The sequence below is a fragment of the Scomber scombrus genome, chromosome 7 (genome assembly GCF_963691925.1).
Source record: "Scomber scombrus chromosome 7, fScoSco1.1, whole genome shotgun sequence".
NCBI lineage: Eukaryota > Metazoa > Chordata > Actinopteri > Scombriformes > Scombridae > Scomber > Scomber scombrus.
The window spans coordinates 10,966,012-11,109,703 of record NC_084976.1 but is presented as its reverse complement, the minus strand read 5'-3'; the positions used below and the strand labels follow the sequence as shown (position 1 = coordinate 11,109,703).

General features: G+C 39.4%; 4 protein-coding genes across 11 annotated transcripts in view; all 4 read left to right on the top strand.

Annotated features, from left to right (window-relative positions):
- Positions 1-18,269, top strand: part of cobl (cordon-bleu WH2 repeat protein) — a 62,680-nt gene extending 44,411 nt beyond the window's left edge. For 3 of the 8 annotated variants that reach the window (XM_062422270.1, XM_062422266.1, XM_062422268.1), the window contains 10 exons: positions 791-1,388; positions 4,722-4,880; positions 8,622-8,943; positions 10,295-10,413; positions 10,679-10,864; positions 10,967-12,552; positions 12,663-12,896; positions 13,034-13,150; positions 15,047-15,349; positions 16,253-18,269. In XM_062422270.1, the coding sequence (XP_062278254.1) occupies positions 791-1,388; positions 4,722-4,880; positions 8,622-8,943; positions 10,295-10,413; positions 10,679-10,864; positions 10,967-12,552; positions 12,663-12,896; positions 13,034-13,150; positions 15,047-15,349; positions 16,253-16,336 (3,708 nt within the window). In that variant the 3' untranslated portion in view covers positions 16,337-18,269. The remainder of the gene's footprint in view (positions 1-790; positions 1,389-4,721; positions 4,881-8,621; positions 8,944-10,294; positions 10,414-10,678; positions 10,865-10,966; positions 12,553-12,662; positions 12,897-13,033; positions 13,151-15,046; positions 15,350-16,252) is intronic. The other 5 variants (XM_062422272.1, XM_062422271.1, XM_062422269.1 and 2 more) reach the window with 3 other exon arrangements.
- Positions 18,270-22,029: 3,760 nt separating this feature from the next.
- Positions 22,030-90,502, top strand: grb10b (growth factor receptor-bound protein 10b). The gene is made up of 17 exons (XM_062422265.1): positions 22,030-22,237; positions 35,407-35,534; positions 43,849-43,945; positions 52,448-52,760; positions 54,847-54,991; positions 74,662-74,818; positions 79,209-79,324; positions 79,796-79,870; positions 81,550-81,687; positions 81,948-82,058; positions 82,546-82,644; positions 82,953-83,030; positions 83,200-83,316; positions 83,897-83,963; positions 84,114-84,201; positions 84,307-84,400; positions 84,871-90,502. Exons 2-17 carry the CDS (start codon positions 35,484-35,486, stop codon positions 85,015-85,017), a joined length of 1,893 nt encoding a protein of 630 aa, XP_062278249.1. The 5' UTR covers positions 22,030-22,237; positions 35,407-35,483; the 3' UTR covers positions 85,018-90,502.
- A 1,044-nt stretch (positions 90,503-91,546) lies between these two features.
- Positions 91,547-115,036, top strand: ddc (dopa decarboxylase). The gene is made up of 14 exons (XM_062423065.1): positions 91,547-91,644; positions 96,316-96,524; positions 97,713-97,826; positions 97,924-98,043; positions 103,618-103,752; positions 104,851-104,994; positions 105,587-105,653; positions 106,129-106,223; positions 107,720-107,787; positions 108,593-108,669; positions 110,048-110,067; positions 110,181-110,279; positions 112,606-112,707; positions 112,883-115,036. The coding sequence occupies exons 2-14, from the start codon at positions 96,324-96,326 to the stop codon at positions 113,081-113,083; spliced, it is 1,443 nt and encodes a 480-aa protein (XP_062279049.1). The 5' UTR covers positions 91,547-91,644; positions 96,316-96,323; the 3' UTR covers positions 113,084-115,036.
- A 17,620-nt stretch (positions 115,037-132,656) lies between these two features.
- entpd3 (ectonucleoside triphosphate diphosphohydrolase 3) lies at positions 132,657-141,386 on the top strand. Its single transcript, XM_062422915.1, has 9 exons — positions 132,657-132,791; positions 133,210-133,327; positions 133,566-133,725; positions 134,955-135,114; positions 135,394-135,621; positions 136,236-136,499; positions 136,590-136,700; positions 137,736-137,873; positions 141,198-141,386. The coding sequence occupies exons 1-9, from the start codon at positions 132,657-132,659 to the stop codon at positions 141,384-141,386; spliced, it is 1,503 nt and encodes a 500-aa protein (XP_062278899.1).
- Positions 141,387-143,692: the final 2,306 nt, after the last annotated feature.

Sequence of the window (143,692 nt, the reverse complement as noted above, 5' to 3'; positions counted from 1 at the left end):
ATTCATAGTTGTGTCCTATCTCCCCCTATTTTGTATTTCTCACTCTTTTCTCCTATATCCTCCTCTCCTGAAAGTTGATATCCAACACAAATCTCTCCAAAACCAGTCTGAATCTTCCTTTTCTTCTTTTATGAAAAACATAAAACGGTATAAAAATAAGTAGAGTATTATGACACAGCCCATGACAGATTTCTGTTGAATCACTTGTTGCTACTGAGCTGAATGTGATTTGATATCATTTTACTTTTTTCCTTTCATTGAGTTCTTGCCTAAGTGGCTTAAGTTGGTCCTTACCAATAATTGTGTTTGAGATGCTGTTTTGTGTTTATACGCACACAGAAGAAATTGCATCATTTTGAAAATTACTCATCTGGCTCTGGTCTTCACCCCTAAGGTGATCAGTGATTCACCATTACAAGTAATTCAGCGAAACAGTTTTACGTTTGTTCCCTTGAATAATTACGAGAAACACATCAGTTACATACGCGTATAATAATGTACTGTCACAATACCACTGCATCAAATTAAGTGTATCACTACTAAACATTGTAGGTCTTGTTGTTGGATAATTTAAAAGGAATGTTGGCACTGTTGGATTTGAAGACTCAGGCGGCTGCCAGAATTCCACTTGATTTAATTACTCAGTAGTAAACTCCACTTCAGTCCTGGCAGACTGAATTTACAGGTTGATTTATGGGTAGACCACACACACATACACACATGCACAAGGTGCTCACATAAATTTACTTTCTACTGTCTCTCCCTTTCTCTTTTACTTATTGTCTATCAGATGGGCCTTGGCTCAGAAAGCCAGCAGAGGAAAAGAAAGGCTCCAGCCCCTCCTCCTACCCCAACTTCCATCGACGATACCTCAACTTCCACTGCACCCAGCCCTGACAGCCCTGCAACTGAAACACCTACCCCAGCCACTCGCATTAAGGTGGCACAGTCAACCACAGTCGGTACTACCACTGTTGTAAGACAGACAGTGAAACCAGCCCCCCTGAAAACTGAAGTCCATCCTCTACCTGTGTACGCTGCCACTCCAACCCCCAGCTCCCCGACCCCAAGCAGCAGCACCACTGACAGCCTAGCCGCCCAGGATTCCAGTTCTGAATTCAGTCACAGCCTTGACGACTCAGACCTCGACCCAGATCAGACCGGCTCCCGCTGCAGCAGCCTCACCAGCAGCACAGTGAGCGGCTCTGTGCGGGTCCGGCCCACTACGAAAAGCTCCAGCAGCAGAATGGAGGAGTCGGAAATGGTCAGCAGTGTGGCTACTGAATTAAATCAAGAGGTGATTTCAGTCAGCAGCTCGCGGTCAGAGACTGAGTCGGCCCTCAACCTGAAAATGGATGAAGTTGAAAACAACAGACACAGTGGAATGGGTAAATATCTATATCAAAAACAAACACGCAACACAGCAGTGTACAAAAAACAGCTTCTAACACAGCTTTAATAAGCAACAATCTTTATTCAAGATTCACTTATTGCCATGTCAACATGATTGATTGGAATTTGTCTTACTGAGCTCACTGAAACAAGAATAGAAACAGCCAAAAATAGTAAAACCACTCACTCATAAAGCCCATAATACATTATAAAACAGGTAATATCCAACCCATAACATAATCATAAAAGCATAAAAAACATGAGTAAAATAAAAACCAGCATATAGGAACATATATAGTGGTCTTAATGTTTTTGGTCTTTAGTGAGAAAGAAGGAAATTAAAAAGATTATAAACCAGGAGAGAGGGGTCCTTTTGAACTTTAAGGATGATATGATAGGATATGATGGGATCTACGTATATGTTTTCTATGTTATGTATACATTATGCTATAGATTACAGTTTTACAGTAATATGTTCCATCAATTACTAAGGATGGGAGTAAAATCTTAATTTAAACCAACTGACATCACAATTTCACTCCCCAGTACATACAATATTTATGTTAAAAGGAAATGAAGCTGGCTGTTGATCAATGAACTCTTGACTGCCATGGTAAAAACTCTCTCTTTGTGTTCAAGAAGTGAGACAGTCAGAAGTTGCCTGTGGAGGTTTTCTACCTGTTAGAAAGTGATTGAATGTCTGCCCTGGAGAACTGAGCTGTCACAATGCATCAACGTTCGAAACTTAAACTGTCAGGAATGACGTACGTCTGTGTGTGCGTGCGTGTGTGTGTGTGTGTGTGTGTGTGTGTGCGCGTGCGTGTGCGTACATGTCATGGGTGAAGTACAGGAACTAGTGGAGCTGGTTTTCATCATAGGTCATGACAGTACAGTCCTTGTGTCTCGCTCCTACTTCCTCACGTTCTTCTTATCTTTCTTTCGTTTCCTCCCTTTCTGCATGTCTCTCTATCTCTTATATGCATGCAGTCGCTCACACAAACATTCAAAGTTGGAAGATACAAAGATTAAACCGATCCATTGCAGATTTAAACAGGATCTACTTGAACTTTTACTGGCCTTGTATTGATCTCTATATAACCTAGATCTTTCTCCATAGCAATGTGAGATTGCAGCACAGGGCTGTGGTGCCTGACAGGAGTAGAGATGAGAGAGTTGTAGACCTCAGAAAAGGGATGAGAAAGGTGAGAGCAGCAGAATGGAGTTCAGAGAAAGGAGCATGGGAAGGTTTTGGCAGCAGGATGACAGGGTAGTGTGGTAGAAACAAGGGGACTAGAGGGGTTTAAAGAGAGCAGGATGATAGAAAGATGAAAGCAGGAGAAAGGATGAAGTATGAGAAGGTTAGCGCGTTAGACAGGATAGAAAAAAGCATGAGGATCATTAATAAATGTACAGACCTAGCTACTACTCTTTTCTCTACCCTGACACAGCTGATACTGCATTTCTCTTCTCTTTTTTTTTTTAACTCTCTACCTCTTTTAAATCTTCCCTCTATCCCTTTGCAATGTGGAAGAAAGTTAAGATGTGTATTTGCAGTAAAATAGTTTTGTTCCAGAAGCTGCATTTTTGTCCAATACACAACCTCAACTAGATATTCTTCAACACTGCCTGGCAACTGCACTTCATTATATGTCGTGAACAGTACGTATTTGGCAGCGAATGAATAGCTGGTATACACATTAGGACTAGACAGCTGCACCCAGCACGTACAGTATAGTGTGGTGCACTTACGCTTGTGTAGGCAGAGGCAGAAGCACAAATGTACACAGTGCATTTATTAAGTTTCAGTTAGCCTTTCATTTATATAAGTTTCATTTAATCTTTAATGTATGGAGGTATTATTTAGCCTTCCATTTAAGCAAAGTCGATCTATTTGTAAACTGTATGTAACTTACTTTGTTTATTTCGATTTAAAGAACTTTATCTTAAAGCTTTACCAGACATGAAACTGCAAACCATTACACTTAAAAGAATTATGTAGCATCACGCCATAGTGTGTTCATTATCTTGCTTTTATGTCATTGCCTCTTATAGTATCTAATATTAGTGATATTTACCTTTAGGTCTCCAAAGGTCTATAATAGACAGTTAAATGAATGTGTGTCCATACATATGTGTGTTAGGCACTTGAAAATATGTTATGTTAGTAATTATGACCATTTGGATTCAAAGCATTAGCAGGAGACTGAGAATGCATGTATATTGAGAGAGTAAATGTAAATATTGTTTCACTGCAACTTTAGCTTAAAACTGAGTGGGGTAGGGTAAAATATAAAGTAGTGGCTTTTCTTTACATAAATCTCTTCTTCTTCTCTTTCCATAAAACTAGTCAAAACAACATCCAGTGGTTGATATTGAAAAAGTGATGTTAGTATTACTTATTGAGACTGTGTAATTTCTCAGTGTGTAACTGTCTCAGTCCTGTATGCTGTTTCACTTTCTTCCCATTGTCAACAACAGAGTAAACAGATAAAGTAGCACATTGACAGCACCGGCTGACTAAGACCCGGCTTACTGATGTATCACAAGCCGTGTAAGGAAATTTAGGTTTTACAGAAATGTTGCTTTTGCCCCTACAACCCAATATGTTATCTGGATTGAATTTGTCTCAGTGTCAGTACACATTTCACCCATCCCTCTCATGCTTTGTGTAGCACGTTACACATCTGTACACTCTAGTAGCTTCTTCTTACATTAGTTGCCACATTTCTTTTTCATCTAGTTAACATGTTGTGTGAGCACAATCACAGGTTCAAATCAAGTACATTTTTAAAATATTGTGTTGCACCAAACAAATGCTTTACCAAGAAACAGATTTTTTGAAAACTGAAAAGTAGCAGCCTGTTGTTGCTGTCACTTCACTTTTCTTGAAGCTCTCGTTGATACTCAACAGATCATTGTTGCCAAACAGCAACCCTAAATTTGTGACATTCCACAGGAGCTTTTTGGTAAAAAGAAACTTGCAAATGAATGTACTGTAAATAATGGAGTAGCTTACAGTGCATCAATAGTTATAATCTCCATGGCTCAGCAGACAAAGACAGTAGTACTACACACAGAAACTCAAACTTCATCAGAAATTCCAAGTATAAAGAAGCCATTCTTTGAATAATAAGCAGTCACTAGAAAGTGTAGCAAGAAAACACAGCCGCCAAGACGTTGCCAAAATAAATAAAAAACAAAGATCTTGATGATTGCATATAGTATATTTTTTTCTACTACTTTCAGTTTGATAAGTGGTTTGTATATAAGATGTTTTTACGAGCATAACAATCAATTATTGCCCTGCATGCATGCTGTTTCTCCTCCAGGAACCCTTGATCGACCAGCTCCGCCCAAACCTCGCCGTTCCCCAGTCCAAGAACCGCCACAGCTTGTCCTACCCCCTCCCCTGTCCTCCCCTCCCATTGAACCCACAGACAGCAACTCCCCACAGAGAACTATGGAGGTGGAGGAAGCAGCTCCCCAGTGTAGGTTCCAGATGGACTGCTTCTCCTTTTCCTTCCCTCTTGACCTGTCTTTTCTTTCCCAGAAGCAGCCCTCCTTGTTTTCTATCTTTTATTTCATTTGTCCCAATCTGAATTTGCATTTTTTTCTTTAGTGCCAAACCTGTTTGTGCACATGCATGTGTGTGTGTGTGTGTGTGTGTGTGTGTGTGTGTGTGTGTGTGTGTGTGTGTGTGTGTGTGTGTGTGTGTGTGTGTGTGTGTGTGTGTGTGTGTATATTGTGCACTCTGTCCTCACATGTTTTCCATCTCTCCATCAGCGACTGTGGCAGCTGAGTTGTTAAGTGATACTGGGTCCATGTGAGGTCAAGGTGCTTCATATCTGTAAATGTCAACCTGTAATCCCTGTTATTTCTTCTGGGTCCAAAAGGTCATGGCTGAGGTCAACACCAATCAACTGGAGTGCCTTTTATGTTTCATTTATACAGTACATGGGAGTATATTATATGTATTATGGAAGAGATTGGTAAGGCATACTGATTTGTATGTAAGCCACCTGAAGGTCAAAACCGGAGGTAATGTTCCAGTTGTTCTGGAGACGAGGATTGTTTCCCTTTGTATTATGTTACACTACACTACAAAGACTATGAATCTTGCAGGGTAACACACATCGTGTTTGTTTTTTTCCTCAATTTCCTTTTTTACTTTAAGGTTTTCCCTGGATGCTGTTTGCCTTGCTATTCTTGCCAAGTACAATGCTCATGATCTTATGAACCATCTCAAATCTTGTCTGTTCTTTTCTTTACCCCCTGCCCCCACACCCTTTTTTGTAGTGTACTGCTGTGGGCCTGTGCGTCTGCGCTCCAAACACTCCTGAAGTCTGTCTTTGGCTTGACCCTTCCTCCGTCCACCAATAATTTTTCATCAGTCGTCTTTACTTATTATTCACCCTTCTTTCTTCGGCTGGACATCCTTCTGCACCTCCTTTCCTCCTATCATTGCTTTTAGATTTTGTTTGTGGTTACAGTCACATTTCTGTTGTAATTTTTATTGTCTCAGTTCTGTTACTCGTTTCGTTTGGTGTTAGGCACTTTGAGGCCACCTTTTTGCATCACTCATGAAAATTCAGTCTTGATTCTGCTTAGGACACAACATGCTGCAAGTGAAAGCAAGTTGGGCTCTACAATTTCACCCTTAAAGATTTATTTTTCTTTTTTTACAAATGTATGTATATACTGTTAATGGTTTTGCATTTCAACTTGATTGTTGGGGTTGTTATTGATTATGCATGAGATCAGAGCAGAGTACAAAATGGACACACAGAATGTGGTCAGAGGACTATACAATGATAAATGAGCTAAAGCATGGACGTATCAATTACATTGTGATTGATGAGTGTCATGAAAGGCTATGAGGCAAGGCCCTGCGATATCTGTGAGCCAATACTTTGGCGATGTGATATCTGCAGATCAATAGTTGGACAATGTATGTGCCTTTCTCTGTGCTTTGTGTTTTGATTTGGTTTAGTATCAAAAGGACTATCTATAAATAACATGTTGACAAGTGGTGGTGGCTCCTATATTATAAAGACAAGTCTCTGAAGTGAAATGCATCTTCCCACGGCAGGTTTATAACAATCTACTCAGATAAGAGATTTACATTACTCACTCATTTGTTTTAGATTTAGTTATTATTATTACAACAGCATATAATTACATGCATGCTTCAGATTGCTGTTAAGAATTTACAAAACCTTTATATTGACATCCTATGTGAACAAGTGACTGTTTGGGTTCCACAGCAAGAATACATAATAATTTGGCTCTTAAGCGGAAAAGCTGTAAGAAACCTGGCCTTAACCATGCCACAGAAATATAACTTGTTTATAGTTTTGAGCAGTATATTATTATATGCTTTTAAAGAAATGCAAAATGCTTTTTTGTTTGGTCAACATGTCAAGGGATTTGAGCACCAGATTTTACCATGTTCTGTACTATATGAATGCAACTACTGTGGTGTCAAGAACAGTTTTGATATGATTGTTCATTTTTGGCTCTGATTACAGCAGTGTTTGTTTTTTACAGTGATCACATTGTTGTCGAAAATGTAATTTATCTTCTGCTACAGTAGTTCTAAGTATAGAAACATATTGCTGCCATGCCAGAAAAATAAAATGCTTCAGTATTACGTTATAACGTGAAACTTTTCTTTTTCTGGCGTGGCAGCAGTACGCGTCCGTATCTAAGCTATTGAGTTACAGTGCAAAGCTGCAGCCTAGTGACGTGATGTGTACTTATTCAGCCTGTTGAGTTGTGAAAATGAACATTATCTTTAAAGACTGTGTGTGTAAAAAGACTGAAAAACAGTAAATGCTCGAAAGATTTTTTTCAATTAAACAGTTGAAGACTCAGAATCAAGGATTTTTGTTTTGGATTCTGCATGGATTGCCTCAAAGTAACATATCACAGTACTGATTTGCACGGGAGTGTAGACACGTTTTTGTTAGGCTGTAACAGAAGCATGTGCCTGCAGTTGTATTGTGTTGGATGTTTGAGAACTCAGCAGGTGTGGATGGGTACTTGCGTGTTTGCATTTGCAAGCATATACTGTACGTGTGTAAACATATGACAGTGTGTGTATATGCACAGTTGTGTGTGTGTGTGTGCTGATTGTGGCTGTAGCTGGCATGGTTAAGCTGTTGCTGGGAAGGAGCTGGGAGGACAGCCCTGTGAGTCATCACCACATCTCCTGGAACTGACTGTTCTCTCCACACCATTAGGACCAGGCCCAAAACTGCACACACTCACACACACAAATACACACATACATAGTAAGACATACAGAAGCATGGTGCATGCACACACTTACAGACACCTGGTATTATAAGCAAGTTTACTCACTGTTAAACTCATTTTAAAGAATTCCCTGTTGAGTTTGCAGTACTCTGCATGCTGGTTGGGCTGCTGAAAACCTTACAAATGGTACATTGATTTTTATTCTTTTGGCCTAGAATTCAATGAGATCAGTGACAGACTAAATAAGTTCTGTAAAACCCTCAGGACTGACCAGAGCATGATTGTGCTAAAGAGATGAGAGGGTATGAAGCAATACTATCTTTCACTTGAATCTAAAACAGTACTGTAAAAATCTACTTAAAACGGTTTGTTTACAGTAAGTCCACCCACACATCATTAAAGCTGTTTTATCAAGCCACAAGTGGTTGTGCTCCGGACTTATGTTTGTATATTTGGCTTGTGTTTTCTGGTTTGTGTGTGTGGTGTCAGAATGAATGTTGAAACTAAGGTAAATACTTCCTCTGTTTTTTTTTTCTCTTCTTCCATCTCTTGCTCCTCATGCTCACTCTGCATCCTGTGCTTCTTTTCAAATAAATCCCCCTATGATTTGTTGTGTTGTTTTTCTCAGTGTTTTCCCTGGTGTCAGAAGTCCTTTTAAGGTTTGTGAGTTTGAGAAAAATAAGTTAAAGCCAAAACGTTTTTTTGGAAAACTAATGCATGGTATTAAAAGTGTTTGTATTCATTACTGCAAGACCTCCTAACATCCGAGCACTAGCAGTTTGATGATCAAGTTGATAATGAAATGGGAGCAATCCCATTCTAGTGCTTAAGTTCCACTAAACAACACCTTAGTTCATTAAACTCCTTTTGATTTTGACATCTAAGTTGATTGTTGCTAACGATTGCTAACAGTTAAAGGGCTGTGATAACACCCAGTACTAACACAAAGATCTTCCTCTATCCTCCCCCAGCCTGGCTCCCCTCCATGAAGAGCTCCACAGTCAGTGGTCAAATCCCAGAAGCTGAAACACCCGAGGAGGAGACTTTGTCTGTGGGTAGCAGCATTGGTGGCATCAGCCTGCCAGACCAGGGTTACGCAGCTTCCGAGGGCATGGCAGAGGGTGAGGACTCAGGATTGGTTAGCTCCCCATCTGACACCCAACCCACATCCCCAGATGAAAGTTTGTCTCTGGATGGAAGTAGTGGTGGCGGAGGAGAGAGATTGCAGGGACCAGTGCGGGAGAATTCCAGTGACAGTGATGAGGGATGTGCCACCTGGGGATCAAGACACAGGTAAAGAGGATGTCATGGAAAGCAGCATGGGAATGAGTGGAAGAAAGGGTGGATGAGGGAATGGAAAGAAATTAAGTTATCAAGCTTGCTGTGTATTTGCATTTACATGGTTGATGACATTAATTATTTATACAACAAGATAATTTAAGTTAAATACTAGACATGGAGGCACATTCACGCATCACTCACAGTGTCTACCTTACTCAGTCATCTATCTGGCCTTATACTTCCCAGTATATATACTTCCCAGTATATATACTTCATCTTTCTTTTGACTCCTTCCCATCTTATACTTCAAATCTTTCCCATTGCTGTCAACTCTTTTTAAAATCCATTTTAATAGATCATTGCTTTCTCACAGACAAGATAATATATGTGCTATTCACCTTATTGTGGATTTAAGCCAGCCTAACCACTCATAACTGCATGTAAATGGCTAGTTCCATTCTTGCACTATGATCAAGTTTCATTTCACACCTGCATTTTAACCTAAAGAGTGAAACCTTGCTGTTTCAGACCACTACAGAAGTCTCTCCACAGCTTACTGTGCCAGCAGTAATAACCAAGAGCAGTTCCTGCCATGTGTTATATTTGAGTTGTAGCCAAAGCTGGCACCCTCTACTCTTAGTGCTTGGATTTAATAGTTATGGTTCTAGGCCCTGAATCAAAGGTCTTTGTGGAAAATGAATGCTGCCCCAGATCACTTTTCACCCTTTAAGTTGTTGTGAAATGTGTATGGTAATGTGCTCAGAGTAGGGATCCTGGATCAATGATCTTACTCAGAGACACTTTATGAATCCAGGGCCTGGCCTGATGCTGCTGGCTCCTTAGTATTCCAGGAAAGCACTATAACCCTGTTTTCTCAGAATTGTTGAGGAAAAGACGGCCAGTCCAAGTCTCTGAGAAGACAAATTCTATTTGGTTTGGCCTTCTTGTCGCAATTTGTTATGGCTAATATGCCCGTAACTCATGAGAATGCTCTGCTGAACCCTTGAAGAGAGTGAAGGAAGTTTGAACTGTGGTAATAATATCTTTACAGCTGCATGTTTCAAAGACAGCAGTCTCCAATGAAAATAAAATTCATCTTTGAACAAGCAAAAAATATTTAAAACTAACTAACAATTTGTTTTCTTTCCCGTACTATTGAACTGCATTCACCCTTTTGGTTTCTGAGGCAGATTAGTAACGGGAAGGGTGTTGGATGTGACACCAGCATTAAATAAATGGTTCATAACAGCTGTGACTGGATGACAGGCTAGGCTTTATTATGACTTTTGCATGTACAAATATTAAATGAGTGTGTATGTGTGCAGATGTCTTTTTGACACATATTTTTATGTACCACCCTCAGACACGACGACATCAACCCAAAGGCGAAGTCAGGCAGGCTAAAGGACAGCTATGAACAAGATTCACAGCTCACAGCCCAGCTCCATCAGACTTTGGTAGATTTGGAAGCAGACCTTGCAGGTGAAAAAACATATCATTGACCACCGTCCTGCTATAATCTTAAAATGACTTCATATGTCTTCATTGAGGTGTTCTGGTAGTTTAGCCACATGCCATCAGACAGAGGAATTAGTTTATAGCTCAGTAAACGATTAAACCTGTTTAACATAAAAATAACAACAGTGAATGAATGTGTCTCATCAGGCTGCCTTTTACATTTGTTATATACCTTGAGTAGATATTATCTACTATCCTTCCTACTTCCTGATCTGTTTCCCTTCTCCAGATCACGTAGATATGGTCTCAGAAACCACCTACACCATGTCCACAGACAGTAATGAGGTGCCGGTGTCTGTAGTAGACATGGATGTGCCAGTCACAGCCATAGATGAAGTGCTAGAAGACTATGGATCTAACTTTGTAGAATGTGACACAAAGTTACTTATCAGGACTGAGTCAGCTCACAGCAAAGGTAAGAAGAAAAAGTTGCTGAGATACAACAAGCCATGCAGAAGCTGTTATGTGATTTATTTCTACATTAAAATTACTCTTTCTTGCCACTTTCTTATCACAGGTCCAAGCAGTGCTGTGGAGCTACAGAACACAAACAACAATGCTTGTACAGCTGCTGATGATAATAAAAGCAGCAGTACACATTCTACGCAGCCGTCTCAACGTAAGAAGTCACTGAAGAACAAGTCTGTCAAAAAGAAAGAAAAGATATTAGAGACAAAAGTTGAAGAGATGACTATATCTCATGCTAACAGTTTGAAAGAGGACAAACAAAAAACACCAGCAGTGAAATCTAATGTTGAGACACAGAAACACAGCAAGAACGCTCAGATTGTGCTTGATCCTGTGAAGAGTAACACTCAGCTCCAAGAGAAGAAACCTGTTCTGCCACCAACCTATCCTCCTAGATTAGCTTCTACGGAAGGAGATGAAGAGACACAAATAAACAAAATAACACGAAATAGCTCCAGCTCTAATTCTTCACACGGTAAAATCACACGCAATGTCACGTCACGCTTCGGTATGAAAACTTTCACTGTGGTTCCTCCCAAACACTCTGTGATGCATGCTGATATGAGAGAGCCAGCATTAACTAGGCATGCCATTAAGATAGATGAGCAAGGAAATATGGTAAAAACGGGTATCTCCCACAACAGAGTTGGTGGTTCATCAGAGTTAAAAAGTAATTGCAGTGAGGGGTCTCCTCTTCTTGGAAAAGCCAAAGCTTTTTGGAGCTTAAATGAAAGACAAGAAAGCCCTGTTCCCCAGAGCAAAGGTCTGATTGACAAGGCAAAGGAGAGTACAGATGACCTGAAAAGTACTCAAACTGCAGTATCAAAAACTGTGTTGAAGACCGGTAACATAGAGGACCTGAAAAAGACACCAAGTACACTTAATAAATCTGGAGAGAGGTCCCAGCCTAAAGAGAGTGTTAAAGAAGAAGCTAAAGAACCAGTGAAAGATGTCAAAGTTGCAAAAGAGGAACGGGTAGAAGTAGAGAGCAAGATTTCAGTGTCCAAAAATGTTCAGCAGCCAAGTAATGGACCGACCCTTCCCCATCCATCCCCTTCAGACCTGAAAAGAGACCTGCCCTTCCTCAAACCATCCAGGCGAACCTCAAGCCAGTATGTAGCATCTGCCATCACTAAATACGCCCCAAAGACTTCAGCTAAACCCAACTCCATTCCTTACTCCCCCGAGTCCTCTGCTCCATTAAAAACACAGGGCACCAGCTTCCAAAGATCGGGTCGGTCCATACAAGTGAATCCACGCCAATCTTCCCAGACCTCTCTGTACAATAACAAGGAAAACGATTCTGTTTCTAACCCTCTTGGTCCTAAGAGGTCTATGAGCTTCCCTGAGTATATGTACAACACCCAGAGAGATTTCGGAGAAGTGAGACAGGACAGGGGTGGATTTGGAAATTGTGTTGGATCCACCAAAGAAAGCTCCAATTCGCTAGGAACACCAACAGCCAAGCATATTCGGTCTACTGGCCCCACCCAAATAAATGTGACCGCCAGTAATGACAGAGATAATATTAATAATATTCAAGGGAGAAGCCCCAGCACTTCACAAAGCAGTTCTTTACATACATCTGCCAAACAACCCACAGCCCCCAAGACTGAATCACAAGAGCAGACAAGTGTAAGTAAAACCTGTATCATAAATATTTCATGTTGTGTGTGAATTTTTTTTAATAGCAAACCTGGTAATCTATATTACAGTATACTTAATACTCCCTATCTTGTCCTCAGAATACGACAGACATAATCAAGGCAGCCCACCATCTAACATCTGGTGCAAAATCAGAACCTTCAGTTACAGTGTCAGATAGTGGTACGGTCCCTGGGCCTCTACCAGTCACAGTGTTTGGGCCAATTAAAAGGTTCAGACCAGTGATCTGCAAATCTGTTGAGAAAGACACGACTCTGCACAGCAGCCTGATGGACGCAATCCAGACAGGCGGGGGCAAGGACAGGCTCAAGAAGGTGAGATCAAGTTAAACATATGAAATATGGGTGCGTGGGGGATGGTTGGATGGATGTCTCTACTAGTGATAAATATACACATATATAGATTATCAATTTTTTAATATCCATTAAGTGTCTTCTCCTTTAATTGTTAGATATCCACTTCTGGTCCCAGCAACTTGAAGAAAACCTCTTATGCTGAGGAGGAGAATGAGAGGTCGGCTCTTCTGAGTGCCATTAGAGCTCAGAGCAACTCCGGAAAGCTGAGAAAGGTAAAGTACTCTTCGGGCTATTTCTGCAATATCACTATACTGTCTGTCAATATCAACGGGGTGGTAGGGAGATAGAGCCCTAAAGAGCCATAGAATAATGAATTGTTTGTACCATCCCTATCAGCCTCCTGGACTGAACCTTATGTATCCACATCAAATTGATGCATGACCTTGCTCCTTAACTCTTTCAGAGTTGTAGAGATGGCATCGTTGCTCAGTCGGTCTACTACCTTGGTCCAGACTTAAATATCTCAAAAAATAGGATTGCAATGAAATGTTGTATGTTCCCTAAAAGGATAAATCCTAATGACTTTAGTGATATGATCCTTTGGCTTTTCCTCATCTAACACCACCATTAGGTTGATCAAGGGGGGTCCGGGGGTAGCATACCCGGAAGAAAATTTTGAAAAATAATAGGGCTGCAACTAACGATTACTTTGATAATCGATTAATCAGTCGATTATTTTTTCGATTAATCGATGAATCGGATAAAAAAATATTTTTTAAATTTCCACCCCTTCATTCAAAAACAAAACATTATTTCAAATTGACAATGCAAAAAAGTGCTCAAACAACATGTTGCTGCTTGGACATCCCTGAGTTGTTAAAGTAATATTAAATTATAAATAATAATTTAAACAAAACAACTAAATGTTAATGTCTGATACCTTTAACAAAATAACTTACACATGTATGCTACACAAAAAGAGGTATTTTCTGTTGTTCAATTGACTTGAGCTGTTGGAACAATAAATAAAAGATAAATAATAATAATGGTTTATTTTTGTAGTTGCCAGTTTTACTTTTACCATCATTAGGCTACCATACATAGATACTAGCTGCTGCTCTCCTCATCGCCTTCTGTTGACTGTGAGATCTGAGCAGGTAGAAGCTGATAGTTCACTAACTATAATGAGGGAGCACACTGCAACAAGGTTAATGATCCACACAGTGACATTATATCATTGATGTGACGCAAAAGCGATAGAAAACCGATTGTTTTTTGTGCGCGTGTATATTTGCGCACGCGCTCTTTGTGTCGCCCTCGGCAGGATGCAGCACACACTTTCTAGTTTTATGTAGTGTGAACTGCTCCTACACTTTAGAAGACTTTGGCACGATTGATCTAATAAGCAGCAACACAGATCTATCAGGACGATGTGCTCTCACACGCGCTGCATTGATAGTCACACACACGCGCGCACGCTCTTGCTTGCTCGCTCCAGATTTTGTGTGTGTGTGTGTGTGTACGAGAATAACAGGGAGAAAGAGTGCCATCAGGAGATGAATGAACGGAATGATATTTTATATTTCAAAATCGCGTTTAACAAAAAAACCCACAATCAATTTGTGGCGCTCGGTGTTGATTCTGTGGCGCCGCGCCACACATTGGTTTATGTATGGGAAACACTGAGGGAAAATGTGAATTTGAAACTCTTTGTGTTGTTAGCTCGTTGGCAGCTCACAGAACCATGCATGAACCATGTTACGCAAGCATGGGTGTCTATTTCCATCCCTCTATGCGCTGTGGTTTGCTGTCATGTAAGGACCCATGTGGAATGAAAGGGGCAGGAAATATACTGCTGTAGCTGAAACATCTGCGGTTCTCCTCTGGAGCTTCCTCTCCAGAAGTGGAATCTGTGGAATGCTGCATGAGTAAATCAGACTCAAAAACTTTGCTTCTCAAAAAAGGACACAAATAAATAAAGCAAAAAAATATGTACATGTGACTTACATAAAAAGACATGAGATAAACAATAAGATAATATAAATGCAAACATTAAAAAAAAAAAAAAAGCTGTGAGAGTAACTTCACATGCAAAGATTGTATGTTAAGAGCCGGTGGACTCTTATTTCTCAGGAGTTACCATTGTCTCACTCCTTTGTCCCCAACAGACCAAATCTGACGCTGCTGCTGAGCTTGAGAAGTTCAGGAAGGTGGCCTCTGAGGATGAGAGAAGTGCAGACCTTCCCAACTCCTCCTCTCCTCCCTCTTTGACCTCTACTTCTCCTGTCTTCACTCTACCACCACCACCACCACCCATGTTTGCACCTCCACCTCCTCTCCCTGACCTGCCACAGGGTAAACCTACCATTGTGGCACATCCAAGTGCTAACAAACCCATGAACCCTGGCTTAGCCAGGGAGGCCATGATGGAGGCCATCCGCTCTGGATCTGCTGTCGACAGGCTAAAAAAGGTATAAATACGGGAAAATACAGCAAAAAATAAAACAAAGATAGCCAGAGCAAATTACAATTTTGCATTAGCACAGCAAGTGATGAATATCTTAATGATTCGATTTTGTGTGTGTGTGTGTGTGTGTGTGTGTGTGTGTGTGTGTGTGTGTGTGTGTGTGTGTGTGTGTGTGTGTGTGTGTGTGTGTGTGTGTGTGTGTGTGTGTGTGTGTGTGTGTGCATGCGTGTTAATGTGTTTATTTTTGTATGAGTCTTGGAGCACAAGGCTGCATAATTTCACCCAGAGAGACTTCTTATCAAAGAAGAGAGGGAGGAAAAAAAGAGACAGCACAGATAAAGGCATGAAAGCCAAAGACAACAACAGAAAAACATATGATTTGAACCAGTGTCCTCTTTCTACTCACATCTCTCTGGTTTGCTATCAAAGGCAGAAGCAAGCTCTCCTGTGGTGCAGCCGCTGGGAAACTAGAAATGAATTGCAGATTTTTTACATACAGAGATTCATTTGACATCCAAACTGTACTGCTGCAGGAACATTTTTTTAAGAAGATGAAGTTCAATTTTAGGCCAGCAGCTGTTACTTCTTTTTGTTTTTGCATGATTATTTTCGCATCATTTAAACCAGACAGGAACAATAGCAAAGCATGAATAGTGCAAGGAGGAGGAAAATAATCAGAGAATTGTTGACCACATCTCTTTCAGAACTGATGAGGCACAAAATTTACTAACTCTGTTTAGGTTTGTCTGTTCAATTAAGGCATTTTCTTTGTTTCTTCATCCATTTAGACGCTCCCACATAAACCACAGAACCTGATATTTTCTTTCCAGTATGCCATGAACTATTATTCCTGCCATTACCAAAATGGAGAAATACAAACATGACATGTTGTGTCTGTTTTAACTAGGTCGCGGCGCCCACAAAGACAGTCCAAGTGAATGGCAGACTGGGAACGATCCAAGCATCCTCCTCAACACTCCCTCAGCAATAAGTGGGGAAGCCTATATCACTGCAACAAGAAATCATATATCAGATTCCATCATACTTTTTGTTTTTTGGCCACTGTGTTTTTGAGACGGACATTTGGAAAACTGGGCTGAGTCATATTTTGAGAGAATATTATTTGAAAGTTTGAAGGAAAAGCTGATGGATGACAAATAATGTAGCAAAAAATAAATAAATAAATGAAGAAAGGTTTCTAAATGTAATATAGATTAAAAGAATATTCAACCAGTCAGGGGCCTTATGCATAAACTAATGCCGCTTTTAATGGAACAGCATTATTTTTACTCATTTTCTCTACTGTAAGCATTTCTTACAGTAGAGGAATGTTGCTCTGTTAGTAGCCAAACACCTGTAACATCTACCGGATAAAGCTGTCAGAGGTAAAAAGTTTGCAGTCAATTCCGCTCATAATATCAGCTTCTAACGATAGCTTGCTGTTCCTAAACATATCTTGCCCGCACTGTACTTGAATTCAGTAGTTTTAACCGGAACATTGTACAAAATGTGTGCCAATGAAAGAAGAATATTTCAAATTTAAATGGTTTATGCTATTTCCAGATCATATATTTTGTTTTGTTCTGATCTTTTGTATTTGCTTTTACGGTTAAGATATGGATGCCTTATACTGTTGCTCAGTCAGTGTTATGTATATGATGTTTTCTGTAAAAAAGAAAAATTAAGTTGGAGCTGATGATATTTCCAGATTTGGACTGCTTAATATTTGTTTAACAAATTAAGATTATTGAAAAATTAAGTACACTAAAGAAAACAATGGATAGACAATGTTTATGTTTGTTTGTTTTTTTGTTTGTTTTTTCTTTTAAGTGCATTATTCTATCAGATCTGGTTCATAATGCCAACTTCTACAGTTCTTGGCAAAGAGGAGTAAAACTGACTAGTGCCTGTTAGCTCATGATGCTCCTGTTATGATCCCTAACTTTAATTTATGCTGCTGTTTAAAAGCTAAAGAGATTCTCATACATGTACAACGTCAGTGCCCTGCAGAAACGTATGGTTGCATAGTGGTAATATAACTGACCACTGATTTATGATATATTTCATATTTAAAGAGAAGCTGAAACAAACCTTTCCTTTCCTTAACATTTCCACATTTTTGAAGCACTGTTATAGAAGCATATGAATGGTGAATGCCACCATGAGCAAAGAGTTTAGTTCATTAATCACCAAGTCATTACTGATATGTAATGGCTATAAACCAGCAGTTGTAGTAATGCTGTAGGAAAGCAGTAGTTCTTAGGGTATCTGTGGCCTTGATTTAGGGCAAGTATTATTGCATTTCATTCCTCTTCTCTGTATATAAAGTTTAGAGTATGGAGTAGCTCTGATTTAGGGAGAGGGGACCGCTGCCATTAAATGGTATACATATGGATGCGTATGTACATGCTGAATCATCTTTAGAATGAAAACCTAAATGATAAAACATAAAGCATCCATCTTCAGGTGTAAATGCTAGCTGCTGTGTAATGTGATTATTTGAGCAAAGGGAGTTGAATTCCTAGTTTTATATAGATATATTACTAATTTATGCTCGGTTTCAAATCTCAAAACATTTTTTTACTGTTGTATGTTTTACAGCTTTTTTTTCTGTTAATTCTCTCACTAGAATTGTTCATTTCTACTAAGTACTTTCATTTACACATAATATCCTACAGCACATTGTAGCATTGTATATTTTGTAAACTGAAGGAAGATCATTGCAGTGATAGACTGGATTTAGATAGAAAGCTATTTCACTGATAGCTTGAGATTGTATAAGCTATTGCTTTTTAAGTTTTAAGTGCACTTTGTTTCTTTGTTTAGTTTTTTTTTGAGGGGATGGGGGGGCAAGGTTGCACAGTTATTTTTGTCTACCTAATTTTTGATTCAATAAATAATTTTGTAATCAAAATAGACCTCTTTTTGAATGTCTTTCTTTGTTGAAATTTGTATCTAAGAGAGTCACACCTGTATTTTAGCCACCTTCATTGAGAATTTGCATTTTCCCTCTCAAATAGCTGTGACACTTAATGTTTGCTTCACCAGATGGTCGTATGAACCTTGCCCTGGAAAGCATCACTCTGATGAGCCTGTGCCATTCCCAGCACTGTGGTTGCCTGTAAACTGTGGTCATCCTGCTGTCCTTATGAAATATATTGTAACCTCTCTCTCTCTACCTCTCTCTCTCTCTCTCTCTCTCTCTCTCTCTCTCTCTCTCTCTCTCTCTCTCTCTCTCTCTCTCTCTCTCTCTCTCTCTCTCTCTCTCTCTCTCTCTCTCTCTCTCTCTCTCTCTCTCTCTCTCTCTCTCTCTCTCTCTATATCTCTCTCTCTCTCTCTTACTCTGTCTGTCACTGCCACACCACAGATGAGCTACTATTCCGGGCAGCAGCTCATGGCCCTGACTCATCACTATGTGGTCACGCAGAATGACTCTCACAGAACTTCCACCTAACCTGCATTCCTGATTCCTGAAACACTCATCTCCCCTCCACCTTTGTCTATGATACTGCTGAATGATGACTCCTCATTAGTTGCAAAATCACATGGAAATACACCGTTTAGATGCAGACGTTTGTAGAGAAGTCATAATTATGTGACAGATGATGTATTGTAGATCTACACTTGGTTTTTTGGTTACAATTACACTGGTAAGGACATTTTTTAACCTGTGTGCTAGGTCCGATTGAGAATAGTATTACTAAATAATTCACCCAATTATTCATGTCAAACATCATAAACAAATATTAAATATGTCTTCTTTTGATTGCAAACATGTCCCTACATAAAATGTGAATTGCTGCACTTTCATGCCCTCCTTTTTAGACATTTAACTCATCATTGCAGGGTGATGTTAGGTGACTTTAGCAGTGGAATAAGTCAGAGAGTGCTGAGGGTGATGTTGGCTGCATTGAACTGTAAGCTGTAAATTCCTGCAGGACCACAAGCTCTTTTGTGGGTTAGAATTCATACTAACTCTACAGTCATTCTAATCTGCCTTACAAATCTCTGAAGGGTGTGTATGGGTGGGTGGATGGATGTCTGTGTGTGGTTGTGAGTGATATTTTAGTTGCGAGTATGTGTTTGAGCTTGTGCCTGTGTTATGGTTCCAAACCATTTTAACCATACCGGCAACGTAAACAACCTCTGAATCAAGAATTACCAGAACATCACACCACATAATACAAGAGAAATGAACGCATTTAGGTTAACTGATACAATTCAAATCATATCATTTAAATCAAATCAGATATGGAAATTGGGAGTAATAGGTTGCTTGTTTAACATTTAGCAGAATATTTTTCTATTTCCTAACTCAAAAATAAGTGATCAATAATAAAAACGTGTTGGCAACTTATACAAAAAGCACATGTATCCATGGTCCTGTGAGACACTTTAGTGAAAGCAATTCACCAACTGCCTTTGCTCATTTTACACAGCTTTGTTAGTCTTGACTGCCAGACTTATGAATGATGGACACAGTGACACCGAGGATCAGCAGGGGTTTATATTGACTTTGTTTTCTGATGTTGGGTAGTCTACTCTGTTATCTGATCAATCAATTTGAACAAAGGCTGGTATGATTCTGAATGTCTGATGAGGTGAAGTCAACATAATGTGTGTTTAGTTTATGTCTAGTATGAAGTATGCTTTGTTGCATGGCGGCACCCTGGTTATGAGTGACATGATGTGTGTTAGTATGTAAGTGTGTGTGTGTGTGTGTGTGTGTGTGTGTGTGTGTGTGTGTGTGTGTGTGTGTGTGTGTGTGTGTGTGTGTGTGTGTGTGTGTGTGTGTGTGATGCAACAGCCGCACAATGTCCGGTCTTTGTGCTCTCTCTGTGTGCGTATGTGTAATTGGGTGTGTGTGTTAAGGCACTGAGGAGACACAGTGTGAGCCCCCTGTTGTCATGATCCAGACACACACACACAGCTCAGGACTGATGGCCTTTTGCACCTCAGACTCCCATGGTGTGTTCCCATCACTTAAGCTTATCCAAGTCTGGCATTATGAAAAAATAAACATAACCTTCAGCCTGAGGCACATAGCTTTATTTGATGCTGTTGTGGGTTGAAATTAAGTCATTGCCTTTGGTGCATGCCACTCTTTCTAAATGTTATTAATCTCCATGTACTCCATAATGAGTTCAAATTGCAACAACACATGAGCTGAATGTAAACCTCTTGATGTTGTTCTCAGTCCCATAAACACTAGAAGGTCTTGTGCAATACTCTTACAAGGCTCAGAGGGATAAAAACACAACAGTGCCGGGAAGGTAACTGGTGCAGTGAGATTTGACTGAGATTTGAGATTTGACCTGTTGTGCAATGCGCATACCTCACATATGCTACTGGTGTTTTTATTTCTCATTGCCCATGTCAGAGCAGGGCCTTTAATTAAAGTGGAGTGCTGTCTTTAAATTTAGGCTTGTGGTGTATCATAAGGGTATTCTTGTTATTCATGTTGGTTATTGATTGTTTTATAGTAAATTTACATTTAAATACATGAACTTATTGCCATGTAGTGTTTTATGCTTACGGTATACTTTCAGTGACAGTGTTACAGTTTCCTCAAGAGGCAGAATCCTTCGATCACTTGTCCATTTAGCCTTGATCTGGAGAAAACTATTGATGGTTATTGCTTGATATTAGAGTTATTGCAATGCATTAGACTGATTGAAATTTTAAAAAAGCAAATTTAATGTCCACAAAGTTTTATTGAAAACATTCACTAATGAATGCCTGGTGACAAATACATTACAACCAAGTTAGTATTTAAAATACAATTAAAATTCAACAATGCTTTCACTAATCTCCTTTCTCATGCTCCTCAGTAAACATCAGTGTGTGTGTGTGTGTGTGTGTGTGTGTGTGTGTGTGTGTGTGTGTGTGTGTGTGTGTGTGTGTGTGTGTGTTGATGTACACTGAGCGTCAAACACCTTAAACTTCTGTTTTAAGGGACAATATGCATAATATTTTACATCTAACTTTCATATCCATTATATTCTGAAATATAAGGACAAACATTATTTACCTGCTTTAATTTTCACAAAGAACCTCCTGAGTGTGTATCTACGAGCCACTTAAACGTTTCATATTAAAATCTTGGTGAAATTTGCATAAAGTAACCTTTAAAAAGGACATTTAAACGTGGGCAGACAAGCCCTAAAATGTTGATTTCAGTATGTAAGGCTGCTCTTATGTTAGCAATCAAATGGTTAAACGACTTATTTTAAAGTACATTTAAGTACACTGCCCTTTGCATGAAATTACATCATGGGGTGTGTCACCAGATTAAGATCATATAAAGGTTGTTGAAAGCACCAAATTTGTAAATCTGATTATTTCCCATCTGTAATTTCATGTAGAGCTTTACAGTTGTTGTTTTTTTTCCATGCAGCAACTTTACTCAAGAAAGAATGAATTTGCCATTGAATCTTTATTTCTAACTCAAAAGCTTCAAATCACACCGTCAGTTTAAGTCAGGACGAGACAGCACTTCAAAAAGAAAAAAAAAATACGGAATCCTCTGAACACGCCCTTATTCCCATAAGACGTGAACGCCGCATTAATTACCCCTCACTTGTGGGCGTGGTTTAGTCTAAAGGGGAGGGGTTGTTTGCGTGTGTGTGCGTGTGTGTGTGTATGTGTATGTGTGTATCTCCTACCCGGCCGCATGAGATGAGCTGCCTGCAGTCTTTGCAGCCACTGTTTTCGCCGCCTCCTCCTCCTCCTCCTCCTCCTCCTCTTCTTGCCTCTGTCTATCTGTCCAGTCCGGGAATGTTGACCACCGTGGCCTGATCCAGCGCTGTCGAGTGTCCCTTCATCTCAACACTACCACTCCGGTTTGTGTCTCTGAGGGTCGTTGCCTGTCTGAGCTGATCTGGCTGTAAAGGTGAGTGCATGCTACCCGGACGAAGAAGCCGCTCTCATCGCGCTCCTTGTGGGAGAGGAGATACAAATAAAAAGTCCACCGAGCGCGATCAGCGAGTTTAAGTCAAATAAAAAAAATATAAACAAACATATATGTATTCTAGATTCAAATTTAAACCTAAAAGTTGGATTTGCTGTGGTGATGACACCCACTGTTTTGCGGGTCTGAACACATGTGCGCACTGCGCGTAACCGCGCCTCGCAGGACCTGGCTCCTGTCTGGCAATAACGTAGCGCTCATTTAACTTTTGAAAACAAGTTTATTTATCGGATCGGACTGTTGCGCTCAGCTGTGGTGACTTTACTGTGTTCATACTAGTGGAAAGCTTCCTCCGTAGACACCCCAGCCTGTTCCGGGGTTAGTACGCGTGCCGATAATCTGCCTGTATCTCTTACTCTTTCCTGCACCTTTCCCAACATTTATTGTGATCTTAGGGAACACTATTTTGACCCCAACAACCTTCTGCCTGCCTGTCGTGTTTACAATTGCGTAACAGCAGTATACAGTGGCTCATAGCCTACTTTCTATCCAGCAGGACTCCGGCTCCCCATATTGCGCCCCCCCCCCCACCCCTATCCCCTCTCTCTCCCTCCCTCCCTTAACTCAATTCTGTGAGAGTTTCACTAGGCTTGCTTTATCCTTTTGGCAGCATTTGCTTTTGGGGGTGGGTAGGGGAGAAAGAGGCGTTTTCCCAGGGATACTCATCCAGCCTTACTGCAGTGGTTCCCAAAGTGGGCTCCTGGGACCTCCTGGGGGTTATTGGGTGGGTTCCAGGGGGTCCCCAGTAAATTGTGGAATTGACTAATTAGTAAAGGAGGAACCACATCTTAAAAAAGTAAAAGGAACACGTTTTTTTTTTATTCATATAATCTCATAATAGACTTATTAGTGCACATGTTAAACAGGTGGGTAGCACTGTGCTGTGGTAACTGATGTGAAAATCTTTAGCCACTCTTGGCCTACTCATTCATTTTCATAATCTTCCATGTATTCTTGTAATCTTACTACAATTCTCAGTACTATAAATTGATACTGCAGTTTCAGCTGAACCACTCCTGTTTGGAATACTCTCTGGTATACTCCTCTTTTGTATTATTGTGATATTTGTATGGAGGAAAAAGAGAATATAGTTTGTTTTAAAAGTCTGATTCAGTGTATATTCTCAAATGATGGCGTCAGTAATACAATGTTTGCCTTAGTATTTCAGGATCGTGAGGAACTGTTAAATGGTGACAATGTTAACAGACAGAGAGAGTTAGACAGAGACTCTGATCATTATCTAATCTAACTTCATGTGCAAATATCTGTCTAATATCTGCCCTGTCATTCGGGCACTTGTCCAAATCAATTTCTTTATTGGCTGCATGTGGTCTCTGCAGACAGTTGCATAACCACCCAAATTTATGATTCTTGGAACTATAGATGTTGACCTGTGTATTTTGAATGCAGATCAGGCCTCTCACTGGGAATGTGGAGTTAGACTGGAAGGAGGCACTGAAGGGCTGATGCACATTGCAAGGTTTTTGTAGGTATTAATGTCTCCCAAAAGGGTTCTGTCAGTGTACATTTTCAAGAGAAATACTGAGACATAAAAGTCACTGAATAGTGTTCAGAAAATGTCAGATTCACCTGTTGCAGAACAATAATCTTCCATTTCTCACTGTGGTTAGGGGGAAACTGGATAAAACTAAGCTTTGACAACAAATTAGTATTGTGTGTGGTGGTTTTAGTGCATCTAGCATTCTCACTTTGTCATTCAACCCTTACTACATTAATAACAATCTGGCCTAATACTGATATTCCACACAACCTGCCAGCCTACACTGGAGCATTAGATACTGCACACATGCATGGTCCTCTGCATGTTTACCTCTAAGCGTTGTTGAATATGAAGTATTTGATCACGTGGCAGTCTAAAATTCATTCATAACCAAAGAGGATTTCTCTTTTCCTCGCCCCTGCCCATTATTTCCTGCTTTCTTTCATTTAATTATGTTGTGGTCACATCCCTGTGCACATGGCAACCGCTCGAGCTGTGGTTTCTTTCACCCCCCTCAGCACCGGTCCTGCTATTTCAAGTCCATGCTCAGTAAGCACAGGCATGACGGGGCATGAACTCTGCAAGACTACAGGCTGCCAAAAGGCTGCTGACTGCACATATTGCACATAATTATACTTATAAGCTATACTCAACTCACTGTAGGATTCAGACTGTTTTTGTATTTTGAGAAGCCCTGGAGAATCTGAAATGCATTTGGTTCTGCTGCTCACACTCCACTGGTTTTTGATTGAAATACTTTATTTCATTTCATGCCTCATTTTAAATTTTTCCTGATGCACAGATGTGTAACCGTGTGAATATTTCCGTTATCCTTTCTTGTATGCATGTAGTTTCAATTGCCACCCAAGGGAAAAAGTGGCAGAGATATCCTATTAGCTGGTATTGGTGGTATAAGAGCTTGTGGTCGTGCTCTAGGCAGCATTCCATTGGGTCTTGCGTCAGCCAGCAGTCATTCAGCACTGGTTAGTCTGGGCTTATACACTGTTAATACCCCCTCCCTGATGTCATGACACCATTAACCCAAGCCTGCTGGGGGACCACAGCACAGTTCATGTCAGTCAACTGAGTCTGCCTGGATCTGAAAGCAGAGCACCCTCTGCACCCAGCTGCTCAGCTGGGCTGTCAGTGGTCAAAAAAGAATCCAGTGATGTTAGAGGCCGCTGTTTGTTTTTTTCACTAAAGGTTAATTTTGGACTCAGTTGCATAATCGGGTGTCATTTCTATATTGTAACCCTTCTATCTCCTATTCAAATATTCTACACTGGATTCAGTTTCCACAAACTAACCCTTAAACCATGTGTGCGCCATGCTGCAAAGTTTTGGATTGTTTGAACTGGTGCTCAGCCACAAGTTAACAGTTCTAATGTGACCACTTATTGTTGACACTACAGCCCAGTTAATGTTTTATATACTTGGTATCTCAACTATAACCGCTGAGTAATCATGTTCTGCTTTGTGAGAAGTCATTTCTAGGAACTTTTAGCCATGCCAGAGGAAAAACGTTGTGGTATTTTTCCTCCTCCCACTCCATACTGTAAATATGGACCTGTACAAACCCGATTCTCAACGCTTTCCACTTGTGACCTAATGTGATGCAATGCTTGCTTGTCTAACCGCCAAAGTGTACAGTGGATTGAGTTTCTCACTGTCTGGTGTCGGTCCAAATATGGCTGAAATCCAAGCCTGCGTGAGAGGCAAGAATGTTGCCTTTATTCTGCAGGTAACTGAACACCTAGGGGGCCGCAGGCTCGGGTTGGTACAGGTTCTGTGCCGTGGATGCACAGTGGTGTTTCAGATGAAATGATCTCTTTAATGCATATGTACAGTGGAGTTTTTTTCCCCTTGCTCTCTTGTTCTCTTGTTTTTATCGCTATATGTCTCTCGTCTCAGTTTATCTTTGTCTCTTTGTCCATCTGTCTACCCCATTGTCCCCCCCCCCTCTCAACTGCCTCTTTCTTTAGTTCGCCTCTCATACTGTCTCCTGCCTTTATCTCTCTCCGTTGATCTGTGTCTCACCGTACCAGCTGGAATCTGCAATGCAAAATCAAAACAAACCACGGTTAGTTGACTTTTGTAGACGTATCTTACGATTAAAAACAAAAAGCCTTTTTTTCTATTCTTTTTTTGAAATATTTCCCAGTGTGAAGCCTCGGAAAAATACGGGCATTTTTTCTGCTATTGAATTATCGCACTGTCCTAAACCCCATTCTGATTCGCTCCCACGCTCTGATTATGGCACTTTTGACCATGTATGCATGCATTTTGTTGAACATAATTGCATTTTCTGCCCTCTGGTTTTCTAGTATTATTCCCAGACTTAGGAGCGATTAGGGCTTAGAGTGGTGTACTTTGGTACTTAGGAATAGGACTTGCGCTAAGTCCTTGTTAATATGATTTTTTTCAGCCAGCAAAGTTTGTTAGCATTCCTTAGAGTAAGTAAGTAAAATAAATTCTGTTCAGATTTCCTCTTAATTGGCTTAAATAGGTTTTACTCACAAGGTCATTATTATTTGGATTTGTTTGTTGTTGTTGATGATGCCATTTTCACTGATTCCTTTTAGTTCTTGACTAAAAGGGATCTAATGTGACAGTTCTGTGTATTTTATTTTTATCAGTTGAAGAAGTTCTGTGCTACCAACAGGTGTAAAGACAGTGTAATGGGAAGGCAAATCCATCTAACATAGCCCTCTGAGGCCACCATTACACCCAACTTGTGCACAAGCGCCACTGCTCCCAAACCTGGTCCATTCATCTTGGACATTGCATAAGACCGGTTCTCTCAAGCAGCCCTGAAATCCTCATCCAATTAGGCACTGTCCATGTTTCCAAAAGGCCTTTCTCTCATAGACTGGTGCTATTCAGCCTTCCCCGGCATGACATCAGGCCCTCTCTTATAGCCCCACTTTACGCTGCTGCTCCCAAATAATGAAAGCTGCCAATTAATGACTAATCAACATGTGCAACAAGCACATCCAGTGAGGAATGACTACCATCTAATCTGCTGATTAAAACAGAGGACAGAGATGCTCTGTTCAACTTTCTCTCCCCATCTTTCAGTGTTGCATTGCTGCAGAAACAAGGGCTATCCCACACACACACACACAACCACACAAGCACACACCGACTCTGACTGCCTCATTTGAGAAGCCTGAAAGTTGATAATTAGAATGATTTGCATGTTTCATTTTAGAGTTACTTGGAATACAAAAAGTTTCGATCAGTAATAATGTCAGTTTTTTGTGTGTTACAGCTAGGTAGGAGGTACCTGGTGTGTTACAGTGCTGGATAACTGTGGGAATCAGACTGGCTGTAGATTTAGAGGGGTGGATGTCAATGATGTGTATCATCAATTTTATCTCTCACCATTTTTCACGCAGAAATATTGGTTAAGTAGGATGTATTATGCATTAAGTGTAAATAATTTAAACATGCAGCAAGACACCAAAACTGTCCAGTCAAATCAGCTCTTTGAGTGGCGATGGCACAAGTGTGCAGATCTGTGAGAGGGGGCTGTCAGGGGTGAAGGGTAAAAAGGTAACAATGTATTTATGGATGGTTTAGTTTTTAAGACTCAAAATTAACAAAATGCTGCTTCTTATTTTCAAAGCTGGTGAAGAGATGAGAATCAGCATCTTAAATTAGACATTTTAATCAATTCGTTGATAAAAGTTTAAACTCGTATTAGTTGATTTCTTTTTCTTTATTTCTTTTGGCCACTTGGGGCAGCAGAAAAAGGTGTAAACACAACAATATATTATGACCTTTGAACTTAATATTGCAAACACTTGTTTATTCACACATCTAGCAGTTACGGAGCAACATCTGTGTTCATTTGAGGGGCTTCCTTTGGCCACCTAGGGAATATAAATCCAATCTTCAGTCTCCTTTTAGCTCCACAAACTATTGATGGAAATATCAGGCTACTTACTGCCCAGCTTTTTCCCTTAGTAGAGCCGATGAGAGTGGTGAGAGTGAACCAAAACAACGAGGCCGTAAAACCAAAGCAATTAGTGAAAGACATTAAAACGTGCCATAGAGCTGAGGGGACCTGCAGCATGAAGTGATAGTTCTCTGTGGGTTTGTCACTACAACTGGTTTTCTTCACATTACACATTGTCATTTGATCCATGTTTAGCATGGACATATTGAACAGTGCAGGTTTACATACGTAGTATGTCAACCAGACAGAAAAGTGAAGTGTTGACGTGCTTGTTTTGTACAGTCACCCCAGGTATCCTGTATCATCTTTCACAACTAGCTTCACCTGATATTAGCCTGTTGACAGGACAGGCTGTTCTCTACTGGATACGGGTGTGTGACTAAACTTTATCTAATTTGTGACTCGCGTTACAGAGAACCCCTTAAGCACCACCTGCCAACTAAAAAGCCATCTGCTTAATTGAGATACATTTAGCTCAACCCCTTATTAATAAACACAACGTTATCTATTTCAAGCAATGCTGCTCTTATGTTTGGGTTTAAATACAGCAGTGGATATTAGCCATATAATAAAGAGTTTTTAAAATAGTATAATAAGTGTTTTGCTGATGTTAATTAAGTTGTCTTGCTTATCTCATTTCACATGCACATTTTTTTCCCATCAATTTTATTCATTGGTTGAACTGTGTCACTGCTGCAAGCTTTCTTTAGCTGAGTACTTTTCTTATCTGTGTGGCTACTTTGGGAACTCCTAGAGTTACACTTTAAGGCACTCACCAGGAGAAAGGGCAACCATGGGCCAACTCTGAATGTAGAAGTCAACTTTTGTGTTGTTGCTGTTCAGGGAAATATTAAAAAGCCAGAGGGATGAGTTTAGATAGAGTGTAAATCATACTTGAAGACCCCACTTGCTCCCACGGGTTTCTCTCAATGTCTGGAGGTCATTGACACTTCAATTTGATAATGAGTTTTGCTCAAGCTTGTTCTAGCTGTAGTGTTTGTGTCCGCATCACAAATAGTGTGAGTTTGTTTATTCTTGTATAGTCGGCATCATTATCACAGGATGAAATTTCCAGTAAACCACCTTCCAGAATAAAAACTATGTGTCAAATACAATAATAGATGAAATGAAGTCAAGTGACATGAATTTTGTTTAAATGTTAGTAACATTACAAACTGACATCAGCATAATCTAAAACAACACACTGCTACTCTGATGTCTTATTTTCCAGCTTAGTTTGTATTTGTCTTGATTGAACTATCATAGAAACAGGACATGACCCATAATGTTTGATCTACTTCTACTTCACCATCTACCATCTGAGCATCTTGAGCATCTGTATTAACACTTTATACAGGCTACATGTAATTTTCCTTGTTGGATGGAGCAGACAGATACTTGAAATGACTTAATTGATCAGAGGCTGTTTAGACGGTGATCAGGATCCCCACAGGAGCTGATGGGATGGTGCATCTGCAGGCGGAGGCGGTAATGGTTGGGTGTGGGATTTTTAAAAAAAGAAGAAAAAACAGTCCTGTGCTGACCTCTACCTCTGGGCATTGCAGATAAAACACTATGTTCCCTGACACTGCTTGACCCCTGCAGGCATAAAAAAGTCACCTTTTGACCTCATGATACCTGAGTAGGAGGCTTACAATCGCTGTGAACTCACATGTTCTTCTATGCTCCCCCACTTTCTCCCCTCACCATCACACCCTATCCCTGGCTGGCCCACAAATCAGTGCTTGCCATTTCATGAGGATGAGGTTTGCTGTATTGCACGTGTTTTTTTTTCACCCAGTACCCTATATGGAAAGAATGTGCTCTCTGCATTCCAAAGATGACTGAGCGGAGCTGAACGGCCCAGTGTTAAACTGTGTCCAGTCCAATCAGCTGAAGTCCAGTTGACTGAGATGAACACATTTTACAATTATATATACAAGGAGATCAGTTGACACAGCTGCACAGCTGAGCTGTAGTTGTACAGTTGCTTCTATTGAGCACTAAGTCGTTTCAGTTTTGCTTATTGAACCAGCAATGTTTTAACTGGAAATGGGCTCAATTAATTGGTAAATACCCAGAATAGCTATTTCAGTTATATATCTGACCTCTTTGGATATGAAATTATTCATTACTATAAAACAATTGACACTATTTTTGCCAAAAGACCCAGACTGCAGACACCTGATACCAGTATTCAGTTACTTACGGTATTCAGCTAAATTCATGTTCATAGCAGGTTTATGTTTCCCTGCATGTATTGGCACAGTATCATAGCATGCCCTGTTTGTTTTTTTCATACTTTTGTTCCAACAAGTTATGCAGTGTAAACACTATAATCCAGCTTTGGAAACAGTGAATGTCTATAATAAACTTCAAAATAATCCTTTAGTACCTAAACCACATACCAAGTATCTGATTTCATTCAGTAACACTGAATGTTCGATGAGATTTTAGAATCAAATAACTTCTCTGCATTTTTTGAACTGTGCTGTACACACCTCTTCCAACATCTGACTTCCCCAAATCTATGCTACAGTATGCTTTTGGATGCCCAGCTGTAAATAACGCCCACTATTTAGAATGTTTTCCCAATTAGGAAAAGAGAGGAATATATATAGAGAGCCGTGAACACAGCACAGGAATGTACAAATGAGAGACCAAGACTAGACACATAGATATACAGACAGCAAAACATGTAGACAGACAAGTAGAGACACTTCCACTCAAACTGACAAAAAGCCAAGAAGGAAGACAAAAAATCACACCAAACTGATAGACAGGTTGACAGTTAAGATAGACAAACCAGAGAAACCAGACCAACATGCAGACAGACAGGTTTAAAATAAATAAATAATTCAAACCGTCTTAGTTTACAAGGCATGTTTGGCAGTAAAGCTCACAAGACACTCATTTCTTTCAGGTTTGGCCTACATACAGTATGTGAGGTTAAAAGTTTAATATTTCGATTTCCCACTCTAGGTATTTTTATTGGACTCTTTGGAAAGGCTTAAGGAAGGGAAAAAGTTAATAACGTGTTATCCAATATGGGAGGAAGTTGTGGCTTAAATAAGTAATGACAGCATTTAAAAGTATAATGAGAGTTAATATATATATAAGATTATAGATGTATATCTATCATTCACAAAAAACCATACCTGTCTAAAACTTCTACTTTGCAATCCCGCACCCTCTGAAGTCTTCTTATCATCCATCTATGGTCTGGTGAGCTGGTCAGCTCCGGCCGCTGATCCACCACCATGCAAAAGAGGAGATCTGTTCAAGGAAATGCTTCTACTGTTTCAATTAGGCTTTACTTTAAATAGCCCTGGTTTCTGGTGATCCCAGACATCGCCTTTAGCTTCTCTGCAGGCCTTATCACCCTGGGATGTTAAAGCTGGACCCCTGAGATGTAAGCACATATCAGCATATTAACCCCCAGACTAACTAAGCATATCGGCCACCAAGACGTGTTCAACTGCAACTTTCAGTTTACAGCTGTGCTTTGTTGATTAAGAGAAACACAGAGACTGATTATTCATCATTTAAATGTTGTAAGGCCAATGTGTGTCATTTTCACAACAGCTGTAGCAAAGTTTTACCAAAATGGTGACTTAGTTAATTTAATAAAACTTTATATGACCAATGAAAATGACTTTCAAGTAAAGCAACGCCATAACTGAATAATCATCTTATGTCTTATTGGTTCAAGTGCAGTTTGTTATAACATAATATGTTATTGCTGACTTCTTCTTCATGATCTTGCTATATTTGTGTGCAAAGGAGGCATTTGAGTAAGGTTACAGACTAAATCCACATGTATCAACACTAGATATTTCAGAAAGTATCAGATGGATGTTGGTGAATCTCCAAGCAGAGCGCCTTTAGTAAAGTTTTGTGTATTTGCTGTGAAGCCTCCACCACGACAGTGCTGGTGCTGGTAGGAATTTATGATTCATATGCATTGTTAAGACCCCTGCGTTTGAAGTCCACCAGCTAACATTCTCCCTCATGCGAGTTTGAGCAAAAATCACTTTAATGAATCCAGTTGGCAGTCACTTCACCGCTGGGTACAGCCGCAGCACCCCAAAGTCCCCCCCTTTCTAGTGTGGCGACGACATCCGGATAATTGCACTGTCAAGGTCAGAGATGGTTAGGTTTCAGTACGCTGTTCAAGTGGAAGGAATCGAATCAAAGGGTCCTGAGTGGGTCTAATCCCCACACTGGAATGGCTTTGATTGTGTCAGGGAGCAATTAAGCATAGGTGCGTGTGTGTTTGGTCAATATATCAGTCACTGAGAGTCACTGTGGCACATATAAGCACTTTGAAATTTGGACTACAAGGTATTTTAATGCGATACGGAACGCCTGAGCTTTTTCCCATATTTTATCACGCACAGTTGAAGCAGAATTCACACTTGTGAGGTTGAAAGTGTACATTTATTCAGCAGTATTTAATGTGTAATGTAATCCTCATAAAAAGTGAAAATGAAAGTAGCAGTTTTGATAAGGACTTAAGCTTCAGTTTAGGGTCTAATGTAGTTAATTGAAGGTTACTTTTATCCATCTTGCCCAACCAACTGACTCCTGAAATATAATAAACATACAGTTCAGCTGTAAACTAGTCAGCAAGTCTGTGGCCCCTAATGAGGGGCTGCTCTGAGAGTTTAGGCTGATGTTAATTTATTTTGTTTTTGTTGTAAACTGTGTGTCTGTAAATAATGTGTAAATGACGAGCTGTCCTTGCATGCCAGCAGGCTAGGCCACACACATGGATTGACACAGTAACACACACACACACACACACACACACTAACACACACACACATACTGACACACACTCATTAAGAGCAAGTCCTTTCAGCGGCCCAAGTGATGCCAAGGTCTTTGTTTAGAATGCATTCATGGTTTGGTCATTATTTGAAAGCAATTTTGGAGGTATAAAAAAAAAACTTCACTTTTAGTTCTCAAATATTTGGAAGTCACTGCTTTATTATATCTGGTCAGCTGACACAATACTGAGGATAATCCACATATTGTAAAAGGAGAAAAACTGCAGAACTTCATGGTAGCCTATGTTCAAGGGGATATATGCTTTTTGTGATTTTCTGTTTGTCTGTTTTTATACTCTTGCGATGTTGGATGATGATGACGTCAGATTGTTGCTGCATGACCAAAACGGCCATCCATTCCATAGCCTTTTTTTACTGCTAAGGTTTTTCGAGTTGTCTGCTCATATTGGAATTGGGCTCAAACCTGTATGGATGTATTTGGGACGTTTCCATTTCGAGTAAGGTGAAATCATGGTACTACTGTTTTCTTAACATAATATGGCCTCCCAAACTGCCAGAAGTCAGCCAAAATGCAGCTTTCAGGTACAATCAGAACAGTGTCTTGAAGAGGCAAGAGCTAAAATGGCCTGTTTTAGACAGAGACTGAGGTGCTGCAAAGAGCAATTATATGATAAATAGGAAGTTTTTATTTTATTTTATTTTCAATCATGCAAAGTTATAATATTTAAGTATACACAATTGATCGTATGATCATAAGAAAATGTAGTCATTATAAGTACCTTGTGGAGTTTCTGACATTGAGTGACACTGTGGAACAGTTTGTTTATGATTGATTTCCCATTTTGTTCATGTGCACAAGGTACACATGCATGCACAATAATAACATGTGTCGCAATACATAGTCCAACCAATGTTTTCACACAATGCCAATGATCTACAGGTGGCTTTAATACATATAAGTCTGCAAGCTAGTAAACGTGAATGTAAACGGTAAAAAATAGGTTTGACAAATATTTTCAGTTGAAGGAAATGCATTCAACACTTTTGTAAGACCTTGAGAATTCACGCAATACACTTTGGTGAGGAACACTCACATAAACACAACTTTTGCTTTGGTTTACCAGAAAATGCTACAGGGCCGTTTAATGCTCAGATGTTTATTATTAACTTTGCTGTTAATTTATATCTTCCATTTTTAATATGAAAATCCACACAGACAATGTTGTCATGTTAGTTTGCTTAAGAAACTCATTGCCATTGTCATTTTGCTTGAATCACCATTGTCAGAGAAGTTGGCAGTCGGCTATACTAGGGGCAAAGTGGTCTTGTGATTTTACATTGACTAGTCAATCAGAGACAGTGAGATACACAACTCTATAAACACATGTAGAGCTTCTCAAAGACCCCAAATTCATAAAAGTCGACCTTTACCCGCCTGCTCACAACAACACATGCGCGGCATATGTTAACATCTACGTACACACACATGCACACATCCAGTACATGCACACATTCAGAAATGGACACACATACACACACACCCTACACACCCTACTGCACCAAAGGCAGCCTACGCACAACCGCTAACGCAAACATGAGATAATATTAGCTTTCTATAAAATGACAGGTCATATTTTTGAAATACCAACAGGGGGTCATGAACTGCTGCATAAAAGACCCGCATAGTTGTGAGCTCGAGCTGCTTGTCTCAAAATATACCCAGGGGTCTAACTTAAGACCTGGAGAGGTGCCTGCCGTGTATTTTTGGGTCAGTGTTTACAGGTGTTTGTTCAGTGGCGGCAGTGCCAAGAGGTTAATAGGATACCCACTTTAAGAAGTTCAAATAGACTAAAGTCCATGTTGTTGAATTTGTGGTTTTTTTGACCCCAGGAGAGAGGCTTCATAGACTTGAAGAACACCTTTAAAGTCCCCTGTGGAGCAACTTCTATTGCAGTCATTTTAGCTTACAAAGACCACGCCTCAGCAGATTGTTCAGTAAGATGGAGTAAAGCAGGATTGTCAGTTGGGTAGCAGTCAGCATAATAAAGGAATCAAGAAACCCAAGATGACAAGACTCACAGTGAGGGAAGCCTCTCATCTTTTAGGTTTCTTAGGTTTCCTTCATAGAGACCTACTCAGTACAGGCTGCATGATTTCTTCTTTGTAGTGACCCTCAATTTACTCTACTCTACTTTGCCAAGCCATATTAGCCCTTTATCAACAAAATAATGGATGTAATGGCTCCACTGCATGCACAATAAAGACCGTAAATCACTGCAGGAGGCTGCTCAAATTTGTGATGCCGTTCTCAGACTGTCTTTTACCTGATGGTGGAAATCAAATAATTTGCATGATTTCACTTAAGTGAGCCATCTTCACCTCATTGGAAAGCTGGAATTTCCTAGTGCAAATCCAGCGGCCAAGAAGTGTATTTCTTTGCCTGCTTAACAAAATATTTGGTCATATTGCAAAGCTGCTTTTTTCAGATTTGGAGTTAGTTGCAAACCAAAAATATAGGACACAGGTCTGGGAGGTGCATCAGTATTTTTGTAGATTTTGAATAAGACTCAATTATTTTGCTCACACTTTGAATTTATAACCAACCAGTGTTCCTCTGTTGTTGCTTGTTGGGGTTGTTTACTGTGGGACTATGTGGGTTAAGAAGTGCTCTGTGCTATATCTGTCCTCTCAGTACCTAGATTTCATCTTCCTTCTGTCATCCTCCTCTCCTTCCCTTCCCTCATCCTTCCTCTCTTGAACCTTCTCACTCTTCCCTCCCCTACTTCCTTTGTAGTTTTCCACTAACCTCCATTTGTCTGCTCTTCTTCCCCTGCAGGTACTTTGCCCCGTCCATCTTCTATCACACCTGATCCAACTGAACAAGTTGTACAAAAGAGCTGAGATACACCAAGCATGGCTGTGGCCGGATGTCCGGATTATTTCCTGCATCATCCAAATTATCAGGTAAATGGCAATTTCCTGTGTAGGCTTTTGCTGTTCTCTGACTCCTTTTTTCAGCTTGAAATTAAACATAAAGACTAGACTAGAAATGAAACAGCCAAGAGTAAACTGTGAGTGGCCAGACTGTGATGTCAATATAAAACGCTCTCCAAAACTAGACTCACAGGATGTCTGTTTAAGCTTTTAAACTGAAATGAACTGTATTTAACAGAAATGCTGACATTTCTAAACTAGAGATGTGCCGGTGTTCCCATGAAACTACTTTGGATTCTGTTGCAATGTCCAGAGTTGGACTATCCACAGGGCATGGCTTACATGTACATAATTCATAAATGAAACTTATGAGAATTTGGTAGAAGGATAAGGTTGTGAATTTTCAACTCTCTACTTGTACAAACCCTTCTTATTATTTATGTGTTTAATATGGAAAACAAATAATAAACCATTGGAGAAGTACGCAAAGTACTGGTTTGCTTCCAAGAGTTCTAAGAAATGGTCAGGGCGTGGATTCAGATTGCTATGGTCCTTGCTAATACTGCTGTTAACAATGTAAGTAGTTTCTCAGTTATTATACACTGCCGAGGGCAATGAAAGAATGGTCTATGGTTATAGTTTGTCCCTTCTAGTCAAACCCTGACAAGAGACACAGTATGTGAGTGAATAGCCGTGGCACAGTCACAACATTCCACCACTGTGAACACATAGAGGGACGGGCTGAGAAAGAGTGTTGCTCCAACAGAGTTACAAAAGCATCTTCTCTTTGGCTGACCCTCCCCTGCCCCCCCAGGTAATGCCTGCTCTGTTCATCAGTGTGATTCCATGGCCGGTACATTCACTCATGTAAATGCACACACACACACACACACACACACACACACACACACACACACACACACACACACACACACACACACACACACACACACACACACACACACACACACACACACCAAATCATCAACAGCAAGCTTATTGCGCCATGAAATGAGCCCAAATGCAAAAACAAACAAAAAACAAACAAACAAACAAAAAGAAATCAATTACTGGAGACGCAGATTTTGGCTATGAGTGTGTGTGTTAGGTCAAATTTTCACAATTTTAGTGTATAATCCAGATGCACCACTGTTTTCTTGTTTTGTGTATACACCAGAGAGCCTGGGTGAGCACAAATTCCTTCCAGTTAAACAGCAGCAAAACTGAAACTTTCCTTACTTACACTCCACACCAGATTCAGTCATCCCCCTTTCCTCCTCAGTCACTAATCTGGGTGTTAGGTTTTACTCTCAGCTTACTTGGGACCATAAACAAAAACGTACCTCTCTAACCCTGTCAGATGCAGAGAAACTTGTCCATACCTATATCTCCTCAAGACTGCACTACTGCAATGCGCTCTTCACAGGGATCCCTGGCAGGAGGATCCAGAAACTCCAGTACATTCAGAACAGCTCTGCCAGGATCCTGATGAGAGGGCGAAAACACAAACCTAAAACACCAATTCTGTTTTCATTGCACTGGCTCCCTGTCTCCTTCAGGATTGACTACAAAGTCTTTAAACTCACACACAAATCCATCAACGGACATGTGCCTCCCCTACCTACAAGAACTGATCACACCACAAACTTTTACCCGCACACACAGATCTGCCAGCAGCTCGCTCTTCTGGTCTGCTGCAACACGCTTGGAGCAGCAGACCATCTTAGAGCAGCACAGATCCTAGACTCTTTTAAATAAGGCCTAAAAAAAACTTTTTATTCAGGAAGGCTTTTTCAGGGCAGAGCAGTCATGATGATCAATAGAAAAGCAGACGACTAACCAACTTACATACCTACTCACCAGCTCAAAAGGGATTATATATTTTGACACTTTTTCCCGGCATGTTTACTGACCTCTGGAATTTTTGGCTTGACTTTTGGACATCGTCAGCTCTAGCTGATTTGTTCACACCAGCCTGTGTAGAGCAAAGGGCTTGCAAACATTTGTATTAGGGCAGTAGCACTATTACCCTGATCAGAAGCTGCTCTGTTGTCTGCTTGACATCTGGGTCATGGCTTTATCTATGACCTTTGACCTCAGAGCTAGAGGACAGAGAGTTCACCCAGCTGAGTCTCCCAGATCTCCACAGCTTAGAGAGACACAAAAGAAAGATCCGCATAAGGCACTGTGTGTGTGTGTGTGTGTGTGTGTGTGTGTGTGTGTGTGTGTGTGTGTGTGTGTGTGTGTGTGTGTGTGTGTGTGTGTGTGTGAGAGAGTGTGTGAGTGTGTGAGTGTGTGTGTGTGTGTGTTTGTGGCAAACTCAAGTCAGGGATGCTGGTGTGTATGTTGTTTCTGTGTTTCCGCCTTATTGCTTCAGCTGCAAAGATTAATCCACACTCATAAAAATAGCATTGTTTTTAATGAGGCATACACTGAGTAACAGCACAGTTTAAGGAACTAACCCAACACAAATAAAACTGGAGGGAATAGGCATTGAGTTGAGGCAAAGGTGACATCCCCTGTGTAAATAATCACATATGGTGTCCAAAAATAGAACAATGTACATATGTGTAGGCTAATCCTCTCTCTGCTTGTCTTCAGCATTCTTTCAGCTCTCATCAAGCCCATATATAGCTTAACATTTTGTCCTGCCATTTCAGTTATTTTAAAGCAAATCAACATCTTTGCCAGCGGTTTGAATAGGTGCTGGAGCTACAGTATATGGACCTCGATATTCCCACACAAGTGTACCCACACACGCAGATGTACACGTGCAGAGACGCACACTCACTGTTTGCAAAGCGTTCAAGTATAACAGATGCACCTTGACTTGTTGAATGAGATAACCCATTCACTGTGAAATTCCAGGGTTATGGAAGATTTGCCCTGATAAAACTACAGCGGCAATTCAAAACAGATTCAAGATAACATTCATACTAAACTCAAGGGATTATATCATCACTTTAATCTTGTTTCTGTTGTATGGTCGGGACTGGTGAATAAATGATGGCATGTGCAAAGCAAAGAAAACTTTCATGAGGTTAAAAAAAAATAAAAAAAGGATTAATGACAGCTGATTAAAGCAGCCTTAATCCAGAGACTACAAGATTTACAATTTATTGTATGAGGTTATGTGAACGTAAAACTAACCTCGGCCTTCATGTATTGTAAAACTTGAGTAGATTACACTCTACTTTGTATACCAAAACATAATATTGTAATGGATAAACGTTCTGTATGCCCTCCAGTGTGTTTGGCTTTCACAAATCTGTCGGATCACTGGATAAACAAGCACAGTCCATCACATGAGCATAATTTCTGGTGTGGGAGAGCCTGAGATAGCCTGATTGTTTTAGCTGGGGCTAAACATTAACAAGATTGTGTCGTGTTTCTCATAACCGACCAGTAATTCTTCATATCACAAGATTGCATTTGTTTTACTTGAGCTTTTGCAATGTCAATGTTTTCTTGCATTCACAGAAGGAACATTTCACAAAAATCACAGATCAGTGTGACATGAGTCACAGGGCTACAGTGACAAAGTTTAACTTTGTCAACTTTGACTCGATCAGTCGTCACTCTCAGTTCTTCGGACTTTAATCTAATGTACAACATCAAGGTTTTGCTTCAGACGTCATGTCCAGTTTGTCCAATTCAGGGTCATGGAGTAACTGGATGCTCGATGTTCCCACACAAGTGTACAAGTTATATGGCTAAACTTCTTGCTGTGGGGTGAACAGGCTAGGAATTATAGTCCAGAGGCAATTTTCTAATCACGACTGGAAGATACTTAAATATTTTATTTCTATTTCTAACATTTTATTCATTACTTGATCCTTGAGTTTATGACGAAAAACAGTAACCACTTTGTTCTCAGCTTGGATTCATCCATCTCGTCAGGCTTCATGTTATGTGCTTATGTAACAAACCATCTGCTGCATCAGGTCAATTTGTATTGACCATGACCACAAAACATTAAGATTTCACAAAGCTTTTCCCCCCTCAAATAAACAGCAGTTTTCCCACAAATATAGTTATTTTTCTGCTTTTTCTTTTTTAGGATTTCAAATTATACTATATTTACAGTAAGATTACTTTATGTATTATATTTATCTAAATAAGTTCACTAGCCCACTGACTCATAGTACAGCCATAATATAACTACTTATATTACAGAAGCATTTCCATTCAGAAGGTTCAAAACTTTCTTAATTCTAGTAGCTGTCAGACATTCTGGGTAATAAGTATAATAAATGCATTTCCAATGTTCAGTAATTATTATTATTATCATATTATTACAGAGCATTCAGGCCATGTTATACCCTTGTCAAAGGATGTGTTTGTATTACAACTGCCCAGACCAAAAACAAAAATTAAAAAAACGAAATCATGTAATATTATGTAATTGCAGGCTAAGCTGGCTTGTCTGTGGCTCAGCTGTGCTGTGACAACAACCTCAGCTACAGCTCAGTTTCTACACTATACACAAACAGATAAATGTAGCACGAATGCACACATTAGTGTGACCTCATGATCTCATTATACTTAATTATGTAAGAAGGGATTTCCACTCCTGCTTTTGCTGTCTAATGTTCAAGTACGTTGTAACTGGACTATATACCAGTTAGCACTACTTCTGTCATTAAGAATGGCCGTCCAGAAGCAAGTTTTGGACCCTTGTGTAAAATTTCCACATCTCTAAAGCTTACTTAGAATATTCAGTTCTTGGTAGATCTAATCTTAATGGAAACTGCGATGCTGAATTATTCCCATGGACTCTGTCCATACTGAGCTGTTCCTTCTTAGCCAACAACCATTCCATAAGTCTAGTATTGATTCATATTCAATTCCCAGTCATAACGTTTAACCTCAGTCTGACCTCTTCTAAAGGCGTAGCTTTGGCATGCGTCTCAGTCTTTTCCTTCTTGTTTGAGGCCCAACCCCAAACCTTTGTGTTGTCTGCTTTCAGTGCCTTAACCTTGTCTCTGGCCTGCCACTGACCCCTTTTAAAGAGCTCAACCCTCAACCTCTTGACTCTTATTTGGAGTTCCATTCAACTTCATCAATATGAAAGGGTGCTTATATGCTCCTTGTCAAAACGTGGCCTACCCTTAGTCCTGTTTTGACCCCTCTTTAAGAACTTAAGCAACACGTCTGTTTGTGCGCATGTGTGTGCGCTTGTGCTTTTGTGATTGCGTGTGTAAAGAAAAGTTGAGTGACAAGCAACTTGAAAAAATGTAAGAACACGGATCAAAGAAAAAGAACATCTGTGAGTTTTTTCTTCATCGGGAAACTTAAAAAAAACCCTCAAAGTTAACTTTTATGTGATATCTCATTTGGTCTCTTGTCTGTGGAGCCTCAACCTAACTGCATAAAGAAATGCAGAGTTAGGCAATAGCATGGCTGAGAATTATGCTAAATGGCCAATATCTATAAGATTAAATCCCTTCGTTGACATTCTGTCAATTGTCTATAAGAGCGTCAAAGGCTGTCTGGGTTTTGGATTTTTTGTTGGTCAGATCCACAAAAGAGATCAAGGTGTGCGCTAAAAGTCCTTTAGTTCTGTGGTGTGTGTGTGTGTATGTGTGTGTGTGTGTGTGTGTGTGTGTGTGTGTGTGTGTCTGTTAACTCATTTACTCCCAGACAGCCATGCAAAACCGCATTCAAGTCTAGTATATGGTGTGAAAGAGTCCCTACGTTTTCGCTCAGTGGAGCTGAACCATGACCATCTTGTCCTGAATACACACACATACGCTAACTTTGTGCTGTACCATCCCACCAACCAAACAGCTTCCCAGTGCTGTTTGGGTGACTGGGTAGGGATCAGTCACAGTCTGGTGGCTGGACCCCCAGACAGTGTGCATTGATGACGGGGAACAAATGGGGTGATTCGGTGGTTGTTTTATTATTTTTTTTAAATTTCAAAAGCAAGTTAGTCTCATTAAGATCCCAAATCTCTTTTTCGATTGGGCCAAAACGGCTGGAATTCAAGACAATACGAAAACGGAACAATGCAGTGTAATGATTGGATGCGGTTGGGTTGGTTGGTATAGAAGAGGGGTTGGGGGGTAGCGGTGGACAGAACCATATACTGACGTTGCACATCCAGTTATATCCAGTTTAGTCTGAACATAGGCGCCAGCAAAGACACCACGGAAGAACTTTCCGCTTATATTTCAAATCGTAATGACTAGAATAGCTAGAAATTTTGCAGGTAAATCATGGAGCGTAACTCTTCAGCTGAGCCTTTATTTGGAGGAATGGAGACATCAGAGTGGGATTCTGCTTCAAACTTAATTCTCACAGTGAGTTGACTCTCTTTGCACCGCTCATTGAGTCTTGTTAGTAAATGTCACAGGTGCAATAGGATTTTGAAAAGTCTGTTATAATAAACTTGGCTTTAATAAGTAACATTACAGCGAAGAAAATGTTGAACTTTGCATTGAAAATGGCAGACAGTGTGTCTTTCTCCTGCTTTTTAAGGAAATTCTCTAGTCCGCTGCAGGGAGGGTGCAAATTTAAAATAAAATCTTTCCAAAAGTTTTCAGATTTAATAGAAAGAAGGTGCTATTAACAGTGCTTTAGGTTGTATTTCTTAAAGTAAAAACGTTTTTTTTTTTTAAACGTAAGGTACGGCGTGAATTATCACTCGGACACGGGAAATAATGTGGGAAACTAGTTGTTTAAAGGGTGATATGCTTTGTACTGTGGCTACAGTGGCATATTAGGGGAGGAACATCATTCAGTGTAAGAATTTACGATTATCTTGCATTGTCGTGACATTTATTGGTGAAAAATGAGATCCTGCAGCACAGCCTGGACCTCCTTCATTAAATAAGACACTGACCAGAATATATAACTGACTTAACTGACTGTGAGTCTTAAGAATTACATGATAAGCACCCTGACCATGAACCTTTAATCACTGTAACTTCATTGTCTCCAGAGGCAACAATGATAACTCCAACTGATGGAGGGAAAAAGCATCCATCATAGAAAATTAGGCAGAATAACATCAATCATAGAAGAACCTCTGTAAAAGAATCCAGCTCTGCCTGCATCGTCTGTCACTACTGCAAATGAGGCAGAACAAGCAACTGCAACCGCTTTTATTGCTGCATCTGAGGTCTGCTGTGGAAGAGAGACAGAGAGTCAGTAGCGATGTTTTTCTGAACACAGTAGCTCGTCCCAGTACATTCTGTTCCCACTCCTGCTGTTAGGCCCAGCGCGGGACGCCAGTCTGCTCTCACACACACGCACATACGCACACACACAATGGATAACCCACAGTTGTACTTTGGTAGTTGTAAGTGCTAGAAACAAATCAAAATCAAATATGTTTATAAACATACTTGTACGTTCCCTGTTTTTATGGTGATTTTGCCTCATCGCATAGTTTAGCACTGACGGGAAATATGGTGGGAATGACTGAGAGAGGATCTGCAGGTCAAACCAGGACATTTTGGTTTAATGCTATCAGAGATCTCGTGCTCCTACAGACAACTGGCCAAGTTCACATACTGACAAGCAGTGTAAAAGGGAGATGTTTTTTATTATTATGAATTGTCGTACTTTATGTTGTTTTTTAGGATTTTAATGTAGTTTGATGAACTACTCAACATTTCTATTTTAGCATTTGTCCTGGACTGACCTGTTTTTTATTTTATGTGATCTTTTTCAGCCCAGCCAATTTGAAAAAATGTAAAGATAACTGGATGGATTATTAGTCATCAGTATTCAAAAAAGAAGTATGGAGGTATATGGGGAGGGCAAAAGATGGCTGATTTTTTTGAGGACATCCATACTGGGGCACTGACAAGGACTAAAATCTGAAGGTGGTGGTAATGCAACATGGATGCCAACTCCCATAAAACGCCAAAGAAGAAAGCAGTAGTATGCCATGCATATCGTTGGTTGAGGGATTTTATAGACATGTTTGCTACAAACAACAACAATAAGCACAACAATTCATAAATCAGCATTGCACATCTTAAGTCACTGGGATCATTCAGGCAGAAATAAAAGTTAATTAAATCTAGCAGTTTAATCCTGTCCCTGTTTTCTCAAATGATGATTGATAAACGCCTTCAAGTTTTTTCATGATAACAAGATCAGGATCTCGTAATTACAAGAATATTATTTCATAATTATTACTTACTATTACATAATAATGAGAACATACAGCATAATTATGGTTGGTGAATAAAATTTGCTTCTGTGAAAAACAGCTGCCAGAAGAATGGTTGATGGGTGTGATGTATTGTGTTTTTTTTAGTGTCATGCTTCTGTAATAATTGGGGTGACAGGATTTTTATTTCTTTTTTCTTTCCTCTCTCTCCCTCAGCAGGACAAAATAGACCGGTCCTCCAATCACAGACAAGCTGACCTCATTGGTCCGAGCTTCCAGCAGACAACCAATCGGAATTCTCCTAACCATCAAGGTTGGTCCCCAACCACCAATAGATTTTTGTGGATATATATGTGTACATGTGTTTTGTGTGTGTACTGATGCTTGTACATTAGACCTATTATTGAATTACACTGGTGTTATATGACACAGAAGAGTGCACTTGGTTATACCCAGACATCAAATTGCATATGATGTGTAGTGGGACCTGTCATATTACATTGCACAGTACTGGGACTTAACTGTTGGTGTAACATTTCCCTTTTAATGGTCTCACTATTTCTTTAGGTTTAAAAAAAAAAAAAATTCATTAGTTTTCAACTGACTGTATGGTTTTTTAATGAGTCACTATAAAACAACAAAGATGTCCATTTACGGTAAAAGCACACTTTCAACAGTCTGCTTTCATTTTTCTTACGATTATCTCATATTATAAGTATCTCCCTGTATTTACCTTATTAGTGATTTAGTGATTAGAATAATTTCAACACATATATTATTTGCTAGATAATGTTAGATTCATCATATTATTAGCAGTTTAAAATCAGACTTTGTATTTCATGGTAATATTCTTATATTTATATTCTATATTTTGTGTAAAAAAAAAAACAACCTTTTGGGGGTATTCATTTACATAATTCTGTTCAGTAATCCCTGTGAAACTAAACCAAATCAAAAATGTATAATTAGTTAAGGAACACAGACAGGGCACATCCCAAGAGTGATGCATCTGCAGCTAACTTCCTGGAAGGAAACCACTTTAAAAAGTTTGGTACTGAAAATCATAACATTCTTTAACTGAGTCCTAAACATGGTCAATCAATCGGATTGAAATAAGTACAACAAATTTATCATGGCTCTATCAAACACACAATTAAGCCTGCTGTGTGCCCTCCATTTATATCCATGCATAAGAGAATACAAAAAGGTCATAGAAATCACCTGGGAATCTGGCACTGCTGCTGTGGGTTTGTGCGTGCGTGTGCATCCCTCGTCTCAGTACAGTGTGGTGAGCGGCTTGCTGCTCATTATCCTCTGCTGGGCCGGGGGTTGGGTGGAGGGGGATAATATATATTTGGGTCTCTTCCGCTGTAAACATTTCAGCAGTTCAAAGGGTGATCTGCATGGACACAGGGTGCCATTATAATTACGCCGTCTATCTAATTGTGCTATACAGGGTTCGTCCATGACAATCGGAGCATGAGATTTAAGCACAATATTGGCTCAGCATGGGAGGTAAGGGTGGGGAGTCTGCGAGGACTCAACGAGTGAATTAGAACGCTTGGCCGTGGCATGGGAAATAAATGGAGCAGAAATGGCATTGTCATTTTTCAGAATCAGCCAGGATGGAGGGAACTCTGGAGAACTGGAGAGACAGACAAATGGAAATGACTTTAACTAAGGGACATTTTTGCTTACTCTGTCTGAATAATAATATTTTGGTTGGATACTAAGCTTTTTATACAGTAGGTTCTGTGTTGGGAGTCGGATTTATGAGCATTGCTTCTGTTGGCCATTTAGATTCTTATCAGATCACTTTCTCTATTATCTCAGTCTTTCTTTCTTTAATTCTTTTAATGCAATGGATGGCTTATTATGGCTAGAAAGCTGCCACTTTACAGTATTTTTACCACTTAGAAATGTGTTAAAAGCTACATTGTGTGAGCTGCTTAAAGTGGCACTTTACGTATTTAGCCATTGTATTTCTAGTGTTATTAGTGGGATAATAATCCTTGCTGACGTTATTAAACTTGTTTTCCAGGAAACTCACTCTTTCATTCTTATAGGACTTTAATAGAGCCACAAGCCACTTGCTGTGTTTGCCATAAAGCCAGAGCAGTCATAAACCTATTAATATTTAGGAAAACAGTGCAGCTTTGTTGGAACTTGACCTGCTATTATTTCATAAATTTGAAATGAGATGCTATTGAGCAGCTTATTGCGGCATTTGCAAGTCAATATTTGATGTCTAGAAATAGTTGTAAGTTGTATGTGATGTTCTCAAGATGCAATCCATGAGTTTAATATGGCTTATCCTAATGCAGTCATTTTTCAAGTAAGAATGACAAGGCTACATTGTCCTGAGAGGAGGCATGACACATATGTGGGTTTAGTGCAGTCTCTCACAGATGTCACAGGCTTGCACTGTGTTGGCTCCTCTGTGTTGTTTCTCTGCCACACAGCAGAGTGACTTCACCCTTATAGCTGAGCTCATGGTCTTTAGGGTGCTACGACGTGCTCTGTGCATTAATACATGAGAGATGGTCAGACTGGAGCATGTGTCTTTTATCTCTTGACTACATGATGTTTGAGTGTGTGGCAAACTTAACTTACTAGTGGTGTGTCAGATGAACATGCAGCTGCTAGGAAACAAATCCTTTCAATGTTACCAATGCAGCACAGTAATCTGTCAGTGTAGCTCTGGAGGGGTTGACCAGCAATGGTCTCAGGCCTGGAAATGAAGTGCCCACCTCCAGTAATTCCAGTTATGCCTTTGTAGAGGGAGAGCGACATGTCACGGGCACACAATCATGGGCATACACGTGCAGGCACACATGCATACACACACTTTCACTCACAGTGAGGGGCCGCATTCCTGAAAATAATGGGGCTCTTTAACAGGGGGTAAAGGAAGCGCAGGGGTATGTGTAGATTATGATGTGATGTGAAAGCAATTTTCTGATTTGTTACAGCAAAAGTGTTTATTTTTTTAAAGATTTATTTTTGGGCTTTTCTTGCCTTTATTTAGTTGGTAGCTGGCAGAGAGGCCGACAGGAAACAGGGAGAGAGAGAGAGGGGAATGACCTGCAACAAAAACATATACAAAATTAAGTAGTCCTTAATAAAAAGAAAAAAAAGGAAATACATTTTACAAATTTACAATTAAAAACATTTGTAGGCTAGCATGGTTTAAATTGGTAGGGCACAGTTCCAGAATTACTTATTTGTTTCTTAAATAAAAATCTTATGTTAGATCAACAAGACAAAAGTTTACCGCCATGCTACTTGGACACAGCAGTGCTTTGAGCTAAATGCTAATGTAAGCATGCTAAGAGCTCACACTAGCAAAAGTAGCATTTTTTTTATTTAGCACTAACACAAAGTACAGCTGAATAGGAATGTCATTAGTTTCGCTGGTATTTGGTCATCAATTACAGTAAAAGTGCATTCACTGATTTTCTGGCCACTTGGGGGCAGCTGTATCAAGTTGTGAACACAAGTTGATATGTTTAACTTCTAAGCAAACAGTTGTTTATTTACACATCCAGGAGTTACAGAGCAACATTATTATTTGTTGGAGTCATACTTCTCCTTTTGCTCCCTCTACCAACTACGCTCCTTTTGTCTCTTCTATCTCCACCATGTTACCAGCTGTTTGCTAACTGCCTGTTTGCATCATCCATTAGTAGTTGAGAGTTATACCAACTACTATATTATACCAACTGACTAACAGATGAACATTGTCGTGCTTATACAGTCTAGCTTAAAACAACATCATTTAAAACTAACAAACAAAAAAGTTAGTTTAAAAGTAAGGGGAAATTGGTTAAAAATTCTGATTGGGATAAGACAACTGCTTCTCACAATGCTGTGTTAAGTGAAATACTCCGGTGACGTGGCCACCCTCACCCCGTGTGAACCCACTCTTCTCTTTCCCCCTTCCACAGTTCCCCCTAAACCAATCTGTTTCTATGTCCCTCTATTTACTCCCGTCTCTCCTTTCCCTTCTGTTCATCTCTGTTTTCCCTCCCCTCGCTCCTCCTGTTTCCCTCTGACCCTCCCACACTCTCCCTCTCCAATCAAGAGGCTTGGCCCTCAGTGGGTGTGTGCGCTGTCACCAGTGGTATTGTACACCCCACAGCCACGCTTTACAGTTTAGACTTGCTCAGTCTATACTCCCACTGATCCCTTTGAATGGAAACCCCTCTGCTGGGCTTGTATTCAGATGCGGTTTATCCCTCTTGTGTGTGTGTGTGTGTGTGTGTGTGTGTGTGTGTGTGTGTGTGTGTGTGTGTGTGTGTGTGTGTGTGTGTGTGTGTGTGTGTGTGTGTGTGTGTGTGTGTGTGTGTGTGTGTGTGTGTGTGTGTGTGTGTGTGTGTGTGTGTGTGTGTGTGTTCAATTGATGTGCTATATATCTATACCCCTTTTCTACAGAAGTGTTGCCCCTCCCCTCTGTTTTTAACTAGCATGAATGAATAAAAAATGCATGGATTACATTCCAGGGTTAAGGAAAAACAGGGAGCCATATGGAACTGCCATCAATACAATGGTCTTGTTTTGTCCATGTCTCGCTCACTAATGATCAGAAATATTCAAAACAGCTTTTATGCAGATTTTTACCGGACTTAACTAGTTTACAGTTGGTTAATACTGTATTTAGCGTGGCTCAGACAATAGAGGGAGCTTGGGCCATTTTTACCCCCCAATTTAACCGATTATAGATTCATGAAAAAGAAGGGAGGGAGCTAAACAGAGTAAATGAACACAAGTCATGGGAGAAATGAAACAACAAGTAAATGAGAACAGTAATGACAGTGTTATCCTTTAACCCATCAGTTGTATATTTTGTACTGACTTCCACAATGAATGAATGATGTGATTTAGGATATTTACACATCTTAACATTTGTTTTACAGGAAGGATTTGTTGAAACAGTGTTTATATCTATTACACAGTGTTAGCAGTGCATTTAATCTCTTTTTCTCTTAATAAAGCTTTAGATGTAGAGCTTTAATACCCATTTTATTCTGTTACCCCCGCTGCTTTCCTGCTACAAACACCAGATACCCAACAATGATCCCACTTGGAGGTGGATATAACTTTAATATAAATCTAGCTAGTCAGATTTTCCTCACTGTTACTGGTATGTCTCTGTTTTGTTGTGTAAACCACTTGCCTGTCACATGGTTGTGGACTAAAAGCTGGGTGACCTCTGCAACGAGTCCAGTACAAATCCTACCAATTTACAATGATAGTTTCAGACTTCAGTGGCAGATTTATGCTACATACTAAAATATTCTCAGGGACATGTTGATTTTTTTTTAGTCAACACATAGCCACAATATTTGGTGCCAAAGTTTGTGGCCATTAGGCAACGGTGTCACAGCTGCAGCTTCTCACTGTCAACAGCTCTGTCTACATCTGTAGCTGCGTGTGCTCCCCGCTGCTTGAGCTGCTCTGATATTTTAAGAGGATCTAATTAATGGCTATAATATTGTATGGCCAGGCGTGCCGTGACCGCCGTGTGTTGGGTGGGCATAAATAAAGGCGTTTATGTCCCCTCTTATGCCTGCCAAGGCCACGTAGCTGGCATAACTTCTATTTTCAGAACTCTATGTCAGAGAAAAACAACCATAGTTGGCTTCCCGGTCCAAATCTTCATGGGTTTAAATCCTGTGCGTGCGTGCCTGCCTGCATGCTGTCATTAATCTGTCTGCATTACACCAGGTTGTGTGACGCATACCTCGGTTTGCCTTATTGCATAGGTGACTGTGATCGTATGACTGATAATGACACACAAATCCTACATCCACGCATGAGGTTGTGAGCTGTGTTTCTTTGTATGCAAACAATTCTGCTGATCCCCTCTAGAGGCCAAACTAGGTCAGGTTTACAAGGGAAGTTATTTTTTCTCACTAGCTTGAGGGTACATATGTCACCTAGTCAGAATGATGATGTGATATGTTCAGGTTAAAACTAATTTTTTGAATTTTTGCTCACTTTTCTTTAGTTTATGTGTGTGGCCTTGTATGCACCCTGTGTCATGTGGTATATACAGTAGCTCTTTAGCTCTCCCGGCAATCTATAAGTAGCTGCTCCAGCTTACCTGTCGCTATTAATACCTACAGATTAACCACCTGTAATTCACAGGCACCTGTAATACAGCTACCTGATACGTTTTCAGGAAAAGCTCCTCAAAGAAAACACATTTACAGACAGTGACACTGCATCCAGGGATGTTTTGCCAACCTGCTAACCTGTGGCCACTATTGTCCCCTTGGAAAAATGTGATCTTGTTTCCTTGTGCAAGAAGGTGATTTCTTGCGAAGCTGAGAAGCTCACTTTGAAGCCTGTGCTATGTTATAATTCTAAATCAAGCTGATAACTACTTTCCAAGCTTTTTGTTGAGCAGAGATACTTTTTAAGAGTGACATGACCTTCACACTTAATGACACCATTAAGCTGTCAGCTGTCCTGCACCCTGAGCTGTGGGGAAATCACGTGAGTCATACACTGGTTATACCATTGGATTACAATGTGGAGCCAAAGAGAGAGTCAAAAGTCACAATAGAAACAGATAGAAATAAAACGAAAAAGTCAATTAAATTGAAATGTCACAGTATGTGCACTAATACGTAAATAGTAATATCATTCTATCTTAAGCCATATTTAATAATAAAAGCCTTCTCTTATTGTGCTCAATAGTAATTAATGTTATCTAAATTTGAGGTCATGTCTTTATATCTGTTTGGGGTTCCTTGTTCTGAACCCTGTTAATTTGAGAGTCCCTGCCCCTTATGATTAGAGCGTGTCTCCCCCTAGTGGTTTACTTGTATACTACAATAAGTTTGTATGATCTGGATACAAGGATTTGATAATAAATTCATGACATCAGTTTATTTTTCATAATGAAGAATTATTAATTATAAGACAAGCCACCACAGCAAATTGTGATTTAGAAAGAGCAAGGTCGGCTCAGTTTACCCAGAGAATAAAACTTTCATGACATGAAGCAGTCAGACGAGAGTCTTCAATTGAGCACACTTCAAACTTTGATACGTGCTCCTTGAGTCATTTAAAAAATTCACTTCATGAATTTAAATGTGCTCAGAGGTTTTCACAAGGGCTTTAACGATAGATTCCTCCCCGAAAGAAGAATTCCACATCCTGCTTTTAAATACCTTTTAAGAGCAGAATGTTTGATACATGTGGTGAATTCAGAGCAGATGCTTACAATGTGATGCCTTTGCTGTAAACCCCGGTGGCAAGAGTTGAAAAGTGTTAGGGGCAGGTTTGTGCTTGTACCTGTTATCCCTGGAGATTTGGCTCACAAGGTAGCACAATGTACGTTGTCAAGATAGTCTTGCTGATTGAGCACTCTGGCAAAACTGGTTACCAGTGTGTGTTTGTGTGTGTGTGCGTGTGTGTGTATTGTGCATGCCTGTGTTTTAAAAAATAAATCTTTTTTTGGTTTTACTTAGAATTAAGGTGGTGCAAAGTGAGGTTAAGGGTTCAAACCCTTGCCGCAATGAAATGATAGAGAAACTCAAATAGAAATGGGAAAGTCCCAACAATATTGAGGGACTTTACCTTTTTTTTGCAAGCCTCAGCAGTTTGAAACTAAAGCCGTTGAATTTTAGGACTTTTATATATAAATATATATATACATTTATTTATTTATCATGTCCCAGTCAGGGGTGGAAATTTGGTTTTGATTGATTGTGTGTGGTTTTATTTTTCAAAATGTTAGCACTTCAGCCCTCAAAACTTTTCTCCACTGCAACTAATGCTGTATAGTCAATGAACTCTCTAAACTTCTTAAGTATTTGTGCAATTGCCACCAAAATTGATCCAGAGGTTGTGTTAGAGTATGGAGATTAAATGTAAAAAGTTTTGAAATATGATTAAAATCTCTGACACAGTGGTTATAAATATTTAACCGTAATGCACTGTGCAAACATGTTCTAAATTGTCCAATTTGTAATCAAACTTCATGAAATATCATTTAATGTCATTGTTGATCACTGTCTGTGAATTTATTTGTATTTTTGGTGAATATTTGAACTTCAGCTGCATTAATTCTCATCGACCTCCGTGGTAATCAACTTTGAGGTTGTGCAAACAAAAGACAGCTGGTTGACCGGATGGTAGTGTCGGGGTTAAGGTGCTGATTATGAACTACAAGGTCCCAGATTCAAATTATTGTGCTAATGGTCACTGCTCAACTCTCAACCCCTGACTCCTTGTGCTGTTCACTGGGTGCTAAAGGCTAAAATAACAAACATTTCCAAATTTACTTTGACCTACTAACCACAATATTTCATAATGGTTCAGTTTAACAGATCATCATGTTATTCACTCTCATTGACTTCAGTACTTCACTGATTGGAAGTTTAATGTCAGTTGCTGTCAACAACACCTGTGTTGTCCTTATGGTCTCGTAGTCTAAACAAATACCATGTGACTGTGAGGTCACCTGTTCAAATTTAAGCTGGCAACCTTGGTGTGGGCATCATCTTGTTTTCAGCCACGTTGGTTCTTGTGGGTTAACCGCTGTAAAATACATTTATGTAAAATTATGTGCTTGGACTCCGTTTATTGTGGCTGTATTTTAGAGTTTGAATTTCTGTTCAGTGTGAGTGATATGTCCCGTGCTCCACATTATTCTTTCAATATTGTTTTTTTGTACCAGAAGTTATGAAACTCATTTCTCTCATCTACCTTACACTCCTGATTTAAAGGATTTTGACATTTGTCTTCCTATTTCTCTTAATAATTACTCAGTGATGTGTTCCTTTTTGTCTGACTCTACTAGAGGATGACGTCGATTTAGAGGCCCTGGTGAATGATATGAACTCTTCGCTGGAGAGCCTGTACTCCACCTGCAGTGGTCAGCAGACAGAGTCCACCCCACTACTGCACAACGGACAGACCTCTTCCTCACACCAACACCACCACCACCACCACCACCTTCATCATCACACACAACACATCCAGCCGCGGCAGGGTCAGCACTCGCACGCGCTAAGCCACGTCTCCCCGGAGCCTCCCTCCTCCTCCTCCTTGTCCACTGACTCACCCCAAACAAGCCTCCGACGGTCACAACCCATGCACATCCTCGCTGTCAGGTAGCTGTAAACACAGTGAATGCAGATTATTTCCTGATATAAATGTTCCTTTGTCCATTTCAACAGCTCAGTTGGACTGGACAAGAAAGACAACTGAACTCTAGAGGGAGCTGTCCAGGCTTACATTAAATACATACATGTATATACAGTGTATTTGGCTGCGAAGTGTCATGGTGTCATGTCAGCTAGAACATCACCTTTCAAAGAGAGAACCACAGTGACAATATTGACATACAAGGTGTAGGGGCTTTATGTCAACTATGATCTTTTGTACTGTAATTCAAACCATTTACTGTCAATGTCCAAGCTTTTAATGCCACACAGTTAAAAATAGTTTGATTTGAATTTACTGGCAGACAATGAGCTCTTGAACAGTAGAAAGACATTGTGTTTCTAAAATGACACAAAAATACAGCTATGCTAAGTGATTTTTACTCAGTACTTAAGCATTTATTGACTGTTTCTTACTTAATCGATTTGATCAACAGAAAGTTAATCAACAGATATGATGATGGGGGAAAAAAGTCAAACAATACTTGGGCAGTGAAAAGGCAGGCAAACAAGGGAATTGAATCAGGAACATTGCGGTTACGTGGCATGCACAAGGCGCTCTGCATTTTCTGACATTTCTACAAAGCAAATGATTAATTGAGAACATAATCAGAATATGAATTAGTGATAAAAAATAATAATTAGTTGCAGCTTTATATGACTATCTTTACCACATGGTTGAAGGAAGTTTGAATGAACTGTTCTACAATAAAATGTGTGCATTCAGGTGTTTTCCAAAGGCTTCAAACACATCTCAAGCAATCAAAACCTAACCTAAAAAAATATAAATAACTCTACAGTCAAACTGGTGCAAGTTAGAATCGCCCACAGTCCACATATGCTGAGCTCCAACTATATTTTCTTGTTCTCTTTACTTTGTAAGAGAAGCCTTTCATTGCATACTATCATCCATCCACACCCTTGCAATAATTGGGCAAAACTTCTCCTCCCGGCTCACTATCTGTAGCCCTGGAATGACCCGTTCCTCCTTGACACTCCCTCTTTGTCTCAAACTACATCAGCAGGAGGAGAAAGGTAATTTATTTTAGTACCAAGTGCAAATGTATCTCTCAATTTAATTTAAAGTGTAGTAAACCCATAATCTCCCTAAGGGTGTTATTATATGCATTCAAAAGTGGGTATGTACATACACACACATGCACACATGCGTACACACACACACAAACATATACACATGCATGCATACATATAGTTTTGTCTCCTGGTATTATAATCCTTCTCTGGAGTATTTGACAGAAACAGGAGGGATGCTCAAGTAATGGAGTATTCTGTCTGTTTCTCGCTCTCTCTCAAACACATTCACAGACCCAGGCCCTGAAGTTCTTATTATTCAGGGCTGACCTCTCGATAACCCTGTTCTCAAGCTCAGATGGGACGACATCAAAAGACTTGTTCCCTTTTGAACTCGCCGGGTTCTACAGAGAGAAAGAGTTTGACAGAGACCGGGAGAAAGAGACTTAGAAAAAAGAGTCATCTACAATGATTATCCGAGCTTGCTATTCACTAACTGGCCTGCCCACTTAAAAAAAAAAAAAAAAAGATCAAATGAAAAGTTTATGATCAACTGTCAAATCATCATTCCTCTGTTGAGCCACAAGCGTACACTGTGTGCGCCTCATTTAAAAACTGCTTTAAAGCGATGTCTTGATTCAATATTGATGTGTGATAAATATTGCAAAAAAAATTAGCTAGCAGGCTGTCTGTGATTTCCACTTGCTGGGAGACTGTTCATTATGGGTAGATCAGACAGAAACAGACATGAGCCTGGATGCCGTACAGCAATGCTTTATTAATTCTAACTCTCTCCTCCTCTGTCAGCGGGTTTCATTTCAAAGTTCTCCCATAGTCATATCCATTTCAGAGGCTGTCCCAGGTCACGACCCTAGACTTCAGTTAATGTTTTTGCTGGAATATTTAGGGAACACAAAGCAATACTACAAAACATGTTTGTAACATCAGGCCACTCTTCACCACCACAGTATCATTGTTTCTTTGTCCCGTTTCCATTGTCCAGGCGGCTGCAGGAGGAGGAGCAGCAGCTGAGGACATCATCTCTCCCGGCCATCCCGAACCCCTTTCCTGAGCTCTGCAGTCCAGCAAGCTCACCTGTACTCAGTCCTGGGTCCCTACCTCCTGGAGAACCCTCTACTGGCAAATATGTAAGTCAAAACCCCACAAAGACGGCAACACCAGCGTCACACTGTTGAAACTTTATCTCTTTTCGGAAACCCAGCTTAATTTTCCCGGCAGGGCTTTCATGTGGGTTTAATATTTAACTCTGCATTATAATTTGGTGTGGTTGCATTGGATGCAAAACATTATCGACATACAATATGACCTTCTCGGAAGCTTGATCCTTTTAAAAACAGGATATGAGACATCTGCAATAAAACAGGGCAGATTTTGATTTACTTATATATTTTGATAACCGAGCCATGTGTGACTCAAGTTTCTTGTTTTGAAGGATGCTGAATTTGAATATCATAAATCAGCCGCACTTAGTGGTCAGCTGTGTGTTAGACATAAGCATTTAGGAATTTCCCTGCCCTACATCTGCCCCATGTTTTGCTCATCTGGGGCATGCTGATTGCTTGCATGTGATGGCACTGATTTGTATGGTGCATGTGTGTGCTCCAAAGGGTTTGTGGCTTTGTATGAGAAAAAAAAGAACGAGGTGGAGATCGGAGGAGGAGACTGAGAAAGCGTGTGTGTGCATGTGCACTTGGACACATTTCTGTGCGTCTGCCTGTGCCTGTTTGCATTTGTGTGTGCTCATGCACTAACAAAGATTTAGAGACCGGTCTGTCTATTCCTGGAAGTCAGAGTCCCCCCAATCGTCCTCATTAATGAGCTTCATATGGGGCCAGCCAGTGCTGGTTACAGTAACATGTCAGTTTACAGTAATGCGAGGGTGGACTATTTCTCATAAATACTCTGCCCTGTTCCGGTTGTGGCTCTTACGGGACCAGATCACAGACCGTTGTTCAACTTAAGTCATTTCTCAACAATTTTCAGGTCTGAGTTTAATGACCAGCTTTGCTTTCTCAAACATCAGCTCATAAATCATTGGATGTTTTGAGCAACCTGTGGAATCCAGTAAGTGTTTGAAAAGTTGGGAAGCTGAGGATTTGAATTAACATCTGTGACATAAATAAAACTCTAAACGCTTAATATTCGACTAAGCCTTGAAAGGTTACATTTCACTCTACGTCTTCATGAGTGGGAAAGCTGTTCTTTCTGTGTGGGAATGTCGTAGATTTGAATTATTAGCTGTGGCATAAATTCAACACTGCCTGGTAAATCTTAGTTTGTAAGGTAAATAGGTCAGAAATTAATGTCTCACTAAGTGGTTATGAGTTTTACTTTGAATTACTAGCTGTGACATAACTTTGACTGCTGTATAAAGTAAAGCAGGCTTGTCTGCTAAATATTCAGAAACCAATTTATTAGACTGAGTGACCTGCTCGGGACGGGAATGTTGTTGTTTTTGAATTCCCAGGCGGCCTTTTAAGAGTGCCGTATAGACCAGGAAATGGTGGTGGTGGTGGGCGGGGGGGATTGGAGGAGGTGCAGGGGGGTTGTAGATTAGCAGCAGACGTTAATATATTTCTGTGATTTTAAAGTAATCATATAATGAAATATCTGTGAAAGTGTGAGTAGGTGATCTGTAAAGCTGGTCCAAGTCTGACAAACTGTGCTTTTTTGAGCCACTCTGCTCTGTCTGGGACAACTTACTCTGCCTTTGGCACTGATTGCAGTCTCATGGCCTCTTGGCCTCTCGATTAATGGAGCACAGAACATTTATGTAGTGCTCTACCTAGCATCATTTCAATATAACGTTTCCGTTACATACTGAGGAGACCTGAAACTAAGTGTTCCAGTGAACAGATACTCCATTAATTTACTGTTTTTTGAAGATGTGCGCAGTTTTGATTTCATGATAAAAATGTGTTTCATGTAAAAAAGCTTTGACAAATTTTTAAAGGAGTTGAGTCACACTAGTTTTAAAAAACAAGCATGGAGTTTAGGAAAAGTTTTACATGATATGTTGACACATTTCCATACATCTGCATACACTTCATTTACTAAATCTTATGCACACCTGTAAATGTAAACTGTATATATATATACAGCTTTTGTTTTGCATGGACTGCCAATCTTACACAATGAAGATATAATTCTGAGAAAGAGCCATGGAAAGTTGAATTCCTTGTTTGTATTTACAATGTACAAACTGTGCACACACTTGTGTAATCTTGTGCGCTTAGGCTGCGCACCCCTCCATGCCTATTTGTTGTTTAGATGCGTGTGTGTTTGTGTGTTTGCACACAAGTCTGCCTGTTTGTCTTTGTGAGTTCTGTAAACTATTTACAGCATTGGCAGTGTCTGTCCATTGTTGATGGCAATGGAAAGTATTTCTCATTGTGGTTGTTCCTCAGTGGAAATTCAACTCAGCACCTTTCCACTGAAAAGAGCCTCCTGCAGAGCTGTCTCATCACACACATGTGCCTCTGGGTTCCAGCTTTGGAGGCGTTGGTTGAGAACACTTATTTCTCCCTGGAGTAGTTGAGAGGTGGAGTGGGTGATCCCATCAGGGTTTGACAAGAGGGAAGGTGAGCAGGTAAATTATTGCTCCCAGCCCACTCCCCCGTGATCCCTTACCTTCATCATTTTAACCATATGTCCTCTTTTTTTTTGTTCCATTTTTCGTCAGTCTGTCTCTATCTACCCTTCTCTCTGCCCTCCAAACATCCAGTCCAGTCAGCCAGCCTGCTGTTGAGAAGTTTTTTATGTTTAGTTTACTGAATTTTCCAACCTCCGGGGCGCTCTCTGACAGACTTGTACTTCATTCCCTCTTTTCCTCTTTAGCTCACTCCTTGGCCTCCATGCAGGAGGCATGAGGACGCAGCGCAGGGCTGTCAGGAATCACTGGGCAAGCTGTGTGACATGGCCATATGATTCCCAATTACCTCACTTTCCTCCACTCTCCTCTCCCTCCTGTCTCCCTCCATTTCTCCACTGCTAAACTTCCTCTCTCCAGCTTGTCATCTTAGCTATACACTCTTAAAGGGGAAAATCTCAAATACATTTGCAGCATGTTGAGTGATTTTAATGAATAGAAATGAAGTGCATATTAAATAATGTTAAAATAATCTATTTGTTTGTACTGTCGAGATGTGCCAAATTTAAGTATTAAGCTGCTGTTCTGAAGTGGAGCATCACAGAAACATTTAAGGCCAAAGCAGAATAAACATATTTCTGTTTGGGTGCTACAGGATGGCCAATGACCTCACACTAGGAGGCTGCCATGTATGAGCACTGGTACCAGTCCAGTTTAGTATTTGTCAAAGTGTGCACAGATGGTCACATAACCTAATAAAACTGACTTCCTATGCCTGCTAAGGATTACTACTAACAGAATGTGGGTAGAGCTAATGAGTGAAAAGGCAGGTATTACAACAACTCTACACTTAAGAAAATACCAGGATCTTGGCCTGTGTAATCCATGTTGTGCAATGGAAAAACCTATAAGAAGCCTGTGAATGCAAGGCAGTTAGCCAGAATATCCATTAATTTTTCTCAGTCTAGGTTTTGAGAGTCTGTGCTCCGTAGTGCAATAGAGAGTGCTGTTATGTACTTACTTGGACACTGTGTTCCCATCACTGCCCCAGTCGTTCTAGTGTGGGAACACTGATTTGATCACTGGGTTGCCAGATTTTGTTGGATTTACTGTACTTGGACTGGATGTCCTGTAGCTCACAGTGCTCTATGGTATGGCATGATCCCCATGCCCTGTCTTTGCCTCTCTGGTCTGTGTCTCATTATCTTTCTGTTGGTCTGTCTATCTCGGTGTGTCTTGAACAGTATGTCAGTGTTTATCTTACTGTCTGTCACAAGTGTTTCTCTGTCATCCCTCCACCTCTTTGTCCTCTCTCCCTGACTTTTAGTTCACATCATATTCCTGTTGACCTTTTGGCAGGCAGGAGTACTGTGCAGTGTTTCCAGTAACAATTTAACTCACTTGATAAATACATATTCACACATGATGAAGTTAGAGGCTCAAAATAGCTCATAGTGCCAGACGAGCAGTGGAGGTGGAGTTGGCACTGTTTATTAATGCTAGCAAATGGGCTGTTGGTGCTTATTGCCAGCATGTCCGGTTGCAGTAGTTTAAATATGAATTAATGATTCTGCTGTCTGTATCATGAAGTTTTCTGTACCTATCTAACATCTCTTGCTCTCATCTCATGCTTTCTAGCATTTACAGTTGAATTACCATTCTACTGTAGGACTAATACAGTATGCAAAGTTATGCGAATATTGAACCTGTTTACAGTATGTGTTTTGTGTGCAAAGCCACATCATTTGAAAAAAGATACAGCTAAGCATGCAAAAATGTTCAGTGTTAAGCACCTATTTATAGTATAGTACAGTGTGTACAGAGATATGTACAGCACATTATCATATTCAAGATACAGGATGTACTACTTACATACATAAACATTTTCTACATCATCTACATATCTTTTGAACATAATTAATACTGCATGTTCGCAGTGGTCTGTGTGTGTGCTATCATATGATGTTAAAAAAAAAATGAATCAGTACACTTCTGTAGGTTTTGCCTATCTTTAAATCACAGAATATAAATGGTAAGCCTTTTTACACACTGTACACATTCTAACATATTTGTTTTAATATAACAGCTACAATCAGCTGCATTATGGTTCTTCATTTTCTGTATTTTCTGTATATTCAGCAGCTAAGATTAGTCATATTTTTCTTAGTATCCTTTTCTGTTTCACTCTTATCCGGATCATATTCTTGGAATCTGCTGTGCTACAGTAGCCCTCGAGAGATCATTAGTGACTCTAATGATGGTGGTGTTTTTCCACCTCGTCTTACTTTTCCTCACCTCTTTCTCTCTGTCTGCATGGCTTTGCCTCTAGTTTATGCAGGAAGTCTTTTAAGCTGTGACACATACTTATGAAAATAGCTTTTTGTGAATGCTGTCAGCATCAAGTGTAATGTACTGAAGTATAAATGACAGGATGAGCTCATGATGTTGGCAACCTCGGTAACAGTTTTTGTAGAATTCAAGTGACCTAAATGCAGCTGAATTTAAAATCATAACTGTGTAAGGATTGTGTAATACATAAATAAATCAAGTATGATAATTAGCACACTGAAAAGATTCTTAAACCTGCATTCAAGCACTTTTAGCTACATATGAGATCGTCCATTACATTGAAGGTCTTGCCAAATGTGTTCACACAATGCTGTTTAAGCCTATCACCTACCTGGTGGTGACCAGGTAAATCTTTCTACATTTCACATAAATACATAGGTTTTAATCTGGTGTCAGGTTTGACCTTCCCATGCTGGCATACTGCACATGCTCTATGGGCAGAGCATGAACACTAGAGACTTATGCTGTCTGACTGGCTAACTTCCAGTTGGCTCCCTGCTAACTTAAATGGAGGTAAAATCATTTAATTGTGTGGCTCTTCTAGAATTTCCAAATGTTATCGTACCGAACAGATCAAATTCTGGTAGTGAAACAAGTTATTTTGTGGGGTGTTTGTGACGTACAAAACAATTAATCCATTGCTTTACAGCTGTAACATTAGTGACAGAGTACGCTACTGTGGAGCCTATGACGTAAGCATGTATCGAGTCTTTGTGATTTTTACTCTCACTGCCAGAAGGGGGAGACAAAAGTCCCGCAGTACAGCTTTAAATATCATCATAACTTCTGAGATGCTAGAGAATGTGAATGCTGAGTATGCTCACTCAAATAATTATTTGTGGGTTTGTCATTACAAACAACATCTTTCACATTAGAAACAGCCATTTGATCCTTTCATTAAGGATAGGTTCACCATTTTTGAAGTCTGTCTTAAAGCAACAGTCAGTTTCCCATTGAAAAAAAGTGTTCTTGACTGTAATCACTCCTCGTATTCATACTGGCTGTTAAAAGATCCTCTTCAAATGTAAGTGATGGAGGCCAACATCCACAGTGTGACCATGTAGTCATTTAAAGTTTGACTGAAGCTTATATGAGGCTTCACCAGTCTGAGTTCATCATATCCAGTTGATATCTGCCATATTTACAATCTCTTTTGCATAAAACTCCCTCTTTGTGTTTCCTCAGACAGTGTTTCACTGTTGAGCTGTGGTGGAAGTATAGAAACAAAAAGAGGAACTTCAGCACTAAAAAGACTGTAATGTTGAAAGATATCTATTTGATATCACTCATTTGAATGGCGGAAGCTCCATATTATCTTTAGATACATTTTTTAATCCATGTTTGCACAGAGATTGGCTTGTGAATTTTGTCCTCCATCTCTTACACTGTAAATACACTATGAGAGACCAGTATGAACAGGAGGAATGATTATGGCAAAAAAAAACCTATTTCAATGTTCTTTTGGGCATTTTACTCTTGTTTTAAGTCAGACGTGAAAAACTGTGAAATAATCCTTTAATATAAAAATCCTTTAATATACTTCATTGTGAAATGCTCCAAAGTACAGTACCAATGGTTTATCAATTTAACAGAACAGTTTTCACACAGTGAATACTTGAAGCATCTATTCTCTGAAAAGAGGGCAGCAGGATTTAAACTAGAAACACCCGTTACAAGTGATGGGCATCGATCCATCCCTCCTCTCGCTCTCTTAGCGCTGAAGCATGGCATTCCCTGGCTGCCTTCTTCCAGTTGGAAATGTTGGAAATACTCAGGGTCAAAGAGCAGATTTTTCCACTGTAAACGCAACAGCAGAATGGAATGCTGTCGATGCCCAAACCGTTGGCCTCAATGTGTGGGAACGTCTGAGGGTGTGTGCGTAAGTGTGTGCGTATTTAAAGGTAAGGGAGTGTTTGCGAGGAGGTTCAGTATTATTTGTGCATGTGTGCGTTTCCTAATGTATTCATGTTTTGTCTTTACAAGCAGTGTTACTTGTGAGTTGGTGTGCATCTGGCAGTATGTTTATGTGTGCGCGCTCTGCTTCTCATTGTAGCACTGATGTGTTCTGCAGGCCGCACTGTGCGGAGATCAAAGTGACACAGCGCCAGAAATCTGCTGGCTCACTCCTCCAGCAGCCAGCCTGCTTTTAAATGGATCTTAAAGTGAAACATGGAACACACACATACGTGCACAGACACTTGCCGTATTGTGTAATCACTGGCTCGTCACATTCAGTTACTTTGTGGTGTGCGTGTGCATGGGTGTGATTTGTACTGTTTATGCCACTTGGGTTGTTTATGTCTTAGTAATTATTTGTAACTGTGAATATAAATAATGCGCCGAAACTGGATGCTTTATTGAGCTTATGCATGTGTGCATCCATGTGTGTATATTTGATGCATGCCTGTTTGTTGGCCTCATTTTTCCTAACATTACATCTAGTCTCTGAGCCTTCTCTCTCTCTGTCTCTCTCACATTTACTTAGGTGACTTCTGGTAGACATTACATAGACTTACATTCATTTCCTGGTGACAGACTCTAAGCACTACATGCCTAACACTTATCCTAACCTTAACCTAACCCTTACCTTAACCACTGACCCAAAAATCTTTTTTCCCGGTTGGGGATGCAGCTTTTGTCCCCAATTGAACAAGCTGTCCCCAATTAACTGGTCTTGAGCCTGAAATGTGTCCCTGAAAGTAGGCTAAGTCAGATCACACACGCACACACTTGCATGTTATCTGATGCTCTTTGTGGCAGAGGTAAAGAGAGCATGGAGGCAGTACAGTAAGGCTTTGTCAGCATACCTGTCCCTGTTCTCTTTCTCACTATCTCTCTCTCACACACACACACACACACACACACACACACACACACACACACACACACACACACACACACTAACATATACAGGTACATAAATGCATTGAGTGACTGAGTGGATTTGCAGCATTCAGTACTGTGATATACAAATTGTTTGGCTGCTGTTGAACAAATGCTACCTGGAAGAGTGCCAGGCAGGTTGTGGTTGAGTCTGGAACATCTCATGTGTCGGGGCCATATTTATCCCCTGCTGCTAAATGGAAACATGCCTCGACCTGCTAGCTAAACTTGCTACTGCCACAAAGACACACATGCACACAAACACATGGCCTGTTGTTGAATAATAAGGTATAGGTCTTGCATGATTAGTCTGAGTAATGGCTCTCTATAAATAAATAAGACTTGGCAATGGACATAGCCACTCCACTCGCTAACATAACAGTATCTCATAGCTCATGCATGAAGACCGTTGTGGTTATGTGAAAATTTGTGTGTGAATTTGAATATTACCGACTCCGTTGCTTAGATAATGCACTGTAAGCTACATTGCAAAAAAAAAAAAAAAAAAGGTTCCAGCACCATGAAGACAATCTTTTAGGAACTTTTAAGACAACTTATGGAGAAGTATTCCAATTATATAAATAGTTTGACACAAAAAATTGCATTGGCTTGAAATTATCCATACATGTGAAGTTAATTTACATGCTTCCAGTAAAAAATAAGTCGACATCACCACTAAAGCCAACTGCAGCTAATATGTACCGCCTACACTGTAGCAGAAAACTGCATGTGATAATATGCAGGACATGATAGCCTCCAGTGTACACACATGGAGTCTAAATGAATTTCAACTGTAGTGATTATTCATTAAAACATACACTGTCACTCACTGATAAGATTATGCTATTTAACAAATGATTAGTCATAAGTTGCTATAGTACATCATAGAAACACTACAGCATCATTGTGACACTGGAAATAGTAGAAAAAATATATAGCTTTACGGGAAAAAATCAAACTATAATCATGACCAATTTCAAGGCTTTTAGCGTAGTGAAGTAAGCTGTGCAAAAGCTAGCCATAGTTCTGGTAGCCTAAATCAGTGGTTCCCAATCTCAGGTTTGGGGCTCCTAAAAGGGGTCACAAGATAAATCTGGGGGTAGAGAAGCAGTAAAACACATTTAAGTGTCACAAAACAAATTTTCCAGCTTAGAAATATCAACAATTTTGTTTTAGTTAGTTTTAGTTAAGCTTAAATAGTAGTTACCTGCATGTAACTATTTTTATGTTTTATGAATATGTGCAAGAGCCTGTCTCTGTTACTACTGTTTTATGGCTGTAAAACGGTGCACATGCTCTATGGGTGCCCTTGAGCTCTGGCAAACCAATCATTGTCAGATGACAAAAAACACATTACTAGTGCACCTGTGTTGGATTTTTGCCACAGATGCCAGATTAAAAAATGTGATATACCTGGTGGTGATAGGCTTAATCAACACTGTGTGAACTCTTTTAGAAAGTGCTTGAACGTAACGGACATTCATTTATATGTATGCACTCAAGCTTTAAGGCGTCACAAGCCAAAAAGATAAGGAAACTGATTAATGCCAGATGCATGACAGGAAATGAAGCATAGGCAATCTGACAAGCAGGTACTACATATTGCCCAGAATTAAATTATGTCATCATAGTTAATTTTCCAGTGATATATTAATAACATTCTGAGCATGTTGAATTCTTTATCAAGGTAATGGTAGGAAACCAAAAGCCTTAAATATTATAGCATCTTAAATAAATAATCCTGTATGCCTGTATTTCAATTCACTAAATGTCTTTTCTTAGGAGCCTGACTGGACCACCCAGGCATTGGGGGCTGATACACCTTTAATGGTCCATCCTTCATTCCTTGTCCCAGTAGGCAGGCAGTGTAAGATTAGAAGCTACAACTTTCACCCAGCTAATAGGGCAGGATCCCATTACTTCTGCTGCTAATGGGAATCCCTGATAGCGTTCGCTCGGGTCTGGGTCTCGATACGATTGTCAGAGTATCCTGTATGCACTTGTGCATTTATCTTCATCTCTTAGTTTAGATGACAGAATGTAACTTTTAAGTTCACGACAAACAAACTTAGCTTAGGTTGCACATTTGAGAAAGAAGCTGTGTAAAATACGTTTTTAGTGCAATATTTTCTTTGTGATTTTGTGTGCGTGTCTGCTCATGCACAGCCATGTGTGCGTGAGTACAAGTGTATATACTTGTTTTCTGGATTTGTGTGTGTCCATGTGTTTCACAAAGAGAGCAATGTGTTGCTGCCTGTAGGCATTTCATCTGGCCAAAGCTGAGCAGAGCTGCTGGACTCATGTAGGTCATGGAGACTGCATCTCTCTCTCTCTCTCTCTCTCTCTCTCTCTCTCTCTCTCTCTCTCTCTCTCTCTCTCTCTCTCTCTCTCTCTCTCTCTCTCTCTCTCTCTCTCTTCTCTCTCTCTCTCTATCTCTCTCTCTGCCTTCCCTCTGTCTCCCTCTCTCTCAGTCTCTCTCTCTCTCTCTCTCTCTCTCTCTCTCTCTCTCTCTCTCTCTCTCTCTCTCTCTCTATCTCTCAGGGAAAGTAGGACAGCTCAGATTTCTGAAGCAACGGCTGTAAAAAGGAGTGAAGAAATAGGAAGGACGATAAGGAGAAATTAAAAATCTTTTTAAAACAACCATTATTTAATTAAGTGTTTTTTTTTTATCACATATTACCTTTTTATTTCATTATTTTGTTACTGTGTTGCTCATCAAGCATGTACAGCAGGAAACAATGTACTCTCTCTTCTAACTATCAAGGTGTTCATTCTTTTAGAAAGTTTGAAAGTGTTTCTGTATTATTTTTAAAAATTAATTAGATTACCACAGGCATTTATATATGTTAAAGTGCAACTATTTTTGGATTCAAATCAAGGAGAAACAGCTCAAGGTTAAAAGCTCAGACAAAGATGAGGGAGACAAGAGAAGAAATGTTCATCTTTCTAGACGGGAAACAGGCAAAGGAAAGATTTTTTATTTAATTTTTTTAAAGGGAAGTTACAGCGTGTAGCTACAGCCCTCAGCTTTATATTGCTAGAAGACCCATCAGAGGTATTACGAGACAAAGACAGATAAGCAACCTGACTCAAAGGTCTGGCATTTGGATTTGTGTCAGGAGAGAGACATAGAGAGAGAGTGACAGACAGAAGAGAGTGTAATCTTGGCATCTCCAGAGAAAACTCTGGTTATTGGGGACACTTTGTACAGAACTGTGGCACATACAGTACTGTAATTTCACTGAATGGGAAATGCTTCTTTGGAGCTTCCTGTGATGCTAGTATTCATCGTTTTACAGTCATGGGACATAAGGACCTTAAGATGAATTCCCTTTTCTTTCTGTAATGTGTCTTTTTCCCATCATCCATTTACTTTCAGTATTTTTATGCATTCTAATCCCAGAATTTTTACAGCTGGTTCCAGTGATTCTGTGCAGTTTGTACCATATGTAGTTTTAGCTAATGTAAAAAATAAATCTATTAAAAAAGGAAAAATCTGAACTTTGCCTTACATACAGTATGAGGCAACACCACCACTTCTTGCCATACAACCAGTGGGCCATGTACTGCCAAAATCATGCCAGTGATGTCATCCTTTGTTTTGCCCAATCCCAATTCCCCTGCCCCCTCCTTGTGCCCTCCTGCTGTAATTGGACAATGGCTCCAAATCGGCAGTGGTCTGAAAGGACATTTGCTACCCAGGGTTTTCTGGCAATCAGCCCTTGTGAACAATTAAGCATCCGCTCCCATTTTCACTCCTGGTGGTAAAATATTTGGATCCTCGCAGGATGTTTCTCAGCAGGTAGCCACAATAAATAGGTGATACATTTTTGCATCATCATAACCCTATCATGGCATCTAAAAGGTGTGTTGCTATGTCCAGTGCTACTCTATTTTAAATGAACAAGGATATGTTTCACTTCTCAACCAGCTGGTGATACTGTTAGTAGTGAGCTGTTGTGGAATTCAAATGATTTGAATCTAAATGAGTTAATAGGATTGCAGGACAGATTGCCACACTACAGGGATATTTTGTTTGAAACTTTATGAAAAGTCAGACCAATAAAATGATAAAATTTAAGTCTACAAGAGCTTTCAGATTTCAGCAAATTTGTTGTGCACCTTTGACTCTTTTTATCCTAGTTTGGTTTAGTGCAAAATATTCTTCTTCTTCTTCTCTCTATTTTCTAGCCAGTTTGCATGCCAACCACTGTTTAACTGAACATAGGTATATTACCTTGCGTCTGTCTTCAGATACCTAAAACTTACCTGTTATGATACATATAGTTAATATAATTTATGGCTTGTCCAAATGCCTGACCTGAATCTGTGGTATCTGACCGGCATTGCTAATTAAATTTGACCTAGCTCAGCTCCAGAATCCTTCAACCTACAACTCTCTGAGCCTAAGTGGGTGTTAAGACTCCATTGTTTACAGACAGAGCAGGCTCTGTGGGCTACCTAACTACCCAATATACAGTTTGTGGTCTGATGCATGGCTGCACAGTTGCAGAAATGGCAGCCTGCCACTGTACATGACTTTGTATTGTCAGTGTGCACTGAGTCTTTTCCTCATAAGTTTCTCTCTCTATACATCTCCCACTCTATACGATCCCTCCCTCTCTCTTCCCCCCTCCCTTCCTTCCTCCCTTTTCCCTCCCCCTGCCCCCTGACCACTAAATCCCTTTTTGCCTTCCTTTGCTTCACTGGGCCCAGATAGGCCTCTATGTCTTGGGTCTTAATTTGACATGGTAATTGGATGACAAGGGACAGTTTGCCGTCCCTTCTTCATGAGTCAGCAGAGTTTTCTTGGCAAGTTCCTCCCACTCCTGCTGACTACAGGCACTCAGTGGGGACGGCCAATTGTCCGAGGCCCATTCAGGTTTTTGTGTCTCCATCTCATCACTGGGACGTCAGTTTCCACTGGCAGCCTGGACCACACACAGCACCACATTACAGTTGGAGGGTCTTTACAGAGGGCACTTGTTAATGGGAATATGATGCTGGGGTGGGTCGTGTGAGCCAAATCAGCTTATCAATGACTACAGTTCTTTTTTGGCAACACTTTTTTTTTCCAACAGAGAAAGCGGAGCAGATATAGCTAAATGTTGACAGTGGGGGAGGGTGACTGATGAACTAAAGTCAGCGCCTTATGCGTTTCCATATACTGTAGAAAGAGCATTTATGCAATAAAACTGCAAAATTTACTGTGAAGCCTTAGCAACGCTACACGGTGTGTCATTGTTAAAGGAAAATATATAAAGTTATCTAAAATGAGTCCAAGAAACATCAAGTTTATGTAAGTTATTCACTCTGAACACAACTGGATATGTTTACATTGGAAGCTTGCAACTTTTTCTGACATGGTTCTTTTGGAATAATAACTCAAAATAACCATTTTGTGTCCTGGACCAATCCACTGCTATATTCTTTACTTTCCCTGAACATAAAATCTGGTTTTCCCCCAGGAATAATTCATTTTCAATAATCAGTCTGCTGAAATCAACCAATATCATATGTAATTCATTCAGTAGGCAAGTTTCTTTTCTTCAGAGTTCTCAGAATACAGTAAGATACACTTTTTCTTCTCCAAATTTTGCCTCCCAGGCAAAACTTCCTGTCACTTGCAAGCTCAGCCAATCGGATGTTGAGGTAATATATGGTTAAGGTTCATTTAAAGGCTGTGGTTAAGGTTAGGTTAGGCCAGTCGCAAGGGATACAAAAATTGCCTGAAGGCTCAACTCAGGGCAAGAAAGTCCCTGGGCGTGCTAATCGGAAAGAATTTTCCCATTTCCCAGTTGCTTCAATGTTCCAGGAAGAGTTGACATGGGAGCTGATGTCAGTGTTGAATTTGCATGTGAGTATGTGTTGTGGCAAGACATTGGAGGCAGCTGTTCAAAGTTATGGACATAATTCTGACACTGTCTTAAGAGTTTACTACTGTGATTTGTATTTTTGTTTTCATGATGCTTCTGCTGGTTTACTCACACTGACATTCCTCTCCCTGGTGCAGCTGTTATCCAGTTAGCAATTCCTTTTCAAGTGCTTCACAACATTGCCCACATGTAATGGATTTTAATGTGTGTGCAGGCTTGTATGCCTAATGTCTAATAGTCTTTTAGAATGGTAATCTGCCACAGTAACTCCTATCTGATGTAATGGCTTGTAATGTGTACGTAATACCAGTGGAACTATTTATAGAACAGCAGCCAATTTCCCAAAGCGCGGCGATGGATGCGTGTGATCCGCTGGGCGTGCACACACATGCTTGTGTACATACTTCAGTTTGCACAAAGCAAGTTTTCATACAGTGCAGTTTACTTTTTCTTTGTCTGTTTGTGCCTGTCTAGTTTTAGTCTAGCTGTCTTTGTGTGTGTCTGTGAGAGGATTGTGTGTCTATGTGCACGCAGACACCCACATCATGTGCACGCCACAGTATGCATGTATGTGCACAGCAGTTGTGTCTATGTGACTGTGTGCAACACATCCATGTAAGTGAGCACATCTGGGTGCCTGGGTGTCTGATGGAGGGAGTGCATTGCCTGAAGCTCTATCTATCCCAAGGGGATTACATCACAGGGCAGTTATCAGACCTGAGTCATCAGAGAGGTTGAGAGGCCCCGCTCTGCTCGGCTCCTCTATCTAAATGAGAACACATTAAATAGCCTTAGAATATAAAATTAATCATTTCTTTCTTTCTTTCTTTCTCTTTTTCTTTCTCTTTCTTTCTTTCTTTCTTTCTTTCTTTCTTTCTTTCTTTCTTTCTTTCTTTCTTTCTTTCTTTCTTTCCTTTTCATTTCTTTCTTTCTCTTTCTCTTTCTTTTTCTTTGTTCCTTTCTGTTTCCACTTGGGTGTCTCTTTCAGTCTCACCTTTGCTTGCCATCTGTTTTAAAAGAAGATCACCAGGAAGTAGAGTAGGTCAGTGAAAATGTGTCACTCCACTGTCATCTCTTTCAGCTTTCTCATTCCTTCCACTCGTGAGGCAGTGTAACGGTATTACCACACGGCAAGATAAGATAAGATTTCCACAGCAAATCGAGGATCAGTCGCACCCAAATCACTCCACATTTCATCATTTAAATGTGCGTGTATGTGAAGGCAGACTCTGACAGAGGACAGAAAAGGAGCCTCGCATTAGTACAAGTTGAGCTTTGAAGCCATGCATGACCTCAGCTGATCGGTGTCATCTGACTCTTAAAATCACCAGTGACACTCAAAGACGTTGGTGAGGTGCTCTTTATAATATGACAAGTAGATACTTTCCTGGTGATTCATGGTGCCTACTACTGCTACAGCACTGTCAGTCCTGATATCTCACTCCACTGCTCAAGTCACCTCATATAATTTTTTTATCACCACACTTGTGCTTGCATCTCTTGCTTTTTGTGCATATTGTATATATCTCAGTGGCATGCATCTTCTTATCTTTGGAGTTAAACAGCTACCCACAGAATTTCGTTATAGATAATCCTAAATGTGTTTCTTTTACACACAAACCCCAAAGTCTGACAGGGGACAATGAACATGTAATCAGCTGGAATATAACTGTCTGGAAAGATCTTACAATTCCTGTTCCCAGGTCCAAAGTTATAACTGCATATTTGCCACTGATAAACCATCTAATCAAACCAGGCTTAGCTTAATGCTGTGTATAAAATAAAATTGTTTCGCTTGCAGTGTTGTGTAAGCACTGGAGATTCAACATGGCAGATGAGGAGAATGAGCCTTTTCATTTTTATTAGTTATGAATTTGTTTTCCTGCGCTGCGATCCTCCTCAACGCTCCAGTGAGTTTTACTGAGAGCTAAATATGAAAGATAATATAACAGGAGGTTGCCACTCTACCCCAGATCCCACCCCTCCCTTCACAGGTGCTCTGACTAACTGTTAGGAGTTGCCTTTTTTTTTTGTATGTACAAGAATATGACCCTTCACTGGCTACCCATATGCAAACACTGTCACACTGGACCAGTTGTGGTTTGTCCCAAGCTCTCTGCTGTGCTGGGAGAGTGCTTTTATCACCTACCTGGGGTCCACCAAAACCTTTTATTTACATATATGAAAAAACTCTGTTCTGAAATGTCATTAAATGTACTAGATAAAGTGCAGTCAGACCAGATCATCAGACATTTTTCAGCAATGGCGAACATGGAGTTTTCCCTCAGTGCTCACTCCAGTTTGAAAGGGGTACGACAGAAACCATGTCATGGGATTACCATTCCTATCTTCTAAACGTCCAAATAGTGGGAATAAGTACATCTCTTCTAATTTTTCTTGCCAATTCTCCGGATTTTGGATCAGTAGATGTCAACTGACTGATTGACAAACCCTGGAAATTCATGCAGTGTACATAAACCTGTATTGCAGAGTACATGATGTGTGCAGCCTTCTTGGGGCTTTCCCCTCTCGCTGACTAACTGTGACGTAGGCGAGGGTGTGTGTATCTTGGTCTGTGTGAGTGCAGTGGCAGTGAGGGGGTGGGTGGGTGGATGGGTGGGTTGAGACAGCTGTGTAGGCTAGATATGTAGTTAACAGTAGGAAGCATTCATACTACACATTCTGCTGTAGTGTGTCATCAGACAGCGTCTCTCTCTCTCTCTCTCTCTCTCTCACTCACTTCCTTGTGCTTCCCACTCTTTTTCTCTTTTTCCTTTCATTTCTCACGTCTATCTATCTCCTATCCCCCCACACTCCCCCACCCCTCCACACACACATACATACGTGCCTGTGTGCATGTGCAGTCATTCACACACATACACACACAGTTCTCTCGCTCTCTCCCCTCCCCCAGGTCCAAACTCCCCCCTTTCCCTCCATCCGTCCCTCCTCAAAGTTTCCCGCTATAGTAAATTAAGTTGTATCTTTCTAACTGCTACTATTTCCTCGTTCCTTCTGTAGAAGTGGGCATATTCCTGAATTACACCTCACCCACACATGTACAAACACACACACACAGACACACACACACACCCTCCCTTCCTCTGAATAAAGTAGGAAAAAAAGAAGAAGAGGAACTTGCTTCAAGGACAACATAAAAGTGTTCTCGCCTCCCCCAGACGGGGTGTGTCAAGGCTTTTGTCCGTCTGATGCCATATTAAATATCGGAGTTAAAAGGAGGGGTGGGTGGGGTGGGTGGGGTGGGCAGTGTGTGCGTGAGCCTGTGTGCGTTTGAGTGCATGCGTGCAAAAGTCTCCCGGTTTTTTTTTTTTGTTCTTTAGAGAGAAAGAATGTTGGCACGAAGCTAGCCACCAGGGGAGGAGAAGAAGGTTGGAGTGCTCAAGTGCTGCTCCAGGTTTGTTTCATTTCATTTGCTCTGTAATGAGTCTTGTTACTGCTGTGAGAGGCAGAGAGATCTGACTGGGGAGTTCAAAGTTAAGCCACAGGGAGGGAAAGAGGGAATGGAGGGAGGGGAGGAAGGGAGGGAGAGGAAAGGAGAGGCAAAGAAGCAGAGAAAAAACATACAGTCCAACAAGCCCTCACTTGAAAACTTTGGAACATTTTGGAGGCAAGAAAAGCGACAAAGACAAACTTTTTTTTCCTTTTCTTTGTTTTTTTTACTGTATCTTTCATACTTTCTTCCTTTGCCTTTTCCTCCTCCTTGTCTGCACTGTCCCACACCCTTCTCAAATGAAGCCTCTCGCTTGGAGTTCTGAAAAGAAACTGAAGAAGAGAGCTTGCAAGAGGTCTGAAAAAGTTGGCTGTGTCTGTGCATGACTGTGTGTCTGTGTGTCTACTGGAGTGTGGTTGCTCTGAGTGTGTGCGTGCGCGTGCGTACGTGTATGTGTGTGTGTGTGCGTCTGTGTGGGAATGATTACATCAGCCTGCTGCAGCCTTATGATTGGTTGGTGAGCGTGTGGTTTGATTCAGTGTGCCTCGGAGCCCGTGGCTGAGGCTGTAACCCTTTGTGAGGGGGAGCGAGAGAGAGAGAGAAGGAGAGAGAGGGAGGGAAAGAAAGATAGTTGTCAGACTCAGCCGGCAATGGAAGCACTGTACTGTACCTGCTGCCACCCGATCGCTGACTGTCTCTGTGTCTCTATTCTGTGAGCTGTGCAGTAGACACCGGCTTTAGGTCACACAGACAGGTTTTTGTTTTTTTCTTTTATTTTAAAGATAGACACGGCGGCCTAGATAGACTGAAGGACTAGTCTCCAGGGTATGTGACAGGTAGCACAACTGCAACTGTCAACTGTTGGCATTCAAATTTTGAATCAGTCTTTCTTTCTGGAGGACAAAAAGGCGACAGAACAGCTGGGTTTTCTGTCTTAGTATCTGTGTTTGAGTGTGTGTGTGTATATGTGTGTGGGGAGCCAGACTGACTCCACACAAATGCCTTCGTGTTCCCCGGACTGCTGCCTATTGCGGGCCGTGGAGGTAAGACCGCTCTCTTTCTGTGTCTGTTATCTCTCCTTGTGTGTCTCTGCTTCTCTTCGCCTCCTTCTCTTTTTACATTTTAAGACCGTTTCTCTTTGAAGTACTGCTGCGCTTAACCAGAGGCGAGAAATGGAATGTGTAAATACCCAGAAGGCCGAAGACAATTTGTCTTCTTCAAGATGTGAACGAAGCAATGAGAAAAAAAAGAGTCAAATATGTCAGCAGCTTTGAATGATTGAGGCTTCCTTGCTTCTTTTTTTTTCTTTTTTTTCTCTTGACCATTTTGGATGGATGGAGCACTTCAGGCCTGATTTGTTCAAACTGTGATGCTATGAGCTGCGTCTTTGCACAGGAGGAGAACAGGATTTCTTTGTCGTGATATGTTATGTGGGAAGCGTGCATATATTTCATGTGTAGGCTTAGAAGGCTAGAATGTAGGCTTACAAGGCTCAATTACTCTGCAGGTTAAGTGGGCTTCTCTAGTTTTCTCTGTGGGCCATTGGATGTGTATCCAGTGAATGTGACTGCATGGTTTCCTTGTGAAAAGCCAACCTGTGGACACATAGTGGAAGTAAATTTAAGACTATTTAACACCCCATAGGCACACGGGGTATATTTCCTGGATTTTTCTCTAGGTCGAATATGACAAATGAAAGCTTACCTACAGTGTGTGTATCTGTGTAAAAAACATGGCACAAAACTATTTATATATATAGATATATATATATATCTATCTATATATAAGGATGTAGATCGGATCTTAGACATGGGGGGCATCTGTTCAGCGCCTGATGCATTATTGGTTTACAGTATCTCTTATTGTGTGCTACCTGGATAGCTCAGTATGTGTGCGAGTATGCGTTTGAATTGGTTTTTTTAAAGGAAACTAATGATAACAGGTGTTATTCAAAGGCAATCATAAATTATTCAACAAAACCCACATTCATACTGAAATGCAATGTCCATAGTCTTATTATTGTCTCAATTTCAACATGTTAAGCTATAGAAAAAAATTGAATCTGGGCTTGAAGTGAATGCGATGGTCACGTCTTATCTGTGGATACTTGCATACATTTTCTTGATAAGAAAACACACTGTGCCTACTTCCCCTTTAGCTGTAGTATATGCTCACTTGGGGTAAGTAGCCCTGCTTTGTGTTCACAAGAGCAGACGCATGTTATACACTAGGCTTAATTTGCTTATTTATTATAACAACAAGTTGTTTTAAGAAATGCTTGTCTGTGATTTCAAACGCCACAATTGCTACATTGTCTTAAATGTCTGTTATTTTCTATTGTATGCAATAATTACAGGCCTGTATATGCCATAGTGTATGGGGTGCTATACAATTGCTGGTTTCACCCCCCCATTAGGCTGTGTTTTTGAAAAAGTGTGTGTGTTAAATAACTTTATCACAACTTCATATTCCCTGTGGGAATTTAAATGTACCTTTCATAACCAAGAACACAATTATAACTGTTCTAATGCCTTTTTTCCCATTTTTCAATATTCTTTATTGAAAACACACTATTCTTTAGTTTACCAAACTACCTTCAAATGATCTTTGCTTATTATAACTGAACCCTAATATGTTTCCTCTTTATAGATCGTGAAGATCTTCACTGAAGACGGCATGGGTAAAGTGGTGGAGATCCCAGCCGACATGACGGCCAGGGACCTTTGCCAGCTCCTGGTGTATAAAAGCCATTGTGTGGACGACAACAGTTGGGCACTTGTTGAGCACCACCCGCTGCTAGGGCTAGGTAAGAGGTACAGCCCTGCAGGCCTCAAACACTGTTCACATACACACAAGAGCACATATAAACGCACGTATGGACACGAACAGACCTACACACAGACTCACGTGCCCATACAAAAACCCTCGGACTTTCGGGTGGGTTGAGACATGCAATATATTCAGTGATATACACAGGTGCATTCACATGTATGCATGCGTGCCCGCATAGTAGGGCAGACAGGCAGTTCAGGCGCATATTCTCACGCAGGCATGTATTCAAGCATGAGAGCATGCACATACTATACAGCATATGCACGCACCGTGACATGATATCCTGTGATCTAATCAAGTACCTCACAGTGTGAAAGGTTGCCGTAGCAGTACAGTGTTACGCAGAAGAAGCAGGACAATGTTATCTTGTGAAAACCTGAAACTGACATTTTTCACACACATTGCGCTTCGTGTCATTGAAAAATATGTATGTTAGAGAGAGAAAGTGATGGAAATAGATCTGAGCTGTATGTACGGTGTTGGTATTAGAGATGGAGCTGTTGCTGCTAGATGACAGATTGTAATGGTGGAAGGTATGAGGTTATAATCTTAAATCTTGTCATAAAAGCTGATGCTAAGTACAGGTGTGTTGAGATTAATATCACTTTTTAACCGCTAACTGATGACTCAATAAAAGGAGACTGTGATCAAAGGGGCTGATGAAGATTCGAGCAGACAGATGTATAACAGATAACGGGTTTAAGTAGAGGCAGTCTTTCCCAGAGACTCTTAGGGTATTGAAAGCCTGTCAATACCCTAGGGACTCTTGTAGAACAGGCAGAAACTATATTTGTCCCCAACTAAAATTAAACACACAGCTATTGATACATCTTACATATTAAGACTTGTTTTAGTATTACAGAATAGTTCAATTGAGTCTTGTTTCTATTATTAGTTTTATGGTTTCTACAGAGAATAGTGGGTGGAAAAGAAAGAGAAAGTATCACACACAATATTTGGCATCCTTCACTGATTTTTTAAAATTCTAGCAGGTTGATTTAAGTGTTTTTTAAGGCACCAAATAAATAGAATCATCCTGGGTATGGAAAAAGATCCAGGACAGTTGCATTAGATATTTGACCCCATTATTCTGGGTCCTGAGCTACTTGTTAAGAATAGCGAAGATTATATTATGTTTTCTCTCCTCTTATCATCCATTGAGAGGCAATTGTGTGAAGGGCACAGAATGAGAAGCTAAAGGAAAAGACGTGATAATTGAAGGTTATGGATTAGGAGATGTAAGTGATGAACACTGTAACAAAACCTTTGCCGCCTTGCGCTCTTCTCACTATCAGAGACGGTGTAATATTATCGATCCAGTTCTATAAATGACATAAGGTGGTAGAGATGATTGATGTAGAGTGTAAAAGGCTATCGTTCATGTTTAGACACTCTTCAGTTGAGGAGTGGTTATACCTCCCAATACCGCTTTCCTGAAAATACACTGCACCAGACAGAGAATTGTACTAGATGTTAAAAAGGTCAAAATGGTAGCAGTTACAGAGATAGCCTTTTTTCATACAGTAGATTCTTTATGGGTTAGCAATATGCAGGATATTGATTAATCAAGGCGTGTCAAACTTGTTCCTCTGTGAGGAGCTTTTCGTTTCTGTCAGGGTGATTCTATGTTAGACTTGGCAGCATAACAGTAAGTTTGGAAAGCCATGGCCAGCTGAATGTCAGAAAACCCAGCATCCCCCAGAGGAGAGTGTGCGATTATAAAGCACTTATGGAAGACAAGTTGAGCCAGTGCTCTGTGCTCATGTCTGCACAGTTTAACAGATGTGGGAGAGAAGGGGGTGTAGTTTTATATGAAGAGCAGCCTGCCAGGTAGTGAGACACGGAGAGAGGGATGATGACAAAAAACATATGTCAAAACATTTCATTTTTGCTGTTTCAGCTGAAATCCTTGTTTTGGATCTATCTTTTTGTTTTGCTAAGATTTTAGTCTTGTATCTACACATAGATTCTTACACTGTCATATGAGGAAACCTTTAGAAAATATATTGCATTATTCAAAGTACAGGTCCCAAAACTCTAACCTAATATTTCACCATCCATCATGATCTGATTACATTTCTCACCAGTGCAGCCAACACGATGCTGCCAAATACAGTTAGGTTGGTTTTTGTTGTGAGTGACATCATTTTTGGCTGGGAGCAACTCTATTCTATTATAGCCTTTCTTCTGTTCTGGTGCACCTGTGCTGCAACCGTATTCTTTGCAGGTCTGGAATAACTACTTATCGTATTTTATGTCTAGGAGTTTCAGTAAATGAGGCTTGATAAAGCTGTAGTGTGCTGATTGTTAGAATTAAAGGGTTATGTATTTGCTACTGCAGAACCAGTACAGCTTCTGACTGTGTGTGTGTGTGTGTGTGTGTGTGTGTGTGTGTGTGTGTGTGTGTGTGTGTGTGTGTGTGTGTGTGTGTGTGTGTGTGTGTGTGTGTGTGTGTGTGTGTGTGTGTGTGTGTGTGTGTGTTGTGTGTGTGTGTGTTGTGTTTGCGAGTTTGTGCTTGTGGATACGTGCACATGACGGTTGTGTCCGTGGATACAAAATTATAAGCTGTTGAAACAGTGGCTAATTTTGGTTTTACAATACAATTAGTAGTATTAGTTAATCTTCTGTGTATTGTTTGGATTGTGTTTGCCTCACAAATGTTTTAATTAAGATCTTTTAACAAATGACTAGGTTGGTTTGGAGCTGTGTTATTTGCCTGCTGTTTAAAAGATACATCAATATTTTTAATAGTCTTAAGTACATTTTGAATGACCCATAAGAAAGCCAGAAATATATGTTCAGTAGATGAAGTTACTCATTTGAAATATAGATTGAATGGCCCATATCCATTTAGGTTATGTTTTTGAATATTATGTTTGTTGTCAACAGTATATTAGAGATAAGTGTATTTTAACATGTGGAAACTGGAATTATAAAAATGCATAGGGTTTTTGTTTTGTGAGCAGTATGTGAGATTCCTTCTTGTGTGTGTGTGTGTGTGTGTGTGTGTGTGTGTGTGTGTGTGTGTGTGTGTGTGTGTGTGTGTGTGTGTGTGTGTGTGTGTGTGTGTGTGTGTGTGTGTGTGTGTGTGTGTGTGTGTGTGTGTGTGTGTGTGTGTGTGTGTGCTGCAGACAGTGTCTGCGCTCCACATGTATGTGCCCTGACACTTAATGTGTGCACATGTGGTTGAGCGATAGACGAGAATAGAAGTTTCAGAGGGGCCCGAACAATGGTTTGTTTGAATAGAGGGGCCTATTCCCGTACATAGCTGCCCACTCCTGGTGCAATACTGAATGGGATGAAATGGCCCTTTTGAGATAAGTAACGTTGACCTCTACTAGTCAGCATGAAAAGGTTAACAGCAACGGGACAGTGAGGTAGTGTTGCCAGGGTGAGTCACTGTCACGAACATGAATGACTCATCAGATAGGCAACAGGATGAAACAGAAAGAAAAAGAACATTCGTGACCATGTTAAGGAGATTGTGACAGAAGGATAAAGAGGGAGAAAGGAGGGGCCACATGAAATGAGATAAAACGTGAGATGGAGCTGTGCAGTCAGATTTCTCAGTTCTCTATTCCACATCAAAAATAGTTATCAAACCATGTACAGCACTATTGCTGAAGTTAGTCAAGTTACGGAATTTTAAATGAATCTACTGGGGAAAGGATGTGTTTTATTAAAGACTCGACAGGGGGAACTTCTAACGCCGTTGGAATTGACTGAGTCATGTCCGGTGTCAGCATTACAGAGAAAATAAATCACCAGGACCTCTGACCACATCCACAGAAGGACACACTTTTAGCTGAATCACAGGCTCTTTTATTCTCATTGAAAAAGAATGGCCTGGGTCACATCATCAGTCACAGCTTGTTTGATGAGCACAAACCATTGAAACCAGACTGCATTTTTAAACATCTTTGTAGGCCAATGAACAGGTCAAATGAATCCCAGGAAATTTTTTGTTTAAAGCAGTTCACTTTCATTTTGCCACAATCATCATACATATATATATTTTTCTTTTTTTTCCTTTTTTTTAAATTAAGTATTTCTTCTTTCTGTTTTAAATTTACTGGGTTTTTGTTTTTGTAGACTTTCTGTTTCTGTTTCACGAGGTTGATAATAGATATTTTCTCTCAACTGTCTACACAGCTTATCAGCAATTTCCATGTTGTTTGTGTAACACACTCAGGCGAATTTTGTTCAGTTTATGTTTTTGTTCCTCTCCCCTTGGTCAGACAAGGATACATCACATCACATATGACTTTCACTCACTTGACACATCGTCATGATTATTAGAATTTGATGGAAAGGCTTAAATAATAAATAATAACCTTGTGTCATTTTCTCTCCCCTCACCTCAGAGCGCTGTCTAGAAGACCATGAGTTGGTGGTTCAGGTCCAGGCTTCTATGAACAGCGACAGTAGATTCCTCTTCAGAAAGAACTATGCCAAATATGAATTCTTCAGAAACCCTCTGGTAATTGCTTTTTCTTGTACATTTCTTAACATGCCATTTCACTTCTGACATCCTCTTGTTGAAATATGTTACACCTATAGCCTGTAAAAACAACAAAAAAATACAAAAAAAAGATTTCATATTGCTTTTTTTCTTTCTTTTTTTTTTGGTGTTTATATCTTTAGTTTTTAGATTATTAGAAATAAAAAGATAAAGATTAGGAACATACCTATAGAGGCCTAATGAAAAGAGTGCAGTAAAGTTTTTATGCAGCCAGAGATGATCCGGAGATGAAATGAAAGGCATGCTCCTTGACAAAGTGCCTCTCTTCATTTTGTGTTATTGTGAAAGATTATGACAGCTGACAGTACTAATGAGATTTGCGTGACGTTTCTTTTTCTGTCATGAATTCCTACCCTCTAATTAATGTCACAGTGGCTGATATTTTCTGTCTGTCTGCCTCTGTCTCTCTCCACCTTTTTCTTCCACTAGACATTTTTCCCAGAGCACATGGTTGCATGGTGCCAGGAAACCAATCGTATGATTCCACCATCTCAGCTCCTGCAGGTACACATGGCGCACACACACACACACACACACACATATATAAAGACACGTTTCTCTTTGTCTGTCTCTCATTCTCTCTCCTCTTCCTGACACGCACACAGCTTATTTTACCTCAGAGTCAGCACCCGCTACATACTGTACAATCAAGCTGACATACCTCACCTCTGACCCTTAGACAGTGTGTCTCGTCAGAGTCTGCAGTAATAACTACTGTTGATCCCCTGTTGACACATGACTGTCTCGGCACACGCACCGCAGGCCCGACATGTGTGATGGATAGAATTAAGCAGGCAGAAATAGAACACACAGTTCCTCACTTACCTATCTTGTGTTTGCACAGTATAAATCCACACACGTGTGTCATGCTACCTCGAGAGCACTCACGGCCGTATACTGATTTCACAAAAGATATGAAGACAAAAAAAAAAAGTCTGGGAGGAGCCCAGACAAAAACATTCTTGGGATTTTGAAGAGCTTTGGCTGTAATGGATTGAGGGTGTACATGCAGTCTGACTCTCTCCTGTATCATGTAATGGAGCTGTCAGAGACAGAACCGCAAGTGGAATCCATCCCTTCATCCTTGCCACTCACCAAAAGCTTTTAACTCCCCTGCTGATCATATAGACCTTATGCTCCGTTATGCTCTACGTAGAGGAGTCAATAAATGAATGGGGATGGGGCGGGCCACAGTTGTGTCTGGAATCCTCAGTGTTTGACTTATTCTAAACACACGATCTTTCCACTCAATTAGAGTGCCGTCCAAAGCAGACGGTTTCTGAGCCGAGCTCAACCAGGTGTTTGCAATATTCACCATTATGCCAGAGCCATATGTCAACACAAAGCGCCAAGGTGTAGTGCCTCAAAAAAGAAAGCTTCTTAAATGAATGTTGCGTGTGAATGTGCAGCGCCGCAAATGCTGGAAAATGCTCATGCATGAGGCCCATTGTGGGAAGTTTCCAAAACACTGGCAAACATGTGCTTTAAATATTGAAGAGTCCTCTGGAACAGTTTACCTCCCTGCCGCAAGCCACAGATTCCAAATCAGCTCTAATAACTTAACCTGCCACTTCATGGTGTGATATTTTTGTGAAACATGGAGACCGCAAACTCCAAATACTTCAGACACCCACAAGACAATTTAAGCTTTAAGGGTTCCCAATTGGAATGTACTGTATGTTGATTCAATGTATAATGTATTTCTCTTGGTAGGCACATTGCATAACATGACAAGTTGTGTTTACATATATTCTTTTATTTTTGGTTTTTAGAATAGAAAAATTCCTTATGAGGTATATTACATACACATGGCAATGTCAGGACCCTGCCAGCCCTCTTCAGCTCCAATCAGTACCCTACATCCCTTTGATTTTCCACACAGTAGCACAGTGTCTGTCCTTATCGCTGTGGCAACTGCAGCGTGTAAAGATTTAGGCTGTAGCCCATCTTGAACATCAGCTGTCAGTCATGCTCTGTTGCAAGAAGCCCAGAGCATTTGCCTCCTGTCTGTTGTAATGCCTCTACAGATAGTGTTTGCTTCAGCCTTCAGTGTCTGTGGCAGTGACAGGGAGCTTCCAGGCTTCAGATGTGACCTGCTAAAGTTCCGTTCTGTTAGAGTACATCAAAAGAGTGGATAAATCCAAACTTTGTATGCTGATCCTCCTGCTTTCCCCCCCTTTTAGAACTTTCTAGCGACCAGTAGTTGTCCAGAAATCCAGGGTTATCTGTACGTGAAGGAGGTGGGAAGAAAGTCATGGAAGAAAGTTTACATGTTCCTGCGGCGCTCAGGACTCTACTGTTCTACAAAAGGAACTTCAAAGGTAACGGCAACTTTCCATCTTCAAGGGATAGAATATGGTTCATTGTCATTTTTTCAACATGCAATTATGTTTTTGCTTTTAATTACAATCATTATGTTTTCACTGAATATACCATATTAATATATTGTAGCAATAACCGTAAATATTTCAGATTAAACGTATTTGCCTTCAAAGAATACTTTCAAAGGTCTCTGTGTCTTTATACCTCCAGGCTGTTTCTCTCTGTGATGTTCTGACTTATTCATTATTTCTGTCTCCAGGAGCCAAGACATCTACAGTTATTAGCAGACCTAGAAGACAGTAACATCTTCACTGTCATCACAGGCAAAAAGCAGCACGGTGCACCCACAGACTTCGAGTTCTGTATCAAGGTGAGTTATGGACGACAGAAGTGTGATGAAACTGATTTCTAATGAAATATTATGAGCCGGGCAATGAGTGACATTTCATTTACTGTAGCTCCCTGTGAGAGCTTTATTGTTGGATAAAGCATGAGATCATTGTCATTGATCAATGCATATGATTCATATGATTATAGTGGTGCTGTGCTTCTGGTTTATTGCTGGTGGCTGTATTTCTAAATGCTTTAATAATATGTATAAATAAGAGCTAAGTCATAATAAACAGCTGATAATTGTATCTTGTATTTTTTGCTTATATTTTGATCTGTTTTGATATAAAGTACAGTTTTTTTAAAGTACATTTTTGGCTCACCCTCCTTATCAGCTTAGTTGAAACCCTTACTGGTAGTTTTACAATAATGATGATTGTGATGATGATAATGCCGTAATGTGATATGATATACTGTAATGAGTCATTTATTAGCTCCATCCTGATTCTGAAAATGTTAATATGTAGCCCAATAAAGGTCGAGGGGAGCTGAAGGAGTTGAGGATCCTGTGTGGTGATGACGAACAGGGCAGGACCTGTTGGATGACTGCTTTCAGACTCTTTAAGGTACCACCATGACAGACTCATTTGTTCATGACAGACCAATTGGTTTTGGGTTAGATTAATTTTATTTATTTTTTGTCTATAATTATTCAAAGATTGCAGACCACAATGTTATAAATGTTCCAAACTTTGTAATAAAACACAGCATTTTTTAAGTAGGCCAGGACCAAAAATGTATTAGTAAGCCATTTTGTCTTGGTTTTACTTTACACAAGTTGCCTAAAAAAATCTACCAGCAAACGTATACATAAACTATTCAAAATACACTCGTCAAGAATGTGATGGACCACTGTGTTCCCTTGTCTTCACAGTATGGGATTGTATTGTACCAGAATTATAAGATTCCCCAACAAAGAAAAACCTTGCTCTCACACTTCTCAGGACCTGTGGTAAGTTTTCTTCTTCATCAAAGACTGAGTTACAACTTTAAATTCAAATAAACAAACCAAATATTTAAACTTAAATCCATTAGCATAAACAATGCCAGATATGTGTTGTGTGTGTCTGAACACTGGCTCTTGTGTATTTTGACTGTCATGTATCTCTGTCTCCCCCTAGCGAAGTGTGTCAGAGAACTCCCTTGTGGCAATGGACTTCTCAGGGAGGATAGGCAGGGTGATTGACAACCCTGTGGAGGCTCAGAGCGCTGCCATGGAGGAGGGGCATGCGTGGAGGGTGAGTTTCATGTTATCCCCGCCAACCGTGCCAGGAGCAGACCTCAAAAACGTATTATGATCTCTACAGATGGCACTAGTTATTTTTTTCAAATACCCATACGCTGCTCTGGATTAGTAAGTGTTGATTACACAGGGACAGTTACTTTGGGCTTACAGAAGTGGTTTGTATATTCATAAAGCTGCTATGACTGTGAGATAGCTGTCAAAATATGAAGTGCCAAATGTAATCTAATGGCTGAAGACTGGCTCAGAGAAAAATACTTGTAGAGGAAGCTAAGATCACTTTTATACTTATTTGAGGTTAGAAAATGATTATACAATACAGTACGCTTTGATCATGCTTTTTGTTAGGTACTCTGATAGTACCAGTCAAAAGTTTGGACACACCTACCCATTTACATCAATGAGAAAGTGTGTCCAACCTTTTGACTGGTACTGTATTTAACTTGAGATTTTTCTTCACTGTTAAGAAATGTAGAGATATGGGATACACTGTAATTGAATTACCTGGATCTAAAGTGTCATGTATGCTGAATCATGAACATGTTGTTTTTGTCTGTATGTGGCGTCTCTCTCAGAAGAGGAGTCAACGAATGAACATATTAGGCTCCCACAGTCCATTACATCACTCCTCACTAAGTTCAGGTAAACGCAAATGCATTAAGGGATCAACAAAGTAGTTGATCTTTGACTCTATTTTTTTTCTAAATATCTCAATCCTCAAGGCCTTCAATCAAATTTGTTTTGTCCCATTTCCCATTTTAAAATAAATTATATCTTGTATTTTCTCTGCAGTCATCCACATAGCTCAGTTGTGGTTCCATGGCAGGATAACCAGAGAAGAATCCCATCGCATTATCCACCAGCAGGGACAAGTAGATGGGTAAGTCTACAAATACCATAGAATTTCCATACAAATTTAATGTATGTGGTTTAAGTAAGGTAAACTGAATGTTTCCCTCTTGGTGTCCTTTCATTTTCTGAACAGGTTGTTTCTGCTGAGAGTCAGTCAGAGTAACCCCAAGGCGTTTGTGCTCACATTGTGCCATCACCAGAAAATCAAACATTTCCAGATTCTACCAGTATGTATTCATGAATTTGTTTAAATGTTTTGTTTTTAGTTGGATAGTGTAGACATTGAATGTTGAAATTACACATTACATGAGCAATTACCTTGATGCAACTGAGATATACAATGGTGTTCTCTGATGTGGTGATGAATGTAACAGACAGGCAGATGTTACCAGACAAGTGCTGAGCTTCATCTCTGTGTCTTTGTGTGCATCCTCAATTCAACACACAGCTACACCATATTAAGCATTAAAAGGATTGTGTGAATTTGGTCTTACGTAGAAAGAAGTTGCATGAGTCCAGGCTCTCAAAAAATTAATCTTAAAAAACTATAGTACCGTTTGCAAAGAATTCTGTGATTTGTAGTAAACAAGCCAAGACATGATTTGTGAACAGAGTCTAATTTCACCCTGTCCTCTCTTTTCTCTTGCCATGTGGTGTGTCCCTCTTCCCTCATGCCTGGACTGTTTTATGCTGGCAGTGTGAAGAGGACGGACAAGTCTTCTTCAGCCTTGATGACGGCGCCACCAAATTCACTGACCTGATTCAGCTGGTGGAGTTCTACCAGCTCAACAGAGGAGTGCTGCCTTGTAAACTCAGACACCCGTGCACCGTTGTGGCCTTATGACATCTGCGGATCATCTGACCCATGATCCCTATCACTTGACCTCCCTTGACTCTGCCTAAAACAAACAAAACAAAAAGAATCTTTCTGTTGGTTTGGTTCTTTATGTTTTTATCCTGATAAGAAGCTGGTGAATTGACTGATGTTTCGTTGTTGTCGTTTTATATTGTCGAGAGTCCGCCGGAGATTGATGACCTGTTGGATACCTTTTGGTTTGCATGGATGTTGAGGAGTCGGATACACAATTTGCTTGCAAAGTCACTGTGTGAAGAAGAGAAAAGACAAAGGAAATGAACACTGCCGTTTGTGTCAATGCTGTCGCAAAATCTTCCACAATCTTGCTACCAGTAGTCATCAATAAGCTTGGAACCAGTGACTTTCAAGGTTTTCTCTTCCAGCTCAAGTGTAGACTGTATTTCCCTTCAACTGGACAATCAGCAGGACAATTCAAGCTTTCACGTGGACCACTCTGCTCCCTGAGAACAAATTGTCATCACTCATCCTCAGTGAATATACTGTAGGTGGAGAGGTGATTGTCTCTTTGTTTTGCACTCATCGAACTGGGAGAGGCCTTTGAGGGTGCATGACTTCCCCGCTGTTGCATTACTTTTAACTGTGATATGGTGCCACCGCCCTCTAGTGTCATAGGCATGTAAGGACATGTCAAAATTTAACATTCATTTGATATAGAGGCACCAGAAAGAGTGTGGCCTCTAAATCCTTTTGAGTGTTTGGAGAAATCAGAAGTTTGTCGGGACAAACTAACCTGGAGTAGATGGCAAAGGAAAAATCTGGAATTGTTGAAAGTATTTTTTTATTAGTGGACAATACAAAATCTGTGTCGTCCATCCTCGCTCATGTTCATCTCTGACCACACAGGGTTTCGTTTCTTTTAGACATATTCATTGCATTGCATTTCAATATTCTCTTTATAAATGTGTTTAAAGTCCACCTCCTGCATCCTGGATATGTGTAACTCTTCAGTATCCACATAAGCTACAAAAAAGGTCAACCTGTATTTGTCATTCTATTGCACACTCAAGTTTCCTAAAGTAATTCCCATGCAACTTCCACATAATGTATAATGGTGTCATTCAGGGTGAAATGAGTAATAAAGCTAAACAAATTATTTAACCAGGTAGACAGTTTTGGTGATTGTAATGTTGACAAGTGAAACCAGGTTACAGTTTGGAAATGAGAAAGTGCAGCCTGTAGAGATATGTCCACTTTCTTATACTGCAGGCAAAGGTATAAGGCTATCAGTTGCATTAGATTAAGCGAGACGAATGAGAATATCATTCATTTGTCTGATTGTCCTCACAACAGGCAGGGAAGGATAACCACTAGCATTTCCTTCAGTACTTTTACCCAACTAGCTGTCAAAAAATCACACTCTATTACTCTTTGTCAAACCAAAATAGTTCAGCCCAAACATACAGCAGAGCCTGTGGGGGAGACCCATTCTGGTTCTGAAGCCTCTTCTCACATACTGCATGTTCCCTAAGTCAGTTAAGTGCTGTCAGAGTATTAGACATAGTCCTGTGCCCTTAAACAAAAATGTGTTTAGGAAAATATGAATTGGCGTGCTCTTACTCTACATTACTACTAGACATTATTTAAATGTAATGCATAGATTACATTCCAGATAATATGGCCTTTTTTTTTTTACATGAAAGTACTTGTGAGCAAACATTACACACATACTCCCTACTGGACACTACACTGTCAAACGTTAGCTCACCTTTTGCAGTAATAATTTACCCCATCCTCTCCTGCTATTCATCCTTTCTGACTGTCTAATCAGTTTCTTAAGCTTATTGTTGGATAAAGTGAAAATACCCTCTCAGCAGTGTGGTAGAAACTGGACATGTTAGGACTGACTTCAAAAACATTACAGGGCTGATTTTCATTATTTTAATCCATGTCCGTTCATCTGAGTTTGCAAATATGGTACAAGATGTGTTTTCAAGTGACAATTACGAGACCACCAGACAGAGAACATGGGGCGACAAACTCTTACTGAGTTTGTTTGAGGGCACTGGCTATGCCAACCTTTAGTTTTAACCTATACACATTCAGCGAAAATCATTTGTTTTCCTAGCACCCACCAAGGTCAAGTCAAACCCAAAAAAGGCAATTTAATGGATTCCCATTTGCATTTTGGCCAAGTTTACTATTGACTTCCTGTAATTAACTATAGTATAGTGGAGGAAGATTCCAACACAGTGCCTCTAGGTAACCCAGATCAAATGTATTTTTGTTATAGATAGAAATACATTATTTTGCACTGATAGATCACGTCTGGCAAAATGGAACAAAATGGATTACACATGCTGAAGGGCAAATCCTAGCCATCTCAAAGTCTCTGAAGACATAGGTAAATTGGTTGAGATTCTGTTGATATTTAAATTCAGCCTTGTTTGTCACTTCACTCAAGTCCATCCTAGTGATTTTGGTTCAGAATAATCCTCTCTGAGATAGTCCCACCACAAACAGCTATTTTTTGTTATCTCATAACTAAGCCTGATGATTTCTTAAAAACTCATGTTTGAAAGTTTTATTTAGTCCAAGCTTTGACCGTAGCTTTGTTTAGGCCACGATCCAGCAGATAATTAGAGAACTATTTGTACTTACCTGTAATAATGCAGCATCAACAGCCATCTTTTATTTACATGCAGGTTGTCTTAAGGTATATTGATCAAATGAATAGCCACGCTATATCAACACACTGTGCATGGTCACCATTATTTATCTAAGATGCAATGATTAATCATTTTATTGTTTCAGCAAAATGTATTTATTTATCTGGATGTGACTGATTACTTGAACATTTTAGATTTATTTTTCTCAGCGCTGTTCTGTACTGTTTTCTTTTGTAATTACCATGAAATGATTGACCAGTGTGATTTATTATTATTATTATTATTATTATTATTATTATTATTATTATTATTATTATTATTATTATTATTATTATTATTATTGTTATTATTTTAATGATATAGCATCTATTGATGTATTTTGTTTTCCCTTTTTTTTAGGTTTGATTATTCAAAAACTATTTTCGTCATCATCAACACTCATGAATTGATGTTTTAAAGCACACTGGCATCTGTAGTGTCAACGTTGTCATTCCACTAGATGACAGGTGGGATGTTGTGAAATCAAAAACAAAAAAATTACCAGTTTCCCAAAACATTAACTTTTTTTAAAGTCTTTTTATTCTTATTAATTACGTTTCTTTTTCTCAGATCTATAAAAAAAACATCCTATTTTAAGTATTCCAGCCATTTTATGTTTAGAAGCCTAACGTTTTTGAAATCATCACTTTTTTGTGGTGAGTTAAGTAAGACAAAACATATACATAAATTAAAAAACTAATTCAAACCACAATGTTTTGGGAAACTGGGTCAAGTAAGCCTCAATATTCTCATAATTCACTGTTTCAATGCCTTGCTGTGAATAGAGAATTGTAGACATTTAGATGTAGGACAAAACTTTACAGTCAAGTTAACCCCCACCACCACCACACACAAGCATACACACACATGCATACATACATACATACATACATACATACATACATACATACATACATACATACATACATACATACATACATACATACATACATACATACATACATACATACATACATACATACATACATACATACATACATACATACATACATACATACATACATACAGGCACAGTAAGCTCCTCTACATTATTTTACCCTTAAAACTGCAAAAAGGGATATTGTATTCCATTTAATTCAAACCATACCAGAGCAACAATCAACAGATTGAAGATTATTTAATACGTAGATTTTATCATTTGCATGAATGTTGAGTGAGTTGAATGAGTTTATAATGTAGGGATTCCGTCACTGACATTCGATATGTGGATATTTGGTGGAATCTGGAGAATGACAATACATAAATGCATCTTCTAGTACTTGCTGGAAGTCATCTTAAGCTATTGAAACGTCACTGAATTGGTGATAGTCGCTGTTTCTGAGTACTAATCTAAAAGTCTCCTGAGAGAATCACACGAATCCCTCTGCACTCCCCTTGTTACTTTTTTTAATGACTGAAGTGAATGGTAGCAGAGGTAAACAAGTGAGGGACAGAACAGGTAGCCTTGTAAAATTGAGTCCGTATTTACATAAAAACTGTCACATGGACAGGATGTTACTAGGCAACGGGTTGATTTGTTGAAATGCAAAAGACAGGGGGTATATTCAATTAATGAACACATGAAAAATAAATTGGTGGATTTGGATATCCACATTTTTACACTTAACAGAAATGAATGTAACCGGGTTGCTCAGGGTTGACTTGGAGCATGTTAAAAACTACTGGTCCATCAGAGTTTCAGGACTTTCACGTACTGGATGATGATGGATACAAGAATATTTTGGCTTCATTAAACTGAGAGTTATAACAACAAACTTTTATCCATTATGTTCACCAATCTGCTAGTTGTGATTACTTGAAAAATATTGTTGCAGCAAAATTAAGTAGATTCAGTATTATTTAAAGAGTGCAGTTAAGTAAATCATGTTGTCAGTACTATTGTTTAAACTGTTTGTTTAGAAGGGAAAAAAAGCCTAAAACACTTGCTTGGCTACCTAAACTGATTTAAAGCCCCACCACCACCCATTATCTAATCAACTCCACTAATCACCTACAGCAATAACAGCCAACCAATTTATGAAACACTTGAAATGTTCATGCCATCAATTCTAGCAAATTAGAAGACATTATAATCCAATCTGAATTGTGATGTCATATTATGCTGTGTTTTACAAAAATAATCATATAAACACTCAAACTAAAACTGATTCAGTGGAGTTGAGCACAGTGTCATTTTTGGTAGCCAGGTAACTTGTAACCACAGATGGTGCCTCTGCTGACTTCTCCCACTCTGCACAAACCAGACCTAACATGTGAATGACAAAGACAGTGCTACCATTCACACTCCCTGCTGTTCAAGCATGCCTTGAGTTTGAAACCCCTGCAAGTTTAGAAGTATTTGATTAATACAATTTAATAGCCGAAAACAGCACTCAAAATGATTCCGGCGAAAGATGATTGGGAAAGAAAACTCCTATTTTCAGTTATTGTTTTGCAGTTTCAGTTTACTTTCGGAGTTGAAAGCGAGTTGCAAAGACGGCTCAATTGATTATCATGTTGACTCTTGTGCATTTTCATAACATTGTCACAATGCAAGATACCGTGGCTGTACAAATGAGTAAAGTAAAAATATATCTATATATAAAAATATAAACTATTATGTATTTCAGGGAATGCAAAAAAGAAAACAGTAATTTATCTCTTTTTGTAAGAGAGAGTTCCTGTATTCATAATGTGCTTTGCTTCAATCTGTAAATAGTTGAATGGCTTATAAATCTTAATTGTAACCTTTTCAGGTATTTTTGTACAAATAAGGGACTGATATATTCTGTTTATTGTAATTAGAATAAAACATTAATACATTGATATAAAAACCTAAACTGTGTTTGTCTTTATTGAGGAAAACGTCCTTTGAAATATGTTTAACCATAGAAAGTAACACCAATGTATTAATAGTGCAAGTACAAAGCATACTGTATCTGCACTGGTTGTGATTCTATAACTATTGCATCAACAACTGTGTGTGTTTTCCAGATTCAAGCATGTCCCAAATCTGTAAAGATTCTACATCCTCATACAAAAAAAGTAAAATATATTAAATTCAGGTAATAAAATCTTCATTGTCAGTGTGCATGTCGTTCTGAAAGAGTAGCCCATCTAATCCACTAGATGGTGCCATACCATCAGAAGTAAAGGGGGCTGAAAAACTGTTACACTATGCTAAAAAGTTACACTAAAATTCCATTTACTGTAACTTATTATGACAGACAAATTAGCAACAATACAAGGGGAACTACTACATCCTGCAAATAAGTTATGAATGGTGATGTAAAGAACTGAGAATTAACCCATTGACACCATAACTGATCTGGTATGTCACACCCTTTGGATTATCAGTCATGCAAAAATTAGAGGCTGTGTGAGGTTTCACAGTTTAAAGTTTTGCTGTGAGGAAAGAACAAGATTAAAGATTAACATGTTTGTAGCTCTGCAGTTGGCTGCCAAAGTAACTTTTACATAACCTTTACTCAAACATCATGAAACAAGATCACTATACTCCCTCTTTATTATACATTTTAAGCATGACCTAAGGGCCACAGTAAAATACAGTTAACACAATATTTACAGATTTTTGTAAATGTGGTTTTTCGATCATTATTCATGGCTTTTTTTCTTGGAGTTTCCAAGAATATGAGATATAATATTACTTATGAGAAAGCAAATAGAGATACAGTGGTTATAGCTTCAAGCGCTACTTGTGAATCAGTCTGTCTTGCACTGACTGTGAGCCCCATTCCCATTGGCTGGCCTACTGGGAGTTGGGGGGGGGGGGTGTTTAGAGGCAAGATAAAAGGAGCAAATGTCTCTTGTCCTGCTTACACACACCAACACACACGCATCACGTGCCTGGCTGTCTATCTGTCTGTTTGTAAAGGCGAGGAGAGGATCCAGCAACCAAACACACCGGCTGAAGCTCTCACCTGGAAATGTGAGTATACACACACTTGCATACAAACATGTCTAATCCTATTTGCGATGAGGATAAGGATAAGGATAAGGACTATGCTTCTCAACAAGAGAAAGGGTGAAACACTTGTTGAATGAGAAGGCACTACTGTAGAGCAAGGGGCAATGTTCATTTGTTGTCGTGTGTCATTTGGATAAGTAGTATGTATGTAGCTTTTTCTAGTCTAATTCATCTATTGTTGTTGGGCTGCAACAGCTTTATCCTTCAGTGTGATGTTCCTGGTTTGCAATTGATAAATGTGATCATAAATGTTATTGCATTGCTCCCTTTTTGAATACTACATTCATTAGCTCTGTAGCATGCCTAATAGCTCTTCTGAATCTCTGCAAAAAAAAGAGAGAAAGTTGTACGTTGTACTCCTTGCTCCATCAAGGAAATCTTGATGGAGCAAGATATATAAAAACTGCCCTTTGGCACACCATTTGTGAGAGAAGTTTTTAACAATAGCTTATATGAATAGACAATAAACTAGACATGGAAATGCACTTTGCTACCAAGCTTTTCTTTTCATGTCAGTCATTGAAGTAAAAGGAAATAAAGCTATCATCAGACTGGCTTAATGTCTTGGTAAGAGGGTCAAGGGTTTATACATTCATTTAGATTGTTCAAGCTTATGTGTCTGTGTCAAGGAACCTGGCTGAGGCGGTGTGTGTATTGTCCTTCATATTGTACTGCTACTATTCTTTTTCTCTTTTTTTTTTCTTGGGTTTTCATACAACTTCAATTATGAGATTTCCCCAAAATAATAATTTATACATGAGCAGATACTAAATAAAAAACATACATATAAGTGGAAATTTAAATAAATAAATACATAAAATAAATAATAATAAAAATAAAAAAGATAATAATAGTTATACATAAATTAATTTTTCTTTCTTTCTAATTTTTTAAAGAAAAAAATGAAGCAGATTGTACAGAATGACAGATGAGGCAGCAATTCAATCCAAGACAGTATTACAGGCAGTACTGTTTACATACAACAAAAATGGGTTCCAGGTCTTTTCAAAAATATTACCAGCACCATAGAGGGTCAGTCTAATTTTTTCTAATTATAAAAATACAAGACATCCTTAATCCAGTTGTACTGCTACTATTCTGTAAATGAAAACTTAATTATATAATTCATTATCAGTAATGAGGGGGAAAATAAGCCAGGCAAAACAATCACACTTCAAGGATTGCAATTATCTTAAATGTACATCATTTAAGCTATATATATATATATACAGTATATACAGTACTAGTCAAACGTTTGGACACACTTTGTCATTGATGTAAATGAGAAGGTGTGTCCAAACTTTTACAATATATACAGTACTGTGCAAAAGTCTTAGGCCACCACCATCATACAAACAGAAAATACAGGAACTGTGTAAACAGAATTTAACATTAATTATTAATTATTATTATTATTATTATTTAAGGTTCCATACCATTTAGGTTAAAGAGAGCCAGGTTCCTGCTATTGCTCAAGTATAAGAGGTGGCCACACCAATTATCTGCCACTTTAGACAATAGAAGCTGTTTTATTTTTGTTTTGTTTTTCTGTTTTTTTAATACTGCATACATATTTCCTGTATTTTTTGGTTGTATTCTATTAAAGAGACTGAGAAATAATTACATATGGTCATTATAGCATTGCTAAAACAACAAATCTAGTGGTGGCCTAAGACTTTTGCACAGTACTGTATATCGTCAGACTATAAGCAACATGATGAGGGACTTTGAGGTGTGTCAGCTGAAAAAAAAGATATGGAAATGTCAGATTTTTTACTGAATTCGACTGATTGTCTTGCTATTTAAAGATAATGTGGGCTGAAGACACACAGTGCTTACTATATATATATATATATATATATATATATATATATATATATATATATTTATATATGCATATGAGTTAATAGAAAATTCCAAATGAATTATCAACAAGAATCATGAGCATCTATCAACAGGAATAAAGTTAAACACACACTCAAACCAACGAGGGCAGATAATGAAGAAACCTCTGAATAACAACGTTGTTGACTTTTTATATATTGTATATTATATCTTAATCATACAAATGTTTGAATTTTGCTTTTCTGCTTTTCTGCATACAACAACAATCTTCAAAAAAGCACAGTACACACAAAATGAACGTTAAAATATTTACAACCTTAGTTCTATAAGTACCAGGGGACCTCTCTACTGGACTCTATGGGTAATACTTTCCTCTAATAAAAATTGAAATCGCCATCTGAAATTTGCATGTACATAATTGACCAATCAGGACACGCCTACCGATTCCATGTGTCCCACACAATATAAAAGACAGTGTTACTGCAGTTCCCATCCCAAAACCACTTCAGCGGACAGTTTAGGAGGGGCAGGGTCCATAGGTAGAGGGCTCCACCTGTACTTATAGAACTAGGGTTACAATATCATAATATTTGTTCTATCTTACATAGGCTTTGCCCTCTGCCTCTCTGCCTCATTGAACCCAACCAGCTTTCGGTTAGTCGCCACAGCCCTCCTACTATTTAATAATCCCAGTCACACGGGGCGGTAAGGGCCCCATCCCAGCCCACTTAACATGAACATGAATTTGTCTAACCTCACAGGGGTGATAGGTTATACAACAGACACCCTGCACACCCTATTACCCAAGTAATCTTGTATCACAGGAAGTGCAGGCTTATAATTACCCAGGTGGGGTCAGGTTTACCACAGCTGACACTCACACAGCTCTTTCATAACTCCTGAATCGCACCTGTGAGAGTGGACTTTAAAAAGAAGCCTGTCATGTTCAAGAGGTAAAACCTTAAGAACAGACAAGGCATAGACCAAGATGCTGCCGTGTCCTTGACACTCACTCCACTGAATAAGGCCATAGACACTGCTATACCACGTGTTGAGTGCTCTCGGACTTCACCCACTTTCATGTAGGCTTGGGATGTAAGCACAAATGTTTCACAAGGTGGTGGGCAAAGACAGGTCTGTTGCCAAAAGGCCTCATGGAGGAAATCTGCTGCTTCACACACTTGAATAGTGGTATAAGATATCCACCAAATATTGAGAACCTCTCCCACTGCACCAGTGTTGTAATCCCAACCACTTAGCTTTGTAGCAAGCAATGGTGGATCCTGCTCTCACCACCTGGGTGGTCTGCACCACCTGTACAAACAGTCCAGCCTGCATCAGCCTGTCCCTCTAAAGAGCCAAGTCTGGAGAGGTTGGCCCGACATGGATAGTGTTCCTATCAAGTCTACCTCCAGGGACAGAGCACCCCACACTTGGGGAATGGAACATGGCTGGATCACCAACATCTGGGTCATCTCCCCATACCATGGCACCAAATGGCAGTCCAGGGCTATCAAAATTACTGACAGTCTGTCCTGTTTCACTGTCTCTATCAGAAGGGGAATGAAACAAAGAGGTGCAAAGGTGTAAAACAGCTTCCTTGGCCATGGTGCATGAAAATGGTGAACAGGTCTTCTTCCGCTTTCCCGAAACAGTTCCAACTCTGCTATAACACACCGGGATGCAGGACCAACTCTTCTGCCAGAGGGCCGCCTCTTGACATATGGTCAGAACGTCTTTTTCCAGAAATGGAATGTGGAGGGGTCTCAGAGACAGAGTGGTTCTGAGGCCCACGTGAACAGGTTCTTCAACAGGGTTGCAGATCGGACTCTGCCCTGCCTGTTGATGTAGACAACTGTGGTGTGGTTGTCTGTTCTCACAAACACGTCTCCCCTGAACCAGAGTCATGAAGTGTTGGAGAAGCAGGAGCATCGCCTGAAGTTCAAGGCGATTCAGTTTTCCCCTGAAGGTCACACACCAGGTTTTCAAATGGATCTGTGAATACCACTATGTAGCAGTGTTCCAGTTAACAGATGCTGTGGAGACCCTTACTAATGCAGGTCCTCCTGCATTGATGGGGGAATGTTCACCAAGCGATGCTTGTGCCTCTTGGGATTCAAGTGCAAGCTGGCGAACCACCGTTGCAGGTGCTGCATGTACAGGAACAACTGAATAGCCCACCACCATGAGCTCCATTTCCTGCATGACAGGAGAGCCATCCATCTGGGTTCTGATAGAACAGCCTGCAGACTGACAGAGTCGAGCACGACTCCCAGATACTCCGCCTGCTGGCATGGCTGTGGAGCTGATGGCAAAAGCAGCACTGTGTGGAAAATGGCCCATTCTCTGGATCTTGCTATGACAATGAAATCATCTATATAAAAGAAAATCCTCATGCCACCGTTGCGAAGCAGCTGCAGCACCACCTCCACACACTTGAATGTGAGAGGAACCAAGGAGTAGCCTAGTAGCCGGTAGCTAGTTGTACTCATAGACTATCCCCTGGAAGGTGAATGCAATGAACTTCCCTCCTTAAACCACCAGTGAATGTGTGTGTGTGTGTGTGTGTGTGTGTGTGTGTGTGTGTGTGTGTGTGTGTGTGTGTGTGTGTGTGCGTGTGCGAGTGCGAGTGCGTGCGTGTGCATGTGTGTGTGTATGTGTGTGTTTGTGTGAGAATTCGTGTGTGTGTATGTATGTGCACATGCTTTTTAATTTGACCTCTGTCTGACTCTGCTTTATTTTATCTGGAAAATTGAGAAAATAATGTGTTTCCGTTCTGTATTTCAGTGTTACCAATGGATGCAGCAGAGTTCCGGCGCAGAGGGCGGGAGATGGTGGATTATGTGGCTGACTACCTGGAGAACCTGGAACAGCGACCCGTTTACCCAGATGTAGAACCAGGGTATCTCCGATCCTTGATCCCTACCGAGGCTCCAGTAGATCCAGAGACATATGAGGATATTATGAAAGATGTGGAGAGGGTCATAATGCCGGGCGTGAGTTTATACTTTTTTTTTTTTTTTTTAGCTTTTCTTTAATGGAATCATGTCATGAAACCACAGTATGCTTCTTCTTCTTTTTTTGCAGTATTCTGATTACATTAAGGACTTAAGTTCATTTGTTTATCTCACTTGAGCAAATTTGCTATACCACAAATAGAGAAAACCAAAACAAAACAAAAAATCTCATCCAGTGATGCCAGAAGCTTTTCAACCATGATACCCAACAACAGTTAATTTTAATGCATTACTGAGGTTGTTAAAAGGAAAGTTAGCTATTTTGATTGTAATAATCAAAATAATGAAATGATCCTGAGATCCTACTGAGCATTTTGTTGGGACTGTCATGCTGCAAACCATGTAATTTTGAGGTAATTTCTCTCAACATTGCATTAAATAGTTTACATTTGATTTACTCCTCTTATGTTCACTGCTTTTGAATCTATTAGCGCAACTGTTGTTGGTGGTGGTTCATTGGTTAGCACTGTTACCTTCAGCAAGAACCTTAGTTTAAGTCTAATTTCCCCATAGAATTGGCATGTTCTTCTGTATTTGCATTGCTTTCTCTCCACAACCAAATCAAAATGGCAGTTGTAAACATGACAAAGTATTTTTCTGTCTGTGGGCCATGGACTTCTACCCAGTTCTGCATGAGCTGTAATTTCAACTGAACCTGGTAATGAACATTGCAGTATTCGGTCTGTTGAGTCAACAGATCAACAGGGGTGATTTTGAAAAAATCTTTAACCTAACTTTTAAAATGATGTGTCGCTCTTTTCCGACTTCTAACATGCCAACACTGTGTCTCCAACACCTCCATTCCATGACCAAAGTGAGAGTGCAGCTTTAACCTAATTGATGACTCGCACTGGAAAAAACATATAATGGATATCCGACTATTTTATTGTGTGTGCATGTGTCCATCACAGCCAAACTCAGTTTATTTCACCTACTAATTTCTTTGTAGCTAAATACATAACTGCCAGTCAATGAAAACACTCTGTGGTAAACCATGGGATATGATGAATATTCCATGTTATGTCCAGCAACCTGTTATGTCATGGAGGCTAGAAAAAAAGTTTATGCTAATTAGAATAACATTAGTAATAACAGCCATTTGTTTCCAATGAAGAACTAAGGCTGATTTTGTTTAAAAAGTATTTGCATGTTTTTTTATGATCCCAGGTCACCCATTGGCACAGCCCATACTTCTATGCCTATTTCCCAGCAGCTTCCTCTTACCCTGCCATGTTGGCTGACATGCTGTGTGGAGCTATTGGCTGTATTGGATTCTCCTGGGTAACAAACATACATTGCCTGTATCTTTAGTTCATATTTCTATCCAACTCTAAATCATTTTTTAATTTTGTTTATATTTTGGGATGCATGTTTTCAGGCTGCCAGCCCAGCCTGTACAGAGTTGGAGACAGTGATGTTAGATTGGCTGGGGAAGATGCTCCAACTGCCTGAGTGCTTTATAGCAGGGACTCAAGGCCATGGAGGAGGTGTCATCCAGGTAAGTGTTTTTCTTTTTGTTTTTTTGTTTATGCTTGCTGACTTGGCATGCTGACTCTTTAACATTTTCATTAAATCAATTTTCAAATAAAAGCCAAAAAGGTAACTTAAGTAAATAAATTATGGAGTGTGGATGTCAGTAAAGTCAGACGTGTGATGAGTGGAAGATGTGCCTGTGCATTTTATACGCTGATAAAAGCAAAGTAAATAACTAAACGGACATAACCAAACCAAACAGGGAAGGGCAAAATGTTCCACAACCCAGTCTCACAGCAGGATTGTGTTCCAGGTTATACTAATTTACCAAACTGCAGGATGAAAGAAAGGTGAACCACACAAGAAATTTCCCTGCACAAATGTCATCAGGAATATTAATCAACTTCTGCTCACATTTGTCCGAAACATGTCTAAAGCTGAGACATCGCCTCAAATGTAGGTTTTATGAAATCAGATTACAGGAATCATGACTTTTTGCATTTGTATAAGTATTGGTTAATGTGTAATTTCCCTAATTTACTGGCTAGTCTGGCTTTCAAAAAATGTAAACACTCACAGCTGAGTTCTCCTGAACACATATTCATCATCAATTTATCTCTTATGGATTTGTCCTCAGTTTGACTCATACCAGCTGAAAAGTGGTGGGAAATTACCTTTTAATATGTCATCCACAGGCAGACAGAGATGATGGTGATGGTGCTGGGATTGTTTCGTGTGGCAAGAGGCTAAGCATTATTTAGTGTTCTATTGACAGGAATGCAGCAGCAGTAGAGGATGCTATCTATATATATATATATATATATATATATATATATGTGTGTGTGTGTGTGTGTATGTGTGTGTGTGTGTGTGTGTGTGTGTGTGTGTGTGTGTGTGTGTGTGTGTGTGTGTGTGTGTGTGTGTGTGTGTGTGTGTGTGTGTGTGTGTGCTGAGTAGCCTACTGGAGCATGAGAGTGCACTCTGATGACGGATCATTTCATGCCTCTTCTATTGTGACCACCTGAGTGTGAGGATGTGGTTGTGTGTGTGCTCATCTGATGTTTTTGTTTCTGTCTTGCCACTCTCCCTTTTTAAGTGCAGCTTACCAGCTCACTATGGCAACGAATAGGCCTCCTCTCACTGCAGCAGGGCTAATGAGTGTTGTGACAGCGCATTGCCAGCATATTATTATAAACCTTATATAAACACAAAGGAGAATGGGGATGGTTTCAAAAAGACCCTCTGGTGACCTTACATTCCCTTTTTTATCAGTGTATGTTGTTAGACCTTGGTGGCAGAAAAACTAATTCTGCCTATGATTAAAAGATTAAAATAAGCTCACAAATCAAAAATGACAAAAGATTACATAATTTAATTAACTACCAGTAATACTTTAGATAAGAAATAATAATCACTCTGTTCATTCATGTGTTACTGCATGCATCATCTTTAGCAATGCAGTGCTTCACGTCCTTTCCTAATTGTGCAAATTAAAAATAGATATACTGTTTTCTTTCCTGCCTGTATGTTGGAAAATTGGCATTAAATCGTAAAATACTTGCTTAGTTACATTTGAAAAAGAGCAGGATTAGGGTTAGGGTTAGGGTTATATTTGTTCACTATATTACTGGTGAGATGAATGAAACACGGCAGAATTTTGCAAAGGCTATCAGGATCAGAGGCAACTGTGTGCACATGATCATTTCTCAGGATATTGGTATGGTCACAACAAAAAGGACATGCCATGTTGAACCTTGAACAAAAGAAAAAATTGTTTAAACCAATTACCAAATAAAAGCCAAAAAGGTAACCTAAGTAATTAAATTGTGGCGTGTGGATGTCAGCAAAGTCAGAAGTGTGATGTGCATGAGTGGAACATGTGTATGAGAAGACCCTTATATTGATACTTCGTGTCACACACAGCATCATAATCTCACATATACACCACTATACTCATACACAAACACCACTATACTCTCTCTCTCACACACACACACACACACACACACACACACACACACACACACACACACACACACACACACACACACACACACACACTATACTCATACACAAACACTACACCCCTCTGTATGTCAGACTATAGTAGTCTATGGGAGAAAGTATAATTGTGTATATCAGAGAGTATAGTAGTTTATGTGAGAGACAGTAGTCGTGCATGTGAGACAGTATGGTACTGTATCTGAGAGAGTTGATTGAAACGGAAGCAAGTTTAAATTCTCATTTTCTGATTGGTTCTTTGATGAAGAAAGAACCGGGATATCACAGACACGCCCTACTTTCCCAGTAGTTGCTCCGCCTATCTACAATCTTATGTTGTTGTCTAGGGATGCGTCAGCAGCACTGGCAGCATGCAGAAAGTCTTGACTCACTACAAGCACATAGAGCAGACATGGGCAGCCTGCTAGTCAATAACCAAATATCAATAAATTTTAAAATGGTGTTGGAAGCAAGCAGACCATTACAGCATCTAAATTACTGAGTTGTGACAACTCTCAACCTCTGTATGTCTAGGTCTGCTGCACGGAGGACTCAGCTCCGCCCCCGCTGAGACATAGGAGAGGAGCAGCTAACGTTAGCCTCTGCTGCAGTTTGCTGTCATTTCTTGTCACGTCGGCTCTCCTTTGCTCTCAGGAGGGCCTGGTAATGGCAGGAATGCTACTACTTTATTCCGCCTCACTGATGTGTAGAAAAGGTCCTCTGAATGGGGGGACAGAGTTGCACTGTCAGTAAGCGGCTACAGAGGTAGTGGCTGCTGTACGCTGTTGTGTTAGCTGCGGTCGAGCGAAGAGTGAATGAAGTGAGGCCAAAACAGACGTTATAATAATACTAATAATAATAATGCTTTTTATTTAAAGGCGCCTTTCAGAGCACTCAAGGACACCTTACAAGACACATAAAACAACAACAACAGTACATCGAACTTAATAAATCAGCAAACATTGATGTGGAAGTTAGTGCAGTTTTTGCAAAGATAAAAAAATAAAAATGAATGTGACTACAAAGTGCAATAGTACAATGGATAAACAAGAATGTGATTACATAGTTAGTGTGAGACAGATTATGCCACTCGGAATAAGTGCATTTTCAGGCGGGATTTAAAGGTGGAGACAGAGTCAGAAGTGAAAATGTCTGGTGGGAGAGAGTTCCAAAGGCGGGGGGCAGATCCACTGAAAGCTCGTGACCCCATGGTTGGGTTGGCAGATGGAGGATCGGAGAGTGCGGGACGGTGTGTTGATGTGAATAAGTTCAGATAGATATGATGGTGCCAGGTTGTGAAGGATCTTGAAAGTGAAGAGCAGAATCTTAAAATCAATGTGGATCCAATGAAGTTGCTGCAGGGCAGGAGTGAAGTGCTCAATAGAGGAACTTCTGGTGATGATACGAGCGGCTGCGTTCTGGACCAGTTGGAGTTTATGAAGAGATTTCCGAGGAAGACCAAAGAGGACAGATTTACAATAGTCCAGACTGGATGTAATCAGGGTGTTTACAAGCATAGCGGTTCAGGTTGGTGTAAGTGAGGGACAGAGACGATTGATGTTGCGTAGATTGAAGTATGCAGACTGAGTAACATTATTGATGTTATGCTGGTTTTGGTTGGTTCAATGTAATGAGAGATCCTCTGTATTAGAGAGACATATGTTTTACTTCAGATAAAGCTGAGCCCTCAGTGTGTGCTGCTCGCACAGAGACAGTGAACCAGGTAAAGAACTGGAGGTGACAGCTACAGTCTTTATGTTCATCAGAGAACCAATCAGAATCTGAGTTTTTAAACTTTCTTCTGTTTCAATCAGCTCTTTCATACTGTACTCTCTCACATGTACTACTATACTCTCTGACATACACAATTATACTTTCTCACACAGACTACTATGGAGTGCAGCAGTGTTCATGTATGAGTAAGGTGCCTCTAATAGATGTGTGTGTGCTTGTTATAAGCTGCATAAAGCAAAGTAAATAACTAAAGGGACATAACTAAACCAAACAGGGAATTGCAAAATGTTCCACAACCCAGGGGTTGCAGGTTATTCTAATTTATCAAACTGTAGGATGATCAGAAAGTAAGGTGAACCACACCTTAACCGCAAGAAATTTCCCTACACAAATGTCCTCAGACAGTCCAAGAAGTCATATCAAATAACTTCTGCTCACATTTCCCTTACTTACTCCGAAACACGTCTAAACCTGAGACATTGCTTCAAATGTAGGTATTATGAAATAGGATTACAGGACTTTTTACATTTGTATAAATATCAGTTAATGTGTTATTTTCCTAATTTGCTGGCCAGTCTGACTTTCAAAAAATGCAAACACCTTATAGTGAGACAGCTGTAAGCACTGAAATGACAGGAAATTCACTTGGGTACATTTGAAAGCTTGAGTCTGCTTTTGTTAGTTTGAGACATGTTTTTATTTGGTTCAATTCCTGAGACCTATAGCATCCTGATAATCGCAGTGGTTTGATGGGTAGGTTGATTGATTGATCCATTTTGTGGATCTCTAACCTCTTAAAGATCTGGCTTTATTTTACTCTGCCCCTTAATTTGTTTCCACACAAATGACAAAGCCTATATTGACCCTGCTTGTCTGGTGGATTTGTGTTTATTGAACTCACAATTTTAACATTTCATTGACTTTCTTGCACTAATGCCCTCAGACGCCTCAGAGCACACGCGTCTGAGTGTCTACATTATGTGGCCTCAAAAAATTCTCACTGTGTCAGGCTTATTAGGTTTGCTGGATGATGACTCACACCGCAGTTTAGAAATACAATGATTTTTCTTTTCTAATGAAGATGCGGAATGTCACAAAAGTCAAAGGAAATATCCAACAGCACAAAATGTGTCAATGTGCTGCTCTGCTTTCTCTACAGGCTTAGAGAAAGCAAAAAATTATGTCTGTCCCCAGACAAAGGTGTATTCAAAGAAATTATTAAACATACTGGTGATTTTGGAAGTTAGGTCATGGATATTTCATATTTTATTTGTAGTAGCTGGGATAAGTCCAGAATCCTAGATGATCCTAAAATCCTAAATGATTTGTTTGCTTTTCCCACAACAGCAGTCAGTGGCTAACATGCTATTTAAATATGTATAGCTTTTCAACAACCTTGAAACTTCAACATGAACCCATACCTCATACTGTGACTGATTGGATTAGTCCACCAATGAAAGGATGACTCAGTTGTTCAATATGGAAAACCTGTGCAGCTTTTCTGTAAACATAAAAATCAATCATAAATATCTTAATATATTTTTGGCCATGCAGTTGCTGAATCATGCTTAATTTTCCACCCACATGTCTGGATTAAGTTCAAAATCATTTTCAAGTAGTCCCTGCTTCACTGGCCAACAAGTTGTAACTGTTGGTTACTGAAACAGCACTGATGCCTCTGGAAGCTCAACTCAACAGTCCATTAAACCCCCCCCCCCCCCAAAAAAAAAAAAAAAAAAAACAGGCCAGCTGCCTGAAATACTTGATGTTTCTGATTTTTTATTTTGTAAATACAAGTAACATTTAGTATAAAATTCAAAACCATGGAGCATTGTTTTACAAGTTTCCTCTTATTCTACAACAGAGTACAGCAAGTGAGGCAACCCTCATGTCTTTGCTTGCTGCCCGCTGTAAAGCAGTCCGACAGGTCCAGGCCTCTAATCCAACAAAGTTAGAGGCCGAAATCCTCTCCAAACTGGTGGCATACACATCTGAGCAAGTAAGCACAACAATGTATTTAAATGTATTTCCTGTTTATGTGAATAGCAAAGACTTTGCTGGAACTTTGGTTCATTTAATTGTAACCTAATTCTGACTGTACACATACAGTTTTGTGTCAATGTCTTAGTTAAATAGGCTTTCATTAATCAAAAAAAAAAAAAACTTAAAATGAAATGCAAATTCATAAGGATCGTGAATGGTCAGTGTTGTAAAACATATGAAAATACAATGCAACTATGCTTTTGCAAAATTTCTATTCTAATATGATGACTTCTCTAAATGGTCCCACTGAACAGCAGTCCATGTGAACTCAGATCATTAAAGGTTGCCTCAGTAATAGTGAACGAGTCTTTCAGTGATTGAGTGAGACAGAAGGTCAGTCAGGCAGTAGCTAGCTCTGATCAGGTTTAATACCAGGCTGACTTTGTGATTGGGTTAGGAAGTTGCCTGAGGGCCACATAGACCTTTACATGGTGAGCAGTTTCCACTGCTGGATTAAGAACAGTGTACTGCTGTCCACAGTATGGATCCCTAAAGTACATATGCATTTCTTCTTACATTTTAATCTGTTGTAAATTATCAAGAATAAATCAAGTTATCTGGCTTAAAATGGTACAGACTTTATTTTAAAGATATATTATAACATAAGAAAACAACAGGTAGAAATCTTAATGAAATCTGTCTCTGGGCTCTCGATGTCATTTGGACTGTTTAAAACTAGTAGTGCCTATAATACAGTACAGAACTTAAAAATACTGTTTTAAGTGTTCTGCTGTTTAAAAACCTACCTGTACATGTATACTTCTATACAATTGTATAATGTTATTTTATTATTATATAATTAATAATATTTGACAAATGTAAGCCTATATAAGTTTAGATCTGAATCTTAGCACTGATAGTCAAAGATGATTTTAAATTATATGTATATGAGTTATAACATTTTATCAAAAAATCATTTAGTTTCAATAAGATTGAAAATAGCTGTTGTTCATCGTCTCATTGAAAGTGAAAAGGGGATTGAACATTGTGATGTCCTGGTAACAACTCACGTACTTTATGTTTTTCACAAATGTTGCATCTCTTACCCACTTAGGCTCATTCCTCAGTGGAGCGTGCAGGTCTAATCGGAGGAGTAACGATGAGGAAAATTCCCACAGATGACAGTTACGCTGTCACTGGGGACACCTTTAAGAAGATGGTGGAGAAGGACAAAGCAGCTGGACTCATCCCTTTCTATGTAAGAAAAGAGAGACATCTACATTCACCTATCACAGAGCTAGAACACATACGTAAACACATAGTGCAGCACATCCAACATTAAATATGGCTAATTTTTCCATTGTAGTATAGACATCCGTCACTGGATTTTTTTTGCTACTCATGTAAACCCTACAACCTGTTGCACATCTACCCACTGATTGCCACAATGATACCATTTGCCTGTGATGCTGCTGTGCACCCCTGAGGCTTCTGTACAAAGGTAAAATTGTTTCTGTTTAACCTAATGTATGTCTATCTGGTTAAGGATCATAATCCCTGTCTCATGTGCACCTATAGATCACCATCAGTGACCAATATTCAGGAGTCTGAAGTGGGCCTATAGCTCTGAATCATCTGTGTGTATCCAAAGTGATACCCAGATCTTTGTCTGAATAAGAAATTGATATCTGTGCTTCTTTTGAAAACAATAAGCTAGTTGCAGTGATAGTGAATTTGTATTTTAATTTTCTTAATTAATAAATCTAAATTATTTATATCCAACCTGTCATTCTCATTGTTGCCACAATTAACACAGGCGCTTTTATGATTTGTTTGTTTGTGTCTTACAGTTATGTGCAACTCTCGGCACCACTCCATCATGTGCTTTTGATCACATCACCGAGCTGGGGCCTATATGTGAGTCAAGTGTCAGCAGCACACACTTGATTTTCTTTTCTTTATTAGCCTTACAACCCTTTCTTAAATTTATATTCACTTATTTTGTGTGACTGTAAGTTGTGACCAACTTTAATTGAAAAAAGGTCAGGATATTTAGATGAGAAATACTATATCCATAAGGTATATGGAAGGGACTCCTATTTCCTGCACCAAGTATACTAAGTGTGTGAGTGAGAAACAATCAATGCAATCAGTCAGTTCTCAAAATATTTAGAATTATTTTTTTTACAATTGTCAGTTATACAGGGCTTAAAATAGATCACAATTTAATAAATTAATGTGCGTTGTTTTTTCTCCCCTCTAACAACAACTATGTTCTATGTATCTGTATCTATGTTTTTGTAGCTAAATAAGATAGTTTAATAACCCCAGGTTATTACATTTTAGATTGAAAAAAGCAGATGTTAATCTCTATGTTTCTTGTCTGTTCCAGGTAAAGACGAACATATGTGGATGCACATTGATGCAGCATATGCCGGGAGTGCATTTATCTGTCCTGAATTTAGGCCTTTGTTGAACGGTGTTGAGGTGTGTAAAAAGTGCACAATACAACAATACAACAATACAACAATGTTTTAGCTTTGCAAAATGTTTGCAAATCGGTTGCTCCAAGAATTCTAATGAAGCAAATTATGTGGTGGGATATTAACTTTGATCATCCCAATATGTGTAGGAGAGGTTTATTATGGTTAACTGTGTTCAAAACCTTCAAGTGGGCATCCACCTGCATGTTGGTGCTGAATTACGAGAGAACCTATTTCTGTTCAATTGCTTGTGAAATATCATTCATAACATCTATGAAAGGCACTACTAACTGTGTACTGATTATATCCAGCTGCTTCCTGTCTGTTTGAAAATGGCATGACGTTAATGTCAAGGAGGACGTGTGCAAGAGTGAGTAATAGGCAGAACAATTGGAATAGGACGCAGTAGCATCAATTTGCTTTTTGAGGCTGTCGAGGCAGCCGCTGCTCCCCAAGCTGTGCAGAGACGCAGAGATAAAGGACAGAGTAATTTCCTGAGGCAGCGTTAGACCTTTATATATCACTGTTTATTCGACACACTAGTTCAAACAACAGTTCTCTGTGGGGAGACAGAATAAAACAGGCTTAACTGTAAAAGGACCAACTGTTGTTAAATCTGCTCTTTGACTGAACTGTAAAATTAGCTTTTCACTTTTGTACAAATTTTCTTCCCATAATCTTTAAATGTTATGTTTATCTTTATATGCAGAGGGAAATTTTAGATTCAAGGTTGTTAAAGACAGTGGAGATGGGATTACAAATACACAAATATATACCTATTTATATACTGCACTTAAAGTATATAACTTTGAAACATTACGATGTCAGTGAAAATGATTGGATGAGGACATGAAGAAGAAATCTAGTCTTTTTGGATGAGAGTCCTGCTTGAGGGTTGGTTGCTAGGATATGAGCAATGGGCGGGCATGCAACCAGCCCTCTTTGAATCAATCAGCATGGCAACTGTCAGCCAGGAGATTGTCTCACATTGTCTCCCTTTGCTGTGTTATTGCATTTGTGGAGGTAGAGAGAAGGATATTAGAAAAGATAGCTGATAAAAGATGTGAACAGATTAGGGAAGGTTTGTCTCACTTTGAATAAACCCTCCAAGTAAAGGGTTATTTTCTTTGCAGTCTGTGAGCTGCTGGCTGGATGTTCCTCTTTTGCATTTCAAATAAATTGCGCCTGCTTCAGTCCAGATAATGCCGTTGGTGAAAAGGTTGTGTCTGCATCAGTAATAGTAAATAAACATGTTTTATGGTGTGTGTTTTTGTAGAAACAAAAAGTTCAAATTGTGGTAATGATTAATGAAAAAATCAACAATTTGCTTCTGGAAAATGTATTAGACCTTTCTGAACACACCCAGCAGTCTATTGACTTGAATTGACTGACAGTCACTTGTATTAAACGAAACCATGTTTTGAGTTTGTTTTTGATATTTCATTATTTATCAAACAATATGGCTTCATCATAGTTTTTTTGCTCTTATTTCTTTTAAAGTTTGCAGACTCTTTCAACTTCAACCCACACAAATGGCTTTTAGTCAACTTTGACTGCTCTGCTTTGTGGTAAGTTGTCTTATTCACCTCCAATGTATGTGTGTGTATATATATACATAAACAATTTTTTTTATTTTATTTTTTTTTTACAATTGCTTCACTGTTATTTTTGTATAGGTATATACAAAGACTTGTTTAACACAAGGAGAGCTGTCCATACTATTTCTAGTGTCCACCACCTCCTGTATTTTGTCATCTGTCGTATCATATATCAGTTTACCCCAGCAGTGAGTCATGGTCCCATCAGGTAACAATGAGTAGTTAGTGTCATCACAAAACTGATATCCATCTACACCTCAATCATTTCCACAGTAAAAATAGATCTACGCCTTCCATCTGCTCCTTCTGTCAGCAGCAAACAAAAACGAGACATGCTTTGCACAAGATGGAAATAGAGGTGTTTCAAACATGACATGTGGTGAAAACAAGAGGTTCTTTAACCAATTCACCACTGACATAATATTACCTGTTACCACTGAGATATCAGTAAGACTTTACTCTATTTAGCATTTGCAATCAGTATATGAATCATTTGTGACAGACTTTATTGCAGCTCTCAGCAGATGTATGAGAGTTTATTGATGTCATTGTCAACAACTATAACTTGGCCAGTTGTGATAATATAAAATATGTCTTCATAGGAAAGTTGTAATTTCTGATTATTTTTATAATTCGTTATTTTAATGACAAAAAAAAAATAATTTCATATGAAGAGTTCTACATTTTTATTTGAAGTGATTTTTTTTTGTAGGATAAAATGATGATGAAATTTGGTGTGAAGACTTTTGTTCTGCATGTCAACACCTGTCAACAGGGTAAAGAAGAGATCAGACATCATAGGAGCCTTTAAGATGGAACCACTATACCTGAAACATGAAAACCAGGAGTCAGGTAGAGTCATTTCACTTAAACTATCTGAATAAATTATTACAGATCAGGTCAGATGAACCATTGACAGACAGCTACACAAATGCAATTGTACTTGTGGTGCTCATTTTAACCTAAATGCAAACATTTCCCATTTAACAGTAACTGCTGAAGCATTGCACCAGTGTCTTAAAATACAGTGCAGCGTATCCTAATCCAGATAAGCACAGTTAAAAGGACGTAAGTGTGATAACTAGACAGGTGTGTGGGAGTCTACTCTTGTGCATCTGTGTATGTGAGGACCAAGCAGGGTTTCAGACCTTGAGAGTGAAGACATTTTTGAAAAGTAAAGACATTTCAACAGGTGCTTCAAGAATGTTTGAGTGTTATAACTTGGTTTTAGGATTGAGGTGGGACATGCAGTTGTGACAGTTGAATTTTAATTTAGGTGCTAGAGAATTAATTATGTTAATGACGGCCCTTACAATTATAAAATTGCAGAAATGTAGCTGTGTGTGTGTGTGTGTGTGTGTGTGTGTGTGTGTGTGTGTGTGTGTGTGTGTGTGTGTGTGTGTGTGTGTGTGTGTGTGTGTGTGTGTGTGTGTGTGTGTGTGTGTGAATGCTGGCTTCTGTGAGCTATTCGAATAATATCACAATCCTATTCTACTGTTGCTGAAGCTGATGACAAAAGACTGATTCCATTGCTTACATTTTTCATCTTTCTTTCAATAATTGATTGGGAAGGCTTTACAGTACAGTATTTGTGAACTAATTTGACTAATACACCTCATTAGTGTTATACATTGTGCTATCTTGGAAGTGTGATTGTGTTGTCAGAGAGAGTTGATGAATACTATAAATGTTGCCTAGGATCTAGGATTAAAACTAGTATGATTCAGTGTTTATGTGTACATGTGTTTGCTTCTAGTGTGTGTGCTGCTGTGCCTGCTCCAAGCCTACAGATGGGCTCAAACTACTCTATAATTTGTCTGACAGACAAACAGACAAAGAGGCAGACAAACCGGTCCCACCTCCCACCACTCTGAGGCACCTTACAAAAGCTCATACAATCTGGACTCAATCTAATTAGTGGTTATTAGCAGCAGCTCACACTGGCCTTCATTCTGTTGAGATGAGCTATCTGTAGCCAGTGGTCTGTGTGGAATGACAGTGCTATGATCAATGAGACACAGGGGAAGGGCACAAATACAGCAACACCTGGAAATTGGAACACGATCCGAGATATAAGTGCCTTAAAACAAACACAATTATGAAGCTTATGTTGTTCAATATTGGTCAAAACATTGTTGATTTATTTAAATTTGTAATGTGTAGTTATGGTACTGTATGATATATTTTACAGACAAACAGTCTGATTATCTATCTGTTCTTCTTTTAACAGGACTGGTCACAGATTACAGGGTAATTATAAGTATAATTGATTTCGGAAATATATTATAAAAATCCCATAATAAACATCAAAAGCTGCAGAAGTTAAAACCGTAACCACTCTCGTGCTCTCATCCTTCCAACAGCATTGGCAGATACCACTGGGAAGAAGATTTCGCTCACTAAAGATGTGGTTTGTCTTCCGTATGTATGGGCTCAATGGACTGCAGGCTCATATACGCAAGGTAGGCGTCCAAATGTATAATCTTCTCCACTCAATCCCTTCAGTCCATGTAAGAACGGTATTCTGAGAATGTGAACAGTGGCCGGTGGTTGCTTGTTAAAAAAGTGAAATATCTGTGCCAATCTTGTGACTAACTTATGTTTTCAAAGCTTACTACAATGTATTACAGGCTAACATCTTTTGTTTTTCAAGCCCCTTCATACATCATACATCAGGTTTTGCTTGTGAATATTATTCCTCATGTTCATACTGATCATTAGTAGATCTCTTCCATATGCGCTTTCATTTTAAGTAACGGGTTAGGGTTAGGGTTAGGGTTAGGGTTAGGTTTAGTTCTCTTTTTATATTTCAAAATGTATCAGAAGCTAATGTGAGCCTTCAGTCCTGTACATTAGTCTAATAAGTGGATATCTTCCAAAAGTGTTTTTAATACAAGATTCTCTATTTGTGTCTTGCTGGAAAATGTTTCTCTGTTGAATGAGAGGACAATAATAAAATGAAGGAAATTTGCATTAAAAAGCAGGTAATTTCAAATTGTGATATCCATTTGATTTTAAGAACGGGTCTGTTAATGAACAGGTGGAATGATTACAGCAAGAAAAAAACACTTTCATGTGTGCACCTAATTATTATTTAAAGACAGTCTGATTAGATTTAGACACAAAAAACAGGTTTAGGTTTAGGTTTATGGAAAGCATCTCATTTTGTGTTAAAAATCTAATGCTTGGTCAGAGCAATTTGGGGGTTTTGAAAGTGTGGTAGCATTCACTTTCCTACTCTACCTTTAAAAAACCCCACTTCTGACAGTTACATATGCCTGGTCCTTTTGGTAAATGCCATCCTCTTCCTCCCAAGCCTCACTCCTCCTAATCCTCCTTTCCACTAAAGTCCCTTCAGTGCCCTGCCTCCTCATCTCTGCTTCCATCAGCACATCCTGTCAGTCATATATGTCTGTTCTGTATCTTCTTTTTATAGCAAAGCTTTCCTACATTTCTGCACCCCTCCTCCTCTGTTACCCATGCCCATCCCTTTCCCCTTTGCCTTTTCTTCTTGCTGCTTCACCCTTTCATGCCTGTCTCTCTTCCTCATCTTCTTCTTCCTCCCTCCAGTCCGGTCTGTCAATCAAATGAGCCTGTTTTGTGTTTACTCTCGATTTTAAATGAAGCAGCAGAAGCAGCTTTGATCCCTGCAGCCATAACCCATGATACACTACTCAAGATTCTACTGTGCATCTGTCTTTTAGATTAGATAGAACAGGACAGATATGGGCAGCTTGAAAATTGCCATGTTTTAGTTTTATTGTAGCAACATCAGAGAGAGAGACAGTATGTATCAAATGAAAATACAGCTTGTGTGATGTGCACATTTTTTTCTTTCCCTTCTGGAAAAAAACCAAACATAAAATGCTCTTTTGTCCTTGTTTCCTGTGCAATTATAAATAATGCATCCTTCCACATCACGCACATCACACACAAGATGGACATTGAGGTCATTATTAGCCACTAAACAATTCTGAGTGATGTTGACTTACTGGCTGGGAATAAGGAAGCACAGTGGTAGTCTACCTGTTGGTCATTTAAGCCAATATTTGGCTTCATTAGAGAACAACAGGTAATAAAGGTGAAGCTGGTCCACACGTTTGTGATCATATTCAGCGATGCACATTTAGAATTTGACCATGTACCCAGTGTTTCAGCAGGCTCTTTGATCACAATTGGGTAAATTATATTGTTATATCAAATTTGATTAGAAAACATATATTTAGTCCTAAATTTGAACTTATTTGAACTGAACCTCCCAGTGCTTCTCACCAGGATGTGTGTACTATCCAGCAAGCCCGAATCAAATGCTTATGGTTATGGATGTTAATCGTAGGCCATAGGTAGGAGTTTGCAAGTGAAAGAGGTTGGCTCTGTCCTTAGTCTATGAGTAGATACAACACAAGAACAAGAAAAAAGGTCTCAGGTGTTTATGGTTAAAGCTTTGCACCATGTAATGATACAACACTGCCATCTAGTGCATATCAATGAAATTGCACCTCTTACTTGTGTGTGATTTTTTTACTTTTCTTTTTGAATAGGTTTTATGTACTGGCAAGGCAACAGAGCTCTTTTGTGCTATATAAATATATAACTAGTTGTGCCTTTTACCTTTTACCATAACTGCTGGTTACTGATCTGAAAGATGATTAACGTAGAATAATAAAACCAAGTGGACTTCAAGATCAGTGCAAATGTACATTATTGACATTAATATCAGTGGTAAAAACCATATTGCAAAATGTGTATAAGTCGTAGAACATTATAATATAAATGTTCTGTTTACAGCAAGTGAGCCTGGCCAAAGAGTTTGAGAGTCTAGTACGAGCTGACAAGAGGTTTGAGATCTGTGCTGAGGTCATCATGGGACTGGTCTGCTTCAGGCTCAAGGTACAGTTCAGTTCAGAAGTCATTGTTTAAGTCATTGTGGTACACAGGAGACATGGCAGTTACATCATTCATACAGTCACAAGTGTCCAGTAGTTTTATTACTAGGTAATAAAATGATGGCTCTTGTAAAAGTCAACACGTTAAGCATTATCTTCTCCTTGCTCCCTCCTCTCAGGGCTCCAATGAGCTGAATCAGACCTTGCTGAAAAGGATCAGCAAGAGCAGAGAGATCCACCTGGTGCCATGTCAGCTCTCAGACCGCTTTGTCCTGCGCTTCGCCATCTGCTCACGCACCACTGAGTCACATCACATCCAGCAAGCATGGCGGCACATCACACAGCTGACGTTTGAGCTTCTGCAGGAGCCTGCTCATTGACTAATAGGCAGGGAAGGGCCGTCCACTCTGATGCTTAAATAAGGACCAAAGTTAAGAGAGTTAAGAGTTTCATGTTGCAGATATGAAATGCCATTAAAGGGAATGAAAGGGGATTTCACAGCTCACTTTCAAGTCAGGTATGTTTCTTTTTGCAGTCAGTTTATCCAGTCCAGTAGGTAGTAGGCTGATGACACATATATGTGACAACAAAAATTAATTACGCATCCACAGAAACCCAAATGTCACATTTTTTATCTGCAACTGAACTTCATTATCCCTCCTCTGACATAGCTTTTATCTCATACTGCTTAATTAACTTTACTCTCTTTACTGTCTATGCGGCTTCTGTGGCATTGGTGTTAAATTTGCTTTGGGGTAATTCAAACTGAATTCTGCAATGAATGTATTGCACATTGTGTGTGTAAATGATTTTATGTGTTTTAATGTGTCTGCAACTTTATGTGGGTAAGCATAAAAAAAAGCTTTTGTAAAAATATATACATGTTTGGTGATACATATTTAAATGAAAGAGTAGAATGAGTTGGAAAAGTATACAAAAAAGATCACATTCACATCACTGGTTGGTTATACTCTATATTGTATGGAAGGCATCAAAGATCATGTGAAGTTTAAAAAGAAATTCTACTATTGCTGTTGAGACTTGAAACCTTTTTATAATTGCATTCATTTATTTATGACACTATTAGCAAAAGTAGCTTTGTTTAATATATAGTTGCGATTAAGACAGGCAAGGACCAATCTTTATTATTAATTTTATTTTGCAGAATTTATATTAATTCATAGAGTCTTTGACTGTAAGCCTGAAATGAGAATGAAATTATGCCTTTGATTTCTTCTCTTATGGAGAATACTCACAGTCATTAGATTTACACAGGGAATTTATTAGTGACACAGACTTAACATTATCACTTGATCCCTGATTTAGCCCTTTGTGTCTTACTGCACTTACGAGGAATCTAGGCTCCTCCACATCCCACACATTAGTCTCACATCATATACAGTATGTTCAACTTAAAGCTTTAAATCAAGAACAATAACCCTGCCGGCTGTCATTATATTTTTGTCATCATGGTTAGTGGGTTGCTGATTGCCCTCACATCTCTTTTCCAGGAGACGTGTAACTCAGTGATGTAATGTTGTCAGTTCTATGATTGTTTTGAAGTACGCTGCTTTTAATGATCAAGGTGGGGTTTTTTTTATTTTGGGCTTGGCTGTGTTCTGCATGAAATTACATGGGTTCATTCAATAAAGTCGATTGTAGTCTGCACAGGGTTTGAATTCTATGCACTGTACTAATTAAATACCAGAGGGATGAAACTCGGAACTGTGACTGTAGTGTGGCTCTAAAATAGCAACCCAGTCACAGAGAACACAACATGTTAGACACAGCACAAATAGCCTTGTGAAACCACTGGATCTGATCGGAGGTTGTGTGAGTGTAATGCACCTCCGCTGTCCCTCTACTGCAGTGTAATCAATTAAATGTGACAGGCATAGAAACACACACACACGACGAACATGAACCATCACGTTGGGCCTCTCAGCCTCCTCTGAGCATCTTAATCCCTGAGGACAAAGGCCAGCGTTCTATAAATACAGATGAGGATTCGGTATTAGAGGTTAATTCTAGCCCCGATTATGGACCTGCTCATTCACTTTCTTCAAATGCTAGATTTAGTTCATTCTGCTTGTAACTTTATGATACAAGACTAGCTGTATACAAGAAGAATTGGTCTCTAGTAATGTGTGTGATCTGCAGAACAACTATCACATTACAGCTGGTTGAGAAAATGGCAAAGAGAAAGGACTGTCCTGACTAGACTGTAAAATTGAATGATGGGACACATGGGACATAACAACGCTATTACAAAGATCCTTGTACCAAACATAGTGCACTTGACCTGCACAACCTGTATGAATAAAACATGTGCTTTTACGAGACACACTGTTCACTTGAGTTACTGAGTGAAATGTCAGTTCTTACATGCACACAGAGGAATGTTTGGGCAGATTTACAAATGTATAGTTAAAAAAAAGCATTTAGCTCACACAAACACACACACACACACACACACACACACACACACACACACACACACACACACACACACTTTTTTAGCTATAAAAAACAGGCTGGGTTTCCGAGCCAATTTGGAGGATTGAAGCGTGACAAAAACCAAATCAAATCAAGCAATATGACTTGTACATTACTTTTTTTTCAGAAATATAAATTCCCATGTCTAAAGACAATGTTATTTAACAGAGCATATCAGTCTAACTACTTAAATTGATATTGACTGCAATGACTGGAAATATCTGCACATGCTCCCTCAGTGAAAGCCTCTTTGCTAGGTGCTTTTTTCATTACTGACTACCGTGAGTGATTGTCTGAGTCCCATGCTATTAGAATCACTATTATTTGAGCTTTTTGGGTTGAGTGGATTGATACATGGCACTGTAAAGCAGACAATACAAGTATGTTGTAGAACCACGGTACATATTTGTTGATTGTTTTATCCATCTTGACCATACCTTAAAATACAAGTGTTTTTCTTCCTCTGTATACCCAAATCTATACTAGTTTCCACAAGGTCCTGAGAACTGCAGTTGCTCCGTTTACCCACAAGAGGTCGCCATTAAACATGTTGCCAGGTAAGAGGCATAACCTCAGCTAACAGTCAGTTATTATTGGATGACCCACATCCCAAAATATGCTGCTGATACTGACACCAACGGATACACTACGACTCATGACCTGGCCTTTGAACAGTCAATACAGTGTGGGGGTCAAATAAACTTTTGTGTACTATGTAAAGACACTGTTACTATATTTGTGTGTTGAGCGCAGACTTTACTCTCGAGTAGATTAAAATGCCTTCTTCAAGCAAAGCAGAAAAACTATCATGTCACAGCTATCAAGTTAGCCTAACTTATTTGTGTTCAGGGTTGTAGCTTCGCCCTGTTCAAATGCAGTCTTGTAAGCCTTGTGTAGGGTATGTCTTGAAAATCTGTAAATTTAACATGATACAAGATTTAGGTCTGCTGTACTGTTCGTCTTTAAAATCTGTAAATTCAACAAAGTACAAGATTTAGGTTTGCTGTACTGTTCATTTTAATGAAACGCAGGCAAATGACGAGCGACAAATGACAAAAGACTACACTCACACATTATACTTGCAGGGACGAGAGTGTCAAGTTTAGTAGTAAGTTTGGTAGTAAGCCTATTCATTGAAATCACTTACAGTTCAGTATTGATTATCTAGTTTAACATGTTTTCATGAGCTCACTTTACCTTTACATCTTTATAGATGTAGATGTAGATTATTTTTAATCTCATTACTAACTGATACACCAGTATCAGTTAGCTACCACACTAATGCTAAAACAAGTGTGCAATATGGTAAAATGATGTGATAGTTTTATATAAACAATTGATCTCATTAGTACTTGTATGTAAAAGTGGTCACTTGTAGTGATATACAGTATACACACACTAATGACTGTCGTTCCAGAGAAAAGCTCTAACACTGCTGTACTCTTCCTGTCCAGCACCAAACAGCATACAGACATCTTAGCAACTTTCTGGGGTACATAGTTAAATAATTAGCTACAGAGCTAAAGCTAGATATTTGGCTCAGGAGCTGGTGGAGACAAAAACAGTGCTAAATGGATAATGAATATTGGACTTTTGGACTTACTGATATTGGGTGGCCACAGAAACAACCTCAAATTAATACTAATGTTGCTCCATATCTGATGGAAGTGGAAAAGGGCAACAGTTTGCAAACAAGTTTGTCCTATACTGTATGTCAGTTTTGTGAAGAGCGTGTTTCTGCAGCATCCAAATGGCCTGAAAAAAATAAATCAGTCTTTGCAAGTTTAAAGAGCTTTTATCAATTACTTGTTTTTAAAAAAAATCTATTTTTACCCCTTCTGGTCAAAAATGTATATTTCTCTTTGTTCCTTTGGTTGGATATTTGAGCATGACTTTAGCAAATTATGTATATGCAGAATTTGATATTAGAAAGCTGAATTCACATTCATCTGCTGAAGATGGAAATGCACCTATGAGCATAATTTGTGACATCACAACCAGTTTAGAGACCATCGAAGGCCAGTAGACAACTTCCACAAGTGTGATGTGGAAGCTTGAAGCCTCCAGTGAACACACACTGAGAATGGAGGACATCTTTGGACATCTTGTATCTCTCAGGTTTTTGAAAGGTTTTGTTTTTGTTTTTTGTTTTTTAAATTTAAGGTAATGAACATTTCAAACACCAATTTTTATTTCAAGCAGAGTTCTTATTCCCTAAAACATGTCTGGGAAATATAATCAAATCTTTATCTAGAGAGATTCTGCTGCTGGTCAGGTCAAATTAATGTAACCAAGGAAGGAGTCTGGCCACAGAGACTGACTTGCTGCATATGAAAGCATAAGGCAGAGAACATTGAGGGTGTGTCTGTATAGAGATTGTAGCGTGTGTTGTGACAGTAGAATTTTTCGACTGTTTTCAACTATTAAGTTAATGTATGGGCATTATGCTTTCACTTTTAAAGTTTGGGGCTGTCCACATCCATATTTGCCACAAAAGAAAAATCCTGACACAATCCTGCTGTTGAGCCCAGATGATGTATAATACATTAACAGAGTCCCGGAGTCATAATCCATTCCAACACATGATGTCAGCTCCATTGTTTACCACACCAGACTCAGCAGCCTCCACACATCTATTGTTTGAGGTTATTGGTTGAATGCTCGCCACAGACACTTTTTCACTTGGGAGGCATCAGAGGGGAAAACATTATGATCTAGTAGCCATCAGCGCATAACTGAATCTGAAGTCACAACTACACTAGAGACCTCAGAGATCACGTTACATGGACAGCATTTAAGGCCTTATGTTGTACTGTGCACTGATTGATGTTAACACTAATACTTACAATTCTATTATGATAAGTGTTTCCTTTCTGATAATTCAATCGTTGCGTGATGAGTGTTATTTCACAGTTTTAGTATGCAAGAGATATGGGGTTGAGTTACATCTCGACTTGGAATGTCTCCCTGTAATATTGAGTATTGCAGTGGCAGGGGATGGTAGCATCATCACCATAAAGACAGTGGGTACCACATGGAGCCAGCTCTGCTGAGATGGACTGAGAAAGGGAGGGGCTGGGGAAGTGAAGTGGACGGACTTGGGTTTAAAGTGCACTAGCCCACACATAATAAGCCCATACATTAGAGACTTGATGAAGCAGTTTTTATTAAAATGGTGCCCCTCAGTATGAATGCCTGTACAAATGTATGCACATCTGTGGATCTGTTGATATATCTGCAATGTATATGTTATTTTCTGATAGCACATTCAGTGCTTCAAAACTTCAGTGCCGCTATTGGTGAGATTGGATACAGGCCTCTATATGCCTCTGAACTGTGACCTGAGGGTATTTTATTATTAGAATATTTATTTAGATAAATAAGTTTAATAGTAGCATAATGATACTGAATACATTCAAATAGTAAGGTCGCAGAGTAGGATCATTTTCTACGTGTTATTAAAATACAAAAATACCAAACATATTGCATCAATTGCTGTGGTTGGCACATATTGTATATATATATTCGGAAACACTCAATACATTTTCATTGTTATGCAGACGATACTCAATTATATCTATCAATAAAGCCAGGTGAAATCAACCAGTTAACCAAACTACAAACATGCCTTAAGAAAAATAAAGGCCTGGATGACCTGCAACTTCCTGCTACTAAACTCAGAAAAAAACTTATTGTGCTTTGCCCCAAACACCTTAGAAACACATTATCTAATGACATAACTACTCTGGACGGCATTACTCTGACCTCCAGCACCACTGTAAGGAACCTAGGAGTTATATTTGATCAGGATCTGTCCTTCAATTCCCACATAAAACAAATTTCAAGGACTGCCTTTTTTCATCTGCGTAATATTACAAAAATCAGGCACATTCTGTTTCAAAATGATGCTGAAAAACTAGTCCACGCTTTTGTTACTTCTAGACTGGATTATTGTAATTCATTATTATCAGGCTGCCCTAACACGTCTATAAAGGCTCTCCAGCTGGTCCAGAAATCAGCTGCATGCATTCTGACAAAAACTAGAAAGAGATCATATTACTCCCATTTTTGCTTCACTGCATTGGCTTCCTGTAAAATCTAGAAGAGAATTTAAAATCCTTCTCCTCACTTTCAAAGCTCTTAATGATCAGGCTCCATCATATCTTAAAGAGCTCATAGTACCTTATGTACCTACCAGAACACTTCGCTCCCAGCATGCAGGCTTACTTGTGGTTCCTAGTATCTCTAAAAGTAGAATGGGAGGCTCCTCTCCTGTGGAACCATCTTCCAGATTGGGTCCGGAGGGCAAACACCCTCTCTACATCTAAGAGTAGGCTTAAAACTTTCCTTTTTGATAAAGCTTATAATTAGGGCTGGCCAGGCTTGTCCTGGACCAGCTCTTAGTTTATGCTGCTATAGGCTTAGACTGCCGGGGGACTCCCATGAGACACTGAGCTCCTCTCTCCTCCTCTCTCTCTCTATCTATCCATCCATCTATATCCATTAACATTCATGTACTATTAATGCATTCAATAACCTAAACTTCTTCCTCGGAGCTGTCTGTGCTTTCTCATGCTTGCTCATGTGGGAATGTTGGGTCTCTTTAAAATTAAACCTGACGAGTACAGTTTAGAACCTGCTCTATGTGTAAAGTGCCTTGAGATGACTTTTGTTGTGATTTGGCGCTATATAAATAAATATTGCTTGATTGATTGATATTGAGCAAGAGTCAGACAGTATAGGTGAGCAAACATGAAATGAGCAAGAAATCAATTGAGAGAGAAGAAGACAGAGCAAGCTCCATTATAAACCATTGCTCAGTATTTTAAATATTTGAATGGCGTAGGCCTGTGTCATTCTGTGGATTAGAAGTGCCTGTGTCCTCTAATTGATTTAGCCACAACATGGCCACAACACTTTCACCCTAGGCTGCGGCAGAGATTCATAGGGGTGGATTTTGAAAGCAGAGACACACATACAATTAGCAAGGACTTCACCAGGAAGCTCTCCAAATCACAGAAAACTGTCAATAGTTTGACTGAGGCTGATGGAACTGCCACTTAGTTAAGAAAGTTAAAACCTTTCAGGCTCCAAGGAGAATATTGCAATTCTCTAATAAATGTATGTTAACAAAAGTATAAAAAAAAAATATGATGTTGTTTTGTTACAGTGAACAAAACAGACAAACAAACATTGACAAAACAGAATATCCTATTATTGATTGTCTAACAGTACATTTGGAGATGGAAAAACAATAGCGCAGCTACAAGACTTGAATTAACAAGCAACTCAAATGTATTCTTTCAGGCCGTATAAGAGGCACACATACATGTCTGACTGATAGTTCATCACTATAAATAACAATAAAAGTATCTCAGACTGAGCTTAACATTATAGCTATAGAATATAATATGGCATTGCTTTTTTGGCATTACAATAATGATGCCAAGATTTGTTCATAGGATGCAGCAATGGTCCAGTCCCCACAGCACTGAAAAGTCATTATGGAATAATATGTATATTATTTTTACATAAACATAGTTACAATTTGTCACATTTAATAGCATGATAAAACATCAACACATAGGAGCATATGAGCACAGTTGCATTACATATCATTGTATTTGGTTCTTGAGGTTTGTTAAAAAACCTTAAGCACAATAAAGGAAGAAGCATTATATAACATATATAACACAGTCCACTAGTAGATTGGTTAATAGTGTTGTGATTGTAGTCATTTATGAAGATATCACATTTCCTATGCATGTAATAATGGGCTCAACTGATCTTGTCAGAATTTCAACATATTTAAAAAATATACTTTATTGTGTTTTAATGCAAAATGCAAATTGAGTTTAGAATTCTGGAGTGTGCTGAAGTTATTTTTCCAGATTTTTAACATGTTCAGACAACAGTGGAGACCTCCCACAGTGTTATCGGAAGTTTTTAAATAGCACCAACTAGCAATTTATGAACACAAATGGGCAGTGGTGGCCTCAAGTTTAGACAAGCGAGCTGGAACGCCACCAGTTCAATCTGGGTGGGTACATTTTGAGAGCAGTGCTTGCACCTGCCCCCTTATGTAATACAAATGAGGTCAGCTTATGTAAACATAAAAATCATAAAAACTAAATACTATAAATATATTATTTAAATCATAAACATGAACCCCATACCAAGAAGAAAACTAATTCTGCAAAAAATTTGATTTAAAAATAGAATTTTAAAAACAAGAAAACAGAAACTTGAAGCCAAAGCTGCAATCATGTACTCTTGTACATATTGTGTAAAATTGCTTATGTTGATTCTTGGTGTGTTTCTCTGCTTTTATGTGTCTTTTCACCCTTTGATCTCAGTCCTCAGGTTTGTTCTTGGTTGAGTTTTTTTTTTTCTTCTGGCCACCGAGAATGTGATTGACAGCTCATGTCTAACATTAAGTTAATCCTAACTGATGGCTTGCAGTGATTGTATACATTTACAGGCAATGAACCTATCAGGTGTATGACACTGAGAAAGATGGCTGTGAACACCTCCACATAAATGTCCTCCAACTTTAACAAAGTCGTTTATATTAAATACCACATGATGTAAAATTTAAATTTAAATGTATGTATTCGACACTTTTAAAATCAATGTGACTCATCAAAAATAAAAGTACTAATTAATGAACAGGTTGCAACATTATTTGATATTTTTGCGAGACAAGCTTTGAGATAAACTACAGTGGAGCTTTATCTGTATATCCTGCTAAACCAGAAACTAGGACTACAATTGTTAGGGAATTTTCGTATGTAGGGTGCAGCATGTGCTTTGAGTTCACAGTAAAGGCAAGATCATCATCTTGGCAGAGAGACATACTGCTTCTCTTCTTGAGATAGTGAAGGCAACTGTCCGTGATGTTATAGGGAAAACAGGAGTCACTTTGATAATGGTGGCACAGCATTGCTATGGCAACCAAGATCAGAGGATAAGACTGTCTGACTCACTAAAATCACAGATGGGTATCTGTCCTTGTTTGTAGAATAACAAAACCAATAGGCAAATTCCACTACTGTAGGGGCAGTAATGGAATCATGGTGGCATCAGATCGGTGTATTGATAATACTTTGATTCTCCTTGGCCAAGCTTCGAGGTTAACCATTGATAAACTAATTCTCCATGACAACAACAACGAAATTGATGATTTAACATGTGAATCACATCAGCCTAATTTCTACCATCATGTAGAGTGCTCGGTTCATGCAATACTGAAACCAATTTTAAGCTGATCACTGCTTTGTTTAAATGCCATAATTTATATTTCTGCATGGTCAAATAGGGGGCAGACAAAAGAGGCTTTGCATGTTTGTATCATGATCCAGTCACAGTTTGCTTCTGCGTTCCTTGGGTGTGATTATCCACCAGTCCACCAGATGCCCTTAGACATTTTCCGTGTTTGTTGAACTGGACTGAGTGGGAGAAGGACGGATGAGAGAGGTAGCAGATTGTAATAAGGGATCACTCGAGATACTGTTTTGCTACACATTAATAACCCCGTAGAAACTGAGTAACATTGATAGGACAGTCTGCAAATTGTCCTGTTATATGCAGCCTTTACAATGCAACTTTAACTGTTTCGTGTTTTTGTCAACAGTAATCTATGTTTAACTTTTTATAGACCTTAAGGGTTATGCTTGTTTCTGCCCAGTGTGACACTGTCCCCAGATGACTACAGTCCACTACAGTCATTGTGTCACTGTTTAGAGCAAGTAACAAATTGGATTGAACCATAATTTCCTTCAATTAAATCAGGACAAAACTGAGGTCATTGTTTTTGGCAATAAAGAGAAGAGGATTGCCGTCAGTAAACATCTCGAGTCACTCTCTCTAAAAACTAGGGACGGTCCGAAACCTTGGCGTGCTGATAGACTCAGATCTGACCTTCAGCAGTCACATCAAATCAATCACCAAAACAGCCTTCTATCAGCTTAAGAACATATCCAGAGTGAAGGGTTTTATGTCTCAAACAGACCAGGAGAAGTTGATTCATGTTTTCATCTCCAGTAGACTCGACTACTGTAACGGTCTTCATATTGGACTCCCACAAAAAAGCATTAAACAGCTGCAGCTCATTCAGAACGCTGCAGCTCGAGTTTTGACCAGAACAAAGAGATCAGAGCACATTACTCCAGTTCTAAAGTCTTAACACTGGCTCCCAGTCAGCTATAGAATAGATTTTAAAGTTATGCTATTGGTATAGTAATGACTAAATGGTTTAGGTCCAGAATACATGAATGACATGTTAGTAGAATATAAACCCAGTAGGGCTCTGAGATCTACTGACTCAGGTCAGATAGTGGAGCCCAGAGTTCAAACTAAACATGGTGAAGCAGCTTTTACTGTAGCTGTTATGCTGCACACAACTGGAACAAACTACGAGCAGAACTGAAATCAACCCCAACTGTTTGTCTCCTGCATTTGGTTCCAGCTGCTGCACTCTCTGTGTGACAGTTTGTAGCATGTTCTCTTATTCAATCTTTTTATTTTAAATTTTACAGAGGAACATTTCAACACATATTACTTTGTTCAGGAGGTACTGACTTGAGTTGAGTTTGAGACCAGAAACTGTCTTTCTGTGTAAAGTAACTATATGTATGTTTTCGGCAGGACTTGGCTGGTTAATCATTGAAAGTGTCATTGATGTAATGATTTCTCTCATGCCATTTACATTTTTTATCAGATTCAGACTCCATGGTATCAGCCTGACCTGATCTGGTATGCCGTCGGGATATACATTCTTGTTCCTTGAAGATGGTGAAGATGTGATACATATAAACTTTCCTTGCCTCAGCTTGTGATGCAACTGTGGGATAGTTTGCTGAGTCAGAAGATGAGTGTATAAAAATGTCAAAGTAAATGCCAAAATTAAGAAACTGCTGTTCACTGTGCTCCATCAATTAATCTGTTTGTTTAACATTATCATATGCCCTTTCTTCAATTTATCACACTGACATTGTCTCATTGATGGCATGTTTATATATTAAAATAAGAAATCATCTGACTCAGTGTTGCTTCACAGTCCCCTCAGTGAATTATGTATTGAACTTATTGTGAGAAGCTACAGCACAATGAACAGGAACAGAACAGTGATCCATCAATCTAACCAAATATACATGTTGTGACTGCAGCTTTTCTGGGGTCATTTTTCTGTCAACATTATAACATAACAACATTATTATCTGTTATTAAACATACTCACTCACTGCCATAGATCAAGGAATCTGTTCAGCTGGACGTCTGTGATCAGATGACGACAGACTAGTACGTTGGCTACTTGTACCTCACTCTGAATACAGCACAGAAAGCTTTAGTGATCAGTTCACTGAAGATGTCAGGTCTTAAATACATACAGCTGTGTGACAAATCAAAGGTTTCACATCCAAGTACAGCAGAATCGAAAAAATCTGAGACCCCACTAAAGTGGTGAGTATTTTGCCCATTAGTCATGTGTTCATTACCTGTAATTTTATACTGCATGCCATCAGTGTGGATCCAGTTAGTCTGGTGCAGGTTTCTCACTAAAAATGTAGTCAAACATGCGGTCTGTAGTGTGTAATTTGCGTCTTTATTACTAATAAACAGTCCTGTACAGACCTGTTTGTTTCCTCCAGGCTCTAATGGTAAATACTGTACACATTAGTTTCGAGACAGGATTAGTTCAACGCTGGTTAAGTCCTAAATTCTAACATGCACATCCATTGTAATAATATTAGCAACAAAAAGAATAATTTATTAAATCGGTGTTAATTTTCCATTGAATATGTTTAAACACTGGCCATGCATGTGGCTAACTTAGGTCTTTTCACTAACATTAACATCCGTTAGCAATATCTATTCAGAGCTAAAACATCTCTTACAGGTGGAAAGTTGCGAAAACTTAAATAAGTCAGTTTCTGTTTGTTGATAAAATACTTAGAAACATTTGTGTTATGTTCATGATTTAGATAATATATTTAAAAAATAATTTTTTTGGATTCATGAAATGTGTTTTACATTTAAAATGAGCTGATCTTATTTTAATCCACACCCACTCCTCATTACCACCTTGAGCTCTGGAGCAAGGCCAAAAAAGACAAACAAACAAACAAACAAACAAACAAAACAAACACAAACCTATAATGTTTATATGCTGCAGTACTAAATGTTTTTTTTTTTTTTTTTCAAAATTGGTGAGTGTTTGAAATTGCAGAATACACTTGCACTCTGCCCCTTGCACTCTGCTTGACAGGTTTATAGAAGAAGGTAATGCAGTCGCCACATTAGTCAGAGCTCAAGGACACAAACAGTATGATTCACTCAACCTTACTGACATCTTACATGTGTCTTACATTAGTGTTGCAGGAGTTTAACTTGGAGCAGAAGCAGAGCTTGTGCATCTAAATCATGTCCCAGACAGCAACACTGGAGTGGACCTTAACTTCTATTAGGCAACTGGGCAAGACTGTTGTGAGGTAGGTGTGTAATCTGTAACCAGGAGGCCTGAAATACATTCAGTTAAATAGGACTTCTCTGCCTGTCTTCTGTCTCCCCTCTCAGTGCAAATCTAATTCTCACACTCTCTCTTTCCGGTTCATTCAGACCAGTGGGTCTCAGATCTCACTTTAGGCTGCTAAAAATACTTTATCTTCATTCAGTGCCCAGTGAATCAGACATGTAATTCACTTTGACGGGCCCCATCAGTGTCTTCTTTGTAGTCAGTCCAGATATCAGAGGACCACCAACATGATGAGAAGTGAAAGAGTCATCTGGATTCATAAAGCAGCCACTGTGATATTAAGCATTAAAGAAGAGGAGAGAGTATAGAAGAGAAAAGAAGAAAATTATTTCTGTCAGGGTATTAGGTCGAGCACATTGTGGAGATGTACAATTAAAGTAATGTAATGTATTACCCAAAAACAATGACAACTCAAAACGACAACACTTGGCTGCATGTCGGCTTACGATGTAGAGGCGAAGAGCCAGGCAGTAAGACCAGCTGCAAACGAAATACGCAATCTATTGCACTGTGCACACCACGCAATTTAGTACCCTTTATTTGGGATCTTAGTAAATCAGGGTCATAAAGTGCAAATGATTCACTATACAGTAAACATCCACTCATGGAAACTAATGCATGATAAAGGTGTTAATGAGTATGTTCTGCCTTTTGGTTTAAGTAGTAACATATTTTCATGCACTACAGTGCCCCCTTTTGGTTATTTTAGTAGCAACAGTTACAGAGCAGGGAATTTCCCTTAGTTTTACCAACCTAAGACAGAGAGCACATATGCCTGCTGCTACTCCTGTTGTTATAATTTACAATTGTTGCCTTGGACACTATTTGTCCGTAAGTATTATTAATTTATGCATTGTTCAATAGTATAGTTATTATATATTTGCTTTGCATTCGTTTTATCTATGTTTTGTTCAAGTAATGGCTTAATTGATTGCTAGCATAGCTGTAGTAGTAGTAGCTAGCTCACTGTGATGCAGCATGTTTAATGTTATGTACACTGTGTTGTGTAATAGTGTGATAGTACTGCTTAAATATTGATTTATGTTTGTATTTTGTGTTTTTACAGTTTTAAAGTTAGAAATAATTGTGGCTCCTTAATAAACCAACCAAGAAAAGTTAAGCCTTGTGGTTATTGGAGAACTGCAATAATCTGTTCGCTAACTGTCTAGCAGTGGAATTGGACTTCTCCTTGCGAGGGCAGTATAGAGTATGTTAAAGCAATATAATTCGACTATTACTATAAATACAACTATTTAGGGACCGAGCCGAAAGGCAAGAGGGCGAGGACTCCAGAAGGGAGTCCTGCCCTTGCCTGGAGGCAAGAAAAATTTGATAAAATGGAAAAACAAACAACGTTGAACTCTCTAGCGCCACCTAGAAACACTAAAATGGCCACTACGCCTGATAGGAATGTCGTAGAAAGATCAAACCAAAACTCAATTTTTTGTCTTATCAAGACCTACAAATCACGCGCTGACACCCCTGACCTAAATCCAACAGGAAGTGCACAATTTGCTGTTACATGTGGGATTTTCGACGATTCTTGGCCTGCTACAAACATTATCTTGTCTGAGGGCGTTCATCGTGGCGGCTTCAAATTTAAATAGCTCACTTAGCACACCCTGCTGCACAAAAGTTCTGAGCAACTTTTTCATTACTCGTCCGGTTTGGATTTTAGAAGCCCTCAAAGGTCAAGTGCCCAAAAACCCTCGCCAAAACGCTCCCATAGAAAATGAATGGGAGGAGAGTCTAATGCCACTTTGACCCTAAATTTGACCACCTAAACATGCTCCAGGACAGACCAAATTCAACACGCACATCAGGTCTGGCCATAAGTTCAATAAAATGGAAAAACAAACAATGTCGAACTCTCTAGCGCCACCTAGAAACAGTAAAACGGCCACTACGCCTGATAGGAATGTCGTAGAAAGATCAAACCAAAACTCAATTGTTTGTCTTATCAAGACCTACAAATCACGCACTGACACCACTGACCTAAATCCAACAGGAAGTGCACAGTTTGCCTTTAAATGTATGATTGTGGACGATTTTTCAGGCTTTTTCAAAATATATATATTATTCCTGCATACTTTCAGCTATAGACTTCATTCAAACGTCACAAGTCTCATCTATAGATGTGTGTAATTTGGTCTGGCTATGTTTTATACTTTTTGATCTGCGGCCCCACATGTGCACCCTGTTCCTCTCCCATTCAATCCCGAATCTCCATTCTGTCTGTGCATGCTCTGTTGTCATGCTCTGCAGTCGTTAACTACCATGGCAACGACTGTGTGTTTGTATGCAGCTGGCTCAGCCAGGTTCATTTGTGGTCTTAGTGTGCCACCCAGTGGAGAAAACGTGTCATGATACCTGATAAGGAAGTTTTTTGATTGTAGTTCAAGTTTATTGACTGTATTGTTATGATTTTAGATATCTGTGCAGTCTGTCAACTATTTCACTGACATTGCTGTCAAAGTCTAGATCAAACACGAATTACATGAGCATGAACTACAAACATATCTATAGGTTTCACTGGAAATAAGTTCCTCTCCTGTTTGATTCATCAAAGTGGCAGTTCATTTCAGTTGCTCAGTCTAAATGTCTACACAGACAGAGAGAGAGAGATCGTGTGTGTAACGTGTATCTACTTATTGCAGTGTCCAATAAATGCCCGGGTCTGAATGCGTCTAAATGCACCTGACGGAAACCTTTCCGCTTCGCCACGGCCCGACGTGCGCAAGGGGGCGAGGTTCCACCCAACACTGCTCGCAGCTTTAATTAGTATTGCTTCTCCTTAATGTATGGGGACTCACAAGAGATAAAAAAGAAAAGAAAAAGAAAACTGAAACAGCAGGGTCAAGAGATTATGACTTTGAGTCCATCATATGATCCAAAAATGTTAGATCCTACTAACAGTTTGATGCAACATGTCATGACGTGGCAGTATCATAAAAACAGCATTCCCCAACAGGCTTTCAGTAAAAGCTTTGTGGTCTCCAAGCCAAAGCAGAAACACTTACTCACTTAAGTAGTTCCCTTAGACTGGATAAGCCTCCTCCAGAGCCACAGAAGACATTATACTATGGTTTTCTGAGACTGAGTAGTACCCCCTGGCCCTGTGCCTAACAAATTGACTTTAACATCTGAAATTGGTGGAGAGGAAAACAATGTGGGTTTGTTTAAATACATAATTTCCTCCATTTCATCTCCTCACAGGTTCTTTGCAGCAGTGGAAGAGTGGCACACCACTTCCTACAATAACTGCACCAATTATTGCCTATGATCATCATGTACAGTGGACAAGGTTGGCAAATGGTAAGAAGTGTCTTTTTGGCTGTGATGAAATTAATTAACTAGCAAATAACAAATAAAAAATATTTTTTTCAGGGTTGTTTGGGTTGTCGTAACTGGTTAAAGTAGTTTTGGATATTGATCTGGACTGGCTGACGCATCCTCCTCACTACTAATGTGATATTAGACAGAGGGACACATAAATGCAAGCAGTTCTCATGTTTCCAGAAAGTGTTGCAAAGCCACAAATGCATATCTGTGCGCACACACACACACACACACACACACACACACACACACACACACACACACACACACACACACACACACACACACACACACACACACACACACACAAAGTATGCTTTCAGCTCTTTACTGTTTGCCTTTAAGAGCAAAACAAACACTGGATTATAGCAATTTTCTTTTCCTGCAACAGTACATTCTCACACGGATAAATGAGTCATATTGTCACTGTAAGAACTTGAAATTAACATGGAAGTTGGAGATGGCACTTGATTGGTGATACTGTGCTTTTCATCACCCATTGTCCTCCATTTCATGTCAATCAAATAAGAGCTGACTTTGTGATAACCCATGCAGCAGGTACTCAACCAGCACTTTATTTTATTGATTACATCAATTAACTGTATAATCCCCACTCTTCTCACATTGTTAAATGCATTCACACAAAAACTCGTATCTCTGCTTATTCATGGCCCACAGATACTGAATAAGGAGCAGCCCTGCATCATTTGCTGACTTATTTCCTGGGCTGTCTGCGCTGATGCACTAGTGTGGTGGGAGTGGTGAAAAGTGGAGTTTGTATACAATGCCCCTCCCACGTTTCCTCTCTCCCTCACTCTATTTTGTTGGGGTGCAGCACTACTGTTCCTGTGGGCCAGTCACTCATTAGATCTCTCCAATTCACAGCATACACCCTCGCACTCTCTTTTCCCCTGCTTTATCTGTTTCTTCATCCCTTCTTCAGAGCCCTATCACTCTCATTCCCACTCCCAACTAGACTCTACAAACCAGCTCTTCAAGGTAGGACTCAAACACACCTCCTCTCCCTCTCAAACATTTATTTAACTGTGTACACGCAATCCTATGCTCAGAGGCTTCATTCACGCTGGTAAGTTTGTTTAATTGTCTGAGGTGATTAACTGTCTTGTATGGTTTAACTTGATCTGCTGGGGTGTATGCTTTTGTTGTTCAGCCACACTTTGTTCTTTTTCACTCTCCTAAGGACCAGTCTCTACAAGCTGAGGGAGCAGCATGTGTGCAAATATGTCATTTGACTCCAATTTCCACATGGCTGTCTTTACAGGGACTCTGTCAGTGTTGAAGTTTGAATGTAAACTTTAGACTTGACTTGCTGATTATTCTTGTTGACCCATAATCTCATTCAAACTAAAGAGCTTGTTCTGTCGCACTGTGTATTTTATTTACTTTATACACAGCATGCAAAGGAGGTGTATGTTGTACAAGGGGGTGGATGAATAGAGAAAGAGAGAAAGCAGAAGCATCCATATAGTGAACCCAAATGCATGTTCTATAATACGCCTACCTATAATAATGTTATTATAAATGCAGATACAAAGTTCGAAACTCAATACCTTAACAAAAGTAAAATTCAATTATTTTTCTTTATTCAGTTCATTTGCTTTTACTGCTGCTTTTCATTTAATTTTCAGATATTTTAATGTAGAGTTGAATCTGAACTATGTGAAGTAAACAATGCTTGTCAAAACAATTACCTCTTCTGTAATTGTCTCTTGTTGTCCACAAGAGTTGCTATTTAAAAATGCTTGAATCATGGTAATGTAAAGTCATTGACATTGCTCAAGCTGCCCGGAGCCAGCAGGATTACAGTGATGTTAAGGACTAGTTTAACCGCCAGCTGGCCAGTAAAGCCAGAGATCAATGAGATCATGTTACTACATGCTGCTTTTACAGAGTTTTTTTGTGCCTGATTTCTTCTAATAGTGCAAATGATGATTTGTTTTAACCCCAGATTTATCTCACACAGTTTGAGACATTGTTTTTTAGTTATATTTGTGATTTGACATAAAGCAGTCATAGTCTCATAACGCCGTAAACATTTCCATTCCTGTAATGAGGGGCGAAAATAACATGTTCTGTTTTTACTTTGTCAGCATGATAGGATATAATTTCACACATATGGCACGTGTCTAAGTAAAGGTAAAAAGTAAATAGCAGAAAAGCAGACGGACATTCTCTGATTTCTTATGTTTCGAATAACAAGCCTGACATAATTTGACAGCACACATAGGGGACATGACATATGTTTTTTGGCATGTCCTCAGGTGGTAATCACACCTTGTCTTACAGCTATGACTTGCGTGTTTTCGCTGAAGTTACTGTGGTGACATTTAGTCCTGGAAATTAAAAGAATAACAAACATTGTCATCGCACTGTTGTCACACATTGATGACAATGCAGAAGTCAAATATTTATCTTAGATTTATATAGCTTAAAGGAAAAAAAGAGTGAATGATAGAGATCTGCTCACTGTACAAAATGTCTAACAGTCTGATAATTACACCTGTGACAAGGCTGATGCAGCACTACCTAATAGTTTTACACCCACACAAGGTTGTAGTTATCATGCTGCATTACCCCAAATTACACCAAAGCAACCATTTATGCTTTCATTTATGCAACCAAACACTGCTTCAAACACAGGATCATGTTGCACTTTTTCAAGAAAGAAAAGGGTTAGGGTAATTTTCCCCCTTACTATTTTAAATGGAATATATTCAGTCCTTACTATTACATAACAAAGCATGGCTGTTTTCAATATAAATATTCACATGCAACACATACCAGTGAAAACTGAAGGTGTTAATAGCATGGAAGGATGGTGGAACAAAGCAGAAAATTAGATTGAGTGTTCCCGTAATTGCTGCCATATTGCGCTCTATACTACTCTGTGTCCTACTTGAGAGATGCTTGTGAGAGGCCAGTACAAGAGCAAGAGCCTTACATATTGGAAACATTTTTTTAACCAAGTGGATGTGCAGATTTTCCTCATCAAAGCACACATGGCTGATCTGGCAAGAAACGCTCTTTTCTGTCACTGAGTATACACTTGAAACTCGAACAGAATGAGTTCTGGCATGCCATGTTTATGAATGAGACAGAGATTTGACGAAAAAGTAATCTTTCTGTGAGGTGAGTGTTTCTGCAAGGCCTGCAGCTTGGTGTAAATGTATTTGTTCTAGATATCAGTGTTAGGAGTGAACGCCTTCCTCATTACCATCAGGAAGAATTAAACACAGAATGACAGTTTATATAAATGCACAACCTTTGAGATTCTGAGGCTAAATGTGTGAGGTTTTAATAAGTGAGAAAAGTTCAATAAAAAAAGATCATCAAAGATAATCTTAAACTACCTCAGCACTGTTTGTTTCCTTTTATGTGTTGATATTGCTTAGTTTGCCTTCAATACTGTTAATGCAGCATTTTGTGCATCTTAAAAGTAAATACATTTTACTATTATTACTAATCATCACTTTATAAACCTTTCAACATGTCATTGCATTGAGTGCCAAGATGCTTTTAGTGAGAACCACACACTGTTTTCTTTCTTTTCTTACCTACAGGAAATGGCTTCCAAGCAGCAAACGGGTTACAAGTGTCGCATAGCAGGAGTGCTGCTTTTCCTCTTCACCGGTATTGCAGCCCTCATAGCTGTCGCCGTTATCCAGAAAACCTGGAGTTTTAAAGAGTACACTTTAGAGGTGAACACATGCCCGCAGATACACATTTACCCTTTGGCTAAAAGTCTTTTCACTTTCACATTTAAAAGTACATTAAGTGCTCAAAATGCATCCGCACAGAGGAAGAGAGAGACAGAGACAGGTATTCAAATACACATTCTTCAACTCTTACTCATCTTCCATTGTGAATGTGTTGCCAGACACTATCCAGATGTCAGGTCAGGGTCAGGGGAAGGAAGTTTCTCATCAGTCAGTTTGGTGATGGATGATGGTCCTGATGGACCATGTGTGGTTTTTAAGGAGGGTTTTGGAGTCGGGGGTGGGGTTTGAAGCAGCTTCAACAGCAAAATATACTATAGGGCTTCATGTGTTTTACCAAACATAGTCAAATAGACCAAAATAAATAATTAAACCTTGTAACCTTTCTTTCTCTCTTTAGTATGGCATAGTGATAGACTCCGGTTCATCTCGCTCCAACGTGTACCTTTACGAGTGGCCAGGGGAGAAGGAAAATGAAACAGGAGTGGTGACTCAGATAATGAACTGTAAAGTTGCTGGTGAGTCTTTATACATACATCGAGAAGAGAAAATTACAGCTTTTATATGACATACATTTTCCTGTATTGAGTTATGTATAAATACATGGAAATGTTAGAAAAAGAAAATAAATGTAATCAAAGCTCCTTAAACCTGTATTCAACTGAAATGTTAAAAACACATTTACTTGGATATTTTATCTAATTTATTTTGTGCAGAATTTAAAAATATGATTCTAGCTTCGCCTTGTGCCTACAGGTGAGGGTATCTCAGCGATGAAAGTTGACTCTGAGAAGGATGCTGAATCATGGAAAGCCTTCAAAGCCTGCATGAAGAACATCACCGAAGCCATTCCTGCTAAAAAACACAACACCACACTTCTCTTTCTGGGAGCTACTGCTGGAATGAGGCTGTTACAGTAAGGAAATGCAGAAACAAGCTAGCTTCAGGGTATTCGCTAGCAGTTACTTATAATCAGTGTTGGGGAAGCTACTTTGCAAGCGTAGCTTGTAAAATTACATGTAGTTCAGCCTGGCAGTAGGTTGAACAAACTACATTTCTACCCCTGGAGAAATGTAGTTTGTAGCTTTAGCAACTAATTATACTGTTTATACTCATTTAACTCAGCGTTAAATAAATCAACATGTGGTTTATATGAAACAAAACATAATAGCCAGCAGAAATATGCCTCTCAACTCAGTTTTATTTTTTTAAAGAAAAAAAGATGACATTTTTGGTCAACATACTGTAGGTTCACCATAGACATATTGGGTAATCTATAGACATGTTGGGTAATATAAAGAGAAAATGAAAATCCTACCCCAATACCCAGAAATGTAAATCAGTCAACAAAAAATGTAATAAAAAATACAAAGAGGTAGACATATTCTAGATCGGTGTGTCTTGAACAACAATGTTGGCTTGTCATGACATGATTCATGCCTTTTTTTAAAGAGAGTTCTGGAACACAATAATGGTAAAATAACATTTATATTATATGGGTGTTTTTTTTTAATAGAAAATATGTCATGTTATTGGCCAAATTGAGTAGTTAAACTACAAAAAATGACCCAAAAAGTAGTTGAAATACTTGAAGCAGGACAAAATATGAATGTAGTTTAACTACCAGCAAGTTACAGCAAATTGTAGTTAAGCTATGTAGTTCAACTACATGCAGTTTAAGTCTCCCCAACACTGCTTATAATGTATTAAAGGGTGACAGGAAAGATCAGAGCAGTTTAACTTCACCTGTATACCACATGTTTTCCTAAAGCTCACTCAGTCACAAGGAGGGCTGGCAATGAAAACAGGTCTACAATGCAGGCTGGGACAAGATTATAGCAACACCCAAAGCAGTGATGCTAGGATATCCCTATTTGGGATCTTCTCACAGTAGTGGCTAATTACACAATATGCTTACTGAGCAATACAGGTCATAAAAGTATTATCCTAGTCCCAGGGTGGATTTCTTTGCTTTAATGAAGTCTAAACCCTCCATGTAGATTTGTGTGAATCTTATGGATAATAAACAATACATTCTATGGATGATGTTTTTTGGAGTTTAATATCATTGTTTCTATTTTTGACTGCTACTGACCACTTTGAGAAGCACCTATAATCCTATTCATTTTTGTGCTTTGGTTGTAGGGAGGAGGATGAACAGAGGTCCAATGAAATCCTGGCAAGTCTCAGAGAATATCTGATCTCCCTTCCATTCGACTTCCAAAATGCCTCCATTATTACTGGTCAGGAAGAGGGGCTGTATGGGTGGATTACTGTCAACTACCTCAAGGGAAACTTCCTAGAGGTAATTTAGAAATTAACTCTATCTATCTATCTATCTATCTATCTATCTATCTATCTATCTATCTATCTATCTATCTATCTATCTATCTATCTATCTATCTATCTATCTATCTATCTATCTATCTTCCCTCCCTACTCTCCTGTCAATCATACTACACAGGTGGGTCAAAGTGTGCTTGATCCAAATATTTAAATATAAAAAGAAGAAAACACTGTATACTGATTTACAAACAGGGCCATCATATAGTTTTTATATTCATATTTTCCATTATATTTGCAGAAAAATCGGTGGAACACCTATATACGCCCTGAAGGGGCAAAGACAGTGGGATCCATGGACCTTGGTGGAGCGTCTACACAGATTGCCTTTGCAGTCCAGGACAATCTCACAGGGCCTGACTACCTGCATGTCAAACTCTATGGTTACCCTTACAATGTCTACACACACAGCTTCCTCTGCTATGGCAAGAATGAGGCTGAGAAGAGGGTTATGGATAAAGTAGTCCAGGTATAAAGCTTTTCTTTGTGTTTTTTGGCACGTGTATGTGTGTGTACTTACCCAGGTACTCACTAGGACTCACAGGACTCTTTCTTGAATTTGCTTATGTGTTTCTGTTGTGTCAGTGTATATGTATGCAGGCTAAGATCCATTAATGCCTAGTTAAGAGCTGATCAGTGAACACTGCTGTCCCTGAGCCACTAACAGCCAGAGGGAGACAAGGATGCATTATGTTATTAAGAATATTGATCGAACTGTGAATGCCTTCAAGCTAGTCTGGGAGAAATGCATTATAATTCATTCTTGAAACTGATAGTATTGTAGGAGGAGAAATATGCTATGCTGTGAGAATACAGTACTGTATGTTACAGGTATACATTTGTAGTGGTGCTGAAGCATCATGTCTTGAGAAAAAAATGTTAAGTTTGTATTGACATCAGCATTTCATGGCAAAAGTCATGTTTTATATGGATGGTGTTGGTAAATGCAGAAGCAATATCTTGCAAACTCTTATCTCATCCTCCCATGTCTCTTCCTGTCGCCCTTTTAACTGCTAATTTTTATTTCCAATCCCATCCTCCATTCCTTCTTCTGACCTTTTCTTTCTCTTCTCAATGCTCCAGGAATCATCTGACCCAGCCTACATTATCAACCCCTGCTACCCTAAAGGTTTCAACACTACCATGAAGCACTCATTCATTTATAACAGCGAGTGCACAAAGAAGCCAGACAACTACAATCCAGACCAGGAAATGTTCATGGTGGGAACCGGCGACTCAGACAAGTGCGAGAGCATAGTGAAATCAATATTTGATTTCAGGTATTGTTCCTCAGCCCAGTGCTCCTTTGATGGAGTCGAGCAGCCGCCAGTCACTGGAGAATTTATGGTAACACACAGAACATATGAGACACATGCAAGCAGGCAGATGAAGATGCAAACCAACTAACTTTATGGTATGTTTCTCTGTTCCTGCCAGGCATATGCAGGATTCTTCTACGTTGCTAGAGCTCTGCTGATGAATGGCACATCGTATTTTGATCAATTCAACAGCGCAGTGACGGAATTCTGCCACACAGAGTGGACAACGGTATGTTCTTCATATTGGTACCAATAGGGTAACAAGACATCAAGGATGGACTGAAGGAAATAAGACAGGAAATGTAGAGAACAGATGGAAGGGGGAAGTGAAGTGTAGAACAAGGAAAGTACAAAAACAAGAAGACTGCAGCAGAAAAAGAAGTATATAAAAACAAAGCAAATAATACCTCGTTCAGCACAATGGAAAACCACATTCCACAATAATTTCACTAATCAAGAACAGGCAAGGAAAGAACATAGTTTCCTGAGGCAAATCATCTGTTTTGCCATCACTGATTGAGGTGTGGCCAGCTCCACATTCTCAGCAGCGTGTCACCATTTTCAGTTCTGTCTGTTGGTGTTCCTGTAAATCATGTGATGTCAAAACTGCTCTCATGGCCAACTCACCTAAGAACATATTTGGCAGGGTTATTGTTTTAGGATGATCGCTACTTGTAGAAAACTAGTATTTATGCCTTTTGAAATTAGGGGAAACAGCTAGCTCTGCTCAACGGTGGCAAAATACAGCACCAGCAGCTCTAAAGCTCATAAAAAAACATGTTATATCTTATATATTGTTTGATTCGTACAAAAACCAAAGCATAAAAACATGTTGTGGTATTTTGGTTAGTTTTGTGCTTACCTTTTTCTTGGCCATGACGCACTTCCCAAAGTTTTCACTGATTGCCTGGCAACTTTACAGTGATAACAAGACTTCAGGAAAACCCTGCCAGAGCCAAGAAGTAATTTAAAAGTACTGGGCCAGCTGTTTCCCCCCAGTCTTTATGGTATGATAAGCTAGTTTGCTGGCTATGGAGTATAAGCGTATACAATATAAGCGCAATTTCAAAATATTTAACTGTGATTTTCAAAATGGTCTTGGATCTCACATTGTTTAGCCTCAGCCTTGGCCTAAATTGTTACAAGTCTGTCAAGTCTGATCTTAAACATGGCTGTTTTGTTATTTGCATTCATTTTAATGAATTTGTATCATTGATCATCCTTATCATAAGCTAAACTCTAACCTTTGCTTTCTTTTTTTCAGCTGAGGGCACAGAAGACATGGATCTCTTCCAGATACCTTCGGACGTACTGCTTCGCCGCTCACTATGTCTTCACTTTGCTGGCAGATGGATACAAGTTTGACAATGACACCTGGAAAAACATTCACTTTCAGTCAGAGGTTAGTTGAAAATAAACAAAAAAACATATTACATTATGCAAGAGTTGAAGAAATAAATTCATTTTTAAAACAAGACATTCCTTTCTCCAACTACTGCCTATGAAGCATGTACATATCGACTTCATTCTCTGCATGTGCAACAAAGTAATGCTCTATTATACAGAGAAGAGAAAATGTGAATATACATCTATGGTTGATGAGAGATGTCATGCCTTAGCTGCCGGTCCTATCACAGTGTGTCAAAGCCAGGCGTTTAACATCATTTAACTTGACAACATAATAAGTGGGAATGGGGCCACCCATTGGGGCCCATTGAAGTCGGATGGCTGACATGATGATCTGAGCTCACAAAGTTGAGGCCAGAGTGAAAGAAGCAATATATCACTCTGGGATGCCCTCAGGATACGGAGCGTCTTTCACAATGGAGCTCCCTCAACAGAAGGGGATTCCTAGTTCGTGACATTTGCACAATACAGTTACATTATAGCTGCAGTTTCCAAATGGTATAGGGGTTTCCCTTTAATCATTGGGGTTGCCCTTTCGACTTAATCACAAGAGCATTCCTCAACAACTCCTAATTTCCTATCGCACCAACAAGAGAATTAGTGTGCTGTGTGTGCTGTTTAGTGCCTTAGGGTGTCTGGTAGTCTGGCAGTTGACAGATCCTTGTATAGGAAGTTTCAAAACAGGCACACTTAGATTCTTTTTAGGGGTTGACATCTGTGTGATGTGACTCATCATTTGCCCGTGAGCTCTAATTGTGCAGTTATATAACAGGGCTAGAAACCTCTCAAGACATGTAGAGCGGCAGGCCCGGACAACATCCCGGGACGAGTCCTCAGAGCCTGCGCTGCGCTTCAACATCTTTCTCAGTCAGGCCACCGTCCCAAGATGCTTCAAAACATCAACCATTGTCCAAGTCGCTTAAAAAGCAGTTGTATCCTGTCTGAACGACTACCGCCCCATTGCACTGATGCCGATAGTGGCAAAGTGTTTTGAACGGCTCGTCAAACCACACATCACAGCCTGCCTCCCTGCATCATTTGACCCGCTCCAGTTTGCCTATCGCCCTAACCCTTCCAAAGAGGAAGCGATATCAACCACCTTGCACTCAGTCATCACTCATCTGGACCACAAGAACACCTATGCCAGAATCCTGTACATTGACTTCAGCTCAGCGTTCAATACCATCATTCCCCTGAAACTAATGGAGAAACTCCTTGAGATCGGCCTGGACAACGCCATTTGTCCCTGGATCTTGGACTTTCTGACAGAGAGACCACAGTCTGTTTGTGTAAAAACACCTGAGCACAGGATCCCCCTCAAGGCTGTGTCCTCAGCCCACTGCTATAACAGATGACTGCGCAGCGAGATTCGAGGAGAACCAGATCATCAAGTTGATGAAATGATGAATCAATGTACAGGGAAGAAGTCAAACAACTTGAGGACTGGTGTCAAGAGAACAATCTGATGCTCAACTTGGACAAAACGAAAGAGATGGTCATCAACTTTCGGAGGTCACGGTTTGAGCACGCTCCCATCTGTATCAGCGGCTACGCAGTAGAGAGAGTGAACAACATCAAGTTCCTCGGACTACAGATCTTGCAGGATCTGGGCTGGAACAATAACACCTCAGTAATCACAAAACGAGCCCAGCAGAGACTACACTTTCTGAGGAAACTGAAACAGGCCTCCATCCCCACCAAAATCCAAGCATTCTAGGCATGGGCCGGTTACCGGTTTCAAGGTATATCACGGTATGAAAAAGTCACGGTTTCAAAACCACTAACATTTTCCGTCATACCATTCCTGCGGTATGAGCAGGTTTTCTTTTTTTATGTGACGTCTCGTCAGAGAGAAAGTGGAGGTCCCTCAGGTCGTGTGCAGCTGCAGTGTAAAGTACCCCTCCCCCCGCACCTCCGGTTCATGTTACAAGCAGGTAGCTCTGCAGGCTGTATGATGGCTGAGAGAGGCGAGCCCCCCCGAACTTTTCCCCCCGTCTAAAAGGACCAAGTCGGCTGTATGGGAATACTTCGGCTACCGTAAAAAGACAGACGGCCGCGACTTGGAGAAAGAAGGTCGCCCAACGTGCCAAACGTGCTTGCGGACAGTGGCAGTCCGAGGAGGCAATACATCGAATATGATAGTGAGCAAGTCTCCAAAAAATGTTGAGATTCAGTTTTAAGCTCCTGCCTGCATTTATTTATTTTTTATCTTAGAAGTGTTTTTACTTTTTTCAATTATTTATGTTCTGATCTTGAGCCACGTAGGTTAAGTGATTGCATTTATTTGCATTTTGTGTTGTTTTTTTCTCCACTAAAAATAATTCATTTATGTCATGACTTGAGTTGCAGGTTTTTATTTAGAAATAATTCAGTTATTTTTTTCTTATTTTTTTTATTTTAAATACATATTTACTAAAATAAATAACATAAAATAAAACACTGTTCAATGGAAACGTTTTTTCTTTTTATTGTTTTTAAAATAACACATCTTAGAGCTGTAATCATAATACCGTTAAACCGTGATATTTTTGCCTAAGGTTATCATACCGTCAGAATCTCATACCGGCCCATGCCTAGAGCATTCTATAGGGGCGTGGTCGAGAGCGTTCTGACATACTGCATACTCACGAGGTACTCGAGTTGCAGTGTGTCAGATAAAAAAGCCCTGCAGAGGATTGTTAGGGGAGCTGAGAAGGTCATTGGAGTCTCTCTCCCCTCTGTACAAGAACTCTTCCAGAGCCGCTGCAGGAGCAGAGCACTGAACATTGTTGGGGACCCACCACACCCGCTTCATAAGTACTTTGAACTGCTGCCTTCAGGCAAGAGGTACAGAAGCTTCAGAAGCAGAACCACCAGAATGATCAACAGCTTTCCTCCACAAGCTGTTAGGTTCCTAAATTGCTGACCATTTTATATTGCTGACTATTTTATATTATATATTACCCATTATTTATTATTACCATTTATTTATTACACTTATTTATTATACAGCCCTGCCTAATGTGTCTTAGGGGAGGTGTGTATGTGTGTGGGTGTTCGCGATGTGGGGGGGGGGGGGGGGGGGGGGGGGGTGCTATATGTGATAATATGTGATGAGTATCTGCATTTTTTGCACAGGACCCCAAGATAGAAACGCTGTCTCACTCTGTGCACACTACTGCTGAAATGTGCAACTTAGTGACAATAAAGTTTGATTTGATTTGAAGTAATGTATTAGCTGGCTGGAGGCACGCACTTGAAGGACATTGTGTACAGCGAGCAAATTCAGTGAGAAAAATGCAATATTTCTTATTGTCTTTTGTTTTCTTCTTCTCTTCAGGTAAAGAAAACCAGTATAGGTTGGAGTCTGGGTTACATGCTGAGTATGTCCAATATGATCCCGTCTGAAGTAAAAGAAGTCCCCCCAATGGCAGACCCTGTCTTTGCGGGCCTCATCTTTCTATTCTCAGCCATAACCATTGTGACTGCTGTGTTAATTTTTATCATCCTCATTCGTACCTGCTACTGAGAGCGTACCATTCACAAAAGGAATGATCTGTCATTGTAAGCCTTGGGGGCTGCTATAATCCTGTAAGTATCTGTAGGGTGCTACAATAGCATGGGCCTAAGCACCTGTACTGAAAATTATGAGTATGTTTTTATTTTCAGCCGGAGGCATTTACTGCCTTTTGTTTCAATTATAAAATTTGAGAGCCTTAAAAAAGAGTCTTAGTATGAACACTTCTCACTGTGTATCCTGCTAGTACCTTTGAGCTAGACTCAGATGTGAGACCTGGTTTTATTGAGACAGTTAAAAAAAAATAAAAAAATCTTTTTTTAATCTCAGGGAAACTCACATGTATTTAAATGATAGGATCTTTTTACATTTAGACTAGTTTACTGTTGTCTTTTTCAAGCTGCAGAAATATTGTTGATAACATGTTAGTTGTCAGAATGAGAGAATATTAAAGGGCACAGAAGAATGTCCATGAAGAAGAATGTCCATGTCCTCTGATATGGTGAACATTAGGAGTGGGAATCTCTCGGCACCTCATGATTCGATTAAAATCTGATTCAGAGGGTTACGAATCGATTCTAAAACGATTATTAATGCATCTCCATGCATCACACCCTCATTTTCTTTTCTTACTGCACAGCTAATTTTTCATCAATTGATACAATAAGTCTAATAAATATGACATATTAACATTAAAATAAGTAGACCAAAATAAGCCAACAGACCTAGTAACAAACTGAGGGCGGAGTGCAGTGACAGTGTACCGTTAGCTCCGGGACAGACATCACTGTCCAACACACTGCGCAGTTGCAGGGTTGTAGAGGTGAGACAGACGGAGCACCGAGTTATTTCCTTCAACTCAGAGTTTACGTTGTTTCATGCTGCAGTGTGTGTTGGTCAGCTGCTCTATTAGCCGCTCCGCTATTGTTAGCATTAGCTGAGTGACAGCTTTGAAAGTCCACAGTAAACTTCAAGAAGTAATTATTTAGTCATTCAATCACATAATGCTACAGTAGCCTCTTTTTAAAGATGTATCTATAAGACTGTCCGGCTGTTGCGCTGCCCTCACAGTTTGGTTCTGGCCTTGGTCGTCCGTTAACATCAAGTTATTAACTAACAGTTAAATAATCGATTCTTGAACTTTGTTAATCGATGCAGAGTCGTCCAGGTCCGCATCGCGATGCATCGTATAAACGAGAAATGTCCCAACCCCTAGTAAACATTGTGTCACCCAAGACACAATCCCAAAATGAGATTATGCACACTTGTGTGCTACACACATGGACCCTCAAGCAAAGGCGTGAGTTATAAACTCACCTAATGATTATGTTTTATTTTCTCCTGTACAATATAAATGTAATTGCACTGAATGCATCTGCTTTACCTTCAAATGAGTGGCACTTTGCAGCTTTACTGTAGTGTTTTTCACTGTGTGAACTCACTGAAAACTGTATCCAACAGTACTCCATACAATACTCATTAAAACCCTCCTTAATAAAAATTGCATTGAATGCTTAATGTGACAGTGTTTCCTAATGATTCTTTTTGCAAACAATTAATAGGTTAAAATGATGCTACCGTCCACCAAATTCATCATATTTATTCCAACAATTGTGTTGTTACATCACTGGGGAGGTTTTTCTTTTGCACAGTGAAGGGTACTGTTGGATACATGCTTTACACTATACTAATCAGCTAATTAAAAGTTAAAAGGTGCACTGTGTAGAATTTAGTGGCATCCAGCGAACAAACTTGGCATACATTACATAAAAATCTGCAACCTCATTGCTAGATACCACTAAATTCTACACACTGGTCCTTTAAATCAATGGAACTTAGTTTTTGTCAAGTCAATCTAGTAGTTTTAGTAAACTTCTCCATTGAGTTAAGTATAGTATTAAGCATTGTGTCCTTAAGAATACAGCCTTAGTTGTGTGAGGAATTGACAATTCAGCTTTTTTATTCAGCTGTTTGTCTCTCAGAATGCAGTAATGTAAATACACTGTTATAGTAAAATGAGAGCTTGTATGTAGCCTTAGGTGAGATTCATTTCAATCAGCAGTGATTAGTTTACAGATGTAAAGCACTGATGACAAAAAGTTAATGACGTGTTTTTGGTAGAAACTCTATCCTGTCAGTTTCACAGATGAGCCCCACAATCAGACAGCAACAAGATGGAAGAAGTGTTGCTGAGAGCGAGCAATGAAATTTATTGACTGATGAGTGTAGTACAATCAACATGCTTGATATTCGCAAGCCAGTTTAACTGTCAGGTGCCTGACGAGTTGTAATGCTGTTTATATATCTATATAATAAGT

Coding starts and splice junctions, on each gene's coding strand:
- grb10b (XM_062422265.1), top strand. CDS start 35,484: ATGGCTGTGGCCGGATGTCCGGATTATTTCCTGCATCATCCAAATTAT. Junction 35,535..43,848: donor TGCATCATCCAAATTATCAG/GTAAATGGCAAT, acceptor TCTCTCCCTCAG/CAGGACAAAATAGACCGGTC. Junction 81,688..81,947: donor CTACAAAAGGAACTTCAAAG/GTAACGGCAACT, acceptor TTCTGTCTCCAG/GAGCCAAGACATCTACAGTT.
- entpd3 (XM_062422915.1), top strand. CDS start 132,657: ATGGCTTCCAAGCAGCAAACGGGTTACAAGTGTCGCATAGCAGGAGTG. Junction 133,726..134,954: donor GCTGGAATGAGGCTGTTACA/GTAAGGAAATGC, acceptor CTTTGGTTGTAG/GGAGGAGGATGAACAGAGGT. Junction 136,500..136,589: donor CAGTCACTGGAGAATTTATG/GTAACACACAGA, acceptor TGTTCCTGCCAG/GCATATGCAGGATTCTTCTA.
- ddc (XM_062423065.1), top strand. CDS start 96,324: ATGGATGCAGCAGAGTTCCGGCGCAGAGGGCGGGAGATGGTGGATTAT. Junction 103,753..104,850: donor TGGCATACACATCTGAGCAA/GTAAGCACAACA, acceptor TTACCCACTTAG/GCTCATTCCTCAGTGGAGCG. Junction 112,708..112,882: donor TGGTCTGCTTCAGGCTCAAG/GTACAGTTCAGT, acceptor CCCTCCTCTCAG/GGCTCCAATGAGCTGAATCA.